This window comes from Sphaerodactylus townsendi, linkage group LG01, assembly GCF_021028975.2.
Source record: "Sphaerodactylus townsendi isolate TG3544 linkage group LG01, MPM_Stown_v2.3, whole genome shotgun sequence".
Classification (NCBI taxonomy): Eukaryota; Metazoa; Chordata; class Lepidosauria; order Squamata; family Sphaerodactylidae; genus Sphaerodactylus; species Sphaerodactylus townsendi.
The window spans coordinates 22,809,552-22,953,730 of record NC_059425.1 but is presented as its reverse complement, the minus strand read 5'-3'; the positions used below and the strand labels follow the sequence as shown (position 1 = coordinate 22,953,730).

At 43.8% G+C, this 144,179-nt stretch overlaps 4 protein-coding genes and 1 pseudogene across 5 annotated transcripts in view; all 5 read right to left on the bottom strand.

The window, feature by feature from the left end:
• The window catches only part of LOC125442285 (thioredoxin interacting protein), a 6,825-nt gene extending 2,722 nt beyond the window's left edge, over positions 1 to 4,103 (bottom strand). Inside the window, exons 1-5 of the mRNA XM_048513568.1 lie at positions 3,543 to 4,103; positions 2,120 to 2,192; positions 1,871 to 2,018; positions 1,375 to 1,477; positions 689 to 945 (exon numbers count right to left, since the gene is read on the bottom strand). Of these exons, the coding sequence (XP_048369525.1) occupies positions 689 to 945; positions 1,375 to 1,477; positions 1,871 to 2,018; positions 2,120 to 2,192; positions 3,543 to 3,792 (831 nt within the window). The 5' untranslated portion in view covers positions 3,793 to 4,103. The remainder of the gene's footprint in view (positions 1 to 688; positions 946 to 1,374; positions 1,478 to 1,870; positions 2,019 to 2,119; positions 2,193 to 3,542) is intronic.
• A 14,699-nt stretch (positions 4,104 to 18,802) lies between these two features.
• On the bottom strand, positions 18,803 to 30,667 carry LOC125442273 (intelectin-like protein). 2 transcript variants are annotated; one of them, XM_048513554.1, is made up of 9 exons: positions 30,634 to 30,667; positions 30,406 to 30,520; positions 28,652 to 28,721; positions 25,129 to 25,293; positions 24,389 to 24,636; positions 23,846 to 24,004; positions 21,788 to 21,908; positions 19,181 to 19,281; positions 18,803 to 19,032 (listed from the first exon to the last, which is right to left on the bottom strand). In XM_048513554.1, exons 3-9 carry the CDS (start codon positions 28,710 to 28,712, stop codon positions 18,880 to 18,882), a joined length of 1,008 nt encoding a protein of 335 aa, XP_048369511.1. In that variant the 5' UTR covers positions 28,713 to 28,721; positions 30,406 to 30,520; positions 30,634 to 30,667; the 3' UTR covers positions 18,803 to 18,879. The 2 variants fall into 2 exon arrangements, with proteins under 2 accessions (XP_048369511.1, XP_048369503.1); XM_048513546.1 differs by having other exon boundaries at positions 18,803 to 19,035; positions 19,183 to 19,281.
• Positions 28,877 to 41,221, bottom strand: LOC125436988 (intelectin-1-like). Its single transcript, XM_048504366.1, is given in 9 exon segments — positions 28,877 to 28,946; positions 32,792 to 32,826; positions 32,829 to 32,894; positions 32,897 to 32,938; positions 33,410 to 33,513; positions 36,914 to 37,034; positions 37,630 to 37,788; positions 39,348 to 39,595; positions 41,212 to 41,221. Coding segments are annotated over 9 exon segments (855 nt in total).
• Positions 41,222 to 44,176: 2,955 nt separating this feature from the next.
• LOC125436979 lies at positions 44,177 to 52,890 on the bottom strand (annotated as a pseudogene).
• A 20,799-nt stretch (positions 52,891 to 73,689) lies between these two features.
• Positions 73,690 to 142,905, bottom strand: F11R (F11 receptor). Its single transcript, XM_048504352.1, is given in 12 exon segments — positions 73,690 to 74,437; positions 75,904 to 75,952; positions 76,259 to 76,268; positions 78,002 to 78,109; positions 80,913 to 80,943; positions 80,946 to 81,023; positions 82,536 to 82,738; positions 84,626 to 84,727; positions 97,192 to 97,308; positions 106,905 to 106,958; positions 137,751 to 138,106; positions 142,874 to 142,905. Coding segments are annotated over 12 exon segments (1,176 nt in total). The 3' UTR covers positions 73,690 to 74,401.
• Positions 142,906 to 144,179: the final 1,274 nt, after the last annotated feature.

Genomic DNA, 144,179 nt, shown 5'->3' with positions numbered 1-144,179 from the left:
GCTCGATCATGAGAAACACAGTTTTGAGAACTGCCTGGGAAATCTCTAAACTGGCTCCCTCCCCCCACCCCCAAGATGAATGCTGGCCCACATTTAGGTTGACAGCTGTTTAACATATGCCAAGGCTTCACAGTATCACTAAAAAAGCATTTCAGAGGTATGCCTTCTGCCCATTCAAGGGCACCGAACAACTTTATGAAGCTACCTTGCAAAAATTGCTGTTTAATCCAGATCTAAAGATTTTCCAATTCCTTTCTCTGCTCACATACAAGTGCTTAGAAAGGAAGGTATGGGTGAAGTCTGGTGGGGACCTCTCTGCCCAGGAAATTCCAAATGTAGCTACCAGTTACAGCACTCATAGTCAAGCCTTCAGCCTTTGAAAGTTTTAGGGCCACACCCAAGCTCAAATCAAACCTGACACATAGATATGACCTGAGTACTTGGATAACACAATGATTAACTCAGTATAGCTCATAGATGTCAAACTTGCGCCCCTCCAGATGTTATGGACTACAGTTCCCATCATCCCCTGCCAGCATCATGCTGGCAGGGGATGATGGGAGCTGTAGTCCATAGCATTTGGAGGGCCACGAGTTTGACACCTGTGGTATAGCTGCTACAGACTGAAAGAACCCTTCAAGCACAGTTTCAAGTACAGCAACTGCCTTCTACGATCAAGATTCCTCACCTGTAGGAAATACTCTACACGCAAGATGTTGCAGCCCAAGATTGACGGCTTGATTTTCTTGACCCGGAGAGTCTTGCCACGCCAAGTTTCAGACATGCCGGAGACAATGTGGTTGCCTCGGACGCAGGACAGTTTCTGGGTGAAGACCTTGGTTTGCCCATTGGCCAAGTAGGTGTGTTTGGCAATAATGGCTGCCTTAGGCACCACAATTCGGGAGCAAGTGTTCTCAAAGTCGGCATTTATGCAGATGTCATCACCTGGAAGAGCAGGTTGGAGAAAAAAACTTAGCTACAGAAGACCATTACAGATTCAAATTCAACAGAGCTTCTTTGTTATGTGTTCAGGGCTACTTCAGAACTGAATGAGACTTTTTAAAATTATTATTATTTGTTTAATTTTCCTAGTATCAGCTATAGTATACTGAGCTCCCCATTAACTCTGGGTTTTTTCCAAACTTGCAGTCTTGAGCTGTGCTTAGACAGTAGTTCCCATCAGTAACCTCTAGCACAGAGGTCTGCAACCTGTGGCTCTCCAGATGTTCATGGACTACAATTCTCATCAGCCCCTGCCAGCATGGCCAATTGTAGACCCCTGCTCTAGAACTATCACAGCTCTCAAATACAAGGATTTCTACCCTCCTCCCATCAATACCCCATTCCCCAAAGTGATGGGGACCCAGGACTCACCTTCACAGAACCCTTTGCGATCAATCCTGGCGCTAACAGACACATGACCATCAGGAATGAACATACAGGACACTCTCTTTTCCTTCTTGGCAGAGACAGGCGACTGTAAAGAAGCACATAAAGAAATATGAGTCGGAATTCTAATATCAGCGGCTCTGTTTCCAAACTGTTTTCCCGTCCACATAAACCTTGGCTTGACTTTTTGCCCTTTGTCCAATTTTAACTGGTTTGCTCCTCACTTAACGCTTTAATTGTAACTAACTATTCACAAATGTCTTTTTAAAGCATTCACTGAAGCGAGACGTTTGGATGAACTTCAACTTCAGGCCAGAGATTTAAAGGCACACAAGCACTTCAGCGAACAATTCTGGATCGGCCCACTAAGAATTTTCTGAAAGATGGTCAGTTTAACACAAGATGCTACGATAAACTTGACCGAGTGGGTTAGCTGCCAAATGAGTTGTGAGATTAAAGTAATAGCCCCAAAGACAATTACCATCAAGTCTGGCGTGTTGACGTCAATTTGATCCATAACTTCAAAGTGGTTCTTTATCTCTTGAGTTGGGAAGGATGGGCGATCCAGGAACGCTTTCACCCAATAATCAACGCAGCCATATTTCCCCTTGAATGTAGTACCAAGAGGTCTGGAAAAAAACACGCAGATGTTCATTAGACAAAGGAAGCTTAGACAGAAGCAATTTTGTGTTGTAAGACATTCTGGTGGCCACACTTGACCAATACTTACCCTTGGGGCAGCTCAAATCCAAACTTGTATTCATAGGTGTTCCCTGGCCTCAGAATCACCGAGCCATCTGAATCTATGAAAGATATCATAATGGGAGAAAAACATTAGCTTTCCTGATAAAACAGTTTAAAATACATTACACAACTTCAATGGAGAAACCTAAGATACTATCGTTAAGGAGGAAACTTTACCAAAGTGCATAGACAGGCATTGAAACTTTAGCCTTAAGGATTTTAAGATATCCTTAATATTAGCAGAGGACCGAGAAGGTCAATAAACACCTCTTCCTTGAGTATACTACAAGAGCATGCAATTAAGATCAACATTTTTTTGAGATGTACCTCCCTCTATAAACACCATCCAAGTAACACTGCAAGGAATGAATTACAGGGGCCAGCAGTCTAAGGAATTTCTCACTGCCCAGCTCACTCATCACTAGCGGAGATCCCCAGCCAACTCTGATAGCTATTGGGGGGGGGGAGGGGGGACAGGGGACTGGTACATGTTTGTAACCAGACAATCTAGCCAGCCAATTTCTAACAGCAGCACCTGTTTCTGGGATGTACTGTACTTGCTCTTTTCCTCTGGAAGCTAATATAGCACAATTCGACAGTACAGTGGAAGAGCCACCCCACCCTCTCCAACACCTTTTGTTCAATTTAGCAGGTTCCCTCCTCTTCCCAATACTCAAGCCTTAAAATTATATGTTGTTTCCTAATGTGCATCCTATCACATCTCAGACTAAGGCACTTTTGCCATGTGTGATTTACTATAGTGTAAATCTCATTTTAGTCTGTCAGACTTAAAACTCCAAGACTGCCACCAAGGAGAGTGGAATTAAAATAACAACTTTAAAGGGGCTGCATTCCATCCTCATTCCATGTTTCCAATCCTACATTACATCAGAAGATGTGTAAGACCCCTATTGTTCTCTAATTCTGCAATCCCAATCCACTGTCTAGTAGATACGCTACATGATTGAACTGCATTTTACAATCAGCCTTGAGTTTCAGAGACAAAAGTAGGCCATAAATGAATTTAAAGAACAAATTAGGCCAACTTTACGACCTAAAATGCTGTGTGAACCAGACAAACCAGATACAGAAAACTGGTAGTTAGCTTTTGTTCCTTTAGACTGCTTTTCAAGCCCTCCGCTTGGCTAAATTATACTGCGCCCATCTGAGAAGACAATCCCAGACACTGAAACCGAAACCCACAACTTTGTTTCTACTGACTACAAACCAAGTCCCATGAGGTTCACTTCCAAGCAAGGGTGCCAAGGAAGATGGGAAGTGAAAACACTGGGGTCCCATTTTCATTTCTTTTTGCAGGTTTCCCCAAGTCAAGAGATGATGAAGCCCCCACCAGGACCCAGAACAAAAGGCTCAGTTAACCACACGAGGACCCCCCCATGGATGCTCACCAACGGGATGGTCCTCCAGCGCCAGGACATCTTCGAAGCGAAGATACTCCATCTCTTGCTTGCACTGCTGGGGTCCTTTGATCCACAAGACCTTGGCCACCCCGCAAGCCAAGATTTTGACCGAGGTGACTCGGGTGACCTCGGTCACTTCCACCGTCACCCGACCGGCCACCTTCTCGCCGCTGGAGTAGACCTTGTCAGCCTCGCTGAAGGCCAGGGCGAAGGTCTTGATCTTCTTGAACATCACCATGGCGAAATGAGAAGGAAGACCTTGCTTGGGAAGGAAGCCAACCGGGTTGCCTTCAACCTCCTTGGTGCTGAAGATTTTCTGGGTTTTTGGTTTTGGAGACTTTCTGGGATTTTTTTTTTTAAGAAAGGCTGAAAGGCACCCCAAAATTGCAAAGGTTCAATTGCACTTTTTTTGGTCAACTTGCAGTCCTTTTTGGAATGGTTTTTGGAACCGGACAAGCGCCCAGCAAGAGCCTGTTAAGAGGCAAATTTTGGCTTTGAACGGACGCAGCTCTCGCACTCACGGCCGGGCAGGCGAGTCTGCGGCTCCGCCCGGATGCGGCCTTTTATACTCCTCCTCCCCTTTCTCACCCTCCCCGCAGTTGTTGATCGCGAGCTGCTCCATGCGGCCGGCTCGTGTCCCCTCGTGCTGCCCTCGTGAACAGCGCTCTCATTGGCCGCCTAGCCGTGTTTACAATCCCAGGAGCCAATCAGAAGCCGGATGGCGGCGCGTGGACAGCGTGTGTAGAAGGGATGCCGGCTCTAAGAAGAGGGAGAGGAAAAAAAAAGGCTGGCGTAAGCAAAGCGGGGGAGACGGGGGAGGGAAGAGATGACTGACGGGAAGTTATCCAATGAGAGGCCAAGGAAAAGAGCTGAAGAAGAGTCGCGGACCAATGGAGCGCGGAGGGTTGGATTGGGGTGATTCGTAGCAGGCTGAGGGGAGTTTAGATGAGTGGGTGTGGTGTTTTATGACTAATTAGGGGACTTTTGATGGGAGAGGGAATAAGTTATGAAGACTTGCCTTAAATAGGCAAATATGAGGGAATTGGGGGGGGGGGGTCGTTAGCTGTCTGGCAGAGAAGTGCCTCCACATAAATTAAAATTACAAGTGGTCGAAACACTGACCTTAATTGAGCGTTGAAAGATCCTCCAAAGCTCTTGGCGCAGTATATTAAATCAACCCAAAGCATGAATTTCCAGCAGATACTGAAAATGAATTTGAATGCACCCAACGGATAGTGAATTCACCTGTATAAAAGAATATACTTCCTGAGAGTTTCCTGATTAATGATCAAAATAAACAATGGTTGGATTATGAGACAGTCAAATAAAAATAGCCATAACTGGACTCTTTAACAAAATGCCCTGTGATATCTGTCATAAGGTGCTGGTTAAAAAAAGAGAGATTGAATAGTTTATAAACGAATAAGCGATTTGTCAAAGGATAATACAAACTGTACATTCAGTTCTAAAAAAATGCTAAACATAACCAATGCTAAAATGAGATCTAAAAGAATATCTCCAGTGCCCAAGGCATTGAAATCCAAAATATAGATTGCCTCCTACACAGAAGCATTGTGCACACAGTTGTATTAAGACTTTTTAAATTCCTGACATGTGGAATTTATTTGATTTTAAATGTGGTTATGTTTATTTCAGCATTTACTTCAAAGAGGAACAAGTTGTTGCTTTGAAGAAAATGTTTGTTTGCAAATGAATAACAGCAGTTCATTATTCTGTTACAGAGACCTACACACTTGGAGACTTAATGTTTGCATCGTAAGCCTCAACACTGATATACCACTAACATGGTAATGTAAATAAGTTAACCCAAAGAGTTTCCCCCCTTAATATCAAATCAAATTGGACCATTTTTGTTACATATCTTTATAATATTGATGAGGGGATTTGCAGTTCAGACAACCAAAGTGTGTTTTGTATGCATTACTTGTGCCATTAATGCAAGTTGAAGCTGGACGTTACAGTTATAAATTAGAAGACCCATTCTACACAATGCAGACTTTTTCATTTGATCTACAGATGAAACTGTAAACCAAACATAAGGTTAACTTGTACACAGCTTCAGTTCAAGAAACAAACTTTAATTTTTGCCTGTAATTTGCCTGTAATTTGCCAGTTACAGGTCAGTGCAATGCTGTTTTCAAGTTTGTTGTCTCCACAGCCCCACATGAATGACTAGCAAGTTATTTGCTGAATAGATGGCAGATACGAGGCTGTTGAGGGAGCACAAAGAAATGAAGTACAGTTTTTCTACCATCTGCCTCTCTGCCAGTGTTGATACCTGAAAAAATGTGTGTTAAATGCTGAGACTCTGCACATCATACTGCAATCTTACAGATTTTTTGCTTAGTTCTTTCTCATGTGATCAGCTGCAGCAGAAGAAGAGTTCGTTTTTATACCCTGCCACTCCAGTCAGGATACTCTAAGTTTTGCCTTAAATTCACGGTTCATTATACTTTCTTCACAACCAAAGAGTCAAAACTGGCTCAACCGGGCCAAGATATCCTAATTCCTATCCCCCCTTCCATCTCAGGCAACAAGTGCATTCCACAAATGTCAAGGAAGTTTTAAGCCTGGGACAGGCATGCAGCCAGTTATACTGCAGTCCAACACACGTTCCTGAAATAGTGTTCTTTCCTGTGCTCTGCCAGCTTTCTTTTGGTCTTTGCCTCCCTGACCTCGATTTGTCCATCAGCACTTCCTAGTGACGTTGGAGATACAAAGGGAAAAACACGTCTGATGTGAACATATTGCAAGACCCCCATACTCGGTGTTGATTAATCTGGAGCAGAAGTTTTCTAAACTGTGTCTGATGAAGTCTGAATCTCCTTGGAAGAGTACCAAGAGTTTTCCCAATGAAATCAAGCTTCCCTGAAAACAGCATGGCCCTTCCTATCAATCTTCTGTTGCAATGGGCAGTAGTGGAAGATGCTGCAGTGTTTTACACTTCAGAGTTCTTGGAAGACAATGAGGGAAGGGAGGCAAGAGGTCTAGGTAGTGCTCCACATGGACTGCTTGTACACTCTAGACTCATCTCCCAGAATCCTTTGCGATGAACTGGGATACCAAATCTGACAGGAAATAGATAGACGGTCTATAAATCAAATAGTAAATAAAGTAAAATACAATGCACCTGTGATAAGTGCTTCTTTAAAAAAGGTTTTGAAAACCACAGATCTAGAAGTACATATGATTGCAGATTAGAATCTCAAAAAAAGTCTTTCCTCCTGCCCTTTTGATTGTGGGCACAGTCACTCACATCCAAGAGTGTTAAGTGGTAGCTAATCTGGATTACCTGTTATTGAAGATGCACCCTAAATATTTTATCTCCCCCAAATTACCTCAAGCTGCTACTCATTTGCAATCAATAGCCCTTAGAGGATAATTTGTAACAGGCAGAATAGATCCCCTTAGCAGGCTCAGAATGAGGACCTTAGTGGTGGAGAAGAAAACCTTATATGGCTTTTTAAAAATGTCTTGTGTAAACAGGCCAGAAGAGTATTTGTCAGCAGAGGAAAAACAGCTGCAATGAGAATGCAACTTGACAGGGATCTTTCTGTGCAGTGTCTGAGAGGGTCTAGAACAGTGATGGTGAACCTTTTTGAGACTGAGTGCCCAAATTGCAACCCCAAACCCGCTTATTTATCGCAAAGTGCCAACATGGCAATTTAACCTGAATACTGAGGTTTTAGTTTAGAAAAAAACAGTTGGCTCCAAGGCGTGTGTTACTCGGGAGTAAGCTTGGTGGTAGTTGGTGGTTTGGCTTTGAAGCAACCGTACAACTCTTCCAACGGGTGAATCGCGACCCTAGGAGGGTTTACTTAGAAGCAAGCCCCATTGCCAGCAACCGAGCTTACTCCCAGGTAAAGGATCGCACTTTAGTTCTTCGCATAAAAATCAGTGGGGTTTAACAGCGCTTAACAGGGTTACCTACACTGCTTCCCCAAAACTAGGTCTTAGGTTTAATGCTAATAATCAAGCCCAGCGGCCCAGGCCAGCCTAGATGTGTGTGGGGGCATTCTGTTTGTGCGTGCCCACGAAGAGGGCTCTGAATGCCACCTCTGGCACCCGTGCCATAGGTTCCCCACCACTGGTCTAGAAGCTTGAAGAAACTCTAGAAAATCATGACAAAAGACCTTCTTGCTTCTGTCAAGTGTATAGGTTTCTTTTTTTTTGCATCCTATGTCAAGTATGTTGGACATGGAAAGAAAAGCTGTGTTCTGTCAATCACAAGTCTGTATGTCTGTGCTGCTGACAGGTGCTAGCTAGGGCATGGCCAGACAGACCAGAATCCAGGTGGGCAGCAAGCGAGGCGCAGTTAAGACAGTCCGGAGTCAGGGCAGGCAGCAGGCAAAGGCGTAGTCTGAAATCCAGAGTCAGGGCAAGCAGCAGGCAAAGGCATAATCAAGTCAATCCAGAGTCAAGGCACTGGCCAGAGTTCAGAAGAAGACCAGGCGCATGACACTTACCAGGAATTACATTTGTTGCAACCAGGCAAAGCTAAGCCCAAGTCAGGGTTTATATAGGAGATTCTAACTAATGAGGCTAGGATCCAGCAAGGACTCAGTCCTCCTCAGATGCAGATGCCTCCATTTCCCAGAGCCTTCTGCCATATCTACCAACAATGCAATCACTTCTCCTTTTACTCTGGGACTGCATCCTCTTTTTCCCTTGTGCAGCTGGCACGTTACTTGGCTCTTAGATTCCTGATTACTTTCTCACCTTGACTTTCTCATTCCTGATGACTTTCTCATCAGGTTATTCCTTGGCTTGCAGGGAAGGACTTTCTCATCAGGTTATTCCTTGGCTTGCAGAGCTGGCTCTGCTGTCTGTGTTTCCTCGTGAGGAGTCAGTTCTGGCTCCACAGTGACTTCAGGCTCTACCTCAGTGTCCAGGGACTGGCTCATAACAATGTCTGTCAATCATCCCACTTTCTCTGGGGAGTTCAGGGCAGCATATATGCTTCTCTCATATGCTGTCCTCACAACGCTATTACCATAGGTTGGAGATCACCTGCAGTGTCATCCTAAGCAAAGTTACACCCATTTAGGGCATTGAGTTCCACATATTAAGGATATAAATTGGCTGAAGATGGCATTCTCAATGAGGCTTATGATTGAGGGGGTACTTGTACCCTGACCTCTCCAGTCCTGTTACAGAAACGCCAGTATTTGGGGATCTGAGGGGCTATAACACGGTACCATTCCATGTCAAATCCAACCCCCCCTTCCTATTTACACTGAGATACAATTCCATAGATCTGTGGTCTATCCATTTTTAACTTTTGTTTTAAAAGGTTGAGATCTTGATTGCTTGGCGGCAGGTGAAATATCTTGCACTATGATGAACCAGAATGAACATTTCAGTACTATATGATGCTTTGGGATTTTTCTGTGTTCTATTGGTACACAGGTTAGAAAATGTTATTGACAGAGCTTGCCCTCTTGTGGTTACTGTCAGTAATTCACCATTAGCATGCGTTCGAGAAAACGAAAAAGACCTGAGGCTTATCACCTGTCCCCTCTGTCAAGCCACTGTCTGATCTTGGAAAAGAAGACCTGCAGCATCATTACAAAGATATCCCCTGTTAATTTTCTGATAAACACAATACGTCATTTTTTAAACAGATTCATAATGTGTTCCTTATTTTGAAGCTGTTTTGGTAACCCTAAAAACCATCTTTCTAGGTTTATGGGAATTTAAATTGATCATCACCTCTCCAGCTGTGAGGATGACTACAGAGTAAGGGCTCATCGTGAAATCTTAAGCTTAATGTTTTGACAAGATATGTTTTTCCAAGCAACACAATTACTCAGATATTATTCGTCCAAAACAAGGCAATAATAACACAGTTTAATAATCCTTTCAGGTTTTAAGGTGCTTCACTTGCATTATCTTTTTGTAATCCTTATAATAGTCCCACAAGTCATGTCTGTAGTCTTATCCCCATATTGCAGATGAGTGTGTGTGTGTCAGTGGATGGAATAAGAAGGTCTCTAGTGAATTCTTAGCACAGATGGATTACAGTGAAGGACAGTCCCTCTCAGAGGCCCAGTGAGACTAACATTATAGGTTGCCAGCCAGGTTTGAGGGGCAGAGGCTGCACAAAACAGCATTGCTGAATACAGCAACATTACTTCCAACTGTAGACTTACAGGAGGGCAGCTCACTGCCAAAACACCAGCATTATTTCCAGGTCGTGCTAGAAATGAAGTCAGCATGTTGTCATTGCTGACAATTCCTCTCCTGGCCCTTCATTTTCTTTCTTCTGGCCCAGCAAGGACCAGTGGGAGGTCTCTCATCAGACTAGCAGATCTAGCAGCCTTACACAGAAGTGACGTCAAGCACCATTCTAAGAGTTTCCCTGTTCTTGATGGTGAAAACCATAGAGAGTAGGAGTATTCCTAGAGCATTGCTTGATGTGTTGGTGTCAATTGCCTAAGTCTGAAGTGCTCTTTCAACCTTCCCACCCTGCCCCAATGGGTCCTGGTGAGGGACTTCCTGATGGCTAGCTCATGCCAAATTCATACATGCCACTTTGGTTGCTAGGGATCTCCCGCTTATTACAGCTGATCTTCAGGTGACAGAGATCAGTTCAGCTGGAAAAAATGGCCACTTTGGAAGGTGGACTCTACAGCATTATGCTCCATTATCCTCCCCAGGCTCCACCCCCAAAATCTCCAAGTATTTCCCAACCTGGAGCCGCCAGTGCTAGTGCCACTTGGTGTGCATAATTACTCCAGTTTAAGTGCATTAATTTCAGTGGGTTTAGACTGGAGTACTGCTAAAGTGCATTTCAATTCCTCTCCAGCATGAGTAAAAAAACCAGGCATTTTAAAAACTGCTAAAATGCATTTCAATTCCTCTCCAGCATGAGTAAAAAACAGGCATTTTAAAAACTATTTGCATCTAGATTCTGAATCAATTGCTGTTGATGTAAGAAGGTCGATTTAACAATGGCATTTCCACCTTCTGGTAGCAACGCACAAGCAATTTCAGTGCTTAATCACACCCTGCAATGTGCCTTTCATTTTTATGATACCTGCCACCAATCGATTTTCAAGATGTTCTTTGCCACTCTCAGCCTAAGTTCACTACGCAGAGGCAGGCAATGGCAAACCAGCTCTATTAGTCTCTTGCCTTGAAAACCCAATTGGGTCCGCTGTAACTTAGATGGTCCTTTCCACAACTTGCCCTGACCCAAATGGCCTAGGACAGCTTGATCTCATTGGATCTGCCAGTCAGGAAGTGGCTGGAGAACTCCTGGAATGACAGCTGGGCTCCTGGTTGCAGATATCAGTTCCCCTAGAACAGGGGTCTGCAACCTGTGGCTCTCCAGATGTTCATGGACCTCAATTCCCATCAGCCCCTGCCAGCATGGCCCATTGGCTATGCTGGCAGGGGCTGATGAGATTTGTAGTCCATGAACATCTGGAGAGTCGCAGGTTGCAGACCTAGGCCCTAGAACAGGGGTAGGGAACCTGCGGCTCTCCAGATGTTCAGGAACTACAATTCCCATCAGCCTCTGTCAGCATGGCCAATTGGCCATGCTGGTAGGGGCTGATGGGAATTGTAGTTCCTGAACATCTGGAGAGCCGCAGGTTCCCTACCCCTGCCCTAGAACAAGGGTCTGCAACCTGCGGCTCTCCAGATGTTCATGGACTACAAATCTCATCAGCCCCTGCCAGCATGGCCTGATGGGAATAGTAGTCCATAAACATCTAGACAGCTGCAGGTTGCAGACCCCTGCCCTAGAAAAATGGCAGTTTTAGAGAGGGGGAACTCTATGGCCCCTTCCACACATTCAGAATAATGCACTTTCAATTAACTTCCAATGCACTTTTCAGCTTTGCAGAATAGCAAAATCCACTTTCAAACAATAGTGGGTTGAATGTGTATTATTTTGTATGTGCGGAAGGGGCCTATGCCTTGTAGCCCACTGAGGTTCCTTCCCTCCCAAGCCTGTAAACATTTCCCAACCTGTGGCTGGGCTGGTTTTTTATTTGACAGCCGAGCCAACTGCATCCTTAGATTATGAGGAAGATGGCTTCACTGATGTTAGGCCAAAAAAGTAGACCCCAGCAACAAGGCCACAACCTCCAAGTGTCTGGGGGGGGCACCAAGTGATAAGGTCAGATATGGTAAACCACTTTAAGGCCCTCAAACATGTGGCATAAAGAAACAGTGTTAATCTGAACGATGCCACCAGTTCTGGCGAAGGCCAGAACAATCCTGTCTCCTTTAGATTATGGTGAATCTCTTCACTCACACAGAATCACTGATTATGGAAACCTTAGTGAGACTAGTGGGGGCTGTGTTGAGCAGCTGGCAGGTTCAGCTGATGGGGAAGGATTATCATCGTTGGGACGGGGACAGGGGCGTACCGCCCAGGGGGACATATGGGGTCAAATGTCCCTGGGCTGCAGCCATTTAGTTACGTGGGGGGTGGAAAATTGCCCCCACACCCCTCCTTCTTCTTTCAGGCTCCATACACTGTCTTCAAGATCTGGTGCAAAAAAAAGTTGTTTAGTCGTAGTGGGGGAGGGTGGTCGCCCCAAAGCCCGCCCCCCCCCCCCCGGAAAACTCAATTTTGCACCGGGCTGTATTTTCCCTAGATACACCGCTGGATGGGGAGGAATAAACAGGCAGTACAAAATCCTTGTTAATATGAAGTTGGATAGCTACTTTCAGTTTTAAAAAAAAGTCAGAATGAACTTGTCCTTGCGAATTTTAAGAAAAAGAAAGATCACGTTTCAAGTTACTCACTCTGCATGCTGGAATTGTGACTAAATAAACCCACCATCCTAACAAAATAAAGCAAAAAACAATAGTTAAAGGATCAAAGAGTTCCAATCTCAACATGGATAGTAATAATGACAAACTCAGAAATGGTGAGTGGGGTGTAACTGAAGGGAATATTATTCATGAACCCTTTGAAAAACATTTTGATGCTTTTCAAACACAAATTGGTTGATCAGTTCAATAGCAAAAGTAGCAATAGCTGCTAGACAGGCCTTAATAGAAGTGGTAGCCAAACATACATTTTTATAAATAAAAGGTACTCAAATATGTGATACTCTACACGTCATAGATTCAATTCCCTTTCAGAGTGACCACTGAACACATTTTAATTGTATTTGCTCAGACAAACTGTCATTTACATCTAGCCACATGATAGATGATGATATCTTCCTCGTGGCATCTTAATCACGGAGGTGAATCTGGCTGTCTGGGCTAATGAAGGGATATGAATATGCACCTGATGATCTCCTAATATCTCATCCTGTGAAGGGCTCTAGTTATTAATGGGATTCAAGAAAATGCAAAGAAAAGCATCTGTGTCCAGTGCATTTGAAATGCAGCCACCACAGCATCTGAGAGCCTACTGAACAGAATTTATACGGCATCACATTGAATCTTGCCTGTTTGTAGCTCATGTGTCTGAAAATTGAAGGGAGGCATTTGCACAGTTGTGTTCATTCATATGCCTCTGATGGGCCTCTTCTCAACTCATCTACCAAACTAAGGCTGCAATCCTAAAAAATGCTTACTAGGAGTAAGTCCCCTTAAATTCAATAGGACTTACTTCTGAATACACATGCTTAGGATTGTAGTGTAAGTGTTCTATCTCTCTCCATTGGGATTGGAGCTCAGATTGTCATCATGTAATGGACACACCAGTCTCAAATATCATCTCCAAACCCCAACTGTTACCCAAAATGTAGGGGTTTCCCCCTTTTTGAGTGTGTGTGTGGTGGGGGGGGGGGGGAGGGGAATTAGCGAGGGCAGGCCTTGCTATAAGAGAGGTGAGGCACTAATACAAAATCTTTTCCACCAGAGTTTACATAAGTGAGTTTCTGCAAGAAATCCACAGGAATGAGGGGTAAAGGTTTAACAGGCTTCCTTGAAAAGAATAAAAGAATAAACGTGCACATGCAAATGGTAACAAGCACACAAGGAGTTCACACAGTCCTAGGATTTAGAAATCATTGAGGGGAAAGGTCTGGAATAGGTCGGGGGAATAAGATGATAATTACCTGATCTTGAAGCAGTGGTCCAAAAAAAAAGCAGAGTTCAATGCCTGCATTGAGCTCTAAAGAGACAGGGTGAAGGCAACTGACAGGCCGTGTAACTGAACCAGGGCAGCTCAGGATACACTGCGCACAGCATAGCTAGACCAGAGATTTAGTCTAGAAACACTGAGTACTGACTACCAGGTGGACAGGTAATTTATAGCAAAAAAAATCTGGCCCTGTAGCAATGTTAAGAAACCTGGATCTTTCTGGACAAAGATGGCTTTTGTTCTCTGGAGAAGAACAAGACGTGGACACTTAGGCTTAACTACCCAAGACCAGGGTGTGTCCAGAGATGATTAGATTTTAGGGTGGAACTGGTACAATTACAGCTCTGGGATGATGCCAATGCAGATGGTGGTGGTCTTTCTTAGAGGTTAGCCAGGATACAAGAAGATGGGATTGAAGAAACACTGAAAGGAAACCTTGATGAAATTAGTTAGCATTCTCTTTGTTTCATGGAGGCAGGATTTGCCACGATAGAGATGAGAACTGACCTTTCTTTCTTTCTTTCTTTCTTTCTTTCTTTCTTTCTTTCTTTCTTTCTTTATTTATTTATTTATTTATTTATTTATTTATAATCAGACTTATATACCGCCCTTCCCCCTTATATATCACCTTTTCCATTTTTATCCCGCCAATCCCCCAAAGGTGGCTTACAAAATAATGAAAACATAATACAATAGTTTTAATACAATGCAAAAAATAGAAATATAGAAATATTAAAGCCAGTTTAAAGAAGATGGCAAAAAAGAATTCAAAGGCATGAAAAAACAGTGGTGGGATCCAAAAATTTTAATAACAGGTTCCTATGGTGGTGGGATTCAAACAGTGGCGTAGCGCCAATGGGGCTATTGGGCAGGGAGGTTGCTTTAGTAACCCCTTCTCGGCACTCAGAAAAAAATAGTAACCACTTCTAGAGAACTGGTGAGAACTGGTTGGATCCCACCTCTGGTGTCACACCCAGCCGGAGGCCTGAGGATGATTTTAAGAAGAGGGATGCCTGGCTGATCCAACAGAAAAGGCCCAGCAGAACAACTCTGTCTTGCAGGCCCTGCAGAACTGAGATAAATTCCACAGAGCCTAGATGTCATCCGGGAGTGCGTTCCACCAGGCCAGGGTCAGGGCCGTAAAAGCCCTGGCCCATGACAATGGCAGCCAAACATCCCTGGGGCCTAGTATCACTAGCATATTCCCCTCTGGAGACTGGAGGGGAGTTTGAGGGCATAAGGCTTTGTCCCAGGCGAAAGGCTTTGTCTTTTCCTAATTGCTTTAGAAAAGGTGAGGCTGACTGTTTGCAACTTAACGCTGGAAGGAGATCTTGGCCAGGCAGGTTCTTGTCCTTATTGGTACCACAGATCCAATGCAGGGTTGGAATCCATCTTGGCACTGCACGACTAGCTACCTGCAAGGTTGGCAGGATAGGTAGAGAAACGGCTGTCATAGAAACAGGCCTCCCCCTCCCACCATAGGTCTGCTTGATAACACCACCCTCTACAGACTCCACCTCCAAATATGCAGGAATTTCCCAGCCCAGAGTTGATAACCCTAATGTGTGCAGAGAGGTTGTGATCATCCCCCAGCCTATTGACTGCATGGGTATACTAAGACAGTTCCTCTGACTATTCATTGCTGGACTGAACCATTGTTAGAAGGGGTCTCATTGCCAGTCGAGCCAAGAGAGGAACCTTAGCAGGAGAGGCTATTGAATCCAGCACTGTAAAACTGAGGTGGGAAAAATCATTATGGGAGGGAAGTCCTTCGTGTCCTGATGAGGTCTTGTTTGAGTTCTTACAGCAACGAAAATGTGAGATTTTCCCAGTGTTGTCAAAACGCCTCGCTGACTAAAATATCCTCACTGATAATGCAAGCCACCCTACCAGTTTCTGCTGAATTATCTTCACAAACTCTTATGAATGGATGCCATTCTGTTTTGGTTTTTTTCTCACTTATTATTTCACTGACATACCGGTAGAATTTCATTTAATTTTTGATGATGAGAGACTTTCCTCTTTTTTTAGATAAAATTTTGGCAAAACATTTAACCACCCATGACTAATCTAAGCATCTCTAAGTATAAAGAAATGGTTCTGTCATTTCTTTTTTAAAAATCACATCTGTCTCAATTATAGATGCTAATATGGTGATTATTCCTTTCTGCTGTTTAATAAGTAAGGATAACGTAGAAATAATTTTATTGATGAAGTCTGCCCTCTGGTGGTCACTGTCATAATTGTCTAACAAATAAAGAGACAAGTACTTGGGCTGCTGAATCAACAACACAGTCAAGCGTGAAAAGTGTTTAAATAAGAGAAAATGCAAGTGCGAGCAAAAGCAGAGGCAACATAGAAACATAGACACAACAGGATCACAATGTCCCAGACCTAATCAGTAAAACTGAATCCGGTGTAAATATCATGCATATAAATCAGTGGTATACCATACTCTGACTTGAACATATAAGTCCAAATAATAGTAATAGTAATGCCTTAAGTCTGAGTCCACCGGTTATCCAGTATACCCATTTGTAAAGGAAGAAGCAGTCTAAACCAATCTCCTAGTGCCTTGGCAACCTACTGAACAGGTGCTGTGAAGGAGCACCCAAAGGTGGGTCTATATAGGCCAGTGGTGGCGAACCTATGGCACGGATGCCAGAGGTGGCACTCAGAGCCCTCTCTGTGGGCATGCGTGCATAGAGTTCGTCATGTGATAATAGTGTAATTATTTCAGGGAGATTATTAGCATTAAACCTAAGACCTAGTTTTGGGGAAGCAGTGTAGGTAACCCTGTTAAGCGCTGTTAAACCCTACTGATTTTAATGGGAAGAACGAAAGTGTGATCCTTTACCTGGGAGTAAGCTCGGTTGCTGGCAATGGGGTCTGTTGCCTTGAAAACCCCAACAGAGCAGTGCATGTGTGTGTGTGCACGCACACGCGCCTGTGTATGTATGCACTGGAGGTGGTGTTGCTTATACCCACAATCCACATAGCACTTGGCAGAAGGCTATTAGGAAGGGAGAAAAAAGGGTCCCTGCCCCAAAGGGATTTGTCTAGATCTCAGATGTGAAAGAGTCAGAAGTAAGACAAATCTTTGTAAATATCCTTCCACCATGGTGTAGTGATTAAGAGCGGTGAACTGGAGAATCGGGTTCAGTTCCCCACTCCTCCACGTGGTACATGTTGACCTTAGGCTAGTCACAGTTCTCTCAGAACTCCTCCAGCCCCACCTACCTCACAAGGTCTTTGTTGTGGGGAGAGGAAGGGAAGGGGTTTGCAAAGTGGAGAGCAAGTGGAGTTGAGAAAACTCTTCTTCTTTTGAGTAGGTGAAGTAAAGGTCAGGTGTGACTTAGAGCAAGGGCTCCGTGCTTGTCAAATTGTACCTGCGTCGTGGCAACCAGCTTCCAAGCAACAAAGACAAGGACTTCCACGTGGGTCAGAATAAGAGACGTCCCATTTTTCCACCCACTCTGCTGCAATTTCCACCTTCTGTTTGATTACTGTTGCTTTAGAATGCATTATCCTCCTACTCAGCATGCAAGGGAGAAGTCTTGCTTGTCTTTCAAATGCTTAGGCATATTTAGACAGCATAAATGCTAATTCTCCAATCTAACGCTTCATTGACTAGATGGCGCTTGGAACAACCATGGAACGAGTGAGCAAACACGGACGTTCTCAAAGGAAATGCAACTGGAGACAGTTCAGAACGCTTGCAGTTTTTGTTTGGGTCCAAAGAACATGACAAAATTAGATATATGTGGGTGGCGGCTTTTGTAGAGGTCGCCAATCCACTTAGCAGGAAATACCGGAGGAGGAGCATTTGCCACGGCCACAAACTGATATGCCCTGCCGCTAAATTGTCATTGCCAGCTTTGAGGTGATGACAAATTATCAGTGCCATTCCTTCATCGGTGGGCTACCCATTATAGGAGAGAGTGGCGCCCTTTGTTTTCTACCTGTTCTTCAGTTTCGCGGTTTGCTTTAGTTGTTTCTTTCTGGCATAATAGTAATCTGGACCAGGTGCTTAGGAGCAGCAGTAGCAGAAGGCCATTGCTTTCACATCCTGCATGTGAGCTCCCAAAGGCATCTGGTGGGCCACTGAGAGTAGCAGAGTGCTGGACTAGATGGACTCTGGTCTGATCCACCAGGCTCTTTCTTATGTTCTTATGGATTCATTCATTCGTCCGTTCATTCCGTATCTATTCATTCATTCATTCATTCATTCATTCATTCATTCATTCATTCATTTGACTTCTATACCGCCCACCCCCGGAGGGCTCTGGGCAGTGTACAACAACTGATATAATCTAAAATAACAAGAGGAGCACATTCAATAAATACATACAATATAATAAAATTAGGGCTCTAAATTTCACATTAAAACCATTTAGAACAGCGCACAAAACATCGCGTCCGGCAATCTAAAAGTCCCTCTGAGGAGGGAACGGAAAGGCCCAAGATGTAAAAGGTCACAGCTGATGAAAAGGGAAGGTTTGTACATTTATGCAGAAGTGGCAATCTTGATACCGCACACAGGCCGGTAAAGCAAGTTTGGTCGTGAGATATCCAGGGCAAACATGCACCAGGTGGCTTTTGCTCTGGTCCACACCCCTGGACTCACTTTCAAGTCTGCTCAGGTCCTAGAGTTTTTGATTCCGTGAAGTGGCAACCCTGTCTATCCCTAGATTGTGGATAATAATAGTAATGGTTTCACCAAGATCTGTCCCAAGTCTAACAGTTGATAAGAACACTAAGAGATAATCAGTGGCATAGTGGCTAAGAGCAGTGGCTAAGAGCCGGTGCACTCTGATCTGGAGGAACCAGGTTTGATTCCCAGCTCTACCTCTTGAGTTGTGGAGGCTTATCTGGGGAATTCAGATTAGCTTCTACACTCCCACACACACCAGCTGGGTGACCTTGGGCTAGTCACAGCTTTTCGGAGTTCTCTCAGCCCCACCCAACGCACTTCATGAAAGCGCTTTGCTGGGAGGGGTGAAAGGGCAAGGAGATTTGCTGTGCCCCTTCGAGTCTTGGCGAGGAGAGGTAAAAGGGGAAGGTAAATCCAAACTCTTCTTCTTCTTTTAATTTGAGTTGATTCTTCATCCATATAAGGGAGAAATGATGACACTGACACAAACTATTGTTATTCATATTCTTTCATTTGTGGAATTGTAGGCTTCCACATCCCAGATTTCCACAGAATGGCTCTAGTGCTTCTTCCTGTCAGCCATCTTGCAATCAGTGATAAAAGATCAGCATTGCAGATTCCAGTAATTGTTTGGAAACGCTCCAGCCACTGTGAGACCCGTAGCCATTCCAGTCAAAGGCAGTGTAGTCGCCACATTGCCGTGGAGACTCTTGTGGAAAATAACCTCCTCCACCAACACAGGTCTGGGAAAAGGAAAATAGGAATAGTCTAGGTTGGACTCTAGAAGGGGAGAGCATTCAGCATTGTTGAGGGAACGAACCAGTCCCAAATCTTTTGCTAATTGTCTTTGGGCGTTTTTCGCCTAATGGAATACCGTGAAATGAAATACGCCCTTGTGTTGCATCCTATCACTTTAACCCCAGCACACAGCGCCATAGATGCTTTTTCATTATTAAACACCCGGAACTGAATGAAGCCAGGTTCAAAGTGAGCTGGAAAGACAAAAAACATCACAGCAAGGAGGCGTCCCTGTAGATCAAATACTTGGTATTCAATAGCTTGGTTTGGTTCAGACCTAATAGCAAACTGTTACTTTCTGTGATGTCCCAAACAGCAAGCAACGGTTTGCATTTTTCATGTAAATCAAGATTCCAAATCAGGAATAAACCACGCTTTGGAATCTTTGATTCGTGGAACAAAATACGCACCTTAGTTTGCTGTTTTGGGTGTGACTGCAAATTATGGTTCGTCGATAAGAAGAGAAGGGATGACAATGAACAGGATGTCATGCCAAACCAGCTTAACTGTGGTTTCATTTGAACTGGCAAACTGAGACTTGCGATCATCTAGCAAACCAGAATCAAGTGAGTTTGTGAGTCACGGTTTGTGTTCACTACGAGTTTGATAAGGGCTGTTTCCACACAGTGTTGGGGAAAACCACATACATCCTGCTGAGGCAACAGTGGAAAGCAGAGGTGGATGAGCAGCAACCATGTTCACATGCCCAGTCTCAGTGCCACTTGCTGTTGTTCGCCATGCCACTCCATTGCATCATGATCTTGCCAGGTTCCTTTAGTGCCCCAAAAGGGGGTCTAAGTGCCACGACTCTGCTGTAAACTAAAAAAAGCCTCTGTGTTGGTGGGAATACAGCATAGTGTTGCCATCTGCAGAGGCATAGCTCCAAGGGGACCGGGGGTATGCGACGCACTGGGCGCACCCCCCTGTGGGGGTATGGTGGGGGCATGGCAGGGGAAGGACGGGGGCGTTCTGGGGCAGGACGGGGTGGAGGACACACCAGTGCACTGAGCGCTTTCCCCCTTTGCTACGCCTCTGGCCATCCCGAAGGCAAACTTGAACTCAGCTCTTCTCCCTCAGTTGGTTTTGCCTGCAGCCATTCTGTGTCTCCCCTTTAAGATTCAGCAAAGGAGGTTTTTCTCCTTGGCTCTGGCTGAAATGGGAAAGCTCTGGAAGCCGTACACATTATGCTCAGACAGAGCACAGCATCGTATGGAAGCTTGCTGCAATAACTGGGGGCATGCTGTTTTGTGTGTGTGTGCCATCAAGTCACAGCTGACATAACAACCCTGTAGAGTTTACAAGGCAAGAGATGTTTGGAGGTGGTTGGCCATTGCCTGCCTCCAAATACCCCCCCCTTTTTTGCCAAATAATCACAGTAATGCTACTGCATCTGTGCAAAAAAAAAGTCTTAAAAGGGAGGTGGTGGCCACCAATTATGCTAAGCACCTGTCAGAGCACTGATATGAAATGTGTCTGATCATCAAAATCTAACTGACAGCTAACTGACAGCCTCATTCTGGGATTGATTGGCAATGGACTGTGATAGGCCAGTAAACCAGATATAAGGCTGTAGTATACTGAGGACTATGAGACACTTGTCTTCGCTTTGCTTTGCGAAGCACTTTGCTTGAGAGAGCTATGCTTGTGAACTAATAAAGTAGGACCGCTTCTATGAAGCAGAGCTGCTGCGTGAGAGTCTGACTTCCTACAATTGTTCCAGTATATTGTGCTACTCTGCTATAGGGGTTTTACCCCACACCTTCACAGCACCTACCGTGGGAAATCTCAATATTTGGAAGAGTTAGTGGATGGCATGCAGCAGCTCCAATAGCTAGCCCAATTCAGAGGGGGGGATCCCCTCTTGGAGCCGGCACTCCCCTGAACTAGCATCGGTGCCCACTCCACTGGCACAAAGGGCAAATGCGGCAGCACAGGCAACCTACCCAGGCAGCTGGGCTCTGTGGCACCCAACCCAGAAGCCACTGCTTCTACCCAGACCCGCCAGTGCAATAAAGTGTGCCGGCATGGCCGGGGGCATTCCAGGGGCAGGCCGGGGAGAGGAGCCGAACTTAGTAAATTTCCTCCAAGCCTTCACCCACTGGAATGCTGGCATAGGGGGTTCAGGATTATTCCATCCTTTTGGGTAGCGTAATCCCATGGAGCCCAGTGGTGGAGTCTTCGGTAGCAGGGAGTAGTTTTGTTTTCTGTCTCCTTACGCTGCCCAGAAACCCTCCTGGAGGTGGCAGAACAGCGATAAAGCGGCGCTACATCCCACTGCCAGGGCCTCTGGATGGGGATGCTAAACTCGTAGCTGTGCGTTCCACTGAAAAAGTCTACTGTGGGGAACGACAGTGACCAAGTTGAAGCTGCTGCTTTTGATGCTGCAGTGGAAAAAAATAGAAGAAAGCCCCGTGTGTGGAAAAGGTCACGTTCACAGTGACCAGTGCTGACTTTAACCATCTGTCACACACACCCCTGGAAACTAGGGGGAAAATTTACCCAGCAATCACTGGGGCAATCAGGAGATTCCCATAGGAAAACCAAAACTAGGTCATAATCTCAGTTTCAAATTCTGTGATTCTTTATTTTCTTCTCTGTAAGAGAATGTATTTTGGTACATTCTTGTGTTCCAAACCAAAGCAATCCAATGCTTTTGTCAGCTTCTACACAACACCTCGCTACAGCAATCAAATCACTTACCTCGAGCATTTGGAGCGTAAAAGAAAGATGTCTGCTCGTTATTACCGTAGTCATATAAAACTGGTACAGCCGGGCCATTGTCACCTGGGCAGATGCCAACTCCAAACTTTACAGGGTATTTCTAGAAAGATGAGCGAATGGCAAACAAAAGCTGGCATGATGTAGTGGCTAGAGCATCAGACTGGGGTCTGGGAGAACTGGGTTCAAATTCCTGCACTACCATTAAACATCCTAAGAGACCTTTGTCCAGCTCAGATAAATACTGAGAAAATGTTTTAGGTGGCTTAAAGCAAGGATACCCTATTGAAAACTTGAGTCATGGCATGCTTCTTTATTATTCTTTATCATTTACCCATTCGTGAATTTTATTAAAGTGCCTGTTTTTAATAGTCTCGAGCGGAGGGAAATTATAAAGTTGCAAAATAGGAGTCAAAAGCTTGAACCAATAGCTTTCCTTCAGGTAAAACTGATATTTGTATGAGGTCAGCAATGTGTTAGGAGAAATAGCCAGTTTGAGGTAAAATCGCAAGAGCTTTAAATGAGCCCCCATAGAAACCAGGATGCCTTGAGGAATTCCTAACATTTTCCTTACAAAGGTATTCTGAATGATGTCCAATTGATCCAGCATCTTTTGGTTCCTTCCCTAGATCTCAGCCTCAAATAGTAACTAAGGAACTACCTTAGGTAGGAAGGCCTTGAGGGCTGGACAGAGGCATATCTAGGGAAAATGTAGCCCGGTGCAAAATCTGAGTTTTCCGTGCCCCCCTCCCACCCCAGTATGGGCGGCCGCCCTCCCTTACCATGACCAAACAACGTCTTGAACTCAAAGTAAGGACCCGGGGGAAGGAGGAGGGGTGTGGGGGAGATTTTCCTGTGACTAAATGGTTGCATTCCGGGGACATTTGACCCCATATGTCCCCCTGTGCGGTACGCCCTTGGGGCTGGGGCAACAAGTTGCCCTCCTTTCGTATAGAAAATTTTTATGGTGGCTCCATCAGTACATTGGGAGGATGTAACAATGGTATTTTAAGGCACCCACCATGACAAGGAGGACCGAAAAATAATGTAAGTATTTAAAGGATAGATATTGCTCAAATTTGTGTTATCTATTGAAATGAGCTATGAATTGATATGATGTAATATCCATTGACAGATTACCTATAGAACACCTCATATGCAAGTAAATGGCCAATTGGCACTGATGAAGGCACCGAAGAGCGCAATTTCGTGCGATGCGTTCCTGCCAGCAATGAATTGAAGACAGCAATATTTATGAACGAACTTTTGTGATCAACTACAAGAACCTGGAATTTGAATGAATGTGGAAACACCTTTGAAGGGACTGTTTATGTTTAGATTATTGAATAGAAAAAGAGAAAAATAATTCATGTGATGATACAACAGTGGATGATGAAATTCTGTTGATATGAGATAGATATATGATTACAATTGTATGTGATGAGCATTCTTCCTTAATATATAAGAAATACCAAACCTAAATTGGCTGCCTAGTGGGTGACGTGTTTAATGTGTTAGTGCTTATTTAGACGTTACCTACATCTTTGTTACCTTTATCTGTAATCCAGCCAAATTTGGTTTTAGGGTTTCCAAAACCCACTATTTTGGTTTTATTATAATTTGCTGGACATCTCTTAATCTATAAATAAACTGAATATTACACAGAGTTTTGAGTGAATGCAAGAGCATCATCTGTGGCATGATGATGTCACTTCCAGGTCATGTTGGAAGTAACATCATTGTGTTGGGAATCCCAATCCCCCACCTGCAATCCCGAAGTCTCTGCTGTCCTTATCTGTTGCTGGGCATCTCTTAATCTATAAATAAACTGAATATTATAAAGACATAGTAAGCCTCCAGTGTTTTCACTGGAGCCACCAGAGGCACTGACTCTGGGCCTTCTGATCACTCAGATAATGCAACAGTATTCTAAATTTCCTGGTTACTTGAACTCAGACACTTCCATCTCTTTATGGACGCTCTGTACTACTTACACTCTTTAAAGTCCCAAATGTTCAGTCACTGGGCAACCATCCTTACCTGGTAGAGTCTGAGCAGGTTCCCCCCTTCAGCAGACAAGAAGCCTGTTTCAGTGTGATACCGCAAGAAGGCAGCATTCCTCCACTCCTTCATGGGAGTGTTATTGGGGACATGCCATATGGCCAAATCTCGTGCCTCAAGGTCATAATAGGCAGGATTCTAGAAAGATTTTTTAAAAAAGAGTCTGAGAGAAAAGCCTGGTTGTGCCTAAACTCCAGCTGGATGCATGTAATCAGTGGGAGGAGTCTCCTGTGGGCGGGGAACTGATGTTGCATGTTGACACTCGATGCCATGACATCACTTCCTGTTTGTGCCAGAAGTGATATCTTGTCACTCTAGGAATTCACTCTTCATCCAGCTGGAGCAAAGAGGTCCAAGTGAGGCCTGCCAGCATCTTTTGTTTTAATAATGATAATAAAGAACCTTCCATAGTGATATTCAAACTTCTTACACCAGTCAGACTATGACTGATATAAGCATGTCAGAGAACTCTGTCTCTTAACATTCCATCCAGGAAGCTTGCATATCAAAAGAGAGACTCACCTTGAAATCATCACTAGTTGAGGCCATGGCAGATCCGAAAGTTGCGTTGTTAGCCCAGTTGCCATCTCCCTGAGGGTAGTTGCTGTTGCTCCCTTGCTGGCTAGACCAACGGTCTCCCACAGTGCACTTCCCATGTATGTTGTTCTCGTGGATGCTGGCCACCAGAGTCCAGCCACCCCCATTCGTGGTCATGTCACAGAAGGTTTGATAGACCTCGCCCTCTTCCGTGGCCAGGTAATACAGGCCATCTGAAGGAAGACAGACCGTCCTGTAGCAAAACTCATACTACATGTATAGCATTAACTCTAAACACCTTTTTTTTGGTCATTGTTAACAAGCTGTGGGAGATGAGTTTTAAGTACACCACAAAGAACTTTTGGGTGCCAGTTTCAACTCACTGAGGAGCTCGACTTTCTCAGCACCGCCCTTGGATTAAGTAGCCTTTACCTTTACTGAATGTCAGTGAAGGAGCAACAATCAAGTTAGACATTTTAAGGCTTGATTTAACCCTGACGTCAGCAGGCAGGAAGAATTTAATTGTGCAGTGTTGACTGTGCCTAGTGTCTCAATTAATTGGGTACATTCAGACATTTGGGGCGGGTCCAGTTTTAAAGAGTCCCGGACAAAATGCAGATCAATTTCCCCATGATCTTCATCCCGTTGCTTCCACACAGTTCCCCCTCTTTGTTTCTGGAGACATTGCTTCGAACACATCTCCCCTCCTTTCTTGCCTCACTCACCTGCAGCCCCTTCTAGCGCTGTTTTGATTTCCTTGCAGCTTCGAGGCAGAGTCTGTAGCAGGTTTGGGGGCAAGCCCTGATCGTTCTGGGAACAGGTAGCATCTTCCCACTTAACCAACAGTCTGAGAATATCTCGTTTCAGTGAGGTCACACAGCCATTGTTATCTGCAAAGAAGGCAACAGATTCCACAAACTAGTTATGTACTAGGTGGTGAAGAAGAAGAAGAGGAAGAGGAAGAAGAGGAAGAGGAAGAAGAGGAAGAAGAAGGAGAAGAAGAAGAAGAAGAGGAAGAAGAGGAAGAAGAGGAAGGAGAAGGAGAAGGAGAAGGAGAAGGAGAAGGAGAAGAAGAAGAAGAAGAAGAAGAAGAAGAAGAAGAAGAAGAAGAAGAAGAAGAAGAAGAAGAAGAAGAAGTGGTGTTATGCCCCAAGAAAAGCTATTATTATTTTCTTATTAAGCATTAGTTATCCCTATAGTTATAATGGGTTTAGTTCCTTGTATAGTGTTCTAAGGGAGGGAATTGTAGTTAGACCCTGTCCCTTTCAGAAATTTCCCTAGAGACAGTCTTCCTTCATTACCCAGCAATGCCCCTGTTTAGATCAGTCAGTCTAAGGTGCTTAGGGAGTTGGAAGGCTGTAATATCTGTTACATCTATGGTATATAGACTAAAGTGTATATAGTCTGGGCTGAGAGAGTTCAGAGAGATTCTGACTAGCTCAAGGTCACCCAGCAGACTTCATGTGGAGGAGTGGAGAAGTGAACTCCATCCTCCAGGATAGAGTCCACTGCTCTTAACAACTATACCACTTTTTTGTTTGTTAACTTAATTGGGTGATCCAGGGTTTTATATACTGTAATGGGAGAGGAAGGACAGAGTCTACTTTCTCTCTTCTATATGTCATTATATAAACCTGGTATGTCTCCCATCTTAATTTTTTTCTCAATGAAATCTAACACACTTTAGCTTTCTTCACAGGGAAATGCTCTACTCTCTTCACTTTGCTATATTTGACTAGAAGGTCCAGTAGCACCTTAGCGACCAACACAATTTTGCGGGGGGATAAGCTTTTGAAGGTCAAAGTTCTATTCGTATCTGATGAAGAGAACTTTGATTCTTGAAAGTGTAAACCCTGAAAATCTTGTTGGTCTCTAAGGTGCTACTGAACATGAATCTAGTTCAGGGGTCTGCAACCTGTGGCTCTCCAGATGTTCATGGACTACAATTCCCATCAGCCTCTACCAGCATAGCCAATTGGCCATGCTGGTAGGGACTGATGGGAGTTGTAGTCCATGAACATCTGGAGAGCCACAGGTTGCAGACCCCTGAACTAGTTCCTCCACTGCAGGCCAACACGACTACCCTTCCGAAACTGCCTTGATGTTGTCAGCTGTTTTCTGCACTCTCTCTCATAACCTTTATAAGATTTGGCAACCAGGGTCATACATAATATTCCAAATGCAGCTGCAACCACAGATTGATACATTTTGTTTTCAAACACTTTCCTAGTACTCTCTAGAACATAATTTGCCCTTTCATCACTGTTTCATATGAATGGACATTTTTGTTGTGCTAGTCTCCATGACCTGGAGGGACCAGGTCTCCGACTATAGCAGGGGCCTCCCATGCCCTGCCCCCTGTTCTTGGTGCAGCCTGGTGCCTTGTGCAGCAGCGGGATAAATTGTGGTAAAAATGCAATGCTATGATATCACTTCTGGTCACATGACTGGAGGCAATATCACATGTTGCTGAGACACTTTAGCAACCCTCCAAAACTCTATGGTAAAACCATAGAATGTGGGGGTTGCTAAACTGTTCCAGGAACACATGACATCTTTTCCTGTTACAGGACTGAATTGACCTTGCAGTGTGACATAATGCCATGCAACACCTAGGTTGGTGACATAATGCCATGCAAAACCTTTCTTGGTTATTGAACACTAACTCAGACCCCATTCGATTATATGTAAAGTTAAGGTTTATTTCCCCATCCTAGTTTGCATCACTTTGCATTTATTTATTTGAACCTCCTTACATTGACTAATTCGTTTGGGGAGATCTTTTTGGAGCTCTTTTGCAGAGGATAGATGGAGTGGAACATAGGTAAAGTTGACTCATCAGGGTAAAGCTTAACACAAACCTGTTAGTCGGGCGCCCGAGCCCCAACGCGGAAGTGCCGGACTTGTTCAGCGGCCTTGTGAGCCATAGCCCGTTAAGTCTCCTGACGGGGAAGGGGTGATGCCTTACTGCTCAATGGCGGGCTGCCGCCCGCCCGATGGAGCGCCGGCCTCGACGGCGATATCTCCATGCAGCCGGACAGGCAGCGATGTCGATACATCGCGACCATGAACACTTGAACCTGGGCGATTAGTCACTCCGATCTGTCACGCCGGTCAAAGGTCAGGCCAAGAGACTCGCGGGCGGGGCTCTGAGCCTGCCTGAGCGGGCTTTCAGCCAATCTCCAGCTGAAGCCTGCACTGAGGGCGGCAGCTGGGACAGCCACTGGAGGCAGGAGATGAGGAGGAAGGGGATAAAGGGGGTGGGAAAGGGCGGCTCAGGGGCTGTTGTCTGAGGAAAGAGGGTGGAGAGAGCTGTGTGCAGGCAGGGAAAGAGAAAAGGTGAAGCCCAGGAGGCGAGGACTGGGAGGAGTTCCCTGGTATCCCCGGTAGTGCGGGGAACTCCTGCTCGTGAAGGTGAAACAGGGGAGGGTGATGGGGAGCCCAGGAGGTGCAGGCCAGCAAGCGCCTGTGAGGCAATGAACAAGGGGAATAAGATTGCAGTGAAGGGGTCAGGGCATACACCTGCGCTGAGGTGTTGTCCCTTAAGGCCTTTAATGCGGTCTGGGACCTCTCCATTGCCTTAGGGACCGGTCTGGACCCCTTATGTCCCATCGCTGTCGGCTCTCTGCGTTCGGCAGAAGGCAATCTACTGGAGGTCCCTCAGCCCTCTCATGATGTGCGGCCAGCTGGAGCCTCCACTAGGGCCAGGAGCTTTTCACTGGCCTGGCCTGCCAATGGGAAATGCTCTCCCCGCCAGCTGTCCGGTCCTCTTGAGGACCCTCAGTGAATTCCACTTAGGTAGCCTGTAAGACCTGAAGTTATTCCGCCGGAGCTTTTGGGGAGGCCGGCTGTTGATAGGTGCCCATTAACAACTGAGATCCGCTGTTCCCCCCTCAGAGTCAGAGGAGTGAAAGGTTGAACGCCATCTGTTTTAAACATTTATAAGCTTGGAGTGCTGCATTTTAACTTGCATAAATTTTAGTATTTTATCTTATTTATCCACTTGTATGTATTATGTTGTAAACCGCCCTGAGCCCTTCGGGGGAAGGCGGTATAAAAGTGGAACAAATAAATAAATAAATAAAATAAGAGCTCGGCTGGGGAGGAAAACCCCCAGGTAAAGGGAAGAGGAGGCGCCACACCTGTCTGTCGTATTTCTAATGTGGGAAGACTGCGTGTTTGTGGGTTTGTGAAGAATTACTGTAAATCTAGTAACTGTCTTCCTCAAAAGAACTCATGCAGACTTACCGCACCGTTGGCCTTTTGGGAACACAATCAGACACAGCAGGATGACCGTGAATCCCCTCATTTTCCTGAGCTGTAAAAGTCAAGATTTGTTATGTAAGAACCTGTCTGCCTGCACGGAAATACTCAGACATGAAGAGGCATTCAGACCTCTTGGTAAGTGAGCTCTGTTTTATTCCATTTGAACTTTCTGCATATTCCAAACAAAAACAATTTAGAAACTGAATTTCACTTGACAGAATTTAACGTTTTGAACTCCTGGGCCCAGTTATTCACTTCAGCTGAGTCCAGTTGTCTACTGAGGAGAACAAAAATGAAGATTCAGAACTTAAATCTGCAAAGATGTGCTCTTACAAAAACGGTTGCAGACTTTGTTCTGGGCCATTAGCCTGCAGATGCCATCCCACTCCTCAGCAATATGTCTTTACTCCAGTTAAAGAAACAACATGTTCTCCAAGGCCCTGAAAAGTACTCGTGTTGGGGGGACAGGAAGGACTTCAGAGAAATCTGCAGTTGCAGAACATGTCTTAAACAAAACTGGACATAACATTTTATTTGAAAACACTGAAATTCTGGACAATTTAGAAGGTTACTATGTCAGACTGCACAGGCAGGCCATTGAAATTCACAAACACCTGGACAACTTCAACAGGAAAGAAGAGACTCTGAGAATTAACAAAGCTTGGCTACCAGTACTTAAAAACACCAAAAGCAAACCCCAAGGGCATGCTAAGTTCATGGACTCCACCCAAACACAGGATTTGCATTCACCGATACTGCTGTTGCTGCAGGGAATGCAAATGTAAATCACTCCCTGGACTGAAAAACCCCACCTGCAATACTATACTATTAACCACACCTTTAGCAAGTTCCACCCAAACACTTACTGATTGGTTCCCTACCTGGGGACATGACAATTTATACCCCACTAAAACATTCCCTTCTCACTGGCCACAGTGCGTAACAGACTTCCCTCTATGATACACCTCTGAAGATGCCAGTCACAGATGCAGGCAAAACGTTAGGAACAAGATCCACCAGACCACGGCCACACAGCCCGGAAAACCCACCACAACCAGTTGAATCCAGCCGTGAAAGCCTTCGACAATACAGTTAACCGTTTCATGACTGAGTTCTGACAGACACTTGCAAAATCTTAACAAGTTGCCGCTGTGCGGCCAGCTCTTCCCCGCTATGGTTGTGGCAAGCTGGTTGGCTCCTCTCTCGTCGTACTGCTACAATGCAGAACTCATCATTCTGCAGTGGGCGATTCAAGCCACGGCTGCTCCCACCACACTGTCTCCTGGAGAGGAGAGTCCATGTACCATTCAAGAAGGAGAATATCTTCTCCATAGCCCAGAAGTGGCTCCACATATAGCCAGGGTAGAACTTCCAAAGCAAACAACCTGACGATAAAGCACTTTCACGTGGATAGGAAAGTCACGCTGGTGTGGGGCTATACTTTCCTCTGCCATCGCAGAATTAAACATAAGTCCAGTAGTGTTTTTAAGAGTAATTTGTTCCATGATTAGCCTTTAAGGTGCTACTGAATTCCTGGTTTATTCTACTGCTAAAAACTAACATAGATACCCATCTAAAATTATTAGTTTTAACAGAGAAATTAATTCCTTCTCAGCTACTGTTCTCTGCATGGGAGAATAACACCCATTTTGGGGGAAACCCTTCGGCTTTATTGATGCAGCCCAGAATGGCATAACAGGGTAGGTATTGGAGTATAGAGGATCTTTCCCACTCACCTGAACAGCTTACCTTCCTCTTTGCTTCGGATTTAGTGTGAATGGCTGAAACAGGAAGAAAGGCCCGGTTGATTGTATCTGTCCCCCTCTCTGTCTCTGTTACAGTCCAGTAGACCTTGGAACAAAGAGCTCAGAGGGGTCAGAAATTGTTGACACACTCAGGGCGGGAGGGCAGTGGACACAGTTGGACTCACTTTCTTTCCCAAGATTACAAAATAACCCTCTCACCACTAAAGATCTTGCAGTCTGTATTTCCATAGCAGTTTTCACCCGGAGGGCTGGATGTTCTCACTGAATGCTTCTACTCAAAGTCCAAGCACTGATCCAGCAGGTGGCTGAATCCAGACTAACTTAAGATTTGCATTAATAGAACCGAACCATGGCATGAACTTAGAAATGCACAGGCAAGTCATGGGCTGCTGGTGGTTTCCCCGGAGCCCAGCAATTCTGGGCAACGGCCTCTGGAGGCAGAGTGATGGCTATAGCAATCATTTATCAATTCATTTACCCTGCCAAACCATATCACGCTTCATCAGAGCATCAGGGCACTGCTGAAGGCCGTAGAGGCCGTGTGGAAGAGGTGGAGGTGAGCTGTGCATGCAGGAGGCTGATTTCTCCTTTTCCTCCTTAGCAATGCCAGCCTTCAAGTGGGACCTGGGGATCGCCTGGAATGACAACTCCTCTGCAGACTACAGAGATCCGTTCCCCTGGAGAAAACAGGTGCTTTAGAGGGGAGACTCTATAGTATTCCATTCCACTGAGGTCCCGAACCTCCCAGGCTCCACCCCCAACATCTCCATTGGTTCTCCAACCTGGGTCTGATGACCCTACGCCCACTAGGCAGTGGTGGCGAACCTTTGGCACTCCAGATGTTATGGACTACAATTCCCATCAGCCCTTGCCAATTGGCCATGCTGTCGGGGCTGATGGGAATTGTAGTCCATGACATCTGGAGTGCCAAAGGTTCGCCATGACGGCACTAGACCTTGGAAGGAAAAAAACTTACCTGGAGTTTGCCCTGCCTCTTGGCACACACACATACACACCCCAGAGAGAGGGAAAAGGAAGCAGGGCAGGCTCACCACGGCTACTGGTGGGGGCTGGGGCTGGACCAGGCGGCTGGCTCATGTGCTTGTTTGCTGTGGCTGCCAACCCAGGCAGACATTTTAATTATTTGCTGCCGCTGTGGCTGGCCCTGCAGATGGCTTGCTCACGTGCTTGTGTAGCCTTCCAAACCAGTGGTGGCCCCCTGCGAGTAGCAGAGTGCTGGACTAGATGGACTCTAGTCTGATCCAGCAGGCTCATTCTTATGTTCTTAACCTCATCTTATGGGTTCCGTTGGCCAGACTTGGAAGGAGTTTTGTAACAACTAAATTTTTAAACGAAATTGTTTACTTTTCATTAACATATAACACTCATCAAGTATTAACATTTAACATAGCAATTCAAGGTCCTGTTTCAGTTTTACTTCAAGTCCCTCTAATTAAAGTCCGATAACGCCAAGTTCATTTGTTCCTGCAAGTGTGTGGCTCACAAAGACTCCAGAGGCTTGGTGTACTGGATTCGAGATGATGAAAGTCCCCAAAAGAACTCTCACCAATTACACACACAAAGCCCTGAAACAATAAATTCTAACATTTACAATGTAGCAAAAATAAACATCTCCCTTCCCACTAGTTCCCAACAACATTGCAGTTACCTTAAGCAAGGTGTTAAGCACTTACAATAATCTATCATGGTCCCAGCCTGGTAGCCTCGCTTCCTCCAACTTCATGAGTTCTGCAGCCTTCTGCTTCTTTCAGTCTTCACCCCTTTCTGGGCCATCCCATTCTGGAAATCTGGGTTATGCTTGCAGCCATGGCAGCTACCTGAGAAGCCTCCAGAGCAGTAAGGATGGCCCAGGCAGCTGGCTATCTGAAGTTCAGGCCCTCTTAGCATGGAGAAACTGCCCTGGATATCATTTGCCTAAGACCCAACCCTCGTTTTTGTTTTGGGTTTTGATTAGGAACTTTCCAAATGGACACTCCTATTTGAGATGTCCGGTTGCCCATCATAGGGAACTGGATGCTCGACTAGATGGATCTTTGATCTGTTTCATCTGGGGATGCTCTTAAGTGAAACTAGCTAGGACCATCACATTCTCTGTAGTGAGTGTGTATATCTGGCATGTTGTTCTAGTGTAGCAGTGACCTGCAAAATCGTTTACCTGGTAGCAATCTCAGGTGAACAAAGAACAAACTACACAACAACATCTCAGTTTAGTTTTATTATTATTATTATTCCATTGATGATATATATGCACAGGGGATGGATTTTCATTCTCAAGGCAATGCCTCTGGTATACCCTATTTTACAACGCCCTCCATCAGCGATAAAACAGCAGTACAGTGCAGATTCAGTCATCTCTTTTAGGAAGCTTGCAGCTTACCATTGTGTGTCCCGGTGAGCCATCCCAGCGTCAAAGTTGCAGGGAAGTCCCCACACTGACGTAGGGATTCGCTTCTGGGAAATATCCCCCTCCACCAATGCAGTGCTATGAAAATGAGAGAAGTGTAAAAGAAATAACATCAACCAGGAGCAGCTGCTAACCTTACAGAGAAATGCATTAGAATTGGATGGGGAGGAATAGATTTCAATTCACCCAAACGCTAATTCAAGTTGCAAAATACATACACAATAGGGGCTAGAGCTATATTAGGAGTCCAGAAGGCAAAGAGCAGCAATGTAAGTTATTTTAGATGAAAAAACAAAAGCCGGTCTGCCATTTTGGAATGGGATTAACAAACACATCAAATACGAGGCAGATGTTTCTGTGGAGCCACACAGGTTTGGCCTCAGCTTGTTTGGGTGACTTCAGTGACTATCCAAGCATTTGGAGTCCAACTATTTGGCGTTATGGAGTCCAACTAAATGGTGTTACGGAGCATAGCTCTTGTCATAGTTTGACAAGAGGTTGTAGAATCATCCCGGGTTAAGGCTAAGAACCTGTAGTCAGGATACTCACATGTTCTGAGTTGCATCCGGTGACTTTAACCCCAGCGCAGAGGGCCATGGCTGCTTTCTCATTATTAAACACTCGGAAATGAATGAAGCCAGCAACAAATTCATCTGAGAGAAAAAATCACAGAGATCAGAAAAAGCTGGAAAAATGCAGGGATGGGAATTGTCATGCTCCCAGAGACAACCTTGCTATTTTATTTATTTAAGCCTTAGTTGTACCCTTAGTTAGAATGGGTTTAGTTGCTTTTGTACAGTTTTCTGTGGGAGGGACCCTTAGCTAGACCCTGTCCCTTTAAGAAGCCCTCTAGAGGCAAAGCACTATATAGCATTCTTCTTAGTTAGTTTCTGCTTTACAGTTCATTTTTATGTCAGGTGTCCGGAGGAGGCTGGAGACAGCAATATCTCAGCTGTAAAGGTGTTACATTTAAGGTGTTACATGTAAAAGATCCATGCTATTTTAAGTAATCCAGTTCCAACAGAATTGCAGGGAAACAGAGGATACTGGGAGAACTCAGGAGCAGCAGCAAGAAACACAGACTTCCCTAGAAGCAGTTAAGGAAAGACTTGACGTCTGCAAGTTCTTCAAACCATCTCCAAACGTTTCCAGCATTGCAAGTATTTTTTATTTAGATAGACTTCATGGGAGGAGTCAGAATCCTAAACTTTTAATATTACTAAACCATTCTTGAACTGTTACTTATTTGTCTGTGGGTCTTACACTCTGTTCTGGCCAAGTGCAAGGCACCTGATTTTAGTTTGCTTGGAGAACAGAACAGGAATGAAATTTTATGCGAAAAACGGTTTAAAATAACTGATGATGGCAGTGGCTTATAGCCGCCCCATAGAATTTTTGGCCTATCAGCTTCAAACTACGCATTTCCACACAGAATGACAACCATCTTCCCAAGATGGTATTGGGACAAAAACGTGATTCAGTAAATGAATCTCTCATTAAGTATATTGCAAAAGGAGTAAAACCTACATTTTCAGGTTGCAATCAAAAGGAAAAAAAGAGAAACCTGATCTAAAGAGTACTTTTTCCTGTCACAAGTGGCCACCTAAACCAGCATCATGGGTACGGCAGTATGAGACACCGTTGCTACAGGAGAGAGCTGTAGATACATCAGACTCCATGAAGATTCAGTGAGGAGAAAGGAACAAAAAACAGTTGCAAAGAGAGAAGGATCAGAAGGCAGCTTCCTGGTTAAGAGAGGGATACAGAGGCGTAGCTACAAGGGGATCAGGGTGTGCGCATTGCATCGGATGCGCACCTGGGGGCAGCAAAAATTTCAGGTTTGGGGTATTTTTAGTGTTTTTCAGGTTTTTGGCCTGCAGGGGACGCAGTTTTTAGGCTAGCAGCACCGAAATTTCAGGGAGTTTTGGGGGGACTCTCCTGATGATACCACCCAAGTTAGGTGAGGTTTGGTTTAGGTGGTCCAAAGTTATGGACTCCCAAAGGGGATGCCCCCATCCCCCATTGTTTCCAATGGGAGCTAATAAAAGATGGGAGCTACACCTTTGAAAGTCCATAACTTTGGACCCCCTGAACCAAACTTCACCAAACCTGGCTGGTATCATCAGGATAGTCTACTAAAGATACCCTGAAATTTTGATGCTGCTAGCCTAAAAAACGGCACCCCCTGCAGGCCTAAAACTGAAAAAACACTAAAAATACAAAAAACACAAACAAACGGGGGAGGGGGCAGCAAAACTTAGATTTTCCCTGGCTCCATTTTCCCTGGCTACGCCTCTGGAGGGATATCCCATGTAAGGAGATAACACTTATACACAGTTAGATGTGGGGGGCCCCAATGTCCAGGCATAGGCACTGCATTTTCAAGTGAATAAAAAGTGTTATTTAAAAAGTGTTTAAAAAGTGTTTTTTAAAGGCCATGTAAAACAGCCCTGTGGTGCAACAGTAAAAAAAAAAATCAAGTTAAATGTCACCAATGTAACATTGCAGGGGAGGAAAATGTGCATAGTTTCTTTCAAACAGCATGCCAGTGCTCTTCAGTTGGGCAGAAAGACAGGAGCAAAGTGGGTTTAGGACAGAGCGAATAGGGGGCGGGAATAACCTGGAAAAAAGACTATTACAACATAACGTTGTGCATGTTGGAAGTGAAGGACTTTACGCTGTTTCCTGCCTCAACCTACAGAGGGGGTTTTACTAGAGAGCTAGTGGCTAGATAGGGACCTAGGAATTTGACACCTTTACTCTATCATGCTGGTTCTATCCCTTTGATGTTAGACTGATACACTCAGGGACTTCCTTCCTTCCGGCTTCTTCCTCGACCCCTTCTCAACACTTCTTCCTACCATGCCTAGAGAGAGGATGGATGCTCCTCGCATCCATCTCCATCCAGCTAGATTAAGATAGCATAGTGACTCTATCTACCTACCTTTCTATCCAGAATGGAGTTCACTAATAAATACTCTTTTTATTAGATTAGAAACTACAACTGACTCCGACTTTCTTTTGTGTAAGCTTGCCGCACATTGGGATCCATCACGCACACGCACGCACATGAGGTAAGGGCTTCTGCTGTGTTCTAGCCACCCGTGCCGCTCTGCTAACTACGATAAGGGATAATCTCCAACTACCAGGAGCACTTATCCCAACAGTGCAGAAGGTCCATTAAAAAGGGGCTCCAATTGGGAACTCAAGGTGGAAAAAACCATCTTTGTTGGATAGAGTCAAAAGATGTGATAGAATTAATAGCTATCCTGACCAATAGAGAGAGCTGCACCAAAGAATGCACGTAGTCAGTAAGGACCTAGAAAAGGATGCAGCTTCCAGTTGGAGATCTGAGTACTACGAGGGGAGTTTCGGCCATTTCCATCTAGTTCCTCAGTGCTTTGTAATAAAGCTTTTGAAGTTAGACCTCTGCTGTTTTTGAATTATCTATTAAGACAGGTTGTGTAGAATGCTGGTATCAGTGTAAGCAAAGGCTTCAAGCCTTTGCTGCTTATTGATAGAAAAATGTAGAAGGGGAAGGACAAGGCATTTAGGCCCCCTTCATCTGTCCCTTTGCATCCCGTTTACAATACCCATTTTCCTTTTCACACATCTTTTCTCTAGAGACACCCAAATTTCAGGTTGGTTCTGACTTGTTTTGCTGCAACACAGATTTTTGGAAATCGATTGTAGAACCTGAGCACATAAAAAAGACATGCCCAAATCTTCTGCCTTCACTGTGACTAGCCCAAAGTCACCCAGCAGGAACGTAGGACTGCAGAAGCACACCTGGTTCGCCAAATAAGCCTCTGCCACTCAGGTGGAGGAGTGGGGGATCAAACCCTGTTCTCCACGTGCTCTTAATCACTATACCATGCTAGCTATCCCGATCAATAGAAAGAGCTACACCAAAGAATGCACCTAGTCAGTAAGGACCTAGAAAGGATGCAGTTTCCAGTTAGAGGTCTGAGTACTAAGAGAAGAGTTGCATGATTTTGCAACACAGATTTTTGGAAATTGATTGTAGAACCTGAGCACATAAAAAAGACTTACTTTGCCCATTTGGAGAGTAATACTCAGCTGTCTTTGGAGCATTTCCCTTATCATAGACAACAGGCACTGCTGGACCATTGTTAGCTGGACATCTGCCAATTCCAAATTTCACCGGATATTTCTGAAAGGAGAAATAAACGGAGAGGTGATTGGAGTGCTGTGTGGTTTCCGGGCTGTATGACCATGTTCTAGCAGCATTCTCTCCTGACGTTTCGCCTGCATCTGTGGCTGGCATCTTCAGAGGATCTGAGAGATGATTACTGCTGAAAAGTACCATTAAGTTGCAGCCAATTTATGGCAACCCTATAGGGCTTTCAAGGCAAGAGACTAACAGAATTGGTTTGCCATTGCCTGCCTCTGAGTAGCAGCCCTGGACTTCCCTGGTGGACTCCCATCCAAGTACTAGCCAGGACCAACCCTGCTTTCCTTCTGAGTTCTGACAAGACTGGGCCAACCTGAGCAATCCAGGTCAGAACAAGAGGGGATTACTGATTTTAATTTATGAATCAACTTCCTGTGTTACAAGGGCATAACAATATCTTGCAATACCTCCCTTACTATTTAATTACAGAAAGAGCAAGTTCTTGTTGAATGTAAGTCACCGTCACACACAACAGATCACTAAGATCCATCAGTCTCATGAGTGCTTGCCTTCACCCCCATTGTCCTGAATTTCATCAAGCCAAAATGCCATGTCACCAAGCAGCCACTATTACCTGGTACAGCCTGAGAAGGTTGCCTCCTTCAGCAGCCAAGAAGCCAGTTTCAGTGTGATACCTCAAGAGAGAGGTATCTCGCCACTCTTTCATCGGGGTTTTGTTGGGAACATGCCACATGCCCAAATCTTTTGCTTCTAGGTCATAATAGCCAGGGTTCTGGAAAGCAAGAGGGAAAGAAAGCATTTCAACTGAAATAGTTGAAGACCCACTGGCAATCTGCCTTTTGTCAAAAAGAGGCACGTCAATAGATTTACATACAGAATATTAATGCAAAGGAGAGCAATGTTGGGAAGACAATTATTGAACATGATGTTTGAGAACAGGATAAGAATCAGTGAATATTTGAAGCTGCCTAATGTGGCCAAATCATTGATCCATCTCGCCCAATATATATATATTCCGGCATTGCTGGAAGGACATTTTACTTGTTCATGCAGGGCTTTCCCCCAGTCCTGTTACTTGTGATTGTTTAACTAGTGATGCTGGGCTTGAACCTGCCTTGTTCATCCTTGTTAAACTTCCTGATTTATTCCTTGTAAATAAAACCTTTTGATGCTTTGTTTAAACTTTACAAGCCTCTGGTGCCAGTTTATTATTTTATTTTCTGACATTAAGAAAAAGGTTATTTTGGTGCCCCTACAGAGCGGATAATCTTCCTGTCTGTGAAGTGCCCTGGTTGAATAACAAAAGACCATTCTTATTATTTAACTTAATTTCTAAAAGTGGAAAAACACAAAGTGTGTATACAAAGTCTAAATTACCACATTCACGCTACTGCACCACATACTGACAAACAAAAGGGTGGCTCAGTCAAAGCCTGACTGCTAGAATTTTGGAGGGGAAAAAATCTCCTCAGGGCATGAGTCAGTGGGAAGACATAAGGGCACCAGCGACCCACCCTCTTGTCATAAGTATCATTGTCCAGCATAAGTTTTAAGTTGTTATCTATATTTTGAACTAGTCTGTGGTCTGTTGTTTTGTTCTGTTGTTTTGTTTGGGCCTGTCTTGTAGCAGGTTATCCTATAGTATTATTCTGGCTTTATTGATTTGTTTCTTTACTGCATCATTCCAAAAACGAGTATAATGAAAACTGTCTGCCTGAGATCTTTTAACTACTGGTGCTGGGGACTTGAAAGTCTTCAGGAAGAACTAAACTTGAAGTGGTGTTAGAATTTCTTTGTAATCAATTCAAGAAAGGTGGTATTCTTACAGTCTTCTCTATTGTGGCATGAAGTGACATGGACTAAAACCTTCTTGGGGAACTTGAAAAGGCCAGCTAGGTCAGACATGATTTAGATATTTTATCTGGAAAGAGAGTTCCTCTTTTCTGGCAATTTTCATGGAGTGGCTGAAGGAACCCTTGTCAGGGATGCTCGAAGCTGATCCTGCATTGAGTAAAGGGTTGGACTAGATCAGTGGTTCTCAACCTGGGGGTCACGACCCCTTTGTGGGTCGAGCGACCCTTTCACAGGGGTCGCCTAAGACTCTCTGCATCAGTGTTCTCCATCTGTAAAATGGATAAATGTTAGGGTTGGGGGGTCACCACAAAATGAGGAACTGTATTAAAGGGTCGCGGCATCAGGAAGGTTGAGAGCCACTGGACTAGATGGATTGTATGGATTGTATGGTCCCTTCCAACTCTATGATTCTATGACCATACTGTATCTATGGTTCATTCTAGTCTGGTCCTCACATGTTCTAGAAGAATTCCTCACCTTGTAATCATCACTGGTTGAGGCCACGGCTGAACCAAAGGTGGAATTATTGGACCAGTTTCCATCTCCTTCTGGGTAGTTGAGGTTGTTCCCTTGTTGACTGGACCAACGATCCCCCACAGTGCATTTCCCATACATGTTGTTCTCATGGACACTGGCCACCAGAGTCCAACCTCCTCCATTGGTGGTCAAATCACAGAAAGTTTGGTAGACCTCACCATCTTTTGTCTGCAGGAAATACAATCCATCTGCACAGGCCCCGAAGGTGGTATGTTAAAAGAAAGAATTAAAACAATGTGATATCTTGTTATGTAGTGAGGCCGGAACCTTAACCATGGCATTAAAATAGTAAGTTGTAATATAAATGGTGTTATGAATCACTTGACCAAAAGAAAAAAGTCTTTGCTTATTTTTGGCAAAAGATAAACCACAAATTCTGTGTTTACAAAGGGCCACATTAAAAATGGGAAAGAAAAGTGGATTAATAATAATGCAAAATTGGGGACATTATTTCATGCTGTACAAAAAAAAAAAAAGGGGGGGTGGCCCTATGCATGCAAGAAGTTTACACCCAAAGAAATATTGAAGATAAAGAAGGTGGATTTCTGGCAATAGAAATCACAGTGAAATACCCCGATAATGGTGGTGAGGTTATGCCCCTAACCAAGCAAAAGCAAAATTCTACGCAAATTTAAAACAGAAATTAACAGAAATTCATACTCAATTATGGATTCTAATTAGGGACTTTAATGGGGTCGTGAATGCCAATATGGATAAAAAGATGGTCGAATATTAAAGGGGAGAAAATAAGAGGACAGAGCCACAGAGATAAAGTGAGCAAAAGATGGGAAACTTCCAAAAGCCTTCTTCGAGATTAATGAAAGATCTAAATCTGATTGATATATGGCCGAACAAAGCAAGGAAACTCTAAGGAGTTTACAGCACACTCAAATAAGATATCACATTCCATTATTGACATGATATGGGCCTCAAAAAAAACTAGGTATAAACACTTCCAGAATTCAAATAAAGCCTAGGGTAATTTCAGATCATAACCCCATTCTGAGGGAGGCTTTTGGGAGGCGGGTAAGCACACCATGGAAAATGAAAAGGATTGGATATTGAAATGCCACTAGTACAAGAAGTGAAACAACAGATTAAGAATATTGGGAAATAAATTTAGGTTCAGTGAAGGTGAGAATACCTATTGGGAGGATGCACACAAAGCGATTGATCACGAGTATTAATTGGACAAGAAATCAAATTAAAAAAAAGATTAGAAAGGCAGAAACTCAGCGGCAGAGACAGAATTGAAAATTTAGAATTAAAATTACAAAGAGGAAAGATAATCCAAAATATTGAAAAGTATTACATTAATAAAAGCACAATTAGAGCTAATATTAACAAGAAACAAATTACCAGAGATTTATTCAATTGAAAAGGAAATATGCAGCCTAGATAATAAAATTGGAAGGTGGCTAGCGAACAAGATTAGGAAACAGAAGGCCAAATCAATGCGTAGTCAATTGAGATTAAATTCAAAAATAATTACAGAGAGCGAGGAAATTAAAAAGAAATTAAAACCTTTTACATGAAAACTGTATGCTTCAAGAAACAATAAAGAAAGAACAAATTATCGAGAATGCCTGGAATTACAAAAAATCCCAAAATTAAATAGGGAACAATTAAGAGTCTGAATAGCTTAATAACAAAGAAGAAGAAATTGAAGTAGCGATTGAAAAATCTTAAACAAACTCAGGAGAGAGCGGCATAACAGCAAAATATTATAAATTATTCCTCAGATCTGAGTATTAAGAACATCTTTATAGACTGTTTAACAATATTTAACAGGGGGGACAAATACCAATGGCCATGGCAAAGTTAGTACACTGATTCCAAGAAGGAACAAACACCGTTAGAGCGAAAGACTTCCGTCGATCTCCCTCTTAAGAATTTGGACTATAAGATTTTTTATAGGTATATTAGCTAAGCGTTTTTAAAAAAAAAGATGCTCAATCTATATATTACAGAAGAACAAGCAGGATTCCTGCCAAAAGACATATATCCCATAATATCGTGAATTTTAAACATAGTGAATATCTAAATGATAAGCGGGACTACCTACAGCTATCATATTTCTCGATGCAGAAAGCTTTGTCGAGGTTAATTGGGAATACATGCTTGAGTACTAAATATATGGGTATTAATGATGAATTTTTTCAAGCAATTAAAACAATTTATACAAAACAAAGCCATAGTTAAAGTTAATGGGGAATTTACAAATAAGTTAAATAGAAGAAAGAGGAATTACCAGGCAGGGATGCCCATATCTCCCCTACTTTTATTTCAACCTTAGAAATACTATTAAGAAAACTAATAGAGATTATGAGGCCCTAAAGGGATACAACTTAAAAATATAAGTTCAAAGTGCTGGCCTATGCAGATGACTTAGTTTTAATAATAGATGCCCCAATGAAAAGCTTCTGATATACTGGACATTATAAATGAATCTGATGAAATTAGCAGGGCTTAAAATCAATTACCAAAACTAAAATGTTTTGCGCCATTAATTTGACCCAAAAGGAAAAAAGCAGCAATTAGAAAATAAGACAAATATTAAAATAGAAAAGAAAAGAAAATACCTAGGAATTACCTTAGAAGCAAGTATTAAAATTTGATCCAGAACAATTATGCTCCACCATGGTTGAAGAAAATTAAAGAAGACCTAAAAGATGGTCAAATAAACAAACTTCCATCTTAGGTAGGATTAGTATTATTAAAATGAGTATTTTGGCCCAAATTCTATTTTTATTTTCAAGCCTACCTTTTATAACTTCAAAGTCAGCTTCAGGAATGGAAGGGGAAATATCTAAATTTATTTGGGAGGGAAAAAACGAGGGTCAGGTATAAGTGTGCAATACAAAATAATAAAAATCAAGGGGGGTTAGCACAACCGATCTTCAATTATACCATGATGCGGCTGCCCTAACGTGGGTAAAAGAATGGATAATACTTCAAAATTATAAATTGTTATACCTAGAAGGACATAATTTACCTAATGGTTGGCACTCATACTTATGGCCACAAAAAAGAAAAAATCAGCCAGTCGATAAAGTCTTTAAACAACACTTTATTAGACCAAAGCTATTAAAAATCTGGTTGAAATACAGAAATATCTTCTATAACAAATTACCACCCTAGGTTTTCCGTCTGGAAGCACAAGGTGGCGAGCGTAGTGAGACCCAGTGAGATGAGATACCAAGATGTCATTCAATGGGACCTAGAGATGCCAAACTGAAAAAACAGAAACATTATTAGCGGGGAATGCCAATGGTACACCTATCTCAATTACAAAGTAGTTTTTTTAAAAGCAGATATGCAGTTATGGAACCTAGAAAAGAAAAAATGATAAATTAGACGGGCCTTAACCAGAAACTGATATAAAAGCATAAGCATAATTTATAAAATTCTGTTAATACAAAATACAGAACGGGAGGTGATAAAAAATAAAGCATGATTAAATGGGCTCAAAATGCCAACGAGACAATAACCATAGAACAATGGAATAAATAATATAAAGATATCTACAGACTTACACCCAATTCATCCTGTGGGAAAATAACATAAAATGTTCACCACAGGGCTTATATAGCTTAACGATATTAAATAACATGAGATTCAAAATACCACCATATTGCTGGAAATGTGGCAAAACAAAGGAACCTTTTTTTCAATGGTGGTCCTGTAGGGTATTGGGTAAATTTTGGTCAGTGATTCATACCCAAATAGTAAAATACTGAAAGTTAGCTTTAAAACAAAGTATTACTTATCTTTGGGTCCTATACAATAACAAAGAAAAAATTTACAGCAAGATAATAAATATTTATTATTTCATATGTTTTAGGCAGCAGGACAGTACTTGCACCAGTGGAAGTCGGAGACAACCTGAGTAGGCGATTGGAGGAATAAAGTTCAAAAGCTTTTTATTTTGGATAGAATTTCTTTTTTGATTTAAAGACCAGCCAACGGAAGACTACTATAGAGTTTGGCAACCCTGGATAAACTATACCTCATTGTTATATAAAACTCCTGCTTTTAGGGTTAATCTTTAAGTTTGCTTAAGTAGATTGGGGAAAAAAGAACGTATTTTTTTCTTTTGGGTTGTTATTTTATTGTTTTACGACGTACTTGATTACTCCAGGGAATATGTTTTTTAGTAAATCTGTAAAAAAAATTGCTGCATAATTTGTACCTTAACACAGATATTACGCTATGATCTTAAAGTAGAGAGGAAGTCGGGAAGAGATGGGTGAGGGGTGGGGAAATACAGAAGAACAAGTAATAAAGGAGTCTTAGGATAATAGGGCTGAGTAGATGGGACTGTATATTATCATATACGTTTTTTATTTAGTAAATTATATTACTTAGTTATGGTTGTCTATGACAGATGAACCTACTCTTGTTCTGTATGTTATAATGCTGTTTAATTTTGTTCTCCTTTCTCTTGCTTGTTCACTGGAAGTGGGGAAAGCAATAAAATATATTCAAAAAAAAGTTGCAAATACATACACAATAGAGGGGCTAGAGCTATATTAGGTCAGAGCGAAGCAGCAATGTGTTATTTTGGCGAAAACAAGTGGTCTACCATTTTGAAATGGATTAACAAACACATTAAATATGAGGCGAATGTTTCTGTGGAGCCACACAGGTTTGGCCTCAAGCTTGTCTAGGTGACTTGTTGACTATTCAAACATTTCGAGTCCAACTAATTGGTGTTCACGAGACATAGAGTCTGCTGACAAGAGGTTGTAGAATCATCCTGGTTAAGGCTAAGAGACAAGCGGGATACTCCACGCGTGTTCTGTGTGGCATCCAGTGACTTTAACCCCAGCGCAGAGGGCCATGGCTGCTTTCTCATTATTAAGCACTAGGAAATGAATGAAGCCAGCAACAAATTCATCTGAGAGGCCACAAGAAAGAACCACAGAGATCAGGAAAAGAAGGAAAATGAAGGGATGGGAGTGAGATTTTTATATGAGACACTGCTTAAAATAACTTTATTGATGGAAGTGACTTATAGCAGCCCACAGAAATTCTTTGCCTGTCAGTTTCAAATGACACATTTCCATAGAGAATGACAACCATCTTCCCAAAGATGGTGCTGGGCAGTGGTGTATTTACCTAGGGACAAGGGGCACCTTGTCCCCGGCCTTCTGGTCACATGGGGGGTGCCGTCGACCCCATGACCAGGAAGTCCTGCTGCCCTCGTTGTTTTCGTGCCCCTTGACCCTGTCCATGTGTCACCACTGGTGTTAGAAGTCCTGCTGCCTCATTGTCTCAAGAAATCCTGCTGCCTCATTGTCTCTGAGCACCCCTGACCCCACCCATATCAATGACACATGGATAGGTTCAAGCGATATAAAAATGATGAGGCAACAGGACTGCTACCTCAGCACCCTCAACCCCACCCATGTCTCTATGGACTCCACCCTCCCTCCCTCCCCGGCTAGAATCCCACAGCTGACAGCCTGCAGACCTCCTTGTCGCGTGGCATAATACTAAAAAGTAAAGATCCCAATGATGAGCGATTTGGGACATCCGTCAAATTTCCTCTTGTAATGCTAGACAGTCTTGCGTTTACATGCTGCCCTGTCCATGTAATCTGGCATACATTGGAATAACGACCCGTTCCTTAAAGGGAGAGAGCTAGCAAGAGCATATTAGCTCAATAAAGCAGAGAGCTGAAGTCCTTTAGCAGACATTTTGTTACATATAATCACTCACAGGGGACTTCAAATTTATTGTTTTATATGTCATACAGGCAGGACAGGAAGGAAGATAGACATTAGAGAAATCTACTTCAACAGGTATCTCGGTGGATATATAAACTCAATAGTGTAAAAATGGTTTAAACAAAGATATAGATTTCAGCTGTTATCTTTAGAGCTACTGATCAACTTAACATTGTAAGTGATTTATCAGCTCTTGCATTAGTATAGGGCTCACTGTCCTGAGATATAGGTAAAGACATCACGTTTCCAAGAGGGAACATCCAATGAAGGATAAGTAGTATGGATTAGTAAGCCTTCTGCAATAGGGGACTGCATGGAGAATGATTTAAATTAAATTAATATTTAATCTGGTGGTTGGTATTATTTAATGGTATTTAATATTTATAATATCACACAATATTTATAATACTAATTATTTCAATTTTAATAACTTAATGAAAATTTTTAGAATGAAGGGATTTTTATTACACATGGTATTGAATTAAAAAAAATAGTTACTAGCAATATTGGCTTGTAATGTGTATATTTATGTAATTAGCCATATATGTTTAATATATAAAAATGTACAATGACTGTTTAAACAATATATATAGACTTTTAGTGTTTATGAAATTATTTATTGGATTTTAGGAAATATATCGCCATAATCTAAAGGACTTTGGAAAGAATTATTGCAGCAAGAATGCACTGAAGAGAGCTCGCAGCTATTGAGAAGTATGGTTTGCTGATTATTGATACCATTTAGTTCTCATTGTGTCTGAGCGTGGAGATTTAGGACTTGTGCAGCTATAAGCCATGCGGCAAAAGAACTCACAGCCGGATATTTGGACTCCATTCTCCACGTTCTTTGGCGTTGATGAGCTTACCGTTGCCTCACCACATAGACTTGATCTGAAGTCTCTCTAAGTAATGGGACGCCTAGTTATATTTGGCTGATATACTTCAATGTTCTGAACTCACCTGTATACGTGCATGTTGTTTAGTTATAGGACATTTATAGTTGTGATTTAAGAATATAGTGATCATAAATCAATTGCACTATTCCTTGCATTAGGCGTTTATTTTTGGAGTTGTTGCCAAACCTGCAACTCTCCATTGGATTACAATTGGAATAGATAGAGAGTGGCAATGGATTTTTATAGCGATAATGTTAGTTACTGAAGTTTTTTAAAGGCCGTAATAAAAGCCACCTGTGGTGCAACAGAAACAAAAGCAAGTTGAATGTCACCGAATTGTAGACGGGCTGTTGCAGGGGAGGAAAAGTATTATGTCGTTTCTTTCAGAGCATACTAGTGCTCTTAGGTTGAATCTTTCAGAAAAGACAGGAGCAAAATGGAGTTTTACAAAGAAGACGTATAGAGGGCAGGAAAACCCTGAAAAAGAAGATAATTACAACATAACATTATTGCAGACGGTCCACTAAAGAAAGTGACTACAGTTAGAACACAAGGTGGAAAAACCCTTTTGTTGGATAGAGTCAAAGAGTTGTGTTAAGAAGGAGGAGGAGGAGAGGAGGAGTTTGGATTTATACCCCTTTTTTTTTCTTTCCTGTAAGCAGACTCAGGGGCTCATCCGCACATGCAGAATAATGCACTTTCAAACTGCTTTCAATGCTCTTTGAAGCTGTGCGGAATGGCAAAATCCACTTGCAAACAGTTGTGAAAGTGGTTTGGCTTGCATTATTTTCGTGTCGCGGAAGGGGCAGGAGTGATTTACAAAGCCTTCCTTCCTCTCCCCACATCAGACACCTTGTGAGCGTAGGGGCTGAGAGGAGTTTAGAAGAACTGTGACTGGCAAGGTCACCCAGCAGGAATGTAGGAGTCGCGGAAACACTTGGTTCTGAATAAGCCTCTGCCCTCAGGTGGAGAGTGGGGAATCAAACCCCGGTTCTCAGATAAGAATCCGTGCTCTTAACCGCTACACCATACTATTTATCTGATCAATGAGAGCTGCACCAAAGAATGCACCTAATCAGTACGGAACTAGAAAGGTTGCAGTTTCCAGTTAGAGATCTGAGTACTAAGAGAGGAGTTTCATGCCTTTGCTTCTTACTGACAGAAAAATGTAGAAGGGGAAGGACAAGGCATTTAGGCCCCCTTCATCTGCCCTTTTGCATCCTGTTTATAATACCCAGTTTCCTTTTCTCACATCTTTTTCTCTAGAGACACCAAAATTCAGGTTGGTTCCGACTTGTTTTGACACAAAGCAGATTTTTGGAAATCGATTGTAGAACCTGAGCACATAAAAAAGACTTACTCCGCCCATTTGGAGAGTAATACTCAGCTGTCTTTGGGGCATTTCCCTTATCATAGACAACAGGCACTGCTGGGCCATTGTTAGCTGGACAACTGCCAATTCCAAATTTCACCGGATATTTCTGAAAGGAGAAACAAACTGAGAGGTGATTGCTGCTGAAAAGTACCATTAAGTTGCAGCCAATTTATGGCAACCCCATAGAGCTTTCAAGGCAAGAGACTAACAGAGTTGGTTTGCCATTGCCTGCCTCTGAGTAGCAGCTCTGGACTTCCCTGGTGGTCTCCCATCCAAGTACTAACCAGGGCCAACCCTGATTTCCTTCTGAGTTCTGAGAAGACTGGGCCAGCCTGGTCAATCCAGGTTAGAACAAGAGGTGATTACTGATTTTAATATATGAATCAACTTCCTATGTTACAAGGGCATAACAATATCTTGCAATACCTCTCTTACTATTTAATTACAGAAAGAGCAAGTTCTTGTTGAATGTAAGTCCCCGTCACTCACAACAGGGCACTAAGATCCATCAGTCTCATGAGTGCTTGCCTTCACCCCCATTGTCCTGAATGCCAAATGCTGAGTCATTAAGCAGAAATGCCACGTCACCAAGCAGTCATTATTACCTGGTACAGCCTGAGAAGATTGCCTCCTTCAGCAGCCAAGAAGCCAGTTTCAGTGTGATACCTCAAGAGGGAGATATCTCGCCACTGTTTCATTGGAGTTTTGTTGGGAACATGCCATATGCCCAAATCTTGTGCCTCCAGATCATAATAGCCAGGATTCTGGAAAGCAAGGGGGAAAGGAGGTGTCTAAACTGAAATATTTAAAGACCCATTAGCAAACTGGCTGTTGTTAAAAAGAGGCACGTCAATAAATTTACATACAGAACAGAATATTAATGCAAAGAAGAGCAATGTTGGGAAGACAATTATTGAACATGATGTTTGAGAATAGGGCAAGAATCAATGACTATTTGAAGCTGCCATCTAGTAGCCCAATACTATATATTCTGGCATTGCTGGAAGGACATTTCACTTGTTCCTGCGAGCTTTCCCCCAGTCCTGTTACTTGTGATTGTTTAACTGGTGATACTGGGCTTGAACCTGAAGCCTTGTTCATCCTTGTTAGACTTCCTGATTTATGTCATGTAAATACAACCTTTTGATTCTTTGTTTAAACTTTACAAGCCTCTGGTGCCAGTTTATTATTTTATTTTCTGATATTAAGTAAAAGGTTATTTTGGCTGCTAATATTCCTGTCTGTGAAGTGACCTGGTTGAACAACTAAAGATCATTCTTCTTGTTTAATTTATAAAAGTGGGAAAACACAAAATGTATACACAAAGTCTAAATTACCACATTCACACTACTGCGTCACATACTGACAAACAAAAGGGTGGCTCAGTCAAAGCCTGACTGCTAGAATTTTGGAGGGAAAAATCTCCTCAGGCAAGGCACGAGTCAGTGGGAAGATTTAAGGGCACCAGTAACCCACCCTCTTGTCATAAGTATCATTGTCCAGCATAAGTTTTAAGTTGTTATTTACATTTTGAGCTAGTTCTGTTGTTTTGTACTGTTGTTTTGTTTGGGCCTGTCTTGTAGCAGGTTATCATTCTGGTTTTATTTATTTGTTTCTTTGCTGCATCCAGTTGGTATTTTAATTTCAAAAATGAGTGGAATGAAAACTTTCTGCCTGAGATCTTTTAATTACTGGTGTTGAGAAGTGAAAGTCTACAGGAAAAGCTAAACTTGGTGTTAGAATTTCTATGCAATCAATTCAACAAAGGTGGTATTCTTACAGCCTCAACAATGACTTGGGCAGATTTATTGTGGCATGAAGTGACATGGACTGAAAGCTTCTTCTTGCTAAACGAAAAGGCAGGCTAGGCCAGACATGATTTAGATATTTTAGCTGGAAAGAGAGGTAGTGAGCTCCTATTCTGGCAGTTTTCATGCAGTGGCTGAACGAACACTTGTCAGGGATGCTCAATGCTGAACCTGCATTGAGTAAGGGGTTGGACCACTAGATGGATTGTATGGTCCCTTTCAACTCTATGATTCTATGACCTAATGATAATATCTATGGTTCATTCTAGTCTGGTCCTCACATGTTCTAGAACAGTGGTGGTGAACCTTTGGCCCTCCAGGTGTTATGGACTACAATTCCCATCAGCTCTTGCCAGCATGGCCAATTGGCCATGCTGGCAGGAGCTGATAGGAATTGTAGATCCCTGCTTATTAGATATGCCAAAAAAGGTTACTCCCTGTAACTCTAGAAAGAATTCCTCACCTTGTAATCATCACTGGTTGAGGCCACAGCTGATCCAAATGTGGAATTATTGGACCAGTTTCCATCTCCATCTGGGTAGTTGGGGTTGTTCCCTTGTTGACTGGACCAACGATCCCCCACAGTGCATTTCCCATACATGTTGTTCTCATGGCCACCAGAGTCCAACCTCCTCCATTGGTGGTCATATCACAGAAAGTTTGGTAAACCTCGCCATCTTCTGTCTTCAGGGAATACAACCCATCTGCACAGGCCCCGAAGGTGGTATGTTAAAAGAAAGGATTAAAACAATGATATCACATTGTTTAACGTAAGATTATTCACTGCTGTGCATTATTGATCAATGTTATTATTTCAGAGTCATAAAATGGGACCTTAATATAGGTTGAAATTACATTTTCTCTGGGATGGACAGAGACTTCAGTTCTCACCTGTGGCCCCTTCTTGAGACTCCTTGATTTCTTTGCAGCTTTGGGGAAGATTCTGATGCAGTGAGTTTGAAAGACAGGAAGTCCCTTCCTATTTTGCTAGCAAAATGAGGATGTCCTGCTTCAGTGAACTGATGCCGCTTTGGCCTATGTATACAACAAAACGTAAATTTAGATGGAAGGGAATCTACAATCATAACCCTTTACAATTATAACCCTTTAAGGTAAATAGAACACCAACATGTTCCAATGTCCCCTGCATAGAAATATGGAACTTTCACCCTTCCATGTTCTCTAACACTCATATGGCATATGCAGACAGAGAATCTTATTGAATCAATCAGAGAATTGTATTATGGGGGCGGTGGGAGGGTTCTGAGAGAACTCAGCCAGCAGGCTTCATATGTAGGAGCGGGGAAACAAAATAAGGCTTTTGGGGGCCCATAAAATTGAACCCCCAGAAGCAAAGTTCACCAAGACTGACTGCTATTACCAGGAGGGCCTCCTGGAGCCACCTTGAAAGTCTGGTACTTCTATCTTCAAAAGTGTGCAGCCTGCTTACACACCCAGAAATTCCCCATTGGCTACAATGGAGGCAAAGCACTGCAAAGCAGAGAATCTGGGCAAATTTCTTGGGGTGCCTGTCAGGGGTGCATTTTTAAAGCTAGTAACACCAAAATTTCCAGGTCTCATCCAGAGACTGTCCTGTTGATTCCATGTGGGCTTGGTAAAGTTTGGTTTGGGGGGGGCCAAGTTCTGGACCCTCAAAGGGATAGCCCCCATCTCCTGTTAGCTTCCATTGGAAATCATGGGGGATGCGGTCACCCCCTTTGGGGTTCCATAACTTTGGCCCCCCTGAACCAAACTTCACCAAACCTGGGTGATATCATGCGGACAATCTCCAAATGATACCCTGAAATCTTGGTGCCGTTAGTTTTAAACCTTCACCCCCTGCAGGCCTAAATGCAAAAAACCACCAAAAAAAAATCAATCAGAGGGACCCGAATTTTCGGGTATATCTGAATATGTTATTTGTCTTATTCGGGCATACAGATAATTTTATGCCTGAATAAATCTGAATTTTACCGAATTTCTAGGGTATTAACCAAGCCTAATCCCCAACTCCACACCAGCGCCTCAACCCACCATCTTCCCAGCACATACTTACTACACAGTTTGGCCTGTGGGAGGAAAGCAGAGAGCAGAAGCAGAACAGCAAGTTGCTTCATTGTGGACTGTGGAGAAAATCAGAGAGCCAGTTAGTTAATGGCTCGTCTTCCAGAGTCGTTGGCCACTAAATAATAAGAATGTGTATTTGAATAGCAATGAAATCTGAACATTGTACCACAGTTATAATTGTCACTCCTCATAACAAACCAGGATTACCCTGGACTTAGTCTGCAGTGGTGGTCTGAGGCTGGCGCAAAACCTTGTTAAACCAGTTGGGAAGGGAACAGCGACCACAGTGCTATTACGTTCAGCAAAATGGAATTTTCTATCCACCGACCCCACTGAAGCCTACTGAGCTCCCTGAAATGGCAGATAGAGCATGATTAAAATGTTAAGAGAGGGCAGCCGGCCAAGTAGGGTATAAATGCCCTAGAGTCCACCTTTCAAAGCAGCCATTTTATACTGGGAAACTGTTCTCATTAGTCTGGAGATAATTTGTAATTGCTGGAGATCTCTGTGTCCCTCTTGGAGTTTGGCAACCCTGAGGCTTCAGGTAGGGTTGCCCAAACATAACCTGATGGGGAGGAGGATTCCTTGCTACCCCTCAGCTGGGTGTGAGGGGAAAAAAACCATGGGAAAATAGGGGTGAGGGGCCAGCATTCCAATGTGCTAATGTGGCTTCCAAAAGTGTGGGGAGTTACATCAGTGCATTGCCAATAACATAATTATGTCATGGCGAGACCCTCCTGCCCCAAGTAAGTTGCTCACTGAAGCTTTGACTGGATGAACATAGGTCAGAAGTGCTTTGATTGTGTGTTCTTGCATAGCAGGGAGTTGGACTTGATGGCCCTTGGGGTCTCTTCCAACTCTATGATTCTATGATTGCCGGAGTGATAGGTCGCACATGAGGTGGGAATGGTGACAACAGCAGGTGGCAGGCTTTCCTCCTTGAATCACATTGGTGGGGTAAGGAGAGGGTGTCTGCGCTGGTGCCCAGGACAGCAAAAAATCTTTGGGCTGACTCTGGAGGAGAGACATCTTTGACCCTGTGGTAACCTGCCTTCTGCCCTGACCTGGATGGCCCAGATAGCCTGACCTGATCAGATTTCAGAAGGTAAGCAGGGTCAGCCTTGGCTCATACTTGGGTGGGAGATCAAGGAATGCCAGGATATTCTTGCTATGTAGAGGAAGGCAATGGCAAACCACCTCTGTTAATCTCTTGCCTTGAAAAGCCCACCAGGTCGTCATAAGTTGGCTGCAACTTGGTAGTACTTTGCACACATAATACTGCCTTCTCTCTTTTACATTTCAATCATTCAATGAATTTAGGTATACATGTTAGCTTCCAAACAACCTGGTGAAATAGACTGGGCTGAGACAGTGAGTTTCATGGCCCAGTGGGAATTTGAACCCAGGGTTTCTCTAATATCCCCTGATAAATTTCACAATCTAACCACTATACCACTATACCTGGGATAAGTAATGCAGTAAAATGTTTACCATTTATGTCCAATTGTTCTCACGCATCCATCAATTTTAAATAGTATGCCTGTCCTGCGGAGAAAAGTTGTTGGCTCACCTGAACAGCAGCTTCGTCTTCTTCAGTGCAAAAGCTCCGGCCTTCTATCACATCTGGTCCCCGTGCTCAGTATTTATTAGCCTCAATTTTGAAATGGCTAATAGCCAAGAAGGAACTCCAAGTCATCATATAACACAGATGTTTGCACACAGGGCAGGAGGTTGGCAATGCACAGGGAGCAGATAAAGATCACATTGTTTTCACCATTTCTTCTCAGGAAAAATGATGAAATCTCAGAAAGAGGATCTTCCTGTCAGAGGGTTCCTGTTATCTGAATGAGTTGGGGGTCTGTCCTTTTTAGGTTGGGGAATTAGCAGTGTGAGAGATCGGGCAACTGGGATCTTTACTACCAAGTTAAACAGGGGTTTTTCCCTTCAGAAATCTGCAGGAAACCAGATTTTAAGTAAAGTTTTCGCAACTTTATTAAAGAGTAAAAATGATAAAAGGTACTCTCGTCGTTTGGCAAAAATACACACGAACACACAGAGTTTTGAGAAGTCTATGATTTAGATAGAAGTTAAAGATAGGTTTGGAATAGCAGTAAGTAGATGTTGGAGGGGATTCTAACTGATCCAGAAGAAGAAGGTCCAAGGAGGCAGGATCCAGTACCCACACTGGTTGCAGAGGGAGGTGACATTGGGCACAATACAAGCAAACCAAAGACAGTTCAGTGAAAACTGGGCCAGGGGCTCTAGTTTGAGCAGACTAGATATAGGAATTTTTGACTCTGGCAATTCTAAGAGAGACAATCTTCCTGGACAAAGCGGAGGGAGGGAAAATACAGTGGGAAATGGCTCATATGAATTACAGCCCAGGAGATTCCAGGTTTTTTTATTAGATTTTAGATCATAGAGTTGGAAGAGACCACAAGGGCCATCAAGTCCAACTCCCTGCCATGCAAGAGTACACAATCAAAACACTCCCAACCAGAGGTGTATCTAGGAAAATGGAGCCTGGGGTAAAATCTGAATTTTCTGCTCCCCTCCCACACGGCTCCATTTTCCCTCGATACACCTCTGGCTTAGGGTGGAAAGATGGTAAAGAAAGTGTTGCTTAGATACAAATGGTATAAGGCAGGAGTTATGTAAGGGAGAAAATGGCCAATATTGCTACAGCCCCGTAGAGTATGGTGATACCTAAGTAAGCCATAGTCGGATCGCGGAAGGGGTTGCCCTACCTGTCATAATCTTGCTATCCTGTACAGCCCAGTCTCATGGAACACGGCAAGGGTTAAATGGATGCCAGTCTTAATTGTCTGGAAGTTGTCCACAGCAAAGCAAAAGTTTGCAAGACAGATTTCCCCGTTTCCTCAGCTCCTTTCCCACTGTGGCCGACATCATTCCTGCAGGCAGCCAGCACCCTGCTTGCTGCTGTGCTCTGGAAGAAACAGAAGCAGCTTGATGGGGACACCCATGATCCCTCCTCCCTGCCCACCCCACCCACCAAGCCACCACCTGCTCCTGGAGCCCCTAGAAGCCACAAGTCTCCCCTTGACTCAGGCCCTTTTTTCCTGACATCAGGTGCACACATTGGGGCTGCCTCCTGTCTGCGGAGGAGCCACTCCACATCCTCCTCCTAGCCTGGGGTGATGGCACCTGTTTGGGGCTGCCCCAGCCTTGAGCAGCTGCCCTCCATGCTTCTCCACTCCTACAGCTTCATAAAGTTGCATCCCACTGTAACTGTGGCAGGAGGGGACCCAAAGAGGCGGAGCTTTTATTGGTTTGTTTGTTTGTTTGATCGTTTGTTCGTTTGTTTGTTTGTTTGTTTGTTTGTTTGTTTTTTTTTTTGTTTGTTTGTTTGTTTTGTTTCCCACTTTTATACCGGGCCTCCTCCTCCCGGAGGAGCCTTCCAGAATGATTTACAACAATGAATGACCACAGACAAATTAGATAAACAAAGTAAAACGCTAAAAATTGGTACCAGTTAAAATGCAGCGCTCAAAGTTCATAACCATTTAAAAACAGATGGCATTCAACCATTAAAACTCCTCTAACTCCTCTAAGCTAAAAGCCAAAACCACTCCGCCTGGCCTGGAAGCGGCGAAAGGCGGAGGGAAGGGCCTTTCTAAGTTGCAGTCATTTCCAGGATGTTCCTCTAACCCCAGCCCAGCTCGCGCCATGGTTTTTCCCCCTCCCAGAAGCATTCCCCAAATGCACAAAGTATAGACATTCAACAGGAGACGAGGGGTGTGGCCATGTCTGCCCCCCTACGTGACTAAATGGCCTCCGCTTGGGGGACATGTCACCCCACATGTCCCCATGGGCGGTATACCACTGCTCCCGACATATGTTCATCCAGCCTCTGTTTAAACCTCCACATAGAAGGAGACTCCACAACTCTCCCAGGCAGTGAATTCCACTGTCGAACAGCCCTGACAAAGTGGAACGGATCAGTTGGCACACAAAGCTCGGACACTATTACTATTATAAAGGACTCTAGAATTATCATCAAACTATTTTATGCATGAATGATTCAATTATAAATACAATATATCCTATAATCCCATTCAAACATCTACACGTTGTAATTATTGCAGAATATACAAATCACACAAGCATCTTATAATCCGTAGCTTATGTTCTATTAAGTGCAAATTAAATGTCTATAAATATAAAGTGCCAGTGCTGAAACGTGGAATGATTGGGACCATGATCATGAGAAGATTCCAGTTTGTTCAACCATATTCACCAAACCCGGCGCACTTCGTAGAAGCTTGTGTCCCTTGCAATGGTGATGGTAGTATCCCATTGTCAATCTCCCAAAGTCATAGTCCATTCATAATTCCACATAGAAAATAATTAGGTTCCCATGTCAATGTCCCAAAGTCATAGTCCATTCATAATTCCACATAGAAAATTATTAGGTTCCCATGTACGGGACTTCCAATGAAAGTTGCACCTTCCCATATCGACCATCCATATAGAAAGGAATGAGAATCAGGCATAAAATTGCACCACGCATCAATGCGTTTTCGAAAAATTATTCCTCAGTATACCGATTCTCAATTATTCATTTCTTATCCTGGGGTTACTATTAAGAACATAAGAACTTGTCTGCTGGATCAGACCAGAGTCCAATAGTCCAAGCTACTTTTACTGCCCACTTTCAAGCCATAGTGGCCTGAGGTACTTTGAGAGCTCACATGCAGGATGGGAAAGCAATGGCCTTCTGCTGCTGCTGCTCCTGAGCACCTGGTCTGCTAAGGCATTTGCAATCTGAGATCAAGGAGGATCAAGATTGGTAACCATAGATCGACTTCCGGACTTGTGCCCGGAAAACTCACAGCAACCAACATTGAAAATGATGCTGTTTGGGGGGTGGGTTGGGAATCTACCCTGAAACAGCATCACTTTCAATGTTGCTTAAACTAGGGAGCCCAGAGTCTCCCTTTAAGGTGAATCTGGGCTCCCTAGTTTGAACAATATTGAAAGTGATCCTGTTTTGGGGTACATTCTCCCTCTAAGGGGGATTTGAAAGGAGAATCTGGGCTCACAAGTTTAAACAACATTAAAAATGATACTGCTTCAGGGTGGACCCCCCCCCCTTCACTTTCAATGTTGTTTAAAAGAGGGAGCCCTAGTTGTGTTCAGATTTGTGTGCTGGGGCATGTTCTATAATGCGATGGTGACTTTGAGATGACTTGGTGCAAAAAATGTTGTTGGGTTGTGGTGGGGGAGGGTGGCCGCCCATATGGGGGGGGGGCTCCATTTTCCCTAGCTACGCCTTTGGTAACCTCTGCTTGTGGGTTCTGTGGGGCAGAACTTGGAAGGAGTTTGCAACAATTAATTTCAAAACAAAATGGTTTACTTTCTTAACATATGACACTTATAAAACATTGACAGTTAATATAACACTTCAAGGTCTTGTTCAAGTTTCAATTCCGAGTCCTTATATTTACAGTCTACTGATAATGCCAAGTCCAATCCTTCCTGCTGTTGATTGGCTTATGAAGACTTCAGAGGCTTTGTGAACTGGATTCTAAATGATGAAGGTCACCAAAAGAACTCCCATCAATTACATACACAGAAAGCCCTGAAACAATAAATTCTAATATTTACAATACAGCAAAAATAAACAACTCCCTTCCCACTAGTTCCCAAGAACTTTGCAGTTAAACAAGGCGTTAAGAGCTTACCAAGAAATAAATCAAGGTCCCAGCCTGGTAGCCTTGTTTCCTCCAACTTTTCAAGTTTTTGCAGCCTCCTGTTGCTTTGGGTTTCCAACCCTTTCTGGGTCAACCCATTCTGAACATCGGGTTTACACTAACAGCTCTAAATAACGATCATTTAGTGAGTTTAAGTTATAGGTATACGGTGAGAAGAAATAAATGGGAGGAACAAATTTCTCCCATCCTAAATTTATATGAAATTTCTGCCTTGGAAAATATCAGATAGTAAAATTCGTGAGTGGCTTTACAACAACAATGCTTTACAAGATTAAAAAACAACAACGCTGCCACCCTGAAACACTCCCCATGGTTTTATAAGTTCAAAAAGAACAAATGTTCTGCTCGATACCTCACAAATCTTACAAATGCAAATTAGAAAATCATGTACAAGCCTGAGATTTTAAACATTTAAGTCAGAATATTTATTGGTGAGATATGTTACAAGTCCAAAAGAGTCACGATTATGTAGATGTAGCTTAAACCCAAAGAGAGGACTTAATACATTACATCCTACACTGTCCCTTCCATACATCTATTCATGCCAAATATCTTAATGGCATCTTGATGGACCTGAATGGTAGTGTGGAGGAGAAAGTTAGCTTCCTCATGGCTGATGTGTTTGCTGGGGTTACAACCAAAGTAGCCCCAAAGTAGTTTGGTATGCACAATAGGATTCTATGCTGAGCTCTGGTAATTTAAATTTTGTTTTGGCCTAAATGTTTTTAAAGGGTCAAAACTTATTAATTTTAGTAAATTATCATTGTATCTCCTGTTATAAAAGCTGATAAGGTTGGTTCTTATAGACCTATTTTGTTATGAATAATTGGATATTATGACATGTTTATGTAACTATTATTCTTCAATTTTCAGTTTTAATGTTTTAATGAGTTAAATGTTGTTAATATTAGTTAACTGAACCATTTATCTTGAAAGCAAAGTGCAATCAGATGTAGATTTTATTATCTGTTTATGTTTTCAATATTTTAATATTTTAAACTTCGAGCCCTCCGGGGAAGAGGCGGCCTAGAAATCTAAAATATAAATAAATAAAATAAAATATAAAAAACTTTTTAGGCTAAATGTTTCTTTGGGTTACTGATGGATGGTTATGTATGCTAACAAACGTCTGACTAATAAACATTTACTTACTACTACTATATAAATGTTCAAAGATGGTACCCCTAGGTCAGATGTCATTTGATCAACAACTGGAAAAGAGTGAAGGACAAGTATGAGTAGTGCTATTCTTAATGATGTTGTTGTTGTTCAGTTGTTGATGTGAATGGATGCAAAAGGAAAGTCCAAGTCATAATTATATACTGTAGGAACATGGAATGTAAGAAGCATGAATCAAGGTAAGCTAGAAACTGTAAAACAAGAAACTGAATACTTAAACATTTCACTCCTGGGAGTGAGTGAACTAGAGTGGACTGGGTTAGGATATTTTTAGTCAGAAAAATACTTTTATTAGTGAGTCACAAAAACAGAAGAAACTGAGTTGCTTTAATAGTGAGGCTAGATGCAACACAGGCAGTCAGCAAAGTCTGACTAAATAATATCACTGGTCAATTCCACACAGCAGAAATAAAATGTTTTAGATGCTCTTGAAGAGGTCTACCACAGCTCTCTTCCCCAAAACATCTTTTTCTCAACCTGGGTTTTTTGAAAATCTCTAAACTAGCAATCTTTTTTCTACAACCCGCACTGAAAATGTTTCCTGCCTGCTAAGTGAATAAAAGCAGGCAGAAAATACTTTGTTCCTCTTACCCAAAACTCCTATTTTCATTTTTGCCGCTCGCACCCTGCTATGTTGTGTGCAGCAGCAGAGATTCTGATGAGTTTCATTTGAGTTTCCTCTGCTTGCAGCTCATCCACAGGAGTTTCATGTAAAAGCAGGTGAATAAAGTTTATTTTGCCTAGTGAGCTCACGCAGATTTTCCTTTTTTCTTCACAGACATCCCCCTCAAAACAAACAAAAAAGAAAATCTACACATGCGCGGGACTGCTAGGCCGAACAAATTGTATTCATCTACTTTTTACAAGGAAATTCTACATGGATGAACTGCAAGCAGAGGAAACCTCCATAGAAGTTTCACCATATGGCAGAGGCCAAGAGAATCTCTGTAGCAGCACACATATTGGCGAGTGTAATGGTGAAATTGGCAAGAGGTGGGGGGAAAGATCTGTTTTGGCTGGCAACCCTTGTGTCCTCTGTGCTGTGAAAACACAAAATGCCAAAACGGATCTTTTAAAAACAATTGCAGGACATTTTACTTCTGCTGTGCAGAAATCACCAATCAGACTTCAGGGAAAGTCTATTAACATAACCATCATTCAAGTTTATGCTCCAACCATGGATACCCCTCCTCCTTCATCAGTTGGGGGTCCCTTACCACTCCATGGGACCCTCTCCCCCCTTTTTGGGAAGGTTTTTTTAATGATTTCGTTGCTGACACTGTTTTTTATATGCTGACCGCTGCGTTTATTTTATTTTATTTTAAATGGATTTTAATTGTATGATTGTTTAATTTGTTGTTCACTGCCCAGAGCCCTTCGGGGGTAGGGCGGTATAAAAAACTCAAAAATAAATAAATAAAAATAAAATAAAGTGTAGCACACGAGAGAGAGAGAGAGAGAGAGAGAGAGAGAGAGAGAGAGAGAGAGAGAGAGAGAGAGAGAGAGAGAGAGTATGTTGGGGTACATCTGGGGCTCGGCTCCAGACTTGTTTTAGGAAGAACTCCCAGTTCTATTTGTGTCTTCCACAACGTGGATGGTGAAAAGGCTTCTGCTATGAGACAACAAATAGTGAACCAGTGTCAAAATTTTGGGGAATGTTTTCAAAATTGCTTTCTGTTGTGTTCAAATAAACTGGAGTTATATTTTTAAAAAATAATGTCAATTTTCTCCATATCTATATCTATACACACCATTAAATTGGAAAACAGAAAAAAATAATCCTTCATGAGGTAGAGACCAGAATTTGGAGGGACATAATTTATTACTGGCTGAAAATCCACCTACAGCCAACTGGCCCAATAACAAAACTTTTAGCCGATACATACCAATCTTCCTGGCATAAGAAAGTTATCAAAAAATTATATATGATTGGATTACATCCCATCCACTGGATAGAATTTGGATTGAAAAGTGGTAAGCCAACGCCTCTTTGATACAGAATGGCAAAATAACATGGCTCAACTTCCAGAATTCTGAAACCATGGTCAGAAGTTGCTCCAGATCACTATTTAACCAACCTCACTTTGTTAAAGGTCGTTTCCCCACTTCATAAGTGAAAGTGGAGGTAGCACTAAATGCAGGCAAGAACCGGTGTTTTAAGCTGCTGGTTACCGTTCCCCACTGCAGTTTGTATCCATTAGGGGAACTCACCTTCTGCTAATGGTTTTAGACACAGACTCCCTGCGTCTCGCTTCGTCTGCAACGATCGGCAGGGCGGGTCTCTATTACGATTGGTTGGAGTCCCGCTTTGGAGGCTGAAGCTTTTAATTTTTTTTTTGCACTTTTTTCCTTCCTGGAATCAACGCTTGAAACGGCTGCCATTACGTAATAATGCCATGCTGCCCAATGCATTTCCTGCTTTTTATGTTGGTTTCTTTGATTGGCTAATACGCCAGGTGCGAAAATTTGCTGAACTTCCTGGTTGTTCGTGTGGCTTCATGATGACACTGGGGACAGAAACTGTGGGGATTCATTGTGGTGTGTTTTGAGTAAACCTAAATAACAGGGGGACCGGTGTATCAGAATCATGCTGCTTTCAGCCCAAACAGAAAAACCTTGTCCTGGTCACAAATCAGCCCCAATTCCTTCATAGATGATTTTTTTTCTTTTAGAAAAAATTAGTTATCCCTGGTGGGACTAGAACTAGCAAGCTTTCACATTGCAGCACAAGCAGACAGAAGGCTACATTACCTAGTTAAGCCACAGCAACTCTAATGGCAGATATGGATAAATACTAGGCTTTCAGTGAGTGCTCCCTTGTATTGCTATGTAAATGACCCTATGTTGCAACATAGGGTCAAATACACGTTGATCTCTGTTCCCCGAAATAAAAAAAAGGCTGCGCGCTTGCACACAGCTCACTGCTTCCTTATTGGGCAAAAAAGGTCTCCATGCTCACCTACCAGGCTGGAACTTCCAACCCGAGTCACCGATCCCCCACTGCCCCGCACTCTGCGCAGGGTTTTCAAAAAGGTGCTTTTCCGTCCAGGATCTTAAATGACACGCGCTGAGGGGGTAGGAGAGCAGCAAAATCGGGGTGGCTGTGTTGTCGCTCAATAGAGTTAAATGTTGTTAATATTAGTTAACTGAACCATTTATCTTGAAAGCAAAGTGCAATCAGATGTAGATTTTATTATCTGTTTATGTTTTCAATATTTTAATATTTTAAACTTCGAGCCCTCCGGGGAAGAGGCGGCCTAGAAATCTAAAATATAAATAAATAAAATAAAATATAAAAAACTTTTTAGGCTAAATGTTTCTTTGGGTTACTGATGGATGGTTATGTATGCTAACAAACGTCTGACTAATAAACATTTACTTACTACTACTATATAAATGTTCAAAGATGGTACCCCTAGGTCAGATGTCATTTGATCAACAACTGGAAAAGAGTGAAGGACAAGTATGAGTAGTGCTATTCTTAATGATGTTGTTGTTGTTCAGTTGTTGATGTGAATGGATGCAAAAGGAAAGTCCAAAGCCGTTTAACATATACTGTAGGAACATGGAATGTAAGAAGCATGAATCAAGGTAAGCTAGAAACTGTAAAACAAGAAACTGAATACTTAAACATTTCACTCCTGGGAGTGAGTGAACTAGAGTGGACTGGGTTAGGATATTTTTAGTCAGAAAAATACTTTTATTAGTGAGTCACAAAAACAGAAGAAACTGAGTTGCTTTAATAGTGAGGCTAGATGCAACACAGGCAGTCAGCAAAGTCTGACTAAATAATATCACTGGTCAATTCCACACAGCAGAAATAAAATGCCTTTAGGATGTTTTGGGGAAGAGGTTCACACAGCTCTCTTCCCCAAAACATCTTTTTCTCAACCTGGGTTTTTTGAAAATCTCTAAACTAGCAATCTTTTTTCTACAACCCGCACTGAAAATGTTTCCTGCCTGCTAAGTGAATAAAAGCAGGCAGAAAATACTTTGTTCCTCTTACCCAAAACTCCTATTTTCATTTTTGCCGCTCGCACCCTGCTATGTTGTGTGCAGCAGCAGAGATTCTCTGATGGTTCCCCACGGAGGTTTCCTCTGCTTGCAGCTCATCCGCGTGCGATTTCCATGTAAAAAGCAGGTGAATAAAGTTTATTTTGCCTAGTGAGCTCACGCAGATTTTCCTTTTTTCTTCACAGACATCCCCCTCAAAACAAACAAAAAAGAAAATCTACACATGCGCGGGACTGCTAGGCCGAACAAATTGTATTCATCTACTTTTTACAAGGAAATTCTACATGGATGAACTGCAAGCAGAGGAAACCTCCATAGAAGTTTCACCATATGGCAGAGGCCAAGAGAATCTCTGTAGCAGCACACATATTGGCGAGTGTAATGGTGAAATTGGCAAGAGGTGGGGGGAAAGATCTGTTTTGGCTGGCAACCCTTGTGTCCTCTGTGCTGTGAAAACACAAAATGCCAAAACGGATCTTTTAAAAACAATTGCAGGACATTTTACTTCTGCTGTGCAGAAATCACCAATCAGACTTCAGGGAAAGTCTAGCATATATAATTCAAGTTTATGCTCAACCATGGATACCCCCCCCCTCCCCTCCTCCTTCCCCTCTACTCCTAGTTTCCTGTGCTGGGGTCCTTACCCACCCTATGGGACCCTCTCCCTTTTGGGAAGGTTTTTTAATGATTTACGTTTAGCGACACTGGTGCATATGCTGACCGCTGCGTTTATTTTATTTTATTTTAAATGGATTTTAATTGTATGATTGTTTAATTTGTTGTTGTTCTGCCAAAATTATGAGTAGGAGTGGTATAAACTCAAAAATAAATAAATAAAAATAAAATAAATTGGCTACAGAGAGAGAGAGAGTATGTTGGGGTACATCTGGGGCTCGGCTCCAGACTTGTTTTAGGAAGAACTCCCAGTTCTATTTGTGTCTTCCACAACGTGGATGGTGAAAAGGCTTCTGCTATGAGACAACAAATAGTGAACCAGTGTCAAAATTTTGGGGAATGTTTTCAAAATTGCTTTCTGTTGTGTTCAAATAAACTGGAGTTATATTTTTAAAAAATAATGTCAATTTTCTCCATATCTATATCTATACACACCATTAAATTGGAAAACAGAAAAAAATAATCCTTCATGAGGTAGAGACCAGAATTTGGAGGGACATAATTTATTACTGGCTGAAAATCCACCTACAGCCAACTATTTAATAATGAAACTTTTAGCCGACCACATACCAATCTTCCTGGCATAAGAAAGTTATCAAAAAATTATATATGATTGGATTACATCCCATCCACTGGATAGAATTTGGATTGAAAAGTGGTAAGCCAACGCCTCTTTGATACAGAATGGCAAAATAACATGGCTCAACTTCCAGAATTCTGAAACCATGGTCAGAAGTTGCTCCAGATCACTATTTAACCAACCTCACTTTGTTAAAGGTCGTTTCCCCACTTCAGAAGTGAAAGTGGAGGCAGACCAGGCTCATAAGAACCGGGTGTTTTTAAGCGCGGGTTACTGTTCCCCACTGCAGTTTGTCCATTAGGGGAACTCACCTTTCTGCTACGGTTTTTTAGACACAGCACTCCCCACGGCCCGCTGTATCTGCAGCGATGCGGCAGAGGCGTGGTCTCTCTGTGGCATCTGATTGGTTGGAGTCCCGTTTTGGAGGCCTAGAAGCTTTTAATTTTTTTTAATTTTCCTTCCTGGAATCAAGCGTTGAAAGCATTAAGCCACATGCACTGCGTCATTACAAAGCTGCCCAATGCGATTTCCCTGCTTTTGGTGTTGGCTTTTGATTGGCCATCACGTTAAGTCGCGAAATTTGCGCTGAACTTTCCCTGGTTGTTAGGTATGTGGCTTCATGATGACCACTGGGGACAGAAACTGTAGGGGATTCATTGTGGTGTGTGTGTTTTTTGAAGTAAACCTAAGCCTAAATAACAGGGGGACATTGTTACATCAGAATCATGCTGCTTTCCTTTAAACAGAAAAAAAAACCTTGTCCTGGTCACCAAATCCAGCCCTAATTCCTTCATAGATGATTTTTTTCTTTTAGAAAAAAAATTAGTTATCCCTAGGGTGGGACGCTAGAACTAGCAACAGCTTTTCACACATTGCCTTCGCAAGCAGACAGAAGGCTACATTACCTAGTTAAGCCACAGCAACTCTAATGGCAGATATGGATAAATACTAGGCTTTCAGTGAGTGCTCCCTTGTATTGCTATGTAAATGACCCTATGTTTACATACAAGTCCAGTACACGATCGATCTCTGTTCTGAGAAATAAAAAAAAAGAATGCTGTAGCTTGCACACAGCTCACTGCTTCCATATTGAGCCAAGGCTCCGTAATGTCACTAACGCGGCGGAAACTCAAACCGGAGTCACCCGGACTTTCCACTGCCCGCACTCTGCTTGAGGGTTTTCCAAAAGGTGCTTTTTTCGTCCAGGATCTTCATGAATGACCGCAGCTGAGGGTTCAGGAGAGCAGCTAAAATCAGGTGGCTGTGTTATGCGTCAGCTGGTGTAGTGGGGAAGTGCAGCGGGACCGAGGTTATGTGCATAGTAGCCCATAGCAAAATGGTGAGTGGGGAAATGACCAAAGTAACGATGGGCTTTTTCAAGGGCATGCTTTAATGTATTTCCATTTGCTCTACTGACAGGCAGATTTCAAAAGCAGCTTATGCCCATGTACTAGTAATGAGATTGAGACTGAAGGGGTTAACAGTTGTAATTAGATTTTGGTCCAGTCTCTGATTATCCATGTGATAGCACATTGCCTGAATTTGAAATAATTTTTAAATGAATCATAATCTCCCAGGGAACCTCTAATAAGAACATAAGAAAGAGCCTGCTGGAACATACCAGAGTCCATCTGGTCCAGCACTCTGCTACTCGCAGTGGCCCACCAGATGCCTTTGGGAGCTCACATGCAGGATGTGAAAGCAATGGCCTTCTGCTGCTGCTGATCCTGAGCACCTAATCTGCTAAGGCATTTGCAATCTCAGATCAAAGAGGATCAAGCTTGGTAGCCAAAGGTCAACTTCTCCTCCATAAATCTATCCAAGCCCCTTTTGAAGCTATCCATGTTAGTGGCCATCACCACCTCCTGTGGCAGCATTTTCCAAACACCAATCACGCATTGTGTGAAGAAATGTTTCCTTTTATTAGTCCTAATTCTTCCCCCCAGCATTTTCAATGAATGCCCCCTGGTTTTAGTATTGTGAGAAAGAGAGAGAAAAATTTCTCTCTGTCAACATTTTCTACCCCATGCATAATTTTATAGACTTCAATCATATCCCCCCTCAGATGTCTCCTCTCCAAACCAAAGTGTCCCAAACGCTGCAACCTCTCCTCATAAGGAAGATGCTCCAATGACCTCTCAAGGAACCCTAGGGTTCCATGGAACCCTGGTTGAGAAATGCTGTTCTAGGTCATAATAGCCAAGGTTTTTAAAAGCAAAGAAACCACATGATCTGGGGTTCTTTTATAGTTAATAGGGTAGACACCTACATCCTTGATCCATCTTGATCCTCCTTGATCTCAGATTGCAAATGCCTTAGCAGACCAGGTGCTCAGGAGCAGCAGCAGCAGAAGGCCATTGCTTTCCCATCCTGCATGTGAGCTCCCAAAGGCACCAGGTGGGCCACTGCGAGTAGCAGAGTGCTGGACTAGATGGACTCTGGTCTGATCCAGCTGACTTGTTCTTATGTTCTTATCCTAAACACACTGAAGCAACCATTTCTTTATATTTCCTCCTGTACATGCTCCTAAATTCCACTAGATGGCAAGAACGACTTTTGAATGTCCAAAAAGACATATCATTGCTTGGAAAAGATACAACCTATTCAGGCTTTATGGCCAGAGGTACCATAATGAAACCTGCCTTCTATGCGTACATCTGCTTGATATAGGTGGGAGCCATGTTGTCTGGGAAAAATATTAAGCTGGGGTATAGTTCTTGTAAAATCTTTATTAACACTGGAGTCCAGAGACCCTCATATGGAACCTATTAGACCATCTGGGCAACCAGAACTACTAACGCACAATGCACTTTTAGGGTACCCAAGGTGCCTTATTAACCATCTTTCCCCTCTATGGTTTTTCCGGATTAGGCATGTCTCACTCCTCCCCACATCCATCCACGGTTAACACTGAACAGTCTGGAGGCACGGTCAGCTTGCCAGCTTCAGACCACCACCAGAGCATGCAAAGGCCATGTAGGTGGGTTTCAACGCAGCAAGCAGTTCTGCGGCTGATCATCAGAAGGCTGTGCTTGCCAAAAGGGGGACTGGTTAAATCAACTCCGTCTGATGGATTTGCTGGAAAGGTGCAGTTCTCCCCTCTTCATTAACACCTAACAGTGTGAAAGTTTTGAAAATCACAAAAAGTAATTGGCAAAGTTGGGCTTTAAAAAAAAACACCCTCTTCTCTTCTGGACAAAAAGGGAACCATGCATATTGGAAAGATCATAGTAGCTCATGATCAGTAGGTTCCCAGTGCAGGCAAGAATAATGAATGTTGGGGTGATCAAAAAGTGCACGCAAGTCTACACCAGGAGAGGAGAACCCTCAGCTATAGGAGGCTTGGTTATGATGGGCTTCAAAAGGTAATAGTCACCTACACCAGGAGTGATACTCTCACATCCATTCTTTTTGCTTTACATTCGTCAGCCATAATTGGAATAAACATTCAATGGATTCCATGGATGTGAGAATATCACCTTGAATGTTTATCCCAATTATGGCTGACGAATGTAAAGCATGATCTGAAGAAGATTGAATCAAAAACGGCTAAAATAGTGCAATCCGTTCATTTTGTTAATCGAATTTGGCTCAGACCGATCCGCGTGTCGACCAGACGTTCTGCAAGTCAGCTTGACGGAATACAGGGAATGCAGCATATTGAAGCCTGTCGATAGTCTTTAAGAATGAGACTTTGTCCCATTGTAAATTGTGAACACGGACTGACACTGTAAGAGGACTGTTTGAAGATGGCAACCAAAAGCTGCAATTGTAATTTATGTGCTATATCGTATAGAATTGTATAGGAGTGTTTTGCACAAGTTTGTTTTTGCACTTATCTCACTGTACGCACTTTAATGTTGATTGATTCCTTACAATAATAATAAGCGGTTGATGCAGCGCGTTTTGTTTTTGGAGTGTATATTGTCCATGTCCCAGGTTGGGGAACCAATCATTAAGTATTTGGGGTGGAACTTGCTATGCAAAGGTGTGGTTGAGTGCATTGTATTGCAGGTGGGGTTATCAGTCCATTTTTTAAGTACTGGGAGCCACGCTTTGCTAATCTTTAACGTCTCTTCTTTCTTATTGAAGTTGTCTTGGTGTTTGTGAATTTCAATGGCCTCCCGGCCGTGAAAGCCTTCGACAGTACAAGTTTTCTGAGTTGTTTTCAGGCAAAGTCACATATGAAGGACCCACAAAACTGATTAAGGAAATTCAGCAAAAAGACATTACAGTGCCACGTCTGTAACTCACCTCCCCCCTATAATTGGATGCAGTTGTTCACTGTATAAAAGGCTACAAAATTATCTAAAGGCAAAAAACAGTAGAGCCTTATCCAACTGTATTCTGGCTAAGGCTGTCTGTCAATATTCTATAATAAAATAAATAAATAACAAGGCCTGAGGACAGACTAAAACCACAACAAAGACAGATGCATCATGTAACATGTCTCAAGATGCTCTGCTAAACGACTTGCAAGCAATATTTGAAGAAAACCTATTGTCAGCCCATATCCCTTTGTTAAGAGAAGTTTTCATCACAAATACATAAAATACCGGGACCTTCTCAAGTGGTTTGGGGAAAATCCCATCAAAGATGTACTGATAATTCTGGATGGAAGAAGGGTCTCTAACCTAGTAAGATTTAAGAACACAGAAAGGACAGGATTCTGTCTTCTATGTGGCTGACATTATAGGCCCCCAAGAAACCTGTCCAGGGTGATCAATCTGAAAACACCCTGAAAAGGTGTTTTGAACCCAGGCCGCAAGTTAGAATGGATCGTTCATTGGCAAGGAACCGAAAGAGTCACAGCAATCAACTGAATTATCTTCCTCCAGTGATTTAGATCTAAATGTTGGAAGGCCACAAACCCTCCCTAATTTAAGTGGACAAGATTCTATGGCTGCCATGTGGCATTGTATGGTAGCATCAGGCGAAAACATTGACTTCTATGTTGTTCATTTCCTTTCAGGGCAACTGATTGCCTGCTGTGATGGACCACTGGTCTGACCCAGTAGGGCTCTAGTTATGTTCTTATGCAAGGATCCCATAACATTTCCATGCCAGTTTCAACTATACACAAGATAATTAAACAGTGACCATTTGCACTGCCAATAGCAACACTAAGCAATAACACAGTCTTCCCAAGACATAACCCAATTTAACACCTGTAGCATAACAGGAATGCATTACATACAAGTCCTCAATTCAGCGGTCCCCATTGAGATCTTCCTTTGAAGCTTTTATGGAAGAAGAGCTGCATTCAAATTCAGCAGTACCTGAGAGACCAACAAGATTTTCCAGGTATAAGCTTATGTGAATCAAAGCTCCCTTCGCCAGATACGAACACAAAGGGAGATGATTCTCAAAAGCTTATACCCTGAAAATCGTGTTGACCTCTAAGGTGAGGGTAAACTGAAATCCAGCTCCTTTTCTGCAAACCGACATGGCTACCTTCTCAAGACTATCTTTGTAGGAGAGATGTCCCCGATAAGCTGCAGTTCTAAACTACACCACCAGAGAACCTTTTCTATGCCCATACATACAAAGAGATATTTTCTTTATTTATATATTTCTACAAGCAGGGGCAGCCCTGGTTAATACTTAGATGGGATTCCACTAAGGAATGCCAGTCATTATGCAGAGATGGCAGACTGGCTAGCAATCTCTGAATATCTTTTGCCTTGAAAACCATACTGAGTTGTATGTCAGCTGCCACTTGATGGCACTTTACATACACACCACACTGTAAAGTAGACAAGGGTGAAAGAGAGTGTCTGACCCAAGATCACCCAATGAACTTCCATGCCAAAGGGGAGATTCAAACCTGGGCCTGAGTACACGCTGCTCTTCAAAGGTGGCTTATATAAAATCCAAGAAAAGCTTCCCGTATTATTGAAAGGCACAAAATGTACATCCAATACACTACGCAGAAAGACGTAGATCCTAATTTTTAATCTGTAAGGCACTACGTGCATCAGCGATGCTAACAAACAAGGGAATTCCCTGCCCCCTCCCCAAATTTACAATCTGAAGTTCAGCAAATCTACCATTAAGATCGCATGCAGGGCTGCAAAGGCTTTAATTGCTATATCAAATAAAGCTTTCCTTGATTTATGGGTGGTGGCGGCTAATGTAAATTGCTACAGGTAAATTTTAATTGGCGTCAAGGGCACACCTTCATGCGGTGTCAACCAAAATCCAGTTGCCTTTCAAAGCAATTACGTAATTAACTTTCAAAACATTAGTCAAGATGTTTGCTCAATACAAGCTCAGTAGCATGACTTGCTTGAAATCGCGTGAGTGCTTGGTCTTCTTTCAGACTTAACTTGTCTGAGACCCATCCAGTCACGCGTAATCCAGCAGCCATGTATAGGAATGAATCAACCATGGCTTCCAGTTTGTTGCCGATCTAGAAAAGGCCCGGCCCTCTAACAGCGGCTGCAAAGCAAGCGACAGAACCCAATTGCAATGCCAATATTTTTTAAAGATAGCTGCTTTGTGGGCCTGACCCAGGTCCAGTTCTTTGAGAGTGTCCTTTCCATACTCTTATGATCTGACAGAGGAAAGTACCGTCAAGGCACAGTCAAATTATGGCACCCCCAGTAACCCTGGGGTTCTTCAAGTCAACAAATGGGCAGAGGTGGTTTGCCATTACCTTTCTTTGTATAGCAGCACCTGGTCTTTCCGGGCCATCCAAGTCAGGGAACTCTCATAAGCTATACATAGTTCAATTGAATCCACAGATTCTCAGCATCCCTAGCTTTGTTTTTTAAAAAGGTCCCTGGCAGCAAGGCTAGATAGACCAACGGCTGATTCTGCACAAACCAATTTGATATATATTTAGGAAATGCCATCCTATGACTGATGTGTGAACAGAGCTACAGCCAGTCCAAGAGACAACATGCTGGCCTACACAGACCAGTAGAAGGCATCTTCAAATACTTCAACTGCGCTGGAGTGTCCATTTCCTCTTCCTGGGGGGCAGGGAAAATCTGGAAGATACTTGGAATGAACTTGGGAAGTCCAGAGAAGGCTGTGGCCAGGAGAAAGCAGTTGGCCATTTTCACATTTTGGATCCTTGCCCAGATATACAGTTCCTCCCCTGAAGACTCGGGAAACTTCGTATCAAACCTTGTCCCCAAGATGCGGAAGTTGTCAAGCACTCCGGACAACAAAGGCAAAGCGGAGGAAAGGTGGCTATAAGCTATATCTGGGGGGGGACCTCCATGTTCAGAGGCAGTAAACCTGAGGACCAGTGCTATGAGGCAATGTCAACAGGCCTCTATGCTCTGTTGGCCCTCCAGAGGAACTGGTTGGCAGCTGCGTGAGGGAGGACGTTGAACTAGATGGACCATTGGTCTGATCCAGCAGGGCTGTTCTTATGTTCTTACCATGGCTGGGGGAAGGTGGTGGTCCGCTTGACAGTTCCACTGTTTTCATTGTCCTGTCTTTTACCTTATCCTTCCTCCAAAAACCCTGAGAAATAGGTAACATTGACATTTCTTTTTTACTCTGTGGGCCCCATCCAGGACTAACCACCACAATACACTGGCAGTTTGGAGTAAAAGTAAGCTGAAACAAACAGTTTCCATTGGGGTGGACTGTCCATTGAACTTACAGGGAAATTTCCCAGTGGGCCACTGCCCTAGAGGGCTGCTGGTGGCCAGGAGCCAGCAGAGCCAAGTTCCAGCAATTCTGCTCAAGTCTCAGGCCCTGCTTGACCCAGACCAGTGGTGGGATCCAAAAATTTTAGTAACAGGTTCCATGATGGTGGGATTCAAACAGTGGCGTAGTGACAATGGGACTGGGCGGGGCACGACAGGGGCGTGGCTGGGCATTCTGGGGGCAAGGCATTCCTGGGCGGGGCTGTGGCAAGGACGCAGCCGGTCAGCTTGAGAGCGTCCCATGGAAATGAATGCCACTTGCATGGCTGCATGAGCTGCCCATACGCACGCTGGTGCACCTCCTGCTAGACTGCTTCAAGTTCTGCGCACCACTGCTGAGAGGAGGGGCGTAACTAAGGCAAAAATCACGTGGCAAAATCACCAATTAGTAACCCCCTCTCGGCACACACAAATAATTAGTAACCTACTCTCAGGAACCTGTGAGAACCTGCTGGATCCCACCTCTGACCCAGACCCCTCAGCAGTGTCAGGCCCGGCTCCTGCCTCACCTGGCATCGGCTTGCTGGCGCCAAGGTCACACCTACACTTGCTGTTATCTGTGTATGTTAATAGGTCTTTCTGTCTTAATCGCTGCACTTTGCAATATTGTGAAGTAAGCCTCCCTCATTCCTCCTCCCCCCCACCCCCGGGCCCAGGATGAGTCTAGTGCTTGTCTTTGAAACTTGGGACACATAACAATGCTGACCTCACCTCTTTCTTTCACTGTTCATAATATTGTGGGAAAAGGTGGGATGGGGGAGCCTGAGAAAGCGGGAAAAGTTGGAGATGCATGTAGCTGCAAAAGCCAGGTTCCTCAGCTCTGGCTTTCTGCAGCAAAGGGGCCTGACACCGTTCAATAAAACTCTTGAACCTTCTAGAGTCTCAATTATTGACTGGCTTAACAGAGCCTTACATTCAGCCATGCCAGTTGGAGTCTGCTCACCGTCTTCTCTTGCAAAGTGTCCATTTTGGGGGATGATGAACAGGGTGAAGGACTAAGTTTGTGAGACTGCTGTGTTGGGTTGTAGCACACTGACTTACTTGAGGGCTGTTTTCATTCCCAGCCCCTTCCTGCATTCCATCAACTAACAGTCAAAAAACCCTTAAGAACTTCACTCCTTGTGACACCCAGCCACGCTACAACGGCATTCTGGGTGTGGGTGTGTGTGGCTAACCTTAGTTGGCCTCCAGACCCCCTTGGGCCCTTGTATGCTGCTGGAATTGCTGGCAGAGGTATGCCAGGCATATCTATTCTCCCCATAGGGGAGTTGGATGGAATGGCACTGCAGGAGTGTGTATAATGGCACGTAGAATGTCTGCCTGTGGAGTGGGTAGAATGGCGCTTAAGTGGCGCCGTCCTCGTCTGCCTGAGCTCTGGATTGTGCTGTTAGTTACCTGGCTGTCATGATGCAAGTAAACATCCCTCCGCAAATGTGGGGCCACAAAGCAACCTTCTCTCATTCCAGCCTTCTCCCTCTCTTTATTTAACCATTCTGCCCCACTGACAGAAGTCAATAACTTCCTTGAATATCTTCCATCTCTCAAAGATGATTGCTCTGGTAAGGGGGCTGCCTGAAGGTACCGTTGTGTCTTGCCAGCAGGTGGGAAGGTTTTCCCTGTCAGACATGGGTCTCTCTTTCCTCCCCATCCCTCCGCACACACGTTCACACGCATACACTCTTTGTGGTCTCACATCTTTTTGTTTTGTGATTGTGTATTTTCCTTGTGAATTTAACAAGAGTTTTACATTCTCTGGTGTTGCAGGTCTGTTCTTTGTTCAAATTTGCACTGTAAACTATTTGCTTTACATATGGAGATAAAATTATCTTAAACACTGGGGGAAAAAAAAGAACTTCACTCTCAGAACAGTGCATAAGAGTGATGTTTGGGCGTCTTTTTTAAAGATGGTGGGTATTTCCCTGTTGGGTTCCCTTCCTCCACGTCTGTTTACTGATTTACATGTATATGGTGAAGTGGTTAAGAGCAGGTGGATTCTATTCTGGAGAACTGGGTTTCATTCCCCACTCCTCCACCTGAGTGGCAGAGGCTTATCTGGTGAACCAGATGTGTTTCCGCACTCCTACATTCCTGTATTTATTTATTGGCATTTATTTATTCCCTGCATTTCAATGAGGACCCAAAGAGGCTTACATCATTTTTCTCCATTTTATTTTTTTTACCCTGCGAGATAGTCTAGGCTGAGGGTGTGTGACTGGCCCAAGGTCCCCCAGGTTAAGACCAGGTGCACTCTAATCTGAAGAACCGGGTTATATTCCCCGTTCTGACACTTGAGCTGTGGAGGCTTATCTGGTAAACCAGATTAGCTTGTGCACTCCAACACATGCCAGCTGGGTGACCTCGGGCTAGTCACAACTCTTCAGAACTCTCTCAGCCCCACCTGCCTCACAAGGTGTCTCGGTTATGGGGAGAGGAAGGGAAAGGGGCTTGCAAGCCACCTTGAGTCTCCTTACAGGACAGAAAGGTGGGGTATAAATCCAAACTCTTCTTCTTCTTCTAAACTGCCTTGCTTGTAGAAAAGACAACAGGACTCGAATGAAAAACAAAACAAAACCAACTTTATTTCCAATTCGTCAGCAGATAAAATTACACATGAATGTCAAACAATATTTATAAAAGGCAAACCGGTAGCAATTTCAAGCTGTAAAAGGACCTCATAAATTTTTTTTGCTTCTTGGCTCTGAAACTTTACACCATGATCAGAGTTCAGCATGCCACTATTTCACTGAACTCTGCACTGGAGAGGGAGGAATTTTCTGACAGCCAAAATAATGTTGAGCGGACCTTTCTCATATGACTGCAGGTTGTCCTTTGCAGAATGAGCCTGTACAATTGTGAGCCTTTCATCTTCTACCAACACAGCAGTTCCACAGGCTGCTTTCCAGTAAGAAGAGACGTCTCAAACCACAATCCTCTTCTAACCCATTCAGGACCACGAACTGCCATTAACTGCCCCTCCCTGCCAAATGAGTACTTGGCAGGGCTATTATTTAGCAGCTTTGGCGGTCTGGACATTCTGGGCCCCAAACAAGATTATGAACTGCATTAAAAAATAATAACCTCTCTAAGGCAGTCCTTTAAATTAAGGGGGAAAGGGGGGGGGGGAGAGAAATTGTGACAGTACTCTTACATGTTTTTAAAAAAAGGTTAAAAATCACACTTAATTACAAGGATTCTTAAAAGAACATTTACAAGTGGTTATGGAGGTTGGACTTAATACGCGCCTCAAGACAGCACCGGGGCAAAGATCAGACCAGGAAAGATGACGTCTGTTTAAATTCTCCCTGGAAAATGATAGAGAGTGTAAGGAAGTTGGAGAGAGATAGCATGGCACTGTGTGAATTCTGAATACCTCCATGTTCTCTGAGGAGGCACATGTACCATCAGGCTACCATTGATAGCTGCCTTTGGACCCTGGACTAAAAGCCACGGCTAATACATTTTTAATACTGAGCATTTCAATATTGTAAGTGCTGTACAGACATTTAATTTCTACAAAACCCCCAGAAGGTAGGCCAGTCGTATATTGCAGATGAGAAGATAGGGCAGAGAAAGGGTCTTGCTGAAGCCTGTTTCGCAAGCTTTGGTAATATTAGATCCTTTTGCATCACATGATAAGTTGCATCGCAAAAAAGATACTAATGATCCATGCTCTTTTGAAGGAAGTCTAGCTAATCAGAAACAACCCAGAACCCACAACCAAAGATATGCTTTTGGCTCTATTTAGATTTTATTTCTATTCTGCTCCCTCCCCTGCCGCAGTGCAACGGCTAACAGCACATAGCCCAGGGACTTTGGTGATGGGCGGGTAATAAGTATTCCGTAAATAAATATATAATTACAATCCAACGAATATATAATAAATATAGAAAACTAAGATCAGATTAATAGGTAAAATATTAAGATTGATAGATGTGTGTCTATATACCCTATATATACCCTGTTTCCCCGAATATAAGACATCCCCGGAAAATAAGACGTAATAGAGGTTTTGCTAAAGTGTGAAATATAAGGCATCCCCCAAAAGTAAGACGTAGCAAAGTTTTTGTTTGGAAGCATGTCCGACGAACAGAACACAGAAAAATAAGACATCCCTTGAAAATAAGACATAGCGCATCTTTGGGAGCAAAAATTAATGTAAGACACTGTCTTATTTTCGGGGAAACATGGGTATGTCTGTGTGTATATGTGTATACACATATACACACACACACACACCATGTTTCCCCGAAAATAAGACAGGGTCTTATATTAATTTTTGCTCCAAAGGATGCGTTAGGGCTTATTTTCAGGGGATATCTTATATTTTGCGCTCCCCACGTGACCAGATCAGCTGCGCCTGGGAATCTGTAACTAGGGTTTATTTTTGGAATAGGGCTTATATTTCAAGCATCCTCCAAAAATCCAGAAAAATCATGCTAGGGCTTATTTTTGGGGAAACAGGGTATATATAGACAAGATTTGAACTTAACCTCTAAGATAAGCCATTTTTTGAGAGATGGTTGGAAACACCCTCAAGGAGCAGCTCCCACCAATCCCCTCCCGCCTGCCAAGATGAGGCCCCCGACAGAAATGGCGGCCGAGGTACATCCTCATCCATTCTGTCTGCCATTTGCAACAGGCCCCTTGCCTCAGCCTGCCTTCCCCATATTCCATCACCACCATGACCCACATCAAAACCCGGGAAAGGACACCACCCTGTGGAAGAGCAGCACAAAAAGCTGTGGTATCCCTGCCTTTCTTTACTTACATCGCTCCGGGTGGAGGGCTGACTGTAAATGACCTTCTTGCTGCCACTGCTAAACAGATGGAAACAGAGGGAAAATTAAAAAAGCAGAAGAAGTGGGTGGCAAGAGGCCAAAGCGGAGCTAGCATACCGACTGCCGGAGCCCCCGGGGAAGACGGCAGGGCAAAAGTCATTCTTCTTCCTCTCGCCCATTTCAGCCACGTTTCCTACAGGTCGTGCATTCCCCCTTCCCCAATATTGCAGAATCGCTGGAGTACATGCATGGACTGGGTAGGTAAACACCCCCAAACAATTGTGGGGTGGACAGAAGAATGGCAATACATGTAGCAACCAAACATCGGGAGAAGCGCCTACTCACTCTCTTCCTTCTGAAAGCAGAAAAGAAAAAAAAGAATGGCTATTATTATTATTATTATTATTATTATTATTATTATTATTATTATTATTATTATTATTATTATTATTATTATTATTATATTTATAAACCGCCCTCCCCCGGAGGGCTCAGCCCAGTGTGGAGAACCTTGCCCAAGGTGTTCTACCATCTTGTTTTGTTTTCGCCACACCAGGAAGAAGGCTAGGCTGAGAATCCATGACTGTGGCCCAAGGACATTGTGTGGGATCCCAGTGGGTATTTGAACCTGCCGTCCCTCGTGGAGGAACACTGTGTGGTGTTTGCTGGACTTTGACCAGGGGGTTTTGGGTTCAAATCTTCCCACTCCCACCCCAAACAATCAAGCTCACTAGGTAGAAAAACTGAGGTCAGTATTTCATGCTAGCCCACTTCACAGGAATGTCGCAAGAATAAATGGTGACTCAGAAGCTTCAACCCAGAGGCGTAACTGCAATGGGAACATTTGGGGCGACTCGCCTTGGGTGCCGCCACTGCAGTTGCGTGTCAGGGGTGTGGCCAAGGGCATTTCGGGGGGGGCATGTAGGGGGGGAGGGGCGCGTGGGCAGTTCATGCCCCGGGCGCAGTTCCCCCTCCCTTCGTCACTGCTTCAACCACAAAGAAGGTACATCTCCTAACATGAGCTGAAAGGAGTACTGCCCTTCAATCGGAGAACATTATGCCAGCTACATCTGTCTGCTTCCCAGCCCAATTCAAGGTGCCAGTTCCATCTATACATACTTAAAGATCATTTGCTTTCATACAAGCCCACATGTCCTTTGAGATCAAGTTACAGGGCTTGAAATACACCCTGCTGTCCTGGTCTTATTTCAGTTCAAGATAGTGGAAGCTAGGAACAGGGCCTTTGTGGTGATGGCTCCTAACCCACTGGAATGACCTGTTTGAGCCAGTTGGGAAATCCATACCCTTAAAAGATTCGGAAGGGTGTAAAACTTCTCTCTTTCAATGGTTATTTTGGGCAATTTTAAGAACATATGCATCTCTGTTTATGATTTCTTGGATTTCTTTCTCAACCACTTTGAGCTTGGGCGGAAAGTCAGCTTAATTTTTAAATAAGACATACAATAGATTGGTGGAGTGCACCACAGACTGGTGCTGACAGATACCTTCTGGCAAAAACTTCTGCGGTTGCTCAGTTGAATGTTACTTTAAAAAAATATCCTGTGCTTCCTCCCCGTTGAATCTGACAGATGCATTTTGCTAACAGCTGCGTTTGGCACTGCCATTAGCAAAACACATCTGTGGGATCCAATTTGGAGGAAGCCCAGGATTTTAAAAAGACGTAACATTCAAGTGAGCAAACCCAGAGGCTTTCCTAGAAGGCTCTCCCCAGTAGAAGAAGAGGAGTTTGGATTTATACCCCACCTTTCTCTCCTATAAGGAGACTCAGGGTGGCTTACAAGCTCCTTTCCCTTCCCCTTCCCCTCCCCACAACATACATCTTGTGAAGTAGGTGGGGCTGAGAGAGTTCCGAAGAACTGTGACTGGCCCAAGGTCACCCAGCAGGAATGTAGGAGTGCGGAAACTCATCTGGTTCACCAGATAAGCCTCCGCCACTCAGGTGGAGGAGTGGGGAATCAAACCGGTTCTCCAGATTAGAATCCACCTGCTCTTAATCACTACACCCCCTGGAGGAGGAAGCCACACAACCCTTAACTTCAAAATGGAAGTGGACACTCAGCTACTTACTACTGAAGTACCCCCGGCTGTAGGCGAACCAGATGCCGAAGGCTGCTAGCCCAAAGACAATAAGAAGCACCACTACGGCTGCTACGATACCACCGACGTTGACCTCACCTGCAGACAAAGGAAGATACAGAGGGTGCTTCTTAGAGAGACCCTGGCATATTGCGAGAACCTCCATGCTCCAGTAAAGCAGCAAGTCTGTCCTTTTGACCCTGCTGACCCCCACCCTCTGCACTCCAAACCATGAGAAAGTTCCTCTACCTTTTTCTGCAAAAAGAAGTAAGTAGAATTGTAACTTCATCCACCATGGACTGGACCATCTTTGTTTCAGGACCCAAGCAGAGCATTCTAAAACAAAGACGGTCCAGCCCACGGTGGATGAAGTTACTCAGTTCATTTTGTTGAAAAGGGTAATAGTATTGGCTTTGCCTCCACCACCAACTCATTGGGTAGCCTTAGGTCCAGCCCACCTTCTCCCCCAGCTTGAGCCTTTAATTTGCGTGAAAGAACGCACACAAAACATTTTAAGCTACTAATGCTGCCCATCTCTACAGCATTTTAGAGCACTGCCATGCATTTCTGCAGTAGCTCCAACATCCACCTGGCCAGGTAAGGCCACTAGTCCTTCCATTCTGTTGTGACAAAGCTGAAGGAACAGAGGCATGCTGAAGACCACCTAGTGAGTTTAGTGGCAGAGGAGATATTTCTACTCATGCTTTTCACAGTATGTGCATTAAGGTCACTTCTGACTCATGGTGACACTATGAATCAACATCCTCCCAAACATCCCATTGTTAACAGCCTTGTTCAGGTCTTGCAAACCGAGGGCCATGGCTTCCTTACATAGGTGTCAAACTCAGGCCCTCCAGATGTTCATGGACTACCAATTCCCAGCAGCCCTTGCTAGCATGGCCAATTGGCCCTGCTGGAATGGGCTGATGGGAATCGCAGTCCATGAACACCTGGAGGGCCTGAGTTTGACACCTATCCATCTCATGTTGGGCTTCTTTTCCTGCCACCTTCAACTTTTCCTAGCACTACTGTCTTTTCCAGTGGTTTCCTCATAATGTGACCAAAGTATGATAGCCTAAGTTTACCGTATATACTCGTGTATAAGCCAACCTGGGTATAAGCCGAGGCACCTAATTTTACTGCCCAAACCTGGGAAAACTTATTGACTCGTGTATAAGCCGAATTTGGGAAGCCGGGAGGCTGAGGGAGCTCCTTATTTGGGCAGTGATATCAGGGGGGAGTCACTGCCCAAATAAGGAGCTCGCTCTGACTCCCGGGGTTTGATGAAGCCCAGCCAGCCAGGGTGCCTCGGGGTTCCCCTTTCACCCTCTGAGGAGGGCAGCAACAAGCGGCTTCCTGGCGGCACGGAGGTTGTCCTGGCTCCGCCCCTGGTCTCGTTGTAATTGCTAGAAAATGGTGACTCACGTATAAGCCGAGGGGGCTTTTCTCAGCCTTTAATCAGGGCTGAAAAACTCGGCTTATATGTGAGTATATACGGTAGTCATTTTAGCTTCTAGGGACATTTCAGCCTTGATTTGATCTAGAACCTATTGATTTGTACTTTTGGCAGCCCACGGTATCCTTAACAGTGTCCTCCACCACAACGCTTCAAAGGAAGTGTGTTCCTACATTGCAGGGGGTTGACTTGATGGCCCTTCGGGTCTCTTCCAACTCTATGATTCTATGAATCTACTTTCTTCCCATCAGCTTTTCAATACTAAAACATTATTTAAACCCGCACTTAAAATATTAACAGGAACATATACTCTGCCCCAACTTGTAAGGCTAATTTTTTACTGCAGCAAGCAATCCAGAAAGCAATTCCTGCAATCTGAAATGGTACATTTCATTCTACATCCTCACCCTCCACTGCAGTCTGTTCCTCTTTGTCCACCAGAGGCAGAGCTACCAGGGGGCGGGGGACGCATTGCACCAGGTGCGTGCCTGGGGGACGGAAAATCATCCCCCACGGCACTCCCACACACACACACACACACTTACCCTAGTGAAACAGTGCAGACCAGAGAAGCGGCCTGTTCCCTTCAGGATGAAAACGGCCTGGTGGGAACTACACATCTCAGGAGACCTTGCAAGCCCCAAGGTCTCATGGAGATCTGGAGTTCCCGCAGGCCGACCCTATCCTGGAAGGGAACTGAGCCACTTCTCTGGTCTGCAATTGTTCTCAATGCAAGATAGAGGGAGGCGGGGGATACCGCTTGGGGGGGGGCAGAAAACACAGAGTGCGCATTGGGCGCAGCATGGCCCAAGCTACAGCTCTGCTGTCCACACATAATGCGGATGGCCAGACGCTTTGCCTCCCCTGTTACTTGCAAATCATAACGCTTGTTCTTATACCCAAAGTTGTAAAGAACTGTTTTGACTGCCCTCCAAATCAGAATGGGAAACCCTTTCAAACCACCAGGAAAACAGAATTACAGTTTGCCACCAAAACAGGAAGACAGAGATGGAAAATCATAGCACATGACCCTGAGGTTTGCTCATGTGACATAAAGTCACATGTAGTCACGAAACAGATTCCCAGATCCCCTTCCTGAACAGGTCCTCTAGAAGCCAGCATCTGGTTCTGCTGAATGTATCTTCTCACATATTCTGTTCCTTGCTCCAGGTCAAGTGCAAAATTGGCCATACACAGGCTGACCCTCCCTTGGCCTCAGTTGGCTATTCTATGCAAGGCCAGAAGATGGGTTGCTAACTCCAGCTTGGGAAATTCCTGGAGATTTAAGGTAGTGCCTGGAGAGGAAGCTCAGCAGGGGTGGTGCCATTTCTTTCAGGGAGAACTGAGCTCTGAAAGTTCTTTAGGGAGATCAGCTGGAAGTCCAGGAGAACTCCGGGGTCCCAATTTGTTGGGATCGGTGACCCCCCCAACTGAGGCATACCTTGCTGGGCTCCAAGCGTGCAACTTCTGACAAACTTCTAGAGGAGTCCCACGATGTTTGTTAAAAGCCTAACAAGAGTAGTCACCCGCATAAAAGGAAGTCGCAGGTTCAAATATCTGACGGAGAGGGATAAAAGTTGTCAATCTGAGTAGATTCGTAGGAACTGGGAGAGATCTCGCATACCCAAAAGGGAAGCTGCGAAAGGGAACAAGTCCAGGCACCCATTCGGTCTCTAGAATAGTTTTGAAGTTTTTTTCCCCCTTGTTCTGCCACAGTACATATAACTGACTGTCAAGTTTCATCAGCTTCATCATCTCGACAGCTGCAAGCAGCTTGTGATGTCTGAACACCGGGATTTGGATCCTGAGGGGTTTTCCTACAAAAATCCAGGATGCAAAAATCTAAGATCCCCAATCCACATCTCCCTGCGGCACAGGCAGCAGGAGTGCAAACAGAAAAAAAAGTTTACTATTCTGTGACATACACAATGCACTGTATACCAGTGGGCCACAGGGGCGTACTGCCCAGGGGGACATATGGGGTCAAATATCCCCAGGCTGCGGCCATTTAGAAGATGAAGAAGAGTTTGGATTTATATCCCCCCTTTCTCTCCTGCAGGAGACTCAAAGGGGCTTACAATCTCCTTGACTCCTTCCCCCTCACAACAAACACCCCTGTGAAGTGGGTGGGAGCTGAGAGGCTCCCGAGTAGCTGTGACTACCTCAGTGTTTCCTCGAGAAAATAAGACAGTGTCTTATAGTAATTTTGCTTCAAAAAGATCGCTATGTCTTATTTTCAGGGATGTCTTATTTTTTCTGTGTTCTTGTTCATCAGGCATGCTTCCAAACCAAAACTTTGCGACTGCCTTTTACTTTTCGGGGGATGCCTTATGATTTCACACTTCAACAAAAATCTCTACTACTGGTCTTATTTTCAAGAGAATGTGTCTTATATTCTGGGAAACAGGGTAGCCAAGGTCACCCAGCTGGCGTGTGTGGGAGTGCACAGGCTAATCTGAATTCCCCAGATAAACCCTACATAGCCTGCTAAGCGGTAGAGCTGGGAATCAAACCCGGTTCCTCCAGAATAGATACACGAGCTGTTAACCTCCTACGCCACTGCTTTAGTCACATTCCTCCTCCTTTCCACTGGGTCCATATACTGACTTCAAAACGTGGTGCCAAAAAATGTTGTTTGGTAGTGATGGGGGAGGGCAGCCACCCATCCAGGGGTGGGGAGGGACTCAGATTTCGTACCAGGCTACATTTTCCCTAGATACTCCTCTGGTGGGCCACCCTGTTTTCCTCACTCCCCAGATGGTACGTCTATTGTCTGCCTTTTCTCTCCCAATGGGCCCCACCAGAACTAGCACGAGAACCTCTCTTACGGTGCAGATGCTGGGGAGGACCTTTCTCTTTCCAATGCCCAGGACAGCCACTGCAATCAGGCAACAGTGAATTTGACAGACCAGACTGCTACCTATACAGCTTTAAAAAGATTTGCAACAATTTGCACATGACGATTTAGGCATATCCCTCCCAGGTCCCCCCACCCCTTTGCAGGAGCATGGTTTCTGACTACTAAACACAGGATACCCTTTTGCCCTCCAATCATGCTTGAGATCGTACCAGCACCCCCGACTTGGGGTCAAGTGTGTAGGAGGAGTTCTTGAAGAGGGTGTTGGTTTTGGGGTCCTCGGGCATGACCATGTCATTCTTGAACCACTTGAAGGTGGGCGGCGGGGAGCCGTCTGTCTCCACGCAAGTCAGGACTGCTCTGTTGCCGATGGTTACCGAGGAGGGCACTTGCGCCAGAGGCTTGGAGGGTGGAACTGGAAAGGGAAAAGATGCCATTGCAGAAACAAGGATACCAAAGGGAAGGCTTGAACTAGAGGCAGGACAGGTGGCACTTAGCCCCATGGACTACACCCCATCAGCCCTGCCAGCATGGCCACTGGCTGATGCGGGAATTGTAGTCCAAAAAATCTGGGAGTTCGCCAAGGTACTCAACTAACAACTGGGCTAGTTAAACTTCTGAGGGAACCCTTCTCAAGCGCATAACATCACAGCTGCCTGTAATGTGTCAAAAAAGTAAGTCAAGTGGTTTCTTGGTCCCCAACCTGTGAGTCTAAATCTAGGTTCTTGTCTGGTTTTGTTTTGTTTATTTGTTTGTTTTATTTGTTTGTTTGTTTGTTTTGTTTGTTTGTTTGTTGATGCTTATTTATTTATTTATTTATTTATTTATTATTTGATTTGCATTATACTCGCCCTCTATCCCCAAAGGGCTCAGAGTGGGCGGTGAAACAATATAAAAAAAGCATATATAAACATAAATATATAAAAGTTTAAAAATTTTCATTCTAAACAGTAAACTCCACGAACCCATATGCAACCCTCCCAGAAGAGAGTGATGGGTCCGATGATGTTAGGGACCCTATACAGCAGGGGAGGATGAAGCAGAGGGCACCCTCAGCGGGGCTGAGTCTCTCCCGAAGGCCCGGTGGAACAATTCGGTCTTGCAGGCCTCCCTCACCGGAGACTGTCCAAGGTCCCTTGGGGCCCGGACAACTGGTGGTAGAGTGTTCCACTCAGGCAGGGGAGCCAAACCCGTGAAAGGCCCTGGCCCGAAAGTGGGCTCCAGCCGCATCATTGAGGGGCCAGGGATCTCCAGTAAATTGGCCTCTGCCGAGCCAGAGGTCGCATTTCGAGACATATGGGAGTGTCACGGTCCCGAAGATGCACGAGGGTCCCAGGCAGGCAGCGTAAGGCCTTAAAGGTCAACACCAACACTCTTGAAGATGATTCGAGACTCCACTGGGAGCCAATGCAGCTGGTTTGGAACACAGGCTGGATACTTGATCCCAGATGGCACTACCACCAATGAGCAGGCGATGCAGCTGCATTTTGGACCAGTTTTTAGCTTCCGCCAATCAGGCGCGAAGGGAAGGCCAGCGTGGCAGAGTTACAATGGAGTCACCAGCCTGGAGGTGATCGCTGCATGGATCACAGTGGCTAGGTCACGCGTTGAGAGGAAGGGAGCCAACCCGTCGGGCCTGTCGAAGAGATGGAAAAGCGCCAGCCAGGTTGTATGGGCCACCTGGGTCTCCATTGGAAAGAGACGCAGTCCAGGTGGACCCCCAAGGACTCTGAGAGCGGAGGAGGGAGGTCGAGAGCCAATGTGACCCCCCCCCTCCCACACCGGGCGGCTGGAATTCCCCAATCTCTCCCCGACCAAGCCAGAGGATCTCCTGTCTTCGATGGATTAAGTTTTAACTCTGCTCTGTTGTAACCAATGACCAGCGCACCGCCTCCAAACAATGCTGTAGAGGCTGCAGAGGCGGTGACAGTTCCCGGGCCTTCCATCGACAGTAGACCGAGCTGGAGTGTCATCCAGCATACTGATGGCAGACCAGCCCAAAGCTCCATTACCAACTGAGCAAGGGTGGCACATAGATAAGTTAAAATAACAGTGGGGAGAAAACAATAGTAATGCCCCACAGGGCACACCCACAATGAAGCGGAGGCACCTCTGGGAAGCTTTGTCCCCACGCTACATAGCACATCTTTGTTGGCTCACGCCCGAGGAACGAGACAATCCATTGAAGGGACAGTGCCCCGGACCCCAGAGGCGCTACAGGGCGGTGGGCCAAAAGGTCGTCAGTCGACCACATCAAGCGCTGCGGTGAGATCTAACAACACTCAGCAGTCAGCCGGATCACCTTCGGTCAAGAGGTGCATAACGGAGGCATTATCTGTGACAGCTGGCGAGAACCGTCTCGTCCCATACCCAGCACGGAAGCCGGACTGGAAGTGGGTCAAAGCTGATATTTCATCCAGGGAAACCCTGAAGCTGTTCCAACACCACTCTCTCAAATTACCTTCCCAGAAGCAGAAAGATTCGAGCCAGGCGGTAAGTAGCCAGATCTCCAGGGATCTAACGATGGTCTTTTCAAGAGTGGGCGGACCACTGCCTCCCCTTCCAACCCATCTGGAAAGACTCCTTTGCCTCAAGAGAGTCATTGATGATTTTCAACAGGTGGGGAATGCATTAGCTCCTCCGGCAAGTTTTAATTAGCCAGGAAGGGCCTTGTGGATCCAGAGGGACAGGTGGCGAGTAGGTCTAACAGCAGCCAAGATCCTGTCAACAGCAGCTTGAGGAGAGCAGGGGAAAACCGGGCCAAACAAAGGCCGAAGGCGTAAGGAGCCTCCAGTTCACTCAATTGCTGTAGTTAAAGATTGGCAGTGGAAGGTCCCATGGGGAGCGTGCATCACGACTTTGTCTACAAAAAGCTCGCTATAAATGCCTCTACAGCTAATAGCTAATTCCACGATTTGTAGAACCCTCTGATAAAGAGGTCAAAGATCGAATTATCGAGAAACAAGTTGAGCCGGGCGCAGAGCTAGCAGATCGCAGAGAAGAGGAAGAAAGCCCTCTCCCATCGCCCTCGTGCACGCCATCTCATAGAGCTTCTCATAAGCGTCCTATAGGATGTTGGCGCAAGGCAGTCCTGGCTAATGAAAGCCTCTTACATCTGGCTTCTAGGCGCCTGGAGCACTCCGCTTCATCTGGCAAGCAGCTCCTCTGTATACCATGGAGCCTGCATTGAATGCCGGGCTTGAAGAAGGCCCGCCGAGGAGCAACAGTCTCGATGGCATCAGAGAGGCGTGCGGGAATTCCAGTCCTCCACTTGCGCATCAGAAGTGTGCGGTAAGAGTTCAGGATCCCACAGAGTATTCTGGAAGCCAATTGGATCCACAAGTTTCTGTGGGTGAGCATAAATCAGCCCGTCGCCTAGACAGGGGAAGGCGGCGTATAGCATGTCAAGCCGCAGCTTCAGAAGACATAATTAGTAGGGTGGGACCATGGCACTCTATCAATAGAGGATCACGACCAGATTAACCCCGACCCAAAGACCAAATCCAAGCGTGTACTTGACCTCATGGGTGGGGCCAGAATTTATATATGGATGAGGCACTAGGTCCGCAACCGCCATACATGAGAAGCGGTGTCGTTTAGCAGCATGTTAGGTTAGATAAACGAGGCCTCCTGGCCGCTGGAAGCGGTGTCGACATGGACACTAGAAGTCACCCAGGACAATGAAAGCCTGGGAAACCTCACGCCCAGTCGGCCACTCACCTCTAGCAACCAGCAGAGTCAGCCGTCCTCCGATTAGCTAGGGCTTAATCGACGGTACACGCTGAAGGGACCGCCAACCTCTCCATGGCCAACCACTCCAGGCCGACCACCTCCCATGCCGGGTGATCTCCGGGGACGGGGACTACCCTGAAGGGAAATGGAATTGCGGATGAACGCTTGCTACACCACCACCCGGCCCTGATTTGAGACTGGCGAAAGGTGGAGGCATCGCTTGAGAACAGAGCGCTGACCCCGCTAAAGACTACGGGTCTCAGCCCTCACGTACCCAGGTTTCAGTGACACAAACCAGGAATCCGTTGCAGATCTCCGAGAAAATCCCGAGTACTGCGGTCTTATTGTTTTTGCATGGACCTGGCATTAATCAGCCACCAGAGGCGAAGCAGAGTAGTCCCTGAACCCAACCATCCTGCGCTCCTAGGGATAGGTCGGAGGGTCAGAAAGCAAACGCAGCACACACTCTACTTCAGCTGCTTCCTTGTATTTATAGCTCCATTAACAGGAGCCTAAAGTTCTGCCACTCTTAAGAGCTTAACTCCTTCCCTCAAGCCTCTAAACATCACAATCTCTGGCTGGAAAACCACACATCTTACCTCGACTGCGTGTGCATGCTAGTGTCTGCGCCTAAGCACTAATGCACTGTGAAGTTCCCTACACAGCCTTGTGGTGTTTGCGGAACAGGCAAAAGTCCTTATGGAACTTAAATACAACTTAGAGCATCTAGATTTTGGCTGTGTCTTCATTATCTACAATCTGATCATTCCCTTGTGTCTTTCATACTTTCGGACACACAGTTAATCCCTGGTTTTCTCTGACTGAAAGGAAAATTGCATCCACTGGATTGTCTCTTGAATCACTTTACTCTCTCTCTTGTTCAGAAGCGTACAAACTAGTAAAACGTCAGCTCTTAGACTGGGAATTTGCAGAATTATATCTAGCAGCTAAATGAACTTGCTCTCCTACACAATTTCTAATTCCATTTGAACAGGGTCATATGGCCCATTACTTATATTTTATAACTAACCCCCTTTCAATGAGAGCTTTCACAATTGCTAGATTTTATGTCATGCCGTCTGCCTTACTAAATGGAAGGTTTAATAACCTAGAGAAATCAAAAAGGTTATGTAGTTGTAATACCAACCAAGTTGAAACTCTGGCTCACCAGCTATTACACTGCACTAGATTTGCCAAAATTAGATCTAAATTTGTCAAGTTATATCCGCTCTTCCAACCTGAGCGAACAGATTTGATCAGACTATTTCTCCTAACTCTGATTCTGTTTTTTGTGAAGAGGTTGCAAGCGTTGTTATGGAAATAATTCAGAGTCAGTAACAATCTGTATTTACCTGATGTTGTCTTTTTTTTTGCTTTCAAAATCCTATTGTTTGCTGTGGGGGTTCTTTTTGGTTGTTTTTCTGTTTATGCCAATAAAGGCTTTGCTTGCTTGCACTGTGAAGTGCACAGCTTGTCACATTACACCCCACAGCAGCTGAAATACGAGGCCTCTTCCTGAAGACAAAAAAAAGGAGCAAGGTTGAGAATTTATTTAGCTCTTCTAGATCCCTATGCATTTTGCAGTTTGCTTCATCGGGGGATGTTCTATACCAGGGGTCTGCAACCTGCGGCTCTCCAGATGTTCATGGACTACAATTCCCATCAGCCTGCCAGAATGGCTAATTGTATAGAACAGACCCTGTGCTATACAAAATGTCTCAATTCTCACTTCCCAACAATTGAAGGAGCAGGTTACGCTTGGTGGTATTCCATTACAACCAGCCTAACAAAGCAAACTTCAAAACATGCAAGGATCTAGAAGAGTTAAATAGAATTTTCCAAGCTTGAACTTTGTCTGCTCTTGTCCACGTATGTGGCCTTTTTTTTCTCCTGTATTCTGGAGATATATTCTGAACCTGCTAGCATGGCACAAGAGCCAACATGCTATAGTGATTTGACCGTTGACAAGATCTGGAAGACCCAGGTCCACTCTTGCTGTGGGAAAGCAGAATGTAATAGTGGCAGTCATTTATTTACTTGCTTTATTTATACGCAGCATTTCTCCTTGATGTGACCTAAAGGGGCTTACATTGTTCTTCTCCACGGAAGAAGATGAAGAGTTTGGATTTATATCCCACCTTTCTCTCCTGTAAGGAGACTCAAAGAGGCTTACAATCTCCTTGCCCTTCTCCCCCCACAACAACAAACACCCTGTGAGATAGGAGGGGCTGAGAGAGCTCTGAAGAACTGTGACTAGCAAAGGTCACTGCAAAGCTGGCATGTGTTGGAGTGCACAAGCTAATCTGGTTCACCAGATAAGCCTCCACAGCTCAAGTGTCAGAACGGGGAATAGAACCCGGTTCTCCAGATTAGAGTGCACCTGCTCTTAACCTGGGGGACCTTGGACCAGTCACACACCCTCAGCCTAGTCCCGTGGTGGCGAACCTTTGGCACTCCAGATGTTATGGACTACAATTCCCATCAGCCCCTGCCAGCATGGCTAATTGTCCATGCTGGCGAAAGGGCTGATAAATTATGAATCCATAATAACTATCTGGAGTGTAAAAGTCGCTCTAACTGAGTCTATCTCACAGGGTGAAAAAAATAAAACGGAGAAAAATGATGTAAGCCTCTTTGGGTCCTCATTGACATGCAGGGTATAAATAAATGCCAATAAATAAATACATTTTGTTTTCCCAGGATCTCTTTCCCAATATCATTGTAGCTGTTAATGGGCAGGCAATGTCACAGTATATTAATGTCAAAATCCACTTGTCCAGACAATGAAGACATTTGTATGATCACCAAGGTTTCTTTATTGCAGGCAAAAGACAGATTAGGAACGGTTCGAAAGGCTGTTTCCCTCGATCTAACATTGCTGCTCCCCTCCTTCGGAAGCAAAGACACAGTTATGAGAACCGAAAGCAGTTGGCCTTCACGAAGCCGGCACTAGAAAAATTAGAGAGCTCACCTGGCCACCAGCAACCACAAGAATTCACACAGAGCACAGTCTCCCCACCCCCACAGGAAGCAAGCTTGACAATTAATGCACTATGACACATGAAGCGGGGGTCGGTGTGTGCAGCACACTGCTGTCTAACTTTGTAAGATATTACAGAAAGCAAGCTCCAAAAATGAATCATACAGAAACGTTAATACCCAGATGAATTTTCTGGCCTTGAATAGTTTTATCTTATCACCGCTATATTAGAAACTCAAATCCAGCATGCGTACGCCATAGTTCACAATCACTGTACAGAAACAGTTACAATCACCGAATTGGTTCAAATTAAAGTCTATTCAATAGATCACACAGAAAATCATTCAGTTCTAAACCACTGAAGAAGAGTTTAGAAGAAGAGTTTGGATTTATATCCCCCCTTTCTCTCCTGTAAGGAGACTCAAAGGGGCTTACAATCTCCTTCCCCCCCCCCCAACAAACACCCAGTGAGGTGGGTGGGGCTGAGAGAGCTCCAAAGAACTGTGACTAGTCCAAGGTCCCTAGCTGGCGTATGTTGGAGTGCACAAATAATCTAGTTCCTGAATGAAGTCTCCCACAGCTCAAATGGCAGGCTGAGGAGTCAAACCCAGTTCTCCCAGATTGAGATACCTGCTCTTAACCACTACACCCAGACTGAGCTAGTGCGATTGTCCAGATGCTTGGCTAGAGTGGCATGTGCCATGATTTTTCACAGTCAGTACAATTCCATTCAATATTCTGAAGCTGCCCCAATTTTCACTCCAGGAATGGAACTCACAAATCCATCCTGGACCATGAGCCTGATACACAGAGGTGGGATCCAGCAGGTTCTCACCAGTTCCCGAGAGTGGGTTACTAATTATTTATTATTATTGCAGAGAGGGGGTTACTAATTGGGTCTACTTTTTTCGTTAAATTCCATTGGAGTCGAAACTCATAAGTCCTGTTGTTTCCCATGTGGCTGGTTAGCGAAGGTAGAAAAGCGGATAATTCTCCCTGTTGGGGCTGTTTAAAAACATGTTTAGAAATATGGAAAAGTTCCTTGTTTAAGGAAAGTATCTTCTTTTGACTTCTAGGAAACAAAATTAGTATTTGAGAAATTATTACATTATTTGTGAATGAGGTCAATTATGATGGTTATTTCCTGTTGGCAATTAGATGATGGACTTATAATGAGTTTAAATTATGGACGAAAGATACCGAATTGAAATTATGAACTTTTTTTACAGTAGGTTTTTTTACAGTAACAGAATTATTAATGCCCTGCCCAGATGTCTGTGCGCCCCATCGTGCCCATGGCCCATTGGCTCACATACACTATTTTGAATCCCACCACCATGGGAACCTAAAATTTTGGATCCCGGACTTCCGGTTGCTTGGCCGAGGGAGGAAGGTGAGACTGTCGAGGAGGCTGCAGCTAGCTAGAGTGGAAAAGTGAATATACCAGCTCTCAGCCCCAAAAACCCGGTGTTTGAGGAAGGGTATTCCTCTGGAAGAAGGAGGAATGAGGAGAATATCTTCACTACTCGTCCACTGGGAGAGAAACCTTGAGAGCCCACAATGGAGGAACCTCGCTATGGTAAAGGCCAGAATAATACGTGGCAGTTAACAGCACAACCCAGAGCTCTACCAATACTCTAAGAACATCAGAACTTGGCAAAATTAACTGTACTAAATTCTTAATACAGAGCAAGTGGGCAGTAAAGAGAAAGACTGGGAAAGTAAGGTGTACTGACAAAATACTTACGGTTAACTAAAACTAAGCGGCTTACTCAAAGTGGTACTAAAGAGAGTGAGAACTGAGCAGAGCAGTGGGGGGCGATCGTGGCTGTCTTGAGACTGCATGGATGCAGGTCTTGTGTACAAGGCTAAGGAGAGGCACCCGAATGATATAAACGTAAAAGATTTAAAAGGGGAAAGGCATGAAGCGATAGTTAACTGTAAGAAACGGTGATCTGAGAAGTGGTTGGTATACAGCATGGCACAGATAAGGCGGAAGAACTGGCTGTAGGGATGTCCGAGCTGGGTGCGTGTAATGCTAAGCAGTTGAAAAGCGGTAGGAAAAGCATAATGTATCGTGAATAAGCCGGAAAGGCAGCAATGGAGCCTTAAGAAGGGATTGTATGCAGCATAGAGTATACCTGAGAACAGTGGTACATAGAGTGATGAACAGAAGGAGGGAGAGAGACGAGAGAGACATCGGGAGAAGAGGAAAATAAACAACACCAGGTGAAATGTAGAGAGGTGGAAACAAGGGGGGGAGAGGCGGCCGGAGAACAGAGAGCAGAAGATGAATTGAAGATTTGCTGGTGTTCAGACCAATATGAGAAATAACATCTAAAATTATAGTGAAAGAGACAGGAAAGATGTAGGAGTGATAAGACATAAATAAAATGTCTAAAGCTAACACGAAGAACGATATCCCAGATAGAAGTGAGACAAACCAGAGATGGAACATAAAATGGATCAGCTATTTAGAAATGATGGCAAATGAAAGAAGGAAACAGTCCACCAAACTTGATGGGCTGGATATACTGAAATAAAAACTAGACCAAAGTTTTGAGACAAAATTACAAAACATAGAGTAGAGACATTATAGGAAAGTGACCAACAAAGAAATACTAAACTAGGAAAGTAGGAGGAAAATTAATTTGCTTGACTACAGGAGACTATTGAAACAATGTGCTCTTCTGGAGTTAGGTCCAAAGAAACATCCACAAGATTTAAAGGGTGCAGAGAAAGAGAGATATTGGAAAGAAATGACTATACATGTTGCAAATTTCTATGAAATAGAAGACATTATGAAGATGATATAGATAGAATTATCTGGATAAATACAAGAGGAAATGAGAAATTCAAGAAGGTAGAGATGTACTAATTTTCTTTTCAGACCTGGAAACAAGGACGAATTAAAAGAGACTCAAAACAAAGGGATAGAAAATAGACTCTAGGGACATTTATAATATTGGAAGGGAGGTACCAATCTGGATCCTGAATAGAAGGAGAATTATAATTTTTTGACAAATTTTAAGAGAAAAATATCTCATTTAGATGGGAAGAAGTAGAAAGGACTAAAACTCAAATACAAAAGGGAAACCTCTGAGACTACAATCAATGCCTTAAGCCAAAGTATGTGAGAAAATTAAGGATTTTTTGACCAGATAAATGTTATTAACATTTAGTAGAGTGTATATTAATTTATTTATTAATTTATTTATTTATTGGGATAGTTAAAAATACATATATAATTCACAAATTTATATGCGTACTAAGACATCAACGGTTCGATAGCGAGGAAAAAGAAGACTTTCATAATTTAAAAAAAAGAACAACATTTTGATTTAATATGTATGCAGAGCATATATTAGACAAAGAAGACATAGAACTGATACAAAACTCTGAAATTGGGGTCTGTTTTGTCTCAACCAATCATGAAAAAAAAAAAAGAAAAAAAAAAGGATTGTATTTTATGTTAAAGAAAAATTGCAACCAAAATTATTGTTCAAGATGATGAGGAATTATTTAGGTTTAGAAATAATTTGGAAGGGGAAAAATATTAGTAATGAATTATCTGGCCCTACTTGAGAACAAAGAGGAAATTTTACGGACATCTCTAGAAAAAACAGGAGTCAATTATAATAGGTCTGATGGGAGATTTAAGCGGGTATGATCAGATAAACAAATCCCAAAGGGAAAACATTGAGAGGGGCAAACTACCTGATGTACCTTAGATTTTCTGGAACTGAAGGATACATGGAGATTGATGAGCCGAACATGAGAGAATATACATTTCATGCCAAAATACAATTCATTCTCTAGAATAGACATGATTTAGTGCCTTGTGGTTGTATGCAGAATATTTAATATAGAAGCAAAGTTATTTTTCTGACCATAAACCTTTAATTTGGACATTGAAAGCGTTATATAAACAAAATTTGGAAAGATGAATGTATATCTCTTAAAAGAGGAAGAGATAGTAAAAGTCATGGATATGTGGATAAATTATGATGCATCCTTAAATTCACGGATGTGCAGTTGTTGAGGAAATTAAAATAGATTGACAACCAACTAACAGTATTATATACAGCAGATATGGAGCAGAAGTGCAAAAATCCTGTAAATTAAATAACTTTGAACAAACTAGCACAAATGCTAGCAAATGGATGGCCTGGAGATCAGACACCAAATTCAGAATAAAAATCAATTTAATACAAAATGGGGAAACCATTTGATCTCAGGAGGATATAATTCGTGTTTTACAAAATATTACGAAAAGTTATATACACAAAAGAAGAAAAATAATACAAACAGATTATACTGAGCGGTTTACCAAGATTAGACAAAGGAACAGCAAAATTCTTAAACCAAGAGATTCTGATTGAAGAAATTCAAAAAAGCATAAAAATCAAAACTTGCTAAAATCTCCAGACCCAGGCGGTTGCAACAAATGAATTATATAAAACTGCTTGGTGAGCAATTAGCCACCGAATCACAGCTATAACTATAAAAGGGAAATAAGTAAACAAAAAGTTTTGGGAGAATGGTGGCGGAGGCAGAATAACAGTGATACCTAAGAGGTTCACGATCTTACTGATGTAAAATTATCGACCCTATCTCTCACCATACTTTCACGATTATAAGATCTTTTACAAGTATTTTGGCAGAAAGATTCAAATAATATTAAACAAAATAATTAGTAAAAGACAAAGCAGTTTTTACCGAATGAACAATTAAGAAATAGCATAAGAATGACCATGCATGATTGAACTATTGCATAAAGGAATAGTAAACAAGCATTGTTGTGGTCTTCATGAGCCTCGAGAAAGAGGCCTTTGGCTTAGCCTCAGTTGGAAATATGAAAAACACTGACAGAAATTAATGTGAGGAGAAAAATTTTAGGTGGATTAGCACAATCTATCAAAAACAAGAGGGAAAGCCAGAATAAAAGATAAATGGAAATATCTAAAACCCTTTGATATTCAAAGAGGGACTAGACAGGGATACCCCTTTAGCCACTATTATTTATTTATCTTTAGAACCCTTCTTATTAAATTTAAAAAAATAAGAATGTGGAAAGAGATAAAAAGCAATTATTTAAATTGGGAAACTTACTTGGAGGCGATTTATTTTATTTTTAGAAGCCCTAAAAAAAACAATAGAAGAACTGAAAATACAAATAGCACAATTTGGTGATAAAACAGGTTTGTTGTCTCAAAAAGCCAAAACAAAGAAATGATGGTCTTTAACATAAGCCAGAAAAACAAAAAAAAGATGAATTAAACTATACAGTGGTAAATAAAATAAAATATTTAAGGAGTTAATTTGTTAAACATAATATTTTACTATTTGAAAGCTCTTCTATAAACTGAATGGGAAAAAAATAAAAGAAGATGGAAAAATGGTCTAAGCTAAATCTATGGCTATTAGGGGAAAATAGCATTAATAAAATGGTTTGTTCTGGCAAAAAATGAATTTCTTGTTTCAAACAATACCAATTGAAATACACAAAATTCTTTAAAAGAATGTAAAAAGATCTAAATAAATTTATTTGGGGAAAAGGTGGGAGCCAGAATTAGTTTTAAAAGTAATAGTGTGATGTTAAAGGAGGGATTGGAGCCTACCTAATTTAGAATTGTATTACAAAGCAGCAGGGTTACTTTGGTTTTAGAGATTGGATGGTGTTAGAAGGCAGAAGAATTACTTAATTTAGAGGGAATTGATTTATTTTTTTAGGTGTACTTTACGTTTGGTATGCACAAGGGAAGAGGAATATAAAATATTTATGGAACATCAAATAGGAAATCAATATTTAAGATCTGGGAAGAATATAAAAGAGAAAAAAATATAAAGGCAACCCGGGTTGGATAGCACCATTTAGGCGATTAAAATGAAACGGAAAAACAATACAACAATATGAGATATAAAGAGTTAATTAAAAGAAATGAAATTTATGTTAAAGAAGACAAAGAAATAAAATAGATGGACAAAGAATGTGTGGTTCCAATTTCTACAACTGAAGGAGAAATTTAAACTAGATAGCAGTAAAGGATTTGGTCGTAATCAATACTAGAAAAAAAATTATGAGCAGATCTCAGAGGATAATTAAAAATTATACAAACATACACTTCCATGAACTATTTGATGAACAAATCTAAAACATTGTATGATAAAATGGGCATATGATTTGAAAAAGAAATAAATTTGGAAACTTGGGAAAAACATAGATAGAGAATAAAAATTCACAAAGGCAGCTAATTTACAGAAAACTATCATAAGATGTTTCACAGGTGGTATATGTACCCCAGCAAATTGGCAAAATTTATAAGAAACTGTTCCGATAAATGCTGGAAATGCCAAAATCAAAAAAGGGACTTTTATACACCTCTGGTGGGAATGTGAAAATCTCTCAGAGTATTGGACTGAACATATAAGATGATTAAAAAATTATGAAAATAGATTTTGTGTATGTGCAGAGATGTTTCTATTGAATATATTTGAAATTAATTTAGGAAAAAAATCTGAACTATTATTATTGTATATGATAGTGGCAAGGAATCAATATCTGAAAACTGGAAGAAATCTTCAACTCCCCTCTATAGAGGGACTGGCTACAACAACTTGCAGAATATGCAACTACGACAAACTATCGAGATATCTTAAAAAGAAATAAGACAACAGAGAAAATTTTTTTGGATTTATGGAAACCAACCTTTAATAGTTTTTGCAACAAAAGAAAGAATATAAGAATATATTGTTATATTTGCAGTGTTAATGATTATGACATAATAATTTAAAACTTAACAAGAGAAAAAATAAAGAGAAGGTTGATAATCAAATTTAAAATTCAAGAGAGAAAAAGGAAAAAAAAATAAAAATCTTGAAATAGCGACCAAATTGGAAGTCCACAAATTGACTGTATCTTTATCTATCCTTTCCCCCCCTTTATTTCACCCTCTTTCTTTTCTTATCTCTCTCCTCCCTTCTTCTTCTTCTTCTGTTTCTTCCTTCTTCTCAGATCTTCTCTTTTCACAGTCCCTATACTATAATATTTAGTTAAAGAACTTTAGTTATGGATTTAATACAGACAGGATGGACTCTTAAACCTCAACAATAGGTTTGAAAGTTTATGTATTAATGATAATGTTAAGGAAAATTGATACAACAATGTTATTTTATGTACAATGAATTGAGAATATTTGTAAACCATAACTGGAAATAAAATAAAAAATTAAACAGGAAAAAAAAAATTTTGGATCCCACCACTGCTGATACACTGTCAAATGTGCTGTTTGAGTATATTAATGTAGCCTTCAGCAATGAAATAGAGGTATGCAGGCTGAAAAGCACCCATTCAGGGAATTATGAAGCATCTCCATTTCATTGCTGACATGCTGAAGGGTGGTCAATTCATGGTGCAAATTATTCCCCAGAGACAAAGAGTGCCAGGATACTGTCACGATAGAGCAGTTCTAAAAGGTTCTGCTTTAACTCCTACCTTGGGCTGATAAATTAGCACAGTGTTTTCAGTAAGCCCATTTGTTTGCCAACAACTTGACAGGTGTATGCCCCCATATCTTTACTTGAATTTGACCCGACTCAAGGTAAAGCTCATTTGGATAGAATTTTGCCTTGGTCCTTGTAGCGATCTGCAGAAAAAGAGATTCTGTTAGAGAATCTAAACATGGCCTCTGTCCAGGCTCACTGCACTTAACCTCAGAGTTTTAAGCTGATTGTGAAGGCATCTACACACACACAGAGAATCACCCATTAGCAGCTACGCAACTGCCTACAGGCAGGCACTTTGGAATTTTTGCCATCTCAGAAATAGAAGCAGGTATCCTGGTTGGGAGGCAGCTCTCCTATCCTGTGAGGGAGGCAGCTATTTCCAACTGGATATTTCTAGCAGACAAGGTGAAGCCTCAGGGAATATTCTAAAACATCTCCTGTTCCAATATAGAGGCAAAAGAAAGCTGGGATTGGGCCCATTGAGGCAGAGAGAGAGAGACATCGAGGAGAAACAAGTGGGTAACAGGAAAGAGACAGCAGTTGGGAACTGCGTTGGATACTGTGTTCTAGTTTGAAACAAGTTGCAGTTTATAGAAATCCTCCCATTTTAAAAAGCTGAGTTTTCCACTGCCACCAAAGCAGCCACATACCTGTCAGCTTGTCACGTGGTACGAAGTCTGTGGTACGGATCCCTGGAATCTCCCATTCCAGGCGTGATGGTGTACCCTGTCCACTTCTACAACTTGAGGTACACGGCAGGCCCACAACTAAATTTGTGAAAGAACAAGAGAAATGGCATAAGAGGCATCCCGAATTAGGACAGTGTATTGCAGAAACCCTGTACACAAAATAAAATCTGGCCTTGAAATAATTGTGGAATGACAACTCCATCAAAGTCCCAGCATGAGAGGTAACTACAAGACGAACAACAACAACCACAACCCTTCATTGTCATATTAACAGAATTTATTCACAGGTTTGATCAGGCAAACTTAGAGCTTAGATTCTCAAAGTCTTATAAACAATGTGGCTACCTTATCCATTATGGCAGGTTACGACTAGAAAGTAGCAACGATGCCTTATTCTTAACAGAAAACCCTTTCATTTTGATTAAAATGTATTGAGAACTTTGTCCCTGATATCAATTTGCAGAAGGGGCAATATAAGAAGGTGTAATACAGTTTCAATAACATAAGGCAGTGATACAAAAGCGGAGGTGTAGTAGCGTGTGTCGAGGTGTAGTTTGTGAACAAACAAAAAAAAAAGTTTATTAAACATCAAATGAACAACAATCTTTACTGTTTAGATATTTTCAGGGGTATCAGGCTGGCCCCAAAATGGTTAGGGAAAACAAAATAGATTTGCCAAGAGCAGCAGTGGTAGTAGGTTAAGAATAGGTGCATTCTAATCTGGAGGAACGGGTTTTGATTCCCAGCTCTGCACTCCCCTGAGCTCTTGGAGGCTTATCTGAAATTCAGATTAGCCTGTGCACTCCCACCATCCCAGCTAGGTGACCTTGGGCTAGTCACAGCTTTGAATCTCTCAGCCCACTCACCTCTGGGGTGTTGTTGCTTGAGGGAGGAAGGGAGGCAAAGGGAGATTGTAAGCCTTTGGGAACTCCTACAGGGAGGGAGATATAAATCCAAACTACTCCTCCTCCTACTCCTCCTCTATCAAGTGTAGCATTGTGTTGGTTTCCTGCAGGATACATTACCCTGATACTAGAGGTCTTTGGGACTGAGAGATTAATCTACCACCACCACCCATCAATTTACTGCTTCAAGATGCCTCCTCTGGCTCTTTCTAAGTTTCCAGAAGAAAACAAGCCAGCAAATATGGGCACCCCTTCTCCTTCTGGGGGGTTCAAAGCAGTATCTGGGAGAAACATTTGCAACTGAGGAAATGATACCAAGACAAAAGTTAACTGTTCCCCAGCATGCAGACCCCGTTTATAAACTGCTCAATTACAGCGGACAGATTCAAGTCAAAGGTCTCCTTATTTAAACAGTTCAAATGATTTTCTCCTCAATGACCTTCTCATGGCGAAGCCTCTTCCTTTTTTAACTTCACAGATTGTAGTGGAGGCCAGACAGCGGAGGAGAGACATCTATCACTACTCCACTGGAAGCCTTGGGGAAGTTCTAGCCCAGGGGTCTGCAACCTGCGGCTCTCCAGATGTTCATGAACATCTGGAGAGCCGCAGGTTGCAGACTCCTCTTCTAGTCAGCATGATGTAGTGGTTAAGGGAAGAGAACTCTAATCTGGTGAATCAGGTTTTGTTTCTCCACTCCTCCACATGAAGCCTCGACTTTCTCCTGGAAATTACTTTCTCCTGGAAATTACTAAATGCCGGTGGATTTCCTTAGGTCTAACGTATATCCTGTATTGTATATGCTTTTTAATCTGTTTTTATTATTGTTGTACTGCTCTATGCCAATAAAGGCTTGCTAGATCTCACATGAAGCCTGTTGGGGGTCCTTGGACTACTCACAGTTCTCTTAGAACTCTCTCAGCACCTTCAGAGGCAGGCAGGGCTTTTTCGGCCCTGGCCCCAACTTGGTGGAATGCTCTGTCCAATGAAACCAGGGCTCTGTGGGATCTGATGCATGGCCTATAAGACAGAGCTGCTCTACCAGGCGTACAGTTGAGGCAGTTTCTCCATCATCTGGTCTCCCTTTCGGCTTTGGGTTCGAATTCACGACATGGAATTTTAGATTAGGTTTTTAAAATGATATCTATTGTGTGGTGACATAAACGTAAACCTTTTTAAAGACAAGTTTCCATTTGGCTGGTTCAAAGTCATTGAGGACAAAATCAGGACTATAGGGATTGATTTGGATAGTGTTGGGATTGGCAGTGAATTATACATTTTTAACCAAATCCGGGAAAGATTGGGGATGCTCGAGGCATCCTTTTTTTACCGACCAAGGCAGCTGTATGCTCCCCCTGCTACCTTGGAACACAGCCACTCTACAGAGAAAGAGCCAAATATCTCACATCTCTGTCATCCATTAAGCAACGTCGTTTATTTATATTAGCACATCTTAGAACATAAGAACATAAGAACAAGCCAGCTGGATCAGACCAAAGTCCATCTAGTCCAGCTCTCTGCTACTCGCAGTGGCCCACCAGGTGCCTTTGGGAGCTCACATGTAGGATGTGACACTTAATGGCCTTCTCTGTTGCTCCCGAGCACCTGGACTGTTAAAGGCATTGCAATCCTCAGATCAAGAGGATCAAGATTGGTAGCCATAAATCGACTTCTCCTCCATAAATCGGTCCAAGCCCTTTTAAAGCTATAAAGGTTGGTAGCATCACCACCTCCTGTGGCAGCATATTCCAAACACCAATCACACGTTGCGTGAAGAAGTGTTTCCTTTTATTAGTCCTAATTCTTCCCCCCAGCATTTTCAATGAATGTCCCCTGGTTCTAGTATTGTGAAAGAGAAAATTTCTCTCTGTCAGCATTTCTACCCATGCATAATTTTATAGACTTCAATCCATATCCCCCCCTCAGCTTCGCCTCTTCTCAAACTAAGAGTCCCCAAGCATGCAGCCTCTCCTCATAGGGAAGGTGCTCAGTCCCTCAATCATCCTTGTTGCCCTTCTCTGCACTTTTTCCTATCTCCTCCATGTATCCTTTTTTTTGAGATCACGTGACCAGAACTGGACACAGTACTCCCAAGTCGCGATTAGCACCACTGCTTTATATAAAGGGCATGACAATCTTTGCAGTTTTATTATCAATTCCTTTTCTAATGATCCCCAGCATAGAGTTTGCCTTTTTCACAGCTGCCATGCATTGAGTTGACATTTCCATGGAACTATCAGCTAAGGCGCCTAAATCCTTTCCTGGTCTGTGACTGATAGCACTGACCCTGTAAGCGTCATGTAGCAGTTTGCGGATTTTTTGCCCTATGTACATCACGCACATTTTACATTGAACTGCATTTACCATTCCCAAACCCCTCATCTAATTTATCAAGGTCGTGTTGGATGGACTCTTTCGCGGACTTAATCCTTCTCACCACCCTACGTAATTTATCATCTGCAAACTTGGCCACCAGCTACCCACCTACTTCAGGTCAGTTTATGAATAGGGTTAAAGAGCACTGGTCCCAAAGCCGGATCGCCTTGGGGACACCACTCCCGACATCTCTCCATTGAGAACTTCCCATTTACACCCACTCTTTGTTTCCTGTTTCTCAACCAGTTTTTTTAATCCCATGGGAGGACTTCCCCTCTTATTCCTTCATTTGCTGAGTTTTCTCAACAGTCTGGGTGAGGAACTTTGTCAAAAGCTCTTTAAAATCCAAGGTAGACAATGTCCACCCGGTTCACTCCTGTCCACATGCCTGTTTACACCCTCAAAGGGGAACTCTAAGTAAGTTTGTAAGACAGGATTTGCCTCTGCAAGAAACCATGCTGACTCTTTTCTCAAGCAGGTCTTGCTTTTTTCTGCATGTTTTATAATTTTTATCTTTAATGATAGATTCTACTAATTTACCAGGAACAGATGTCAAACTGACTGGCCTGTAATTTCGGGTCCCCCTAGATCCTTTCTTAAAGATTGGTGTGACACTGTACATCTTCCAGTCTTCAGGGATGGGTACAGATTTCAGGGATAAGTTGCATATTAAAGTGGGAAGATCAGCAATTTCATGCCAGGCTCTTTAAGAACTCTTAGGTGAATACCAATCTGGGCCAGGAGTTTGCGTAACATTTACAGTTTATCAATGGCTGCCAAGAACTTCTTTCTTGTCTACCACTATCTTAGCTAGTTCCTGGCGGATTACGCCTCCTAAAGCTTGGTTCCAGGTTTGGGAGATGTTCCTCACCTCCTCTTGGAGTGAAGACCAGATGCAAAGAATTCATTCCAAGCTTCTCTGCAATCTCCCTGCCATCTTTTAGCTTTTACCCTTTGTTCCTTTGTCATCTACTTGGGCCTACCGCTTCCCTTGCTGGCTTCCTGCTTTTGATGTACTTGAAGAACTTGTTTGTTGCTGAGATCTTGATGTGGCTACAGCCATCGTTCCTCGTAATCGCTTTTTGCCTCCCTTACAGACTAACTTGCTTCTCTTTTGCCACCATTTTGTATAACCCTCTCCATATTCTTCATCAATTAAAGCTGGGCTTCCATTTTTCTAAAGAGACATTTTCTTTTAATGGTACCTCCGGCCTCTTGATAACCATGGTGGCTTTCTTTTGGACTGGGTGCTGCGGCACTGCAACCTGTGGAACGCATTTCCAGCTAGCTTTTATTACTGTGTTTTAAACCTCAAGCATCCTGGACATTTGACTCTCTTGATTTTTCCTACAGCTTCCTCGCCACTATCCCCCCCTCATCTTTGATAAATTTCCCTTTCTGGTAGAATGCTAACTACATTGTAGTTGCCCTTGTTACATGAGATACTGGAAATCTGACTAGCATTGTGGTGCTTCTGTTCCCTATCCGGCTCAACAACCACTGACTTCCTGCACACCAGGTCCTGGGTCTACATAGAGAATTAGATCTAGGATCTCCTCTCCTGGTTGGTTCCTGACCATCTGCTCCTAAGCCACAGTCATTTAGCATATCCAGGAATGCTCTCTCCCTTACTATGACCTGAACATGCATTTTCAGTTTATATGGGGATAGTTAAAATCACCCATTACCACTACCATTTTTTGTTTGTTGGCCTCTCTAATTTCTTTTTCCATCTCAGAATCCTCTTGTGCACTTTGGTCAGGGGGCGATAATATATTCCTAATATTAAACTGTCCTTCACACCTGGTATTGATATCCACAGTGATTCTGTGAGACAACTCCCATTGTCTAACTTTTATGCTTGATACTATGCTCTCTTTGATGTAAGAGCAACTCCACCCCCAATCGCCCTGTCCTATCCCTTCCTATATAGAGCCTGTAGCCTGGGTATAACAGCATCCCACTGGTTCTCCTCATTCCACCATGTCTCCTCTGTGCCCACTATATCAAAGTCCTCCTTCAAAACTCTGTATTCCTAGCTCCCCCATTTGGGTCCAGATGCTTCTATTAGCATAGAGACACCTGTATACCCTGTCTCTGTCCTTAACCTGGGATTGATGTATACTTTACCCGCAAGTCTTTTGTAGACACTATCCCTTGTCACATGCATTGCTGTTTCGCTTGTATGGTTGATTTAGAAAAACCTCCTCTCTGTCTGCATCCCCATAGATACTGTATTCCGAACGAAGTCACCTCAGCTCCTGTGGCTTTCCCCAGTGATCAGTTTAAAAGCTGTTCTGCCCCTTTTTTTATGTTAGCCAACCATGGTTCCCTCTTTGGTTAAGATGAAGCCGATCCCGTTTGTACAGGCCTACCTTGCCCAAAAGGTTCCCCAGTTCCTGACAAATCTAGAACCCTCTGCCTTACACCCTTCTCATCCGCATTGAGACCCTGTCTCAAGCACTGCTTCGCCCTGCGTGGAGCGGGTAGCATTTCACAGAGAATGCCACCTTGGAGGTCCTGGACTTCAACCTGTTTCCTAGCAGCTAAATTTGGCTTCCAGAACCTCCCGGCTACATTTCCCAGTAGCCGTTGGTGTTAATGGACCCTGGCCTGTGAGCTCCACCCCAGCATTGTCTAAAAGCCTATCTAGGCAGGCGTGACATCCACCCAACCGCCGCACCAGGCAGGCCAAGTCACCATCACGGTCATCCGCCTCTCCTGAAGCCAACTCTCTACATTTCTAGTAGTCCAGATCACCCACTGCAAAGGCCCCCCACCTCCCCGAGGGTATCCTCAGTGCAGAGGATAGCTGATCACCAATTAAGGAGGATCCCATCTAAAGGAGCATCTTCCCCACCTGGGGCTGGCGCCCCTCCATCCCCAAGGCCTTCATTCTCCATGACATCTGAAGAGATGTCTGGAGTGGGACCCGGCTGTTAGGTCCCTGAGAAGCCTCATTCATATCACCCTCTGCCTCTTTCAGCTACTCCAGGTCTGCCACCTTGTGGCTAGAGAGAGCAGCACCGCGTTCCTTGAGTGCCAGGAGCCTCATTCTGGCGAGGCACACCCACGACTTCTGTCTAGTGGCAGATAATCATACATGTGACACTCAGAGCAAAACACTGGAAGCCCATCCCCTGCTGGCTTTCTGCCTTCATATCTGATTTGTTTTAGATGTTTTAGATGTAAGCTTTTAGTCCCACTGCCCCCCTGGAGCGGCTATCTGCATTACTATCTGTCAAATATGTCCTTATTAATTTAAAAACAAATAAAATTAAATTAAAATTGTCTTGCCATGTAGCAGCGTTCAAGAGACTGAATTAAAGCCCACCTCTCGGGACAAAAGCCCCACCTCTTGGGACAAAGAGACAAGAGATGAACTCTGGTAACCCTGTTAAACCCCACCTTTGAGATTAGGCAGCCTTGCAAAGGGAAAAGAGATAACCCCTGTTAAAAATAACACTGTTTTTTTTAAAAACTGTGGCTTTGAGAAAAGCCCTCCAAAATGAACACCAGCAGGTCACTCTGCTCTTCCTGGCCAAGTCTCTTCTGCTGCTACTCCTCTCTGCTGGTTCCAGATCTTAATAGTTTCCCATCAGCGGTAACCTCTGGGAGATACCTTCAGATCCCCAAACAACAGAGACTATGCCGTTGTGGTTGTGGATCTCCTGAAACCATATCCCATATTCTCCTGGAGTGTCATCTTCATAGCAGCCCGCGTATGATTTTATTTTATCCTTTGCTGCTTCCAAGGCTTCATTATTCTAAATTCCAGACCACTCGTTTTTTTTTGCTGGGTGACTGAAGTCCTCGATTATAGCGATGGCTAAGTTTTTGGAAAACATTTTAAATACCAATATTTAAATGTCTAAATGTAAATAATCTTTTATGCCATTAAAGGTTAAACTGAACTGAACTGACTGATATCTACTGTGGTTTGATTCAATGTGTGTGAAATGTTGGGAGCCACCCTGAGTCCGCAAGGTGGAGGGCGGCATAAAAAACGTTGGCATGAGAAGCATGCGGTTGGGAACAGCCATGCCTTTGCCCCTGTCTCCCAGAACTGGGCACCCTTCCCAAAAGGAAGGCCCCACAATGCGTGGGGTGACCGAGCCTGCTATCTGCAAGGGCCTCCCTCAAACCACCAGCTCCAGTTGTTTCACTGACTGACTGGTTATAACAGTGGTGGCGAACCTATGGCATGGGTGCCAGAGGTGGCACTCAGAGCCCTCTCTGTGGAGACGCGCTGAACAAGTGCCCCACATCTAGGCTGGCTTGGGCCGCTGGGCTCAATTATTAGCATTAAAACTAAGAACTAGTTTTGGGGAAGCAGTATAGTTAACCCTGTTAAGTGCTGTTAAACCCCACTGATTTTCATGTGAAGAACTAAAGCGCGATCCTTTACCTGGGAGTAAGCAGTTTTGCTGGCAATGGGGCTTGCTTCTGATAGAAACCCTCTAGGGTGATTGCACTTACGTTGGAAGAGTTACTGGATTGCTTTAAAACTGGCCTGACTACCACCAAACTTACTCCTCAGTAACGCACGCCTCGGAGCCGACCGTTTTTTCTAAACTAAAACCTCAGTATTCAGGTTAAATTGCCGTGTTGGCACTTTGCGATAAATAAGTGGGTTTGGGGTTGCAATTTGGGCACTCGGTCTTGAAAAGGTTCGCCATCACTGGGTTATAACAACAACACTGGAAGAGCAGGAAATGAGCAGGAGAGGTCTTGTGCTTCCTTTTGGAATAACAGCTAACACAAAACCCGACACAAGATTATGATTATGTCACCGCCACGCGGAGGATCTAGTGTTGCTATTGTTCTGATGATCAGATGCAGTAGCAATGACATCGGAGAGTTTTCCTTGACTCCATACTTAGATATACACTGCATGGCAGGGTGTGTGTGTGTGTGTGTGGGGGGGTTAATTAAAGGAAGAAAAAACCCCACAATGTCCGAGCATAAACAGTGAGCAAAGTTCCAAAGAATACTGAAGCAGGAAGGGGAAGCGCTGCTCAGCTGCTTCCCTCACTTCAGCTTCAAAGAGCATTTCTTGTTGAAGGAAAAGGGATCAGGGAGACCCAGCTGAATCAGTCCACAAGCAAACTCTGGAGACCAGGATGCAGATAAGGGGACGTTTTATGGCCAGAGACCCAGTTCGCACTACTGGAACACACCCGGACCATGCCTAGTTGACCCAAACTTCTTTACTTTTGGTACAAAGAGAATAGAATGGTGCAGACGTGGAGTTTCTCAACAGTCGAGACTAAACAGGAACTACTGACCCCTCCAACTCAGCAGAGTCACAGGCTGCTTCCACACACAGCTTTATTTCCTCTGTTTCAGCTATCAAATCCCAGTGCTCTTTTTTGGGGGGGGAGGGGTGTTACACCATTGTGAAATAATCACTCTAACTCTCCTTTCCTGTTCTTAGTACACCCTTTCCCAAATCTGCTTTTCCCTGATCTTTTTCGGAAGACCGTCCCGGGCGTGTGATCAGGTGGCTGCACTTTCCTGTCAACCAGTGATCCAAGGGCCTGCTCCAGCAGTTCATGGCAATAGATCGGTGTAATATTATAATGCTGTAGCAGTCTGGTAATGGCTGGTTTTTTTTAAAAAAGCCTGGTCATAGCCTTCCAGTCAGTGGTATGGGTAGAATTACAGGCCATGGACAATGCCTGGAAAACTGCTGTATGGTATTTCAGCAGGGCATACTGCCCACAGAGACGGGGGGGGGGGGTTTCAAATGACCCCAGGCGCAACGGCAGGGGCAAAATCTCCTCCCCCCCTCCTCCCCCATGCTGACCCAGTTCGGAAGAGCTGGGTCAGCGCGGAGGAGGCGCCTAAAGACAGCCAGCCTGCTGCTGCGGCACCCGGCCGAGCCACCTCCTTCCCTCCCAAGGCTCTCGGGGGCATGGCTTAGGGGCGGGGTGGTTCAGATGGGCACCGTGGCGGCAGGACGGCTTCTGGGCCGCCCACTGTGGCGCCCTGCCCCCCCCCCCCTCCCACTGCAGGCTGGGGCCGGGGGAGGAGCAGAAGCCGGCCTGCAGGGGAGGCCAGGTGGGGAGGCAGGCTGCAGTGGAAGGCCAGGACCTGGCCTCCCCTGCCACTGCGGTGCCTTCTGAACCACCCTGGCTCCTGAGCCGCCCTGGCCCTGCCCAACATAGGAGATTGCCTGGAGGAGGTGTTCTCCCCGGGCGCCATTTCCCTCTGGTTCGCTTTTGTATTTCAGTCCTTGGCCTCTTCAGAAATGCCCCCCAAGAAGAAAAGCTAGGAAAAACATCACTGTGCTCAAGACCCTTGAAAGCTGCTTTCTGTTAGGGTGGGTAACACTGAGACAGAAGGGATAAGGGAGCTTCCTGTGTTGAGTAGACCGTTGTTCTCAGAACTTACACTGATTCTCAGCAACTTCCTTTGTTTCTGTGTTTTGGCATAACATCAAGGACCCTGTGGGAAGAAAGGAAAAAAATGGTTTTCAGGAGACCTCATTTTGCAGATGAGCGACAGAGAAGAAGTCTCCCTTGAAAAGGGCAGCGAGCAATTTAGGCTCCTGCAGAGCTCATGCAGATCAGCATCTTGAAGAGATGTTTCTGAAAGGTAAATCAACAGAACCGCCAACCCTGATAGCAAGGATACTCACAGTCACTTGTCTATGGTGTATGACAGTGGTGGCGAACCTTTGGCACTCCAGATGTTATGGACTACAATTCCCATCAGCCCCTTCCAGCATGGCCAATTGGCCATGCTAGAAGGAGCTGATGGGAACTGTAGTCCATAACATCTGGAGTGCCTCAAGAGTCACTCCCTATAGTGATGTCTTGAGAATCCCCCCTAGCCTAGGAAGTTGAATAAAAATTGGTTCTTTTAATATTCTGACCCCTAAAGTAATTTTAAAATACAAATATTCCACTAAATGCAGCCAAAGATAAACATTTTTTAAAAAATATCCAAATGACTAAAAATGTTTTAAGAAAGCATCAACCTTAACTAATTCCTAAAATAACACCTTCCATTCTCTACAATAAGATTGAAGCTTGGTTCTGTTAAGCAACTGTAATTACTATAAATTTATTTATTTATTTATTTATTATACTTGTATACCGCCCTCCCCCGGAGGGCTCAGGGCGGTGAACAACAAAACATATAAATAGAGCACAAAATAAAATCAATAAATATCAGAATTAATTAAATAAATCATTAAAGAAATGGCTCCATACATTAAAATAGAAGCCCATTAAAAGCAGTACGTGCTAATGCCAAAGAAATTACAACAGATGAAGACCTACTAGCAGATCCCCTAAAGGAGGTCGGACGGCAGGATCCACCAATGTTAAAAAAGGGGGGGGAGCCATCAGCGGTCGGTCTCCCCAAAGGCCCGGTGGAACAGCTCAGTCTTGTAGGCCCCGCGGAACTCATTGAGATCAAGCCTGAACTCTTCATAGAAGCTATAATGACTAAACTGAGGCTATCGTACTTTGATCTTATTATGAGAAGACAACAAATCACTGGAAAAGACAATAATACTAGGAAAAGTTGAAGGCAACAGGGAAAGAGAAAGACCCAACATGATATGGATTGACTCAACCAAGGAAACCATGGCTCTCAGTTGGCAAGACCTGAACAAGGCTGTTCAAGACAGGACATTTTGGAGGACATTAATCCACAGGGTCCTCATAAGTAGGAAATGACTTGACAGCACTTCACACACACAGTTACTTGACAAGCCTTTGAAAAAGTTTTACATGCCCTCCACCTAGAAACAAAAAGACAGCCAATTGACAGATTGCTCATGCCACTTATTTTAACTTGGGAGACTGCCTACTATTTTACAGACTAGCACCATTCAGGCCCACAAGCACCCATTACTGCACACACACAAAAAGGGAGCTGGCCAAACCTGCTAAGCCCTATCCTCCTCCCCCACCCAGACAGGTTTCCCTCACAACACGCAGTACCAAACCAAATAGCATACGAGTAGGATTCTGCTTTCTCTTCGTAGCCTTCGTCCTTGGTGGCCCCGGAGCAAGATTATCAAGTCTTTATTGGCATAGTAGACAAAATAAATGGCTGGCTATTGATAATGATAATGTCCAAGAGGAAATCTGCCGCTAATCACACAGAAGGAATGATCTGGGTTATTCAGCGAAGAGTGTAATCGAAATAAATCAGCTGGAGATCAGCTGGAGATTGGCCATGCTGGCAGTGGTTGATGGGAATTGTAGTCCATGAACATCTGGAGTGCCATAGGTTGGCCACCACAGCGCTAGACTAAGGCATTTTCAATCCCCTTTGCAGCTGTGATGAAAAGCAAAATCCACTTGCAAACAATTGTGAAAGTGGGTTGAAAGTCAGAGGTGGGATCCAGCAGGTTCTCACCAGTTCCCAAGAGGGGGTTACTAATTATTTGTGTGTGCCGAGAGTGGGTTACTAATTGGGTCTGCTTTTCCGTTAGAAATTCCATTAGGTCCAAAAATCATAAAGTCCTGTTGTTTCCCCTATAATAGCTAGATTCATGAAGGTAGAAAACGGGATAACTCTCCCTGTTGGGCTGTTTTAAAAACATGTTTTAGAAATATGGTAAAGTTCCTTGTTTAAGGAAAGTATCCTTCTTTTGATTTCTAGAAACAAAACTAAGTATTTGAAAGTATTAAGTATTTGACAGGCAGTCAATTAGAGAAGTAGTTGTTTCTGTTGGCAGTAGACGATAGGACTTGCTATAATGAGTTTAAATTATGGACAGAAAGATACCGGCTGGAGTGACCCTTTTTTTTTTTTGGTAAGAGCTTTTTTACGGTAACAGAGAAATTGTGTGCCCCGTAGGAATGCCCGGCCATTACCCGATAGTGTACCGCTTAGCCCCATTGGCACTACACCACTGTTTGAATCCCACCACCATGGGAACCTGTTACTAACATTTTTGGATCCCACCACTGTTGAAAGTGCATTGTTCTGCATGTGCGGAAGGGGCCCAAGAGTATCTTTGGTCTGATCCCACAAGGTCACTCTTATGCTCAGTATAAAATTACAGCGGCATCCGACAAAATTTCATAAAACGTAATACCCCCACCCACTCCTCCCCTCCTTTTTATGCTCTGGGCCCTTAATTTCTATGGGGGCCCTCAGCTTTTTGGGTCTGCTTCCAGGGTGGGTGTATTACGTTTTATGAAATTTTGTCGGATGCCGCTGTAATTTTATTAATTTGCTGTTTTAACTGGGATTTTAATGCTATTACTGTTATGATTATGTTGTTCACCACCCAGAGCCCTTCGGGGGAGGGGCGGTATATAAAATTAATTATAAATAAATAAATATAAATAAATAAATAAAAAACCTCATTTCCATGCAAATGGTTGGAAGGCACTTGTTTTGCATTAGCGCAGGGGCCAGCCGAACTGCACCGCAGACTTGAAAGACAAACAAGAGTTCCTCCCATACGCACACTTTCACATTCCTTTACTCTGCATCAGGAAGTAAATCCACATTTTTTTTAAAACTAGGATTAACCACATTCACCTGGACATTGTGCAAGCTTTCGAGAAACCAGGAAGGGCCTTCAAGTAAAAACTATGACTCAACGTTTAATTAGCAAAGCCAGAAAGGGGGAGGCAAAGAAATAGGAAACTTATGGAAGCGTGCTTTTGTATCCGCAGCTCATCCACAAGAGGAGAGGGATAGAACCGGACATGTGGCCATCCTAAAAGTTGCTGCAGGTCATGTGGCCATCCTAAACGTTGCTGCATCGTAGGATCTGAGGAATCATGTCCCAGGAAGCCTTGCGACACTGCAGGAATGCTAAGCCGTACCCTTTGGCTTGTGCATGGTATGCACCGTTGCCAGCATAACTGAACCACCTGCGTGTTTTGGTGCCATCAGGTTATTTATCAAAGATGCTTCCAAGAATTAGAGCACGGTGGGTGTGGAAGCAGAAAGGGGTAAGGAAAAGTAAGGGATTGTTTAACTTTGACCCACCTGGGAGAGCTTCCTTTCCTGCCAAGTTCTAGCCTCACCTCCCTCCCTCCCACACACCCCGCACTCACTTCAGGAGCGCAAGAAGAAACCTGTCAGTGAAACCAAGTTAATGGCAAGTTCAATTTCTTTCCACCTCCACACTATTTGCAAGTTACTTCCTCTTATGGGCAATAACAGGTTTTTTTTTCTCTCTTCAAACCCAAGGATTTATAGTGTGACCTCACCACTGAAAGATGACTTCAGCTGGCTTTTTTCCACACAGCTGCTGGTGGGGACTTCCCGCCACACAACAGCTGCTACAGGCTGGCCCTTTATTTTCCACATTTGGCATTTTGAAAGCCAGCCCAAACAAAAATGCATACCATTAACAGGCCACTGCCAGCCATCGTATTGTGTGGCAGGGGTGTGCTGTACATCGTAAACAAACGTGTCCATCCTTGTTCAAGAAATGCGATTGGCGGAATATCGGTTAAGCAACTGATTTGGGTTGCCAGCCCCCAGGCGGGGCCTGGAGATCTCCTGGAATTACAACTGATTTCCAGACTACAGAGATCAGATTCCCGGGAGAAAATGGGTCCTTTGGAGGGTGGACTCTATGGCATTACACCAACTGAGGTTGCTCCCCTCTCAAAACTTCAACCTCCCAGGCACCCCCCCCCCAAAAAAAAAACCTCCAGGAATTTCCCAACCCAAAGCTGACAAGCCACAATTTTTCCACATCTGAATGCAATTAGAGCAGAGGTGGGATCCAGCAGGTTCTCACCAGTTCCCGAGAGTGGGTTACTACTTATCTGTGTGTGCCAAGAGGGGGTTACTAATTGGGTCTGCTTTTCCGTTAGAAATTCCATTAGGTCCAAACATCATTAAGTCCTGTTGTTTCCTATGTGGCTGGTTAGCGAAGGTAGAAAACGGGATAATTCTCCCTGTTGGGCTGTTTTAAAAACATGTTTTAGAAATATGGTAAAGTTCCTTGTTTAAGGAAAGTATCCTTCTTTTGATTTCTAGAAACAAAATTAAGTATTTGAAAGTATTAAGTATTTGACAGGCAGTCAATTGGAGGAGAAGTAGTTGTTTCGGTTGGCAGTAGATGACAGGACTTGCTATAATGAGTTTAAATTATGGACAGAAAGATACCATCTGGAAATTAGGAACTTTTTTTTTACAGTAAGAGTTTTTTACAGTAACAGAGAAATTATTAATGCCCCGCCCCCGGAATGCCCGGCCACACCCCCGTCGTGCCCCGCCCAGCCCCATTGGCGCTACGCCACTGTTTGAATCCCACCATCATGGGAACCTGTTACTAAAATTTTTGGATCCCACAATTGAATTAGAGATAATATTGGCTTAATTTGTAAGACTGTTGTAAGGAGTGTTGTGATATATATTTGTAAGCAGTGTGTAATGTGAAGTGTAATCTTAATCCTGGTTTACAGGGAATGCAAATCCTGAGAGTCCAGTTTTTAAAGAAAGTGCTTCAGCAGACAGACAATGGAGCCCCTATTCTCAGAAATGCTTTATTTTTGCTAGAATAAAGGAGCCAACAGGCAACTAAAGAATCTCCTTCTGGTTTCAGAGGATTGCTATGTCTGCATCAGAAGAGCAAAATTCCAGTCCGATAGCACCTCAAATGAGCCAACAAGATTTCAAGGTTGAAACTTTTCAGAGCATGACGAAAAGAGCTCTTTGACTCTTGAAAGTTTATATGCTAGACTCTGTTCCACCGAAAGATAATAGTAGAATGTTAATTCTCATATTCATTCAAAACTATATTTAAGGGCTTAGTAAATGACAGTTTAGTACCCCATTTTAGTACCCCATTTTAGTACCCCTATTAAGGGCTTTAGTACCCCAGTTTAGTACCCCAGTTTAGCACCCCTATTAAGGGCTTAGTAAATGACAGTTTAGTACCCCCATTTTATCTGTGGCTGTTCACTTGGGCAAAAACTAAAGACAGTGAAACATATGACCAATATCAGGAGGTCATACATGTTATTATCCAAACAGGAACAAGACAGCATAGTAAAGAGCCTGGACTTCCTAAAACAAAGTCTGCTCACAAGTTGTTCAAACAGCAGCTCTGCTGATCTGTATGCTCTAAATCAGGGGTCTGCAACCTGCGGCTCTCCAGATGTTCACTGACTACAATTCCCATCAGCCCCTGCCAGCTGGCCAATTGGTCATGCTGGCAGGGGCTGATGGGATTTGTAGTCCATGAACCTCTGGAGAGCCACAGGTTGCAGACCCCTGCTCTAAATCAATCTCCCACAGAACCTAGCCAAGCTTTAGAGAGAACAACGCAATCTATAAGTCCTCTCATCCAAGGTCACTCTACCACCATCACCACCCTCCCCCATGATTATTATGCCCAGTGCGGTATCCAACTCTGCAGTTTGCACAAATGACAAGAATACTTCATTAGAACCAGTAAGATCCAATAAGTTCCTGATCGATTACAAACTTAATACATACTCAGCTAGAGTCTCCCATCTTAATCAGTTTGCAGGTGGCAAAACATAGGCGCAAGAGCTCGTGGAAATGGCTCTCCTTCTCTGATATTTATTTTATTTATTTAAAAGATTTCAATTCTGCCTTTCCACCCAAATAGGGTGGCCCAAAGCAATAAACATAAAAACATTTTTTAAAAGTATATATAAAATTACACAATTCAACAAAAACATATAGACATACAGACACACAACCTGGAAGGAAGAAGAGTTTGGATTTATACCCCACCTTTCTCTCCTGTAAGGAGACTCAAGGTGACTTACAAGCTCCTTTCCTCTCCCCATAACAGACACCTTGTGGGGCTAAGAGAATTCTGAGAGAACTGTGACTACCCAAGGTCACTCAGCAGGAATGTAGGAGTGTGGAAACACATCTGGTTCACCAGATAAGCCTCTGCCACTCAGGTGGAGAAGTGGGGAATCAAACCCAGTTCTCCAGATTGGAATCCACCTGCTCTTAACCACTACACCACGCTTGCTTTATGCCAGACAAAATAAAAGTCTTCGCTCACTGGTGGAAGACAACGAATAGAAGATTGACTGTCAAAGGCTTTCACAGCGGGAAGCAACTGCCTGCTGTGGTGTTTCTGGATTGTGTGACCATAGTCTGGTAGTTTTGCTAATGTTTCCCCTGCATCTACGGCTGGAATCTTCAGAGGCATGTCACAATACAGAGAGATACGCATCTCATTGCAACATGCCTCGGAAGATGCCAGCCACGGATGCAGGCAAAATGTCAGGATCCAAAACAACCACATTATGGCCTCATCTGACTCTTAGGTTCCTTCCGCACATGTTGAATAATGCACTTTCAAACTGCTTTCAATGCTCTTTGAAGCTGTGTGGAATAGCAAAATCCACTTGCAAACAGTTGTGAAAGTGGTTTGAAAATGCATTATTTTGCATGTGCGGAAGGGGCCTTAGAGAAATAAAATGTACAGAAGGGAGAACAACAAACTTCTTCAAGAAAGGACAAGGAAGAAATGCAGTGAAGAAAGATTCTGGCAATTTTAAAAGAACACCTGTGCTAAAACACTATGCAGCTAAGGTAGCCAAGGCAGGACGTTTGTGAAGACTATACTGATTAACACCAAAGCTAAAAATTGTTCCAGTATCAAGCTACCAGTTAGCCTCCCAGAAAGTTATTTAGGATTGCCAAGAAGCTCTCTACTTGCTCCTGGAGTGTGGTCACACTCCTTTTGTTCTGCCAACCTTCAAGAAGGCTGCCACGCTGAGAACATAACATGTCAACACTAATCCAAGCCAGAGTTACAACCAACACTTGACGACCCTGACTTGTCACCACTGCCAAGGCCATAGGAGGATCCACAGCTGGCCTGTGATTACTGGGCTTTGAGGCCCCAATGCTGACCTCTGACCTGCAGTGTATATGGGAGACTTGGAAGCATGTGTCTCCATCACACAGAATCATAGGCCCCTTCCGCACACGCAAAATAATGCATTTTCAAACCACTTTCACAACTGTTTGCAAGTGGATTTTGCTATTCCGCACAGCTTCGAAGAGCACTGAAAGCAGTTTGAAAGTGAAGTATTCTGCATGTGCGGAATGAGCCATAGAGTTGGAAGAGACCACAAGGGCCATCAAGTCCAATCCCTTGCAATGCAGGAATACACAATCACATCCTTTTGGGCACCCCCACCCACCCACTCAGAAATGGAAGATGCCCCCAAGATGCCTGACGCTTCCCCTGCGTGGAGACATAAGACAGCCACCCAGGAGGAAGCAGCAGCACCACCCACTGCAGCCGGTGTCATAGGGGTCTCTGGGGCAGGCTTCCATTTTTATTCAGCAGAAGGACTCAGGAAAGAAGGCCCTGGCAGACTCCAGTGGGCATGAAGCTGTTGGGTGACCAGGGGAAAAAGCACCACACGATTTTAAGAAGGCTTGTATGACTGCAGTTACTGAGGTCAAAGGGTGTTATTTATATAGATGTCGGAATCCCATCAGGAAAATAAAAAACATTGAAGACTGAATATGAAACGGATATCAACATAAAAACTACAAACTGTTGAGGGGATTTCACAATGCTCTCACAGCCCCATCCAAAGAGGGGGCAAATCCGATGATGGGAGCAGTGCGGGGCCTCACTGGTAGATTGCCCACTGCATTTGTGACACGAAGTCTACATTTAGGGTAGCTGCAGTTTCTCAGCCCTTGCTAGTTAATATGTAGCTTCCTCTGGGTGCTTCCATAGCTCGGAGGTCCAAAGTTACATGGCTGCAGGAATTTCTGAGTCATGAAATTCTGGGCAGTGATATAAGAGTTTCAGGGGCAGAGTTGGTGTCGATTGTTCTGAACTTTGGTGGCAGAGTGCCACTGTGTAGATGGAAGTGACAGTGATTTATGATCGGCAGTGGACCAGCCTTGTTGTGTGGCATGAATACAAGGGAAGTCCTTTCTTGGGGCTAAACGTGGTTTTTAAAGAGTTCCCTACAGCCTCACGGCAGCTGTGGAAATGGCCTTCAAGAGATAAAGGAGAAGCCAAACTAGCTCGGAACTCCATTGTGGAAGGAGGCACCTGCCTCTTCTTGCTGTTTTCCCCATCTGGACACAGCTGGAGGAAGTAGATTAGAGTTGCCAACCTCCAAGTGGTGGAGGGAGATCTTCTAGAACATAGGTGTCAAACTCACGGCCCTCCAGATGTTATGGACTACAGTTCCCATCATCCCCTGCCAGCATCATGCTGGCAGATGATGGGAACTGTAGTCCATGACATCTGGAGGCCGCGAGTTTGACACCTGTGTTCTAGATTGAATTACAACTGATATCCAAGCAACAGAGATGATTTCCCCTGGAGAAAACAATTGCTTTGGAAGGTAAACTGTATGACACTATACCTTGCTGAAGTCCCTCCCATGTCAAATTCCACCCCCCCTCAATCTCAACCCCCAAAATATCCAGGTATTTCCCAACCCAGAGCTGGCAATTCTAGCTAGAGCCCTCCCCCCCTCAAGTGGTATGACAGCCCTTTGGGATTCCCTTTGTTTTTTAAAAGCTATTCCTTGCAGCTGCTATGTGGCTGTCAGTAACCCATGCTGGGTCTTGAGAACCTGGACACAACTCTTATATTACAAATGTGTTGTTTGGCCATAGATGTGGGCAGAAGGAGGCTTTTAGGTTGAACTCAGAGCTGAGTTGGATTCAGGTTTGCATTTCTTTTAAAATCAATACTCATGCCAGACACAGATTAATGTTATATTTACAAAACAAGAATGCACATTTGGAATATCGGTAGCTAAGACGTGACTAATCGATGACTAAACCTCTTGCTTAAAAATCCAGGATGCGTCTTTCTGTGTCAAAACATCCACCTAGTCCACCTGTGTTTGCAAGTATCCCAAGAACAAATCAAGTGTTGGGTGGTCTACCAGAAATTGGCAGTAATTCGATGATTGGCCTTGGTTTACTTTCCTACTTCTTCAGGGCTGGGTTCAGATTTTGAGAGAGGGACAAACTGACCTCCACTATACATACATGCAGAAATATCTCCTCTCCTGGATGCAGGATGCTTGCAACAACTTCGGTTCCATAAAAAAGCCCACAGGAAAAATGCCCACAAAAAAAGCCCACCATCATAAATGCCCCCACGGGAAAATGCCCACGCAGAAAGACTAAATTAAAATAATAGCAATTATAGAAATATATGATACAATTAAATCCTTAGTAAAAGGCGAAAGATTTATACCACCTGAAGAGAAACCATAGTATATCATACAATCAAAAAGAATAATTTAAACAATATTATATAAACAAAAGACCCCATGATCCCAACAAAGAACCACCTAACCCTAAAACAACAAATTCCTAACCTAGTAATTAAAACAACAGTTATTTATTACTGAAATTTTTTTCACCTAGTGAGAGAGGAGAGAACAGAGACAAAAGAACTACACCGAACAAAGACTGACAACAAATTGCAGCAATCACCGTTGCACACGGGAAGAAATATAATTCTTTATTGCAAATTAATCAGTCTCTTTAAGTGATTGAGTTTATCGTCCACCTGCTGTTATGGCTGCACAGAGGCAGCGACCAAGTCATGCCTCATATTTCCTCTTTTTCACCTTGAGGCATTAGCCAGCGTTGATTTGTGGCGAGCCAAGTTCCTCTTCAGTCCATCCAGTAGAAACCACACGCTGGGATGATTGCAGTGGAAATGAGAATGGACACCTCAACCAAAAGGCTCACACCCCGACATGGTGCCGCCCGGACGTGGCGCCACGCTGGCCTGCCCTTCCCAAGGAGCCTTCCTGGCAGTGTGGGGAGGCTAAAAAACTCGAAAAAGCCTTCTCGCTTAATGGGCTTACGCCAGCAGCAAGGCTTGCATGACTGCAGTGAGGATTGCCTTTCTGCACCCTGAGGTAAAAGGGTGCTATTTTCATCTGTGTCAGAGCCTCATCAGGAAACTCAAAAAGGCTAAATATGAAACTAATATCAACAAAGCCCTGGCTGCTGGCACAACAGGGACGATGGCCAAATGGAAACCAACTAGCGTCAGCTCCTCCCTGACCAGACCCCCAGACTATACTGTCCTGGGTACAAGGGCCTTGGGAAGGGCAATTCTCACTACCACTGTAAGGTGAACCCCAAAATTGTGATTTTTTTGAAAGGCCTCTCTGCTAAGCCGAAACCTACAGAGAAAAACTTTGAAAAGCATTTTATTTTCTGAAAAGCATTCTTTTTGCAAACATGCTAAGATGCCCTGACCGCAAACTTCTTGCCTTGCAGAGACCAAGCTTATTTATATCCTGTACTAGAGGTGTCAAAACCACGAGGTTTCTCTTAGAAATACTCTTTAATGTTGTGTTCTTGTGATTCTCAGAAAAGCCACCTGCACTCTTCTCCTCCTGACCCCCTCCCTAGGGAGCCTTGCTTCATGGTTATTTGACATGTAGCTATCTCAAAGAACTATTTGCTTGAGTCCAACAAAGGCTGGTCCTGTAACCCACGTATGCGGAGAGAAACTTTAAGAAATTTAGACAAGACATAGACAGGAAGAAAGAGGAGGTGAAATACTAATTAGCCAATCATTAATTCAATGCTGCTTGTTGACGTATCATTATAAAAATGAATGTATTGCTAGCAAAATTCGTCCTGGACCCAACTAGATCTAGTTGTAAGAGCTCTGGTAATAATAAGAGCTGTCCACTGATTTTTCAAACCATTTTGCCTTTTTTTTACGCAGCGCTTGAATCGCGTGGTCTTGTGACTGACACTCAAGGGGCAGAGTTGTCACCACCACGAGAAAAAAATAAAACCCCTTTAGTCACTGGACACAGAATTCTTTTCGTTAAAAAAAAAGGAAGAGTTTATATTTATACCCCGCTTTTCTCACCATGAGTCTCAAAGAGACTTGCAAACTCCATCCCTTCCTCTCCCAGTAACAAATGCCTTGTGAGATAGGTGGACTGAGAGAGTTTGGAAAGAACTGTGACTTGCCCAAGGTCACCCAGATGGCTTCAGGAGCGGGGACTCAAACCGGGTTCTCCTGATTACACCACTGTTAACCACTACCCCACACCGTTCAATGCTGCACACAAGTTAAGATAGATGTATATGCTCTGCAGCTTGCTTCATTTGTGTAAAATTTAGGGAGGGTCCACTATTTTGCATGCAGAAAAGCTTAAGTTAAATTGCCATGAGGATCGCAGCAACGCTTGGGGAAAAAATTTCACTTCCCGACAGCTCCATATCTCTGTCCTGGAGAGCTGTTGCCAATCAGGCTAGATATTATCAGATAGGCCAACAGTCTGAACTAGAAGGGCAGGTGAATATATATTTCATTTATACAAATTATAAACTCTAGCGCTTGGTGCAGAGACCCGTCATGGCATAGTTGTAGAACAGTAGGACTACGACCTGGGACAACTGGGTTTGAATCCCCACTTTGCTCAGGAAACTTGTTGGGTGAGTCAGGGCCCGTCACAAACTCTCACTCTAACTTCCCTTAGAAAGTGGCTGTTGTGAGGATGCAGCAGAGGAGGGAATAACAGTGTGAAAAGCTACCTTGGGTAACTTTATCAGAGAGCCAGCAGTGATTAAGAGCAGGTGCACTAATCTGGAGAACTAGGTTTGATTCCCTGCTCTGCCACTTCAGCTGTGGAGGCTTATCGGGTGAACCAGATTAGCTTGTGCACTCCAACACATGCCAGCTGGGTGACCCTGGGCTAGTCACAGTTTTTCGGAGCTCTCTCAGCCCCACCTCACAGGTTGTTTGCTGGGGGGGGGGAGGGAAAGGAGATTGTAAGCCCCTTTGAGTCTCCTTACAGGAGAGAAAGCAGGGATATAACTCCAAACTCCTCCTCTTCTTCGAAATCCAAAAGCAGGATATAATGAAAAAAACTAGATAAAATAATCACAGAAAACACATACTTCAGTTACTAAATAAAACCAGGTACAGATACCTCTGGGAAGTAGCTTTTAATGAAAGCTACTTCCTAGGAATAAAAATATATCCCACTCTTGATTCTTCTTGTCTGTTACCAAGTTTTGCAGGCAATAAAACATGGAACTAGAAAGAACACTTGAAATGAAGCCATCAGCTGAGCAACACAAAGGGGGAACCCCTATAAAAAGTTTTTAAAAACACCTGGAGCAGATATTTTCCTGGATCTTCTGGACTCACAAGATTTTTTGCAGTTGCTGGCAAGCTACGTATTGGAGACCCTCTGCTTTGGAACTATTTCTTGACCAGTCCAGCCTCACACCTCCTAGCCAATGGTTTGCTGTGTGGGACTGGATCACCAAATGGATTATTCAATTTTTTAAAAAAACAAACTAGGCAGGATTGGGGTGGGGTGGGGAGAAAGAACAGGATTGCAGGGTCACTGCCACAGCTTCCCACCCAGGGCAGCGATTAACCCTTTCAACACCAGTAGCTTGATAGAAAAACGCCTCCCAGAGCCATCAGTCAAAAAGGTTTGGAGAGGTTAGGAAATGGTTGTTTTCCTCCTTACACAGCCCTCAGGTTTGATTCCACCCACTTCTGCTGACAGCGTGATTTACATCCAGCCCTGTAATCCAGAGAAATCTATTGCTTGCAGATTTCTATGCCGAACCTCCCTTCTGTGACATGTCAAGAGCAGAGGTGGCGCCTTTATAAACCTCCCGCCTATGCTTCAGTTTCCCTTCCTCCAATCATCTGCCTCCCAGGACTGGTATTAAAGTTTATCGAGTTTATGCTGCCTGCCTACTAGGACTGGTGTTGAAGTTTTATCGACAACAACATGTGCTGCTCTGCACTGTCTAAATCAGGTTGAAGCTTGGTATTCACGCACTACCTGACAAACTGCAGGCCATCCAGGATAATTCATTGTCCTCTCTTGTGTTTTAATTCTGCACTTCAGTTAGGAATGCCAGCCTCCAGGTGAGACCTGGGCGTACCCCGGAATTATAGCACATCTCTAGATTATAGAGATTAGTTCCCCTGGAGAAAACGGATGCTGAACCCCACTGAGGTCCATGTCCTCGCCAGACTCCATTCCCACATCTCCAGGTGTTTCCCAGTCTTGCAACCCTGCCCCCATTCCCCATCCGAGGTCAAGAGGGATCTGGAAACTATAACGGGGCGGGGGGGGGGGGGGGGAAATTCAAGTTTGCAGGGTTACTTTTTTTAAAAAAAATCCCCATAATCCATTGATTTGCTGAACAAAATATGCTGGCGGAATTCACTGCCACTAGCTTAGAAGGCTTTAAAAGACCAATTTGTGGGAAAGGAGTGTCTGTCGATTGTTGCTTGCAAGTTGCCATGACAGCTAAATGACTCCTCAAGTGTTCAGAGACAGAATAACTGAATACCAGCTGCCTTAGGCCATCACTGCAAACACTCCAACAAGTACAAAGTTCTAGTGGGGCCACCAGAAACTAGCAGCCACGAGTTCTTCCTACCCTTATGTTGCTCAGAGAGCAACATGGTGTAGTAGTTCAGAGTGGCAGATTTTAACCTGAAGAACAGGGTCCAAATCTCCACTCCTCCACATGAAGCCTGCTGGATGACCTTGGGTTAGTCAGAGTTCTTTCAGATCTCTCTGAGCCCACATGGAGACAGGCAATAGCAAACCACGTCTCTTGCCTTGAAAACCCTATAGGGGTGCCCTAAGTCATGTGTGACTTGAGGGCACTAAAATTTACCCACATAGTGTTCAATTTAAGATTTTAGCTGGAATTAAACACAACTAGGATTAAGGAACCTCTAAGGACAAGGGAATGCTTCCATCCTGACAGAACCTCATGATAGAACCTCATGGAATACTTGCTGTTCACCCTCCGGAACTGGTTTTCCCAGATTCCCAGCTGCTTCTGACAACTTCCTAGTCACACCCCTGCCAGGGTTACAAATACCACATTGATTCTCTTCTGGTTTGTTTGGGAGAAAGGGATCACTGCCTTTCACAACCAGGTTGTAATGCTTGGTTTAAGGCCATAGTACAAAGAGTTTAGAAGTAAACTTTGTTCCTTTAAACAAGCAAACTGTTAGCATAACTCAGCTTGGGAGGGAGTGTAATAGTCCTGTCCTGTACAAGTTACCATTCTTATTCTTCTCAAACTTTGTTCAAATAGCACAGGAACAAAACTGGCCCCTATCTGCAGCAGAATCTTAGTAGGGACTAGCCACACAGGAATGGCAGAGAACATTTGTTTGAATATCGAACAAACCCAATTATACTCTGTTCCATGGAAAGATGACAGTAGGGTTGTATAGTCCTCCGCCACAGAACAAAGCATATCTGACATTCTTTGTTGTAGAATGCTCAACCTGGGTCCTAGAGGTTACCTAGCCCTGCTCCCTCCATCTGCTTGAAAGTTTGCAAGTAAAAGTACATACTGGCATTAATGCTCTTGTTTCAATAATGTACTATATAATGTTTTGACGAAGACAGCACATAAAAATGAATAATTCCCATGTTCGTTCGGGACTATATTCTGATACGGAAGCATATAATTTTCTCAACTGTCATACCTCAACTGATGGAACTATCATCTTTCTGTGGAACAAAGTATAGGAGCCAAAGTCATTAAATGTTTTGACAGTAGAATTTTGATGCGCTTCACGCCCTCATGAAATTGAGGGCTTCTTCAGACGTGACGGAGGGAATTCTGACTCTCTAAGGCTTATGCCTTGAAAATATTGCTGGCCTCTAAACTGCTACTGGACGTGAATCTGACTCTTTACTGCAGACCAAACATGGTTTCCCTCCCTAAACTATCTTCGGACATAACACTATCTCTGTATGATGTCCTCCATTCTATCTCTGATTTTGGTGGCCTTCAGATGCTGTTCTACATGCACTGCGTACCACAGTTACCTGAAATAAGGTAAGTGGCCACAGGAGACAGGCTTTTCAATGGCACCTTAATTATGAACATTGCTCTTCACAGAAGGCTTATATTTCAAAGCCATCCACCTTCCCCAAATTCTCTGGAGAAGATATGAGGGTCCCCTCAGGTTTGAGAAGGGCCTGTCACACCGAGGGAGACACAACACAAACATCAGGGCATCACCAGTAAGACTTCCTGGTTTAGAACTAACTGCAATTTGTCATGACCTCCAAATTGGGTGCTTTCATAACTAGAAGTGCGCTTGAGGCTGACAAACTGGGATTTTAAATTACAGTTTAACTTTTGATTTGCAGACCAGAAAGTAACCACAGTTCATTAGAGCACCAATCTGGAAGGATCTCTCAACAAATTGATATTCTGCAGGCTACAAGTCCCTTGGAAGAAGCAAGATCAGGGATTGTCCAGGCAGTTCTGGTCACAAGCCATGGTTTGAATGCAACCCTGGTGTTCTTTCAGCTCCAGAATTAAGAGAAGGCCAAGAGCAGCAGTGGTGTAGGAGGTTAAGAGCTCGTGTATCTAATCTGGAGGAACCGGGTTTGATTCTCCGCTCTGCTGCCTGAGCTGTGGAGGCTTCTCTGGGGAATTCAGATTAGCCTGTGCACTCCCACACACGCCAGCTGGGTGACCTTGGGCTAGTCACAGCTTCTCGGAGCTCTCCCAGCCCCACCTACCTCACAGGGTGTTTGTTGTGAGGGGGGAAGGGCAAGGAGATTGTAATCCCCTTTGAGTCTCCTACAGGAGAGAAAGGGGGGATAGAAAATCCAAACTACTCTTCTTCTCTTCTTCTAGGGCAGGAAATCAGCTATGTTATCAGCAGTTGCGACAGGAAACTATGCAAGCCTTTAATCGCACCCTTTCTTTCTCTGCCAGACTTAAAGGAAAGGGCAAGAGTTCCCAGTTCAAATTTATTGGTGGTCTCCGACCCCACAATGATGCGTCTGGCCTCTACCTCCAAACTCCTCCTCCTCCTCCTCCTCCTCCTCCTCTATGAAAATCAGGAGGCTATCCCGCCTCTGAGAGGTAACACTGTCTCACTCCTAAGCCCATAGGAGGGTTGCTCCAGCATCCATTCACATTTCAGAGAGGGCTGCCGGGGGGGGGGGGGGGGGGGACAGTTGAAGATGGCAATGTCTCAGAGGAGAGCAGACAATTTCATGGGCAGTGTGGCACAGTAATTTCACTCTACCTCTGGGAGAAGACATTGCTTTGAGGTCCGTCTCTTGTGATGATAGCTGCAACTGTTAAAGAGGATTCACCACACAACCTGTGCGCGAATAAATCTTCGATGTTTTGTTAAACCTCCTGCCTCAATGATCTCTGTGCTCTTCAGACTCAATATGAAACTTATCACGGCAGCGAACACAAAGCCTTTATACTTGCTACCTTAAGAACACCTTGTAAGCGAGGGGAAGGCTTACATCTCAAAGCCATCCACCTTCCCCAAATTCTCTGGAGAAGCTATGAGGATCCCCTCAGGTTCGAGGAGGGCCTGTCACACCGAGGGAGACAAAAATCAGGGCATCGCCAGTAAGACTACACAGCCATCGAGGTTGTATGGAAATATCAGGAACTTCAGGAAGGACCAGAAACGGAACAAATCTCTGAATCCAAGTGGGAATGGACTCCTAAAAGGCACAGCAAGATAAACAAGGCTATTTCCTTAACTAGAACAAAGCTCCCTTTGCGCTTCGCTGGTTTTTTAACTATTGAGCCTCTGAGGCAATATTGCTCCAAGAAAATTAATGACCCCTTCAGACACACACCCTTACAGTGCTTGTTGTGAGACAAACTAAAACAAATAGGGGAAAGTGTAAGTAGCTTTTGGGACTGCGGGTTTACTAAATACCCTCATATCATAGGAACTGTGGCTCTGGCTTAAATGATTCAAACAGGAAATGTTTTACAGCATAGTCTAATAATTTCAGAGATGTAATTTAAAATCCTTCTTTGTGCAGCTGCACTGGGATTTTGGGGGGGGGGAGGGTCATGTCAAAAACACGCCATTGATGTATTTTAAAAATGTAACCACTGTGTGCTTGAAGAGCCACTCAAGAAGAAAAATTCATTCCAATGAGTTATCACAAATGTATTGCCAGTCAACCAGATGTGAAAAAGAAAAACAAACAACTTGGAAAACTGGTTATGGTGGGCTTTCCGGGCTGTGTGGCCGTGGTCTGGTAGATCTTGTTCCTAATGTTTTGCCTGCATCTGTGGCTGGCATCTTCAGAGGTGTATCACAAAGAGAAGTACACTTCTTTCTGTGATACACCTCTGAAGATGCCAGCTACAGATGCAGGCAAAACGTTAGGAACAAGATGTACCAGACCACGGCCACACAGCCCGGAAGGCCCACCACAACCAGTTGAGTCCGGCCATGAAAGTCTTCGACAATAACTTGGAAAATCTTCCAATTTTCTATCTTTCGGGGGGGGGGGGGGGAGAACAGCCTAAACCAGCTGCAGAGGTAGAGAGATTTTGCATCAAATGGGCTTCACACAACCAAACGATGCTAGTATTCATGTTGCCGATCCACACAGCACTTTAGCAAGCAGAGTGAAGGTCCCTGCCCCGAGGAGTATGCAGCCTAAGAAAAGTAAAACACCTATCAGAGTGTCCTCTGACTACACTGATCACAGTAAACATGTTGCTCAAAGGGAAGGGCAGTATGACAGGAGTGAAACCAAAGCATAAACTTTTCTAGATCCTCAAATATTTGATCAGCAATTCAGGTACGATAAACAAAAGTGCTCCACCCTGAAAATACCGACTTGACAATTGTATATGTGCTGTCACGGCCACGCTCTCAAGAGATAAGGTCAACTCACATTATAGATGTAAGCTGATAGATATGAAGCCTCAGTTCCCTACGGGCTATAAAAACAAAGGAAAACAAAATAGCCACTTAGGTAAAGGGCTGGGCAAGCAAAGCCCAACCCTACAATTTTACTCTTCCAAATCTGGTTTTCAACAGAAAAGCCATGTCACTGTTTGGCAAGCATCCCGGACTTATACCAAGAGCAATCGATGGGAAAAGGACAGTCCAGTCAGCAAGAGCAATTCTTGTCCTTTGACGATGGCCATTTTTGTCCAGTGACTATCAAAATTAGCTCCTTAAGAGTTGCCTTTAGCTGGCCAGGAAGAAGCCATTTTAAAAGATAAAAAACCTACTAGGAAGGCGTGATCGGTTGATTCATCCTTTGCTAAAAAAGCATGCCTAAACAGGCGTCGTGGTTAAGTGCCTGCACTGCCACTCACACGGTCAGGAGTTCAAGCCCCCTGTGGGTCAGATATCCTGGCAGCCATCCATTCCTTGGTCGGTAAATGAGTACCTAGCACATACCGTAGCTAGGGGGTAAAGAATAGCTGGAGAAAGCAATGGCAAACTACCCCACAGACACGGCTTGCCTATGAAATCACTGCTTGCAGTGGTACCCCAGGGTCGAACCCGACTGAAGGGGAAACTTTACGTAAATAGAGATGTTATGCCATCTTGTGCTTGTGTAAGTTCTGCTACCTGCTTTATTTTGCTGCTACAGGCCTAGACTGCTACCTGTTTGAAAAACCAGTATTTGTTGCTTGCTTTAGAGCTGGTTTGCATAGCTTTAGAGCTGGTTTGCATCCTACTGTTAAGTAACTTCCTACTATGCCAGGCAAGGAAGAAAGGCCTTCTGGCTATCTAAGTGAGGATGGAGAGCGATGCGGAGTGCACATCTTGCTGTCACGGAGGTTAGGCAAAGAAGCTGGAAGAAAAGGAGGTAGCCGGGAGGGGGGAAAGCAGGAAGAGAATGATGCTGCCAGAAGGAAGGAAGTCCCAAAAATAGCATTCTGGGTAAACAAAAACCCAGGAGCAGAACAGACAACAAGAAGGATCTATCTCCGACTCCTTCTGGAGTACTGGTGCGCTTGGTACAAAGAGACTGTACAGCTCTTTGATTACAATATTTGGCATATTGGTATCAAGATCAACCTCTAGCAACTCCAACCGTCAGTGTTTATCAACAGCCACACTTATTTTCTAGCTCCTGCTATCCCTGATTTCTCCCTTGGGGAGTGCCTTAGTGCAATCATTTGAGTTACCTAACATGGTCATCCTTCAAAGTCTAGCTCCCAGCCCAAAGTCACTAGAAACTAAACCTCTGAGCAAATGAGTGGCTGCATCATGCTTCTAGTGCAGTGGTTCTCAACCTTCCTAATGCCGCAACCCTTTAATACAGTTCCTCATGTTGTGGTGACCCCCAACCATAGAGGAGCAGTGTCTTGGTTCCCAAGACCATTGGAAATATGCGTTTTCCGATGGTCTTAGGCAACCCCTGTGAAAGGGTCGTTCGACCCCCAAAGGGGTTGCGACCCACAGGTTGAGAACCCCTGTTGTGTGAATCCATCCTGATTTACTCATACCAACATATAGGGGCACTGAAACAAGCAGTCTGCCATTTCACACGTCAAAGAGAGTCATTCTAAACTACTAATAGTTTTCTGTAGAAACTGGGTATTCGTATTAAAAATACTTAATTAGCAGAGATACGGAAGCAGCATCCAGTAGAAAAACCAGAGATACTTTAAGTTGCTTTATATTTATTACTAACTTGAAGGGTAGGGTTACATGGAATAAAACCAACTAAATGCTATACTGCTCTGTTACATATTTACAGTACCAACTATACACGTAAGACTACATCTTTCTGTCTGCTAGAACAAATAAAACAAGTTAACGTTATAACGTCTGATGTACATGCTCACTAACATGTAAGCAATGGTTATCTGACTGACCAATAGCTAATCAATAGATCCGCTCATTACAATATCACCCCAGCATCCTGTTCACATCCAAACAGATGTTTACCCTTTAATGACTGGTTTTGACAGACACTTGCAAATACCAACCAAAACCCAATAGCAACTGCTAACGAACAAGTACCTTCTTGGTTTTAAAAATAGAACAAGTTGTTGCAGAGTAAGCAAATACAGTAGAGAGGAGTGATGCAGGAAAAGGGGTGTAACAAGTGTTCTGACTTGTATCTGTGATGGACACACAATTCTTCTGAAGAAGAAAACCTGGAAGGAAAACGGAACCACCCATTGAACCAGCTTGGTGTCATGGTTATGAGTGGTAGACTCTAACCTGGAGAACCGGGTCTATTTCCCCACTCTTACACATTACGCCTGCTGGGTGAGCTTAAGCTAGTCACAGTTCTTTGGAACTCTCTCAGCCCCACCTACCTCACAAGGTATCTGCTGTGGGGAAGGGAAGGGGCTGATAAGCCACTTTGAGACTCAGTTGAGAAATGTATTGTCGAAGGCTTTCACAGTCGGAATCACTGGAGTGTTGTGGGGTTTCCAGTAGGAGAAAATGCTACTGGAACACGGCCATACAGCCAGGAAACCCCACAACACTTCAGTTGAGAAATTATGAATCCACACCCTTCTTCTAAGGAAAGCCAGGGGCTTACCTGTCTTCCTGATCCTCCTGTAGAAAACCCTTTCATTTGAATAAGGACAGTCAGTAACAAGCCCTACTTTACAACAGCACCACAGGTGGGATCCAGCAGGTTCTCACAAGTTCCCGAGAGTGGGTTACTAATTATTTGTGTGTGCCGAGAGGGGGTTACTAATTGGGTCTGCTTTTCCGTTAGAAATTCCATTAGGTCCAAAAATCATAAAGTCCTGTTGTTTCCTATGTGGCTGGTTAGTGAAGGTAGAAAACGGGATAATTCTCCCTGTTGGGCTGTTTTAAAAACATGTTTTAGAAATATGGTAAAGTTCCTTGTTTAAGGAAAGTATCCTTCTTTTGATTTCTAGAAACAAAATTAAGTATTTGAAAGTATTAAGTATTTGACAGGCAGTCAATTAGAGGAGAAGTCGTTGTTTCTGTTGGCAGTAGACGATAGGACTTGCTATAATGAGTTTAAATTATGGACAAAAAGATACCAGCTGGAAATTAGGGAAAAAATTTTTACAGTAAGAGTTTTTACAGTAACAGAGAAATTATTAATGCCCCGCCCCCGAAATGCCCGGCCACGTCCCCAACGTGCCACGCCCAGCCCCATTGGCGCTACGCCACTGTCTGAATCCCACCACCATGGGAACCTGTTACTAAAATTTTTGGATCCCACCACTGAACAGCACTACCAACTTTCTAAAAGCTTGGCAGGCACTGAGGAAAGTACTGGTAGGTGCCATTGGGGACCCAATACTGGATGATGAGTTTTATATATTTTGAGACCAAAGTGTGGTGATACCAAGCTGATGCTGGGCCTCATCCTCTGAATGAAATAATGGTTTCCTGAATTTAGGCCAAAAAACGGGTTTCCACCCAAAATATGTGACCTTGGCTAAGAAATACCAGGGTCAGAAATGATTAGATGCCACCCTTTGATGAGCAACTTACAGCTCAGGTTTTTTTGTCGCATATCCTCTCATTAAATAGCCAGCACTACCTGACTAGTAGATGACAACGTGTGATTGGTGTTTGGAATATGCTGCCACAGGAGGTGGTGATGGCCACTAACCTGGATAGCTTTAAAAGGGGCTTGGACAGATTTATGGAGGAGAAGTCGATTTATGGCTACCAATCTTGATCCTCTTTGATCTGAGATTGCAAATGCCGTAACAGACCAGGTGATCGGGAGCAACAGCCGCAGAAGGCCATTGCGTTCACATCCTACATGTGAGCTCCCCAAGGCACCTGGTGGGCTACTGCGAGTAGCAGAGAGCTGGACTAGATGGACTTTGGTCTGATCCAGCTGGCTTGTTCTTATGACAAATTTGTCTCAGAAATTCACTTTGTTCTTGCTTCCCCAAGGGCTCTATTCATGCTAAAAATAAAAGAAGCAAAAAAGTCTTGTGGCTCTTTGAAGACTAACAAGCTCAAGAGCTGATCATGATTTAAGAAAACACAATAACAACAACAAATATTCCATCAGATTCAGTACTGGTTAACCCATTACAGACATCTACCACAAAAACCAACACCAACCTTCAGAAAAGGGCTTTTTGAAATTGGGTGCCTTCACACTGTGTGTCCATTAAGTGCCATCAAGTTGCTTCCGATTCATAGAGATGTTATTAGCTATTGACCTCCAAAATATCCTTGCTCAGGTCTTGCAAACTAAGGGCTGTTGATTCTTTGATGGCGTCAATCCATCTTATGTTGGGTCTTCCTCTTTTCCTGCCACCTTCCACTTTTCCTAGCATTATTGTCTTTTCCAATTACTCTTTTCTTGTAACGTGACCAAAGTATGATAGCCTCAGTTTTAGTCATTTCAGGCTTGATTTGATCTTGTGATCCACATAGGATTGCCAAGAGATATCAGGAGGCAGGTACAGAGGGTAACAGTTTGCAGCAGTAAGTGATGTTGTCACTTCCGCCCAGACCACTGCATGTGCCCCCTTAACCCTCAAGCTTTCTAGCCAACTTCATCACCACTGTGCCTGAATTCCATTTCATCTTGTTTGCTCTCAGCTTCAATACACTGGACTTCGGACAGTTGCAGCAGCTTCCAGAGGCCTAGAGACAAGTAACAGAGGAGAACGTCCTCTATATAGTGAGGACAACTGACTCCGAAGCTACAGACAGCTTCATTCAAAGGCTTAATAGTGGCTAAGAAAGCCCGCATGGTGTAGTGGTTAAGAGAAGTGGACTAGAATCTGGAGAACTGATTTGATCCCCCTCCCCACTCCTTTTCATGAAGTCTGCTGGGTGACCGTGGGCTAATCATCTCTCATAACTCTCTCAGCCCCACCTGCCTCACAGGGTGCCTGTTACAGGGAAAGGAAGTGAAGGTGATTGTAAGTCACTTTGAAGCCTCCTTAAGGTAGAGAAAAACAGCATATAAAAACCACCTCTTCTAAATTGCATAGGGAACAAGTTGAATTACTGTGGCAATACACAAGTTGGGTCCCCGGCTGCTGACCAATTCTCCCACAGACTCTACGCAATCCCCCCCAAAATTGTAGTTGACTGTGTCAAAAGTACCCAACATATGCAACAAAAACCAAGGACGCATTATCCTTAACTACCCAGATAGTCCATTAGAATCACTGTTGTTATTTAAAACGTTCGCATCCTGCCTCTCAGCCAATGACGGCCCTTGAGGCAGCAAACACTTAAAGGGATTAAAATCAACTTTAAAAGCAGCATATGTATAAATACAATAATTCAACAGACAGGATCAATCAGGAAACACTGTCAAAAAAAGAAGTCTTCGCCTGCTGGGGGAAGACAATGATAGTAGGGAATAGGTGAATTTCTGGGGGCTGGGGGAGAGGACAGATCAAATTTCACTGTTACAGAGCCATGACTAAGAAGACACTTTCTTGCATCTAACCTCAGATGACAGAATACCCAAAGAAGATGAACAAGAAGAGTTTGGACCTGTAAGGAGACTCAAGGTGGCTTATAAGATCCTTTCCCTTCCTCTCCCCACAACAGACATCTTGGGAGGCAAGTGGCTCTCTAGACCATAAGAGTAGTTTTTACCTCTGTTGTTAATGTATTGATATAGTGTTACTGTATTGATATATACTGTTAATATAGTATTACTGTGTTGATATATATGGATATGTTGTTAATGTATTGTTGTTAATGTATTTATATATTGTTATATATTGTTATATATTGTTATATATTTATATATTGTTAATAATATAGCAGCAGTGGCGCAGGAGGTTAAGAGCTTGTGTATCTAATCTGGAGGAACCGGGTTTGATTCCCAGCTCTGCCGCCTGAGCTGTGGAGGCTTTTCTGGGGAATTCAGATTAGCCTGTACACTCCCACACATGCCAGCTGGGTGACCTTGGGCTAGTCACAGCTTCTCTGAGCTCTCTCAGCCCCACCCACCTCTCAGGGTGTTTGTTGTGAGGAGGGAAGGGCAAGGAGATTGTAAGCCCCTTTGAGTCTCCTGCAGGAGAGAACGGGGGGAAATAAATCCAAACTACTACTACTACTACTTCTACTTCTTCTTAATATAGTGATATAGTGCTGCTGTTATTGTTATTGGCTAACACTAGGTTTGATGCTTTTAAGTTGCCATCTGTAACATCTGTTTTCTATTTTATAGTTTTTTATGTATTTTATTAGTATTTATTCTATTTAATGTATATTGTTGTGATTTGTTGTTCGTTGCCCTGAGCCCTACGGGGATGGGCAGGTAGAAAGAGAAGAATAAACAAACAAACAAACCAATAATATAATAATGTTTGCTAAAGGGCCTCTCATCTTTCCACAGACTCATTTAACTAACCACAGCAGGGCGGAGATCCAGTTTACAGGAAGTGGCCTTCACAACACCAAACACTCAGCGGGTATCCAAAATCTGACATATGGGAAACAACAAAAGAGAAAGTGGAAAGTAACGGGGGAAGAATGTCCTTTCCCCCAATCACATGTATAATTTTTGTGCGTATAACCAGGGGTCTGCAACCTGTGGCTCTCCAGATGGTCATGGACTACAGGGGCTGATGGGAATTGTAGTCCATGAACATCTGGAGAGCCACAGGTTGCAGACCCCTGGATAAGCTTTCGTGAACTAGAACAGCATTCTTCAAATTGGCATCCAGTAAGAGTACTCCCGTGGGTCTGTGAGGGGACTAGGGGAGCCCTTATCACGCCCATTGAGACTAGGGGAGCCCTTATCACGCCCATTGAGCTCACATGAAAAGGGAGCTCTCTCAGTTCACTAGGAATGGGGCATTGGATCTCCATCACAGAAGTTGGTGGAATCAGCTCTCCCTGCTTTCAAAGGTTCAGGGTTTATACTGCCATCCCCAGTCGCCAAGCGTCCAGATCACTTTCCAAGCGCTGTCTAGAAAGCGTGTTGATTGGATCCCACGATACACAGTGATAGACTGTACTGTGCCAGTTCAGAATGTGGATGGAAAATTGCATTTCGGAACATTCCTCTGTATATAGCTCTTCACTAAGGCAGATAGGTCCAACTTCTCTTCCTCCCCACTGCCCCAAAGAACAGCAGAAACTTCTATGGCTGGTTGTTAACTCATTACTCCTGGGGTGTGGTCAAAGGGCTGAATTCCAGGGAAACTTGTTCTGAATATTCAACTAGTATTTCCAGAGGATCCTGTTTGAAAAGAGGCATTCCTTTTGTCCTTTTAACCTTCTTTTTTGTTTTTTTTAAAAAAGAAGTATTTCGCCTCAAGTCTTGAAAGAGCAGGGGACTTCAGAAGGGACACTCAACGCCTGTAGTCAATCTGTCCGTCATTTTAGGGTGGTTCACATACCTCGCAAGCACAGGATGGATGGTTCCAGCTGTCTGCAGAAGCTTTTGCTGTAATTCTGCATTTAGCATATAGTGAATGCTAGAAAATACTGGAGTCAGAAGCTGCTGGTATGTTCCTGGAACTTACTACTTCAAAAGACAGCTTTCTCTGTCATCAGGAGAGCCAAACCCTGATATTATGGGTTCGTAAGAAGCAGTACATAGAGCCTATTGTTATTCATCGAAGGAGGAAGAGAAATGGGACTAACCTACCTTACTGCCTATGCCTGCCAAGTTTTTTTTATCCATCACAAACATAGAAGAGAAGAAGAGTTTGGAGTTATATCCCCCCTTTCTCTCCTGCAGGAGACTCAAAGGGGCTTATAATCTCCTTGCCCTTCCCTCCTCACAACAAACACCCTGTGAGGTGGGTGGGGCTGAGAGAGCTCCGAGAAGCTGTGACTAGCCCAAGGTCACCCAGCTGGCTTGTGTGAGAGTGTACAGGCTAATCTGAATTCCCCAGAAAAGCCTCCACAGCTCAGGCAGCAGAGCTGGGAATCAAACCCGGTTCCTTCAGATTAGATACACGAGCTCTTAACCTCCTACGCCACTGCTGCTCCTACCCAGAGAGATCTGTCTGGTTCCAACTAAACCCAAATGCTAACTAGTTGAACACTGTCAAACCCAACCATCTTCCAACTTTCCACCTTCTTTTGTATTTTCCCCCAGTTTGTAAGCTTGAGAGCAGCTTATAGAACTGACAGTGGGGCCTTCATGCCTTTTTATTTATTCACAACTCTCCTGCCAGCACCACTGTTTTGAGCCTTCTGTGCTAATTTAGGAGACCATCTGTCTTCCAACGTACAAGGTTAAAAGTTCTAAATAAAATATTTCACATTTTCTCCTAGGACCTCTGGCAAGCCCCAAGCACAAGTTACAAAAAACCAGTTCACATCGTTCTGACTGGCACATCCAGGGCCAAAGGTGACCATCATAACTTTGCTCTCATTAAATGTGAGAACCGCCAGTACTGCTTTCTGGGGAAGTTGAGGTATTTGCTGATATTCCAAGACTGGCAAAGGCTCTGCCACCTGAATCAAACCACCATTCCCACTCGGCACACTGAAGCACTAGCGTGTTGTAGCAGTGAGAGCAGGGGTCCCCAATCTTGGTGAGTCACTAGGAGCTTCTGGGATTTTGAAAAAGGGTAGTGGGTGCTGCCACAAAATGCCTGCTGTGGAGAGCCCCAACCCCAACGCATATTTTAAAAATAGCTTGAAATGTTGGGGGAGGGGGAATGGAAGATTCCACTTTTTGCAGTGTCAAAAAAACTTGCAGGTAATAGCTGAACTGGCTCCGTGTGAAGCCAGTGCATACCTGCGAGGCCATCTCTTCTGGTATGTTTCCCAGAGGGAGTTGCATACGGTGAGTTGGCATCAGCTGGAGGTCCATCTGGACTCAGGGGTCCAGGGCTTTTTTTGGAGTTCTCTGTCTACTGAGACCCAGGCCCTATAGAATTTGTTCCAGTTACAGACAGAGGGTCCTTCCACACATGCAGAATAATGCACTTTCAGTCCACTTTCACCATTGTTCGCAAGTGGATTTTGCTATTCCGCACAGTAAAATCCAGCTGCAAAGTGCACTGAAAGTGGATTGAAAGTGCATTATTCGGCATGTGCAGAAGGGAACAGAGTTGATAGTCACTAAAGGGCCACAGGTGGCTGCTCTGAGCACTGCTCCTCAATATAGTACCCACTCCATGTTCCAATAAAGTAGGCAAGGCCTTTGCCCTGAAGGGTGGCATGTCGTTTCCATCTTTAATGCTGCTACCAAGCAACTGGAGGATGAATAAGCTGGAAATCTCCCTGAATGAAGGGCCCTGTGCTACAGACAGAAGAGCCCTTCCTCTCCTACAATGCTCCACATTTTTCCAGTTTGTGAGCTCTTGACACAAAGCACCTGAGCAAAAGGGCCATGTAGAAGAAATCATGAAATCCCTCATCAGGGAAAGAGAAAGCTGGCCATAGTGGGGTGAAGGGGCTTTAGAAGAAGAAGAAGAAGAGTTTCAATTTATATCCCCCTCTTTCTCTCCTGCAGGAGACTCAAAGGGTCTTACAATCTCCTTGCCCTTCCCCCCTCACAACAAACACCCTGTGAGGTAGGTGGGGCTGAGAGAGCTCCGAGAAGCTGCGACTTGCCCAAGGTCACCCAGCTGGCATGTGTGGGAGTGTACAGGCTAATCTGAATTCCCCAGAGAAGCCTCCACAGCTCAGGCGGCAGAGCTGGGAATCAAACCCAGTTCCTCCACAGCTCGGGCAGCAGAGCTGGGAATCAAACCCGGTTCCTCCAGATTAGATACACAAGCTCTTAACCTCCTACGCCACTGCTGCACTGCTGCTTTACTCCCCTTTCTTCGTGGTCAGCTTGCTGTCCATCAGGGACCTGGGCATTCTCATTTTCCCATGTCAGCTGCTGTGTGCCTCATGCTAAGGACATGATAACAAGGCAGAAAAGGGAAGCCATCTCCTCCAGATACACAAAGGTTCAACAGTGATGGGGAGGGTGATGCATAAAGTTACTTTGTTTATAATTACCTATTTAATATTAATAGCCATATTTTATATTACTGTGTTTGTTTGTTTTTTAAATTAAAGCTTCATTAGTACTTAAAAGTGTTTACATCACCAAAAACATACAAGAAGAAATTCACTGAAGTATAAGGTACATTTTTCATAAGGACTCACAGTTCCTTCTGCACTGAAAATTAACACTAAAAGTAATTTGTTACCGCTTGGTCATTAACCACCATTTTATATTACTGCATTTGGGTGTCTGGGGTAGTCATGTGGATTTCTTGGTTAATTGTAGTTGCAAAAGTAATTCTCCATGAGACATGGAGTGAATCTCATTGCTCTGAACTGTCGCTATTGCCCAAACTTTGCTAGAGATGGTCAGACTCCTCCTATACCTAGCCCAATGGCCCCCACAGCGACCTCTCTATACTTCCATCACACATAATCTGGCTGCAGAAGAGATACAGGGTAGAGATTCAGGTCACAAAGAGACACACACGCTGGGGATAAAAAGAAGAGAAGAAAGTGACAAAGAGAAGAATGACAGAGGAGGAAATTTTAAAAGATGTATGGAAGGAGATAAGGAAGAATCGGGGCGGCTGGGAGGCACACAAATAGGAAGCAGGAAACACCTCAGTAGGCATCATGCCACCAGAATTAAAGGAAGACTCTGGATCTATACGCCCCACCAACCATCTAGCTTACCAGATGCCCTTAAGCAAACGATACTTTATTACTCCTACAGGAAACTGGGCTTCCTCAAGAGAAGGCGGTATTTTAAAAAGTTAATTATGATGGTAATGATGATTTAAGACTTCAGGAGAGTGAGATATTCAGTTTGCTCACTCTGTCTTGTCTGGATTAAGAAGGACTAGGGGTGCCTTTTTCTGATAGCCTCCCAAATCATTTTGCCGATCAGGGCCCTATAGCCCGACTCTGTAGAATCATAACAATGCTGTCTCTGCTTGCGTCTCCCACAGAACTACTAAGACAGATAAGACCTTTTAAGTCCACAGATAATGGGTATCACATCCTAAGAAGAAAAATATTATTTACTAGACTTCTAGGATCCTCATCCAATGCAGACCTGTTCGGACAGCTTGGCATGAATAGATCAAGGTATCGGGCAGTCTGCCAGCTCTCGTTCAAGTAATCCCGAGGTGTGGTTTAAAAGGGTACAGAAACATGATCTTGCTTGTCTTTGGTTTATCCACTGCCCTCTGAAAAGCACGGGTTCAGGGCTCATGGGAACAACAGCCGCCAAATCCAGCTTGCAGCCGCTTCCCCAAAAAAAGTTGCGAAAAACCAGGAGAATCTGATTACGTTCTAAGAAAAGCTACCAATATTAAGTAACCTAGACCCACAACTCCAGTTTGTTGCTTAAGCAAAAAGGCACATCTGTATAGAAGCCTAGATAAAATAAAAAATAAAAAGCTATCACCCTCAAACCGCTTCCCATTCCAACACAGGGACTTTGAGAATTATTTCAAGGTATTTATGCATACTGACCAACTACACACTGGGGGGGAGGGAGGGAATAAAGATTTCTATTAAAGAACAATCCAACCAGCTGACTGTTGAGCAATATTCCAACAAGGAAACAGTTTTGGAGTCATTGCAGGGCATTTGCCAACCTACAGGGAAGAATAGAAATGAAAGTCCTTTTCAAACTACCTTTCGAATGCTAGGAATCAAAATAGTAACACTATATAAACACTGTTCTATGTAAACTGTCCGCTTATCTGAAGTCAAAGTACCGGACAACAGGGTCGGCAGGCGCTTCTAGTGAACCGACAGTGAACAGAAACAACAGAACAGGAAAAAAGAAAGAAAATGTTTTAGACAAAAGCTTTGCCAAGGAAAGATCCACAAGCAGCCAAAGACCGCTCTACACCTTTATGGGTTTGAGCAACATCTTCGTGCCCAAGAGCAGGCACTAGAGCAAGAATGAAGACTTCATACCTTGCAGGGAACTTATAACGTGCAATCGGGGAAATTTTTCTCACGCTGTCTGGAAATACAAGAGGCCAGGGGCAGGTTTTGTGGGCACTCAAACCATTTCCACTTCCAATCGCTTGCTCTGTTAGGTAACAGGAGGAGCAGCAAGGTTTGCTTTTATAGACTGTCCTGAACCAGGGCTGTCAGAGCTGGACAGCAAGGCGCTGGCCTGGTAGAGATCCCAGAGCACATCCTTGGGGAGGAAGGCCCCCTCTTCAGAAAGCCACACCACTGACCGTCAACCTCGTTGTCACCACCCCACAAACATCCTGCCTCCACAGGGAAGCTCCAGAGACCTTCTTCCTGTCGGGAATCAATGGAGCCTTCCTGCCTCCCCTCCCCAATTTCCCACCCCCAACTTTCCAACATTTCCTCTCCCCTCCTCACTACTTCCTCCAGTTTTCTCTCACCACTTTTGCTTTTAGGATTCTCCCAGTTCCTGTCCTCCCTTTCCCCCTTTCCTATGTCTTTCTGCCCTCCCTTCCCTTCTTCTCCCCCTTCACCTTCTTATCTGTTTTCTTTACATTCTTTCTTCCTCCTCCTCCTTTTTCCTTTGCACTTTCCCCTTCCTCCCCACGCCGTTGTTTCCATGTCTCCCCTCCACCCCACGCCCAACTCACAGGATCCGGCGCAGAGCAACACCCAGAGCCAGCATCGAGAGCCCCGCTGCGCAGCCTCCGCCATCTCCTGCCCCGTCCGGCCCGTTTGGTCTCCTTGAGACGACTGAGCCAGGCGAGGCGGCAGCGCAGCGCAGCGCGCAGGTGAGAGGGCGGCCCCTCCGGATTGGCTCCCCGGGCCGCCCGTCGCTACCCTTTCCCCGCCCCTGCACAGGTGAAGCCAGGCAAGACCTCGACTGGAGGAAAACAGTCGGCCACACCCTGCGGGGGTTGGAGCAACTTTCCAAGCAGGGCTGCTAGGAAGGCAGAAGCCGGGAGGAGCTGGTCGGGGAGGCCAGGGCGGTTCTAGGCGGTGGATCCTATTATGGAAGGTGCAAAATATTTCCCTGTCCCTAGAAAAGTAGCAGGTCGAAATGAAGTCTTCCCCACCCCCACCCCCCACGTAACTTTTGTACATGATGCAGGAATACAGTTTTGCATTCAGTTTGAGGAAATAACCCCAGGTTGGGAAAGAGCTAGAGATTTGGGGGGTGGGGGGTGGAGCCTGAGGACAGGGTTGGGGGAGGGGCTTCAATGGGGTTTATTGCCATGTGGAGTCCACCTTCCGAACTGGCCATTTTTTCCAGGTGAACGGATCAGTTGTAAAACACCAGTTCTCTGGAAGTTGTCAAAAATAATATTCTGTACCTTTAAGGCTCAAGTACGGTGAAACACAGTTTCCTTAAATAATGTAAAGAGTTTTTTGTTTGAGTGATATCATTGTAGGGGCATAAAAATTATTGCTATAGTGAAAATACTAGTGTTGTGAAGGAAGTAATACCTATATGTGTTTATCAAGCATTATTTAAGGAAACTGCTTCACAGTACTTGAGCCTTCAAGGTATAGAATATCCTCTTTGATAATTTTCAGGTGTACCTACCCTTTTTTTCTTATGGATCACCTGGAAATTGGCAACTGTAGTGATAGTACAGTCCCAATACAAGTTTTATCTCCTAGGTGGTATTCATGTTCATCACATGTATGATGTATGCATGGTATTTTTTCCAGAGCACTGTGAGTAAATTACAATAATTTTTACAACAACCCTGCAAAGTAGGACAATATTTTCCCCATCTTACATACTTGGGTGGGGTCATGAGACAGTGAAAATTGCAGAGTTCCCGGTAAAGGAGAGCTTTAAATCAGGAGCGTCATATCTTGTATTTCACAATCCAGTCCTGAACAGAGACACCACCTACTGAAACCCATTCATTTCCATGGATTTAAAAAATGATGTAACTCGGTTTATGAGTGCATCAGTTTCCTAGGCACTGAGTTTCACCACTTTTCAGTCCATGGCTGTTTAACTTGCAGCTAATTTTTTTTTTTAAGAAACCATTTACCTGGTAGGCAGAGTGGAATGAAATAACTGCTCATAATTAGGGAGGTTGCTTCAGAACTAAAGTTTGTTCCTTGTGATTTTCAGTTGAGTTGTATGACACCATATTTGTAATATCCTGGCTCAGAATTGTCAAAACAGCTTCTAACTGCTGTATAACTATAACCAGCATGTTGGGCGCGTCCGGAAGACACTTCCACACTGTGTGTGCGGGGAACGTATAATCATGGTATCATCTTTGAGTATCTCAGAATGTACAGATTTTGTTCCGATGTTCAAGAAGCAGCAGCAAATAACACCTAATTGTGACCTGGAATCCAGCAACCTGCGCATTAAAGCACATGACCTATGAAGTTACATTCATGCACAAGAATTCACCAAGTGGGATTCAATCTGGTTTTAGAAGCCTCCAGTCTGGCAACAGACCAAGATGGCAAATTCAAGACATTAAAATCCTGATGACTACAGATTTTGGGTTGTTCCTGAACTATTTATGCCTTTTGTACCTTATGGAGTGCATTTGCGTGTTCCTGATGCGGCATTATTTCAGCGATGGAAGACTGTTATATTACAATGTCTTTTAAAACTTTGAGAACAAGTCCATCATGACGAAGATGTTAGTGTAGTGGTTAAGAGCAGGTGCACTCTAATCTGAAGAACCGGGCTTGATTCCCCGCTCTGCCACTTGAGCTGTGGAGGCTTCTCTGGTGGACCAGATTAGCTTGTGCACTCCAGCACATGCCAGCTGGGTGACCTTGGGCTAGTCACAGTCCTTCAGAGCTCTCTCAGCCCCACCCACCTTACAGGGTATTTGTTGTGGGGGGGAGGGGGCCACATGTAACGGAACAAAGACAGGGTATTTGTTGTGGGGGGGGGGGCACATGTCATTTGGACATGCTGGATTTACACTGAGCAAAGATGCTAACGGTAGGTCGTTTTGGAGGACATTGATTCATGGGGTCGACATGAGCCAGAAGTATCTTGACGGCACTTGGCACTCACAAGCTACATTGAATAGTCCTGAGTAGATATAACATTTAACCTGGGAGCGAATCTTATGGTATGCATGCAATATGCTTCTAAGTAGACCTATTTAGGATTGCTCTTTCAGTGAGCACAGAGCAATCCTAAATAGGTCTACTCATTGCGCTGCATGCCATAAGATTTACTCCCAGGTTAAATGTCTCTTAGATTGCAACCATACTGTCTGAGTTTGGAATTTATCTAAACAATCCACAAAGACTGCTTTTGATTGTTGTGTAACTATGACACAACATTGTTGAGGGGGGAAAATTCTCTCATGATCATGTCCTGTCATCTTTGTAATCCAGACCATATATATCACTTCTTATAACCTCTATTCCTTTCTCCCTTGCCCATAATTTATGCTCATTCATTATAAGCTCTGAGAGTCCAATAATTTGATTTATTAATATGTATGAGTTCACAATTATGTACACAAACATACTCCCACTGGGATTAAGTGCACCCTTTTAAATGGCAAAAGAATTTGAGGCTTTTCAGTTTAGCAAAAAGATGACCGGGGAGGAAAGATATGATAAGCTTTATACAATTATGCGCAGAATGGAACAAGCAGATAGAGAGAACTTTTCAACACAGAACTTGGGGAAGATAAAATTACGAGAATATGCTACAAGGGCCAAATTAACAAATCTTGCACGCAAGGGTTTGATGAGAAATGAAAACTGTATTTCTTATACAAGGCTGAATCGATAATGTAAGAATAATAATAGTGAGAATAGTAATTTATTATTGACTAAAATATAAATAACTGCTTATTAGATACTTATTGTTGTACTGGAACTAACGGTTAGAAGGTAATGAATTTTAAAACTATGTAATGTTCTCTCTGAATGATATTAGTGTTGTAATTCTAAGATCCAGTGTGTTGAGTTAATATATATAGTTCATGGGTAACTGTATTTTCTTTCTTCTCTTTCTATATTTTCTTTTCTGTTTTTAAACTACGGTATATTTGAAAAAAAATTAATAAAAATATATATATTTAAAAATAGAGAGACCTTTTCTTGCCTCTCCCATAATGCTTGAACTGAGGACATGCAATGAATTCGTGGGCAATGCATTAAGAAGAGACAAACAGAAAACATATCAATGTATTGTCGAAGGCTGTCATGGCCAGATTCAACTGGTTGTGGTGGGTCTTCCAGGCTGTGTGGCCATGGTCTGGTGGAGCCAATGGACACAGTGTGTAACAGACTTCCCTCTGTGATACACCTCTGAAGATGCCAGCCACAGATTCAGGCAAAACGTTAGGAACAAGATCCACCAGACCACGGCCACAAAGCCCGGAAAACCCACCACAACCAGAAAACATATCTTTCATGCACAACTGTGGCTGTGTTGATGGCAGGGTTGCCAGCTCTGGATTGGGAAATGTAGCCCTCTGCTTAGGTTTGTTGTGAAGATAAGGGGGGCAGCGTTGTATGCCGTCCCAAGTTGCTTGGTTGCAATAAAAATAAGGATGCCAGCTTTGAGGTTGGAACTGGGATTTCCCCAGAATTACAGCTCATCACTAGACTACAACAATAAATCCCCCTGGAGAAAACGGATGCTTTGGAAGGTGGACTCTTAAGCATTTTAAAAAGGGATAAGAGAGATTCATGATGAAGAGGTGGCTACTAGCCAGGGTGAGGAAACCTCTGAATACCAGAGCAAGGAGACAACATTAGCTTCTCTGGAGGACCAACCTACTGAGCACTGTGCAAGACTAGGTGGACCACTGGTCTGATCCAGCAAGGTACATCTTATTCTATCTGGTTTGATTCCCCACTCCTCCGAGTGGCAGAGGTTTATCTGGCGAACCAGATGTGATTCCACATTCCAACATTTCTGCTGGGTGACCTTGGACTAGTCACAGTTCTTCAGAACTCTCTCAACCCCACCTACCTCACAAGGTGTCTGTTGTGGGGAGAGGAAGGGAAAGGAGCTTGTAAGCCACTTTGAGTCTCCTTACAGGAGAGAAAGGTGGGGTAAAAATCCAAACTCCTCCAACTCCTCTTCTTCAATCTGGCAAATGGCCAAGAGGGTAAACATTTGTTCCAAACAAGAAAATAGATAGCTGCCTACCAAGGAAAGCCTCTGAGCATGCTTGTTGGACATCTGGAGGAATTGGTGGGCCACCAAGATGCTAGACAAGAAGGACTACTGATCCGATCCAGGAGGGCTGTTCTTTACATTCATTGGTCCATGTCGCCTGTTTGGCTTCTGTGCAGGTGATCTGATGCTCCTCACATTCTGAGCTATTATAAAGTACAGAAGTCTTGCTGTTCTTAAGAATGTAAGAGCTTTTCTGCATCATACCAAAAGGTCATTTATTCCAGCATTCTTTTTCCTACAGCAGTTATTCAGATATCTCTGAAAACCTGCAAACAAGGCATGACACAGTAGCCCTCCTCCACTTCCTTTGGGGATCGGTGACCAGAATTGTACGCAACATTCCAAGTGACAAAAATGTTCTAGGTCTATACAGGACTAGCTGGTTCAGTTTCACTTCTTCTCCTAACAATCCCTAGCACAGGGGTAGGGAACCTGCGGCTCTCCAGATGTTCAGGAACTACAATTCCCATCAGCCCCTACCAGCATGGCCAATTGGCCATGCTGACAGAGGCTGATGGGAATTGTAGTTCCTGAACATCTGGAGAGCCGCAGGTTCCCTACCCCTGCCCTAGCAGGAAACCAGGCCTTTCCCCACTGCTGCTGACTCACGCTGAGGTGGCATTTTCACTGTTAATCACCATAACCCCAAGATCTCTCTTCTGGTTAGTCACCAGCCAGGCCCTAAAAGCCCCCACGACGCCACCTGCTTCACCTCTCTTCAAGCAGATTGTGATATTTATGTTGTCTGTCTCATTAACTGAGATATTTATAGCAAAGAGGCATCTATTACCAAAGCAATAAACAATGGTTTTGTGTGTCAGATGGGGCCCAGGAGAGTTTACTGACCTCTGGTGGTCAATGCTGTTTGGAACTTGCTTTGAAAACCCAGCGATTGGTGGACCAAATCCAGCACCATCTAGTTCAGTGGTGGCGAACCTATGGCACAGGTGCCAGACGTGGCACTCAGAGCCCTCTCTGTGGGCATGCACAAACAGAGTGTCCCCCCCCCCCCCACACACACACAGACATCTAGGCTGGCCTGGGCTGCTGGGCTCGATTATTAGCATTAACCCTAACAGCTAGGCTCATTCTACACATGCAGAATAATGCACTTTCAAACTGCTTTCAGTGCTCTTTGAAGCTGTGCGGAATAGCAAAATCCACTTGCAAACAGTTGTGAAAGTGGTTTGAAAACGCATTATTTTGCGTGTGCGGAAGGGGCCCTAGTTTTAGGGAAGCAGTGTAGGTAACCCTGTTAAGCGCTGTTAAACCCCACTGATTTTCATACGAAGAACTAAAACGCGATCATTTACCTGGGAATTAGCTCAGTTGCTGGCAATGGGGCTTGCTTCTGAGTAAATCCTCCTAGGGTCGTGATTCACCCCTTGGAAGAGTTGGAAGAGTTGCACGGTTGCGTCAAAGCAAAGCCACCAACTACCACCAAGCTTACTCCCGAGTAACGCACGCCTCTGAGCCAACCGTTTTTTCTAAACTAAAACCTCAGTATTCAGGTTAAATTGCTGTGTTGGCACTTTGCGATAAATAAGTGGGTTTTCGGTCTCGAAAAGGTTCACCGTCACTGATCTAGTTGCTATTCTTCATTGCTCTTTGTGATTCCTGAAGCTGTTTAGATAGGGGGAGAAACTCTTTTTGCCACACCACGGTGGAGTTGCAATTATATCACTTCCTTTTTTGTTGTGAAATTCGCAAGGTGATTAGAGATTCCATCTCTGTTGCTTAGAACTGCCTTTAAACAGTTAGTGGAACTAGTTACCGAAAAGACTAGATTAATTGCTTTTTATGAGTTGTGATCGGCCTTCTTATCTTGCTGTATCAGATGATCTCATATGCTGGATAATGTTGCTTATCTCTTAAGTGGTAACCAATCCGATTTCTAGAAATAACCACATGATCG

What these genes read in the sequence shown, in the direction of transcription:
- LOC125442273 (XM_048513554.1), bottom strand. Translation starts at nt 28,712, where the DNA reads ATGAGGGGATTCACGGTCATCCTGCTGTGTCTGATTGTGTTCCCAAAA. An exon ending in CCCAAAAGGCCAACGGTGCG is followed by an intron (nt 25,294 to 28,651) that starts GTAAGTCTGCAT and finishes CCTTCTTTGCAG; the next exon opens with ATAACAATGGCTGTGTGACC. An exon ending in AGCGCTAGAAGGGGCTGCAG is followed by an intron (nt 24,637 to 25,128) that starts GTGAGTGAGGCA and finishes GTCTTCCTTCAG; the next exon opens with ATGGCCTGTATTACCTGGCC.